The sequence below is a fragment of the Equus caballus genome, chromosome 12 (genome assembly GCF_041296265.1).
Source record: "Equus caballus isolate H_3958 breed thoroughbred chromosome 12, TB-T2T, whole genome shotgun sequence".
NCBI classification, from domain to species: domain Eukaryota; kingdom Metazoa; phylum Chordata; class Mammalia; order Perissodactyla; family Equidae; genus Equus; species Equus caballus.
In genome coordinates this window covers 16058214-16202001 of record NC_091695.1, presented here as the reverse complement: position 1 = coordinate 16202001, position 143788 = coordinate 16058214, and the positions used below count along the sequence as shown (strand labels likewise).

Genomic DNA, 143788 nt, shown 5'->3' with positions numbered 1-143788 from the left:
TGCTGATGTGCTCAGGATTGTATTCATCGCTGCCAAGCACAAGGTTCGTAACGGGAGAGGACTGGCCTCCACCCGAGGGCACTGAAGGGCTTCCACGGCTCGGTTCTCAGGTCCGGTATTCTCCCCACGTTCTCCACTGACTTCACCGCAGGCAGAACACCTTTCGCCTGTAGACTTCCCTCTCCTGAAAATATGTCCTGTCTTGACTATCAAAGCCACCACCACAGTACATACCAGGACCTCCCAGGGGAACGCAGGGAGACCTGGCCTCTTGCTCAAGCTTTCCGAAATCACCAGCAGAGCACACCACAGGTGCCCCAGGATCAGCTGGAAAGCGGATGCGATGGCAGGCAGCAGGCCCTCCATGGCTGGGGAGAGCTCCACAGCTGTGCCTCTGAGTGCCAGTGTCCTGTGGGCCACAAGTGACCACTCGGAACCCTGAGGAGTGTTCCATCTCCAAAGTAAACAGGTGGCTGGAACCAGGGTGTGTCAGTTGGTTGGGGGAGGGGAGGCCAGCCAGGGTCTAGGAAACAGACCCCTAAGTGAGCTCTGAAAGTGGAAGGGGTCTTACTTCTCCAGGCACTGGGGGAGGTGGACAGGGCTGATGGCAGCCTGGCTCTGCCAGTCTAGGCCCATCTGGCCCTACCACACCCCTCGGGGGCAAAGCAGGGCCAGGCCATGTCCCTTTCTTGCACAAGAGCAAGTCAGGGCAGAGTGGTGGGGGCCGTCCCTGAGCCAGAACCGGTCTCCTGTGTTAAAGCTCCTTTCTGCACAGGCGCACCTGGAACTGCCGCAAACCTCCCAGGATCTTCCTAGTCTGAGGCTCCCTTTCTACTCGTGCTTGGTCACTGGGGCCCACGACTGAAGGGTGTCCCCAAGGGTATGAACTAAGAGACTAGGATTCCACTCCAAACAACTCAAGAGTCATTAATGGGAAGTGGCAGTCTTAACATTTTATGGATTTTGGTTCAGTCCAAGTGTTCCTGGCTATGAGTGACTCTCTTGGGGTGACACAGTGATTAGGGCTCCTTTTCTCATGTGACCTTGCCATTTTCACCACAAGCCTCCCAAGGTGGCCCTGAGGAGGGTCCCGTCTGCCACATGGTCTTCAGAAGTGGGCCTCTGGGGAGGGCCCGGGTCCTCTTCTGGCTCTCTTGCCATCTTTTATTTCAACACACTGCCTCACCGGGCCGGGCTTAGACCCTCTAGTCCATCCCTGGGATTCTGCCGTGAGGGGCTGGTCTGTACTCTCATTAGTCAAAGGGAAGTGAGAGAATTGTCATCTGAGTCCTATTTAAAGGTGTTGAGGGTATCAGGGCTCAAGAGCTCCATGGGACACAGAGTGGGCTTGGGGACAGTGGCCCTTCCCAGGGGATGTCAGACTCCTTTCAGGGCAACAGGAGCCAACTCTGCTACTGCAAGTGGTTGGTCTTTATAAAGGATCAAAAATGGGTCAAAGAAATGATAATATTCTCCCAAAGGCCGTGCCTGTCCCAAAGAGAGTGAAATGGACTTCAAACAATTCTTATAAAGAGGTCCAGGATATGTTATGACGTCAAACAGGAAGATGCAAAATAACATGTGGACATAGGATTGCAGAAAAAATTCTGGAGGCATAGCCCATCCACAATCCCCTATACTGGGAACATGGAAAACGGGATGTTTATGTTTTAGGGGGTGACAAGGTGGCACTTTGGAGGAATATCAGAAAGCTGCATTCCTTTCCTATCCCTGCTGTAGCAAATTACACTCACGCATAGCTTAATGGCGGGGTACGTACATCATTAGGGGATTTCATTTTTGTGCAAAAATCACAGAGTGCACTTACACAAACCTGGATGGTATCGCCCACTACACCTAAGCTCTATGGTACAGCCTATTGCTCCTGGGCTCAAACTTGCACAGCACATTACTGGACTGAATACTGGAAGGAATCGTAACATAATCATTAAGTATTTGCACATCTAAACATATAAAAGATAAAAAATGGTGCACCTGTGTAGGGCACTGACCATGGATGGAGCTCACAGGACCGGAAGTTGCTCTGGGTGAGTCAGTGAGTGAGTGGCTAGTGGCTGTGAAGGCTGGGACATTACTGGACACCACTGTAGACCTTATGAACTCTGTACACTTAGGCTACACTAAATTTATAAAAAATTTTTCTTTCTTCAATAATAACCTTAGCGTACCATAACTTTTTTACTTTATAAACTTAAATTTCTTTAACTTTTTGCCTCTTTTGTAATAACCCTTAAAACACAAATACATTGGAGGGGTGTAAAAAATATTTTCTTTCTTTAGATCCTTATTTTTAAAGATTTTATTTTTTTTCCTTTTTCTCCCCAAAGCCCCCCGTTACATAGTTGTATATTCTTCGTTGTGGGTCCACCTGGCTGTCGCATGTGGGACGCTGCCTCAGCATGGTTTGATGAGCAGTGCCATGGATTCGAACCAACGAAACACTGGGCCGCCTGCAGCGGAGCGCGCAAACTTAACCACTCGGTCACGGGGCCAGCCCCTTTAGATCCTTATTTTATAAGGTTTCTTTTACTTAAAAAAAATTTTTATTACAAGGTTTAAAAAACTTTTTTATTAAAACTTAAGAAACAGGGGCCGGGGCTGGTGACGCAGCAGTTAAGTTCTCACATTCCACTTCAGGGGCCTGGGGTTCCCCAGTTCAGATCCCGGGTGCAGACATATACACTGCTTGTCAGGTTGTGCTGTGGCAGGCGTCCCACAAATACAGTAAAGGAAGACGTACAAAGATGTTAGCTCAGGGCTAATCTTCCTCTAAAAAAGAAAAATTAAGACACAAACACACTCATTAGCCTAGGCCCACACAGGGTCAGGATCATCAATATCACTGTCTTCCATCTCCACATCTTGTCCCACTGGACCGTCTTCAGGGGCAATAACACGCATGGAGCTCTCATCTCCTGTGATAATAAGGCCTTCTTCTGGAACACCTCCTGAATGATCTGTCTGAGGCTCTTCTTGAGAAGGTGTCACCCTTTTCGGAAATATGTCCATGATGCTTTGCTTGATTTGTTTTTTTTTTTCACATCGTAGAATTGCATGTAAGCAGATACTCCACCATAAACATTCCTCTCTATTAATAAAAACCTTTCAGTGTTGGGGCCCATGCTATCAAATTTTTAAGGAGTCTATTGAGGTCTGCAAAAGTGTCTGCGAAACCCTACCCTGCAAATTTTCTTGGAGGTTCTTCTTTTTCTTCTCTGGTAGTGTAGACAAAAGGTTCTCTTGCTTCTTCTTCAGCCATGCATTCCTGTTTCAGGTCCAATAACTCCTCATTCATCAAACCCTCAGGAACCACCTCTAGGAGCTCCTCAATGTCATCCTCATCCACACCCAGGTTAAAGTTGTTTGCCATCTCCACCTCAGCCTCGTTGATTTTTGCAACCTCCTAATACTTGGCAATCCCTTGAAATTACGACTGAATGTCTTCAGCATCTTCTTTCAGATGCCAATCATACACTCCTTGGTGACATTACTCCAAGCCCAAACAAGGTTCCTGATGCAGCCATAGAGTTGCATAGTGGTAATTCTCCCAGAATTGCATCAGTGTCTTCACAGCATCTTCCTTAGTTGCAGTAATAGCCTGGGCAAAGGTCTTTGTCAGATTGTAGGCCTTATAACTCCCCGATCCATTGTTTGAGTCAAAGAGGTGGGGTTTGGAGAGAAAAACACTGCTTTAATATCAGGATAAAGATCACCAAGAAAAGGAGGATATCCAGGAACATTATCAGCAATAAGCAAAATCTTGAAAGGGATGTTATTCTCCAAATGGTACTTCTCCATTTTACTCTCATAGTAATTGAAGAGGGCCTCTTAGAAGAGCAGCTGGGTCATCCATGACTTCTCATTGCTCCTGTAGTACACTGGCAATGTGTCCTTATTGATATGCTAGAAGGCCCTGGGGTTCTCACTGTGCCAGATCACAAAGGGTTTCAATTTGCAGCCTGCAATAAGCAAGACTGTTATCCTGTCCTTAAAAGCTTTGAAACCTGGCAAACTTGGCCTCCTTATGGATGAAAGTCCTTTCAGGCATTTGTTTCCAGAATAGGGCGTTTTCATCCATATTGAAAATCTGCTCTGACAAGTAATTTTCCTCCTCAATCAGCTCATCTAGAGTTTCCAAAAATTCCTCAGCTGCCTTCACATCAACGCTCATAGACTCACCGCTCACTTTCACATTATGTGATGAATAAGGATTCTTGAATTGTTTAAGCCGCTCAGAGCTGGCAGTAAATTCAACATTGTAGTCAGGTCCAGTCTTTTCTTTCTACATCAAAAACAAACTTTTTGCTTTGGCTGTGATGGTCATGGTGCTGACAGAGACTTGCTTCTCTGTCTGGTCTTTAATCCAGGGCATCAGAAGTTTCTCCGTGTCTGATGTGGGCCCTTCTCAAAGTTGTTTTAGTCTCTTTGCCTTCATGATGCAGACGCTTCAACAGCTTCTCTCACTTTGTTCTTGTTCTTCACATAGCTGTGGAGGAAAGGGACATGCCTGACTGGTGAGCAACGACCTTGACTGATTTTCAGTCTTTGTGGTACTTAGTCACTGAATTTTGTTTCCAGGCTAGTCACTGAATGTGGCTTCTTACTCGCAACATTAGCAGTGGATTTTGTATGCTTAGGGGCCATGATGAACAAAACAACACTAGATTAAAGTATAGTATAGCAAATATGTAAACCAGTAACATAGTCATTTATTATCATTATGAAATATTGTGTATTGTACATAACTCTATGTGCTATACTCTTAGACGATTGGCAGTGCAGTAGGTTTGGTTACAGCAGCATCACAACAAACATGTGAGTAATGCAATACACAATGATGTCACAATGATGTCACAATGTCTGCAACATCACTAAGTGATAGGAGTTTTTGAACTCCTTTATCATCTTATGGGACCACCTTCTTTATTTACTTTTTTTATTGCAGTCACATTGGTTAATAACATTATATAAATTTCAGGGGTATATCATTATATTTCGATTTTTGTGTAGTTTACATCATGTTCACCACCCAAAGATCGATTACAATCCATCACCACACACATGTGCCTAATCACCCCTTTTGCCCTCCTGCCTCCTCCCATTCCCTCTAGTAACCACCAATCCGATCTGTTTCTGTGCTTTTGTTTGTCGTTGTTTTTATCTTCTACTTATGAATGAGATCATACGGTATTTGACCTTCTCCCTCTGACTTATTTCACTTAGCATAATACCCTCAAGGTCCATCCATGCTGTCACAAATGGCTGGATTTCCTCATTTCTTATGGCTGAGTAATATTCCATTGTGTATATATACCACATCTTCTTTATCCATTCGTCCCTTGATGGGCACCTAGGTTGCTTCCAAGTCTTGGCTATTGTAAATAATGCTGTAATGATCATAGGGGTGCACGCATCTTTATAAATTCGTGTTTTCATCTTCTTTGGATAAATACCCAGCAGTGGACTAGCTGGATCTTAGGTAGTTCTATTCTTAATGTTTTGAGGAGTCTCCATACTGTTTTCCATAGTGGCTGCACCAATTTGCACTCCCACCAGCAGTGTATGAGAATTCCCTTCTCCAAATCATCTCCAACACTTGTTTCCTGTCCTGTTAATTATAGACGTCCTGACATTATAGTTTTGATTTGCATTTCCCTGATAGTTAATTATGTGTAACATCTTTTCATATGCCTGTTGGCCATCTATATATCTTCTTTGGAGAAATGTCTGTTGAGATCTTTTGCTCATTTTTTAATTGGCTTGGTAGGTTTTTTTGTTCTTGAAATGTGTGAATTCTTTGTATATTTTAGATATTAACCCCTTATCAGATATATGATTTGCAAACGTCTTCTCCCAATTGTTACGTTGTCTTTTCATTTTCTTGATAGAACAAAAAGAAGGATAGACAATTTGGCTCAGAAAATGGGTAGGAACCTGGGGAAGGCAGAGGTTAGAACTCCAGCTAAAGAGATGATCTTTAAGTAACCAGTGCAGTGTGTTGCTACATCCTTGCCTTGACACTGGACACCACTCATGAAGCCCTCACCACCACCACCACCCTTCTACCCCCTCACCACTCCTACCATCAGAAAGAATTCTAAATCATTTCTTTCTTTGCCTCATTAGTTAAAGATTCAGTGGGCCTGGGGAAGCATCTGATTGGCAGAGTTCATTCTATGGCTCTGAGAAAGCAAGTATCTGGAATTTTTGGTTTTGGGGGCAGTAGATGTGGCCCTACCTTTCACCAAGACACAAGGGCCAACTGCCCAAACATAGGGTTCAGATAGTGGGCTGCACCCACCCAAGAATACAACGCCTAATACATACAGTACAAAGTGTTTTTTTCTAGAAATTGGCTTTGTTTGACAACATTATTCAAAGAAAATATGCAGCGGATATGAGTTTCAAGAAAGACTTGAAATAAGGGCAGAGAAATCTAGAACATGCAAGTAAGATTATTTAATGGCCAAGTGTACGGACGTACTTGGCAATAGTTACACAAAGAAAGAGATAACACAAAATGGTTCTGGAGACGTCTCATCTTCCCAGAAGTTGCCATTTATATGCACAGCTGTGGATAATTCCATTTAAGTGGAATGAAGATTCTGCAATGTTCAAGAAGTGTGATTGCCATTCTCAAGGGTGTTTTTCCACACCAATCTCTCCTACTCACTAGTCTCACTGTTATAGAGACTCTGCCTATGGGAGTTCCTACTCATCACATGCAGATAATTGGTTCAAAACAAACACAATAGGTTCGTGATCTTTTACTTCAACTTTCTACGATGCAAAGGGAAAGATAAGGTCGTTTTTAGTGCCTTCATTCAGTAGGCTGGGACCTGAGGCCTGTGCTGTCAATTACTTCTACTTCGTTCTTTCTCCAAAATGCCACCTTCTCTGTGAAATCTTGCTTCATTTTCTCAGACTGAGTCCATTTCTCCCTCTGACTTCCAGTAATTTGCAAATAAATTTGCTTATTAACAGCTCCTATTCTGTTGTTGATATTCCTGATTCTCATACCAGATTGTGAACTGTCAGAGCAAAAATGTCTTCTTTAGGCAGGGTTAGAGACACCTTATTCCTGGTTTCCTCATTTTCTTGTACGCTAGGACATTGTTTCTATAGCTGACTCCCCACCAGGCTGTATGCTTCCAGGGGGTAGAGAGCATTTGTTTTATTTCCGACTTTGTCCATGGTACTGAAATTTGAAAGAGCCAATAGGGTGGGATCACTGGTTTGTTTTCAGTGGACTTGTCATAAACAAGATATATGCTAAATTCCATTTATTTGGTAAAATTATCATACTTTTAAAGTTCCAATGAAACTCGTGTGTGTGTGTGTGTGTGTGTGTGTGTGTGTGTGTGTGTGTGTGTGTGTTTCTGTTTTTTGGAAGTTAATCCTAACACGCCAGATGAAAAAGAGTTAGCATTACATCACTTACTCTTTGAAGATGGAAAAACATAAATTTGAGGATTGAATATAAGCCTTTGATATAAGAATGCATATCATCTTCATCTGTTACTGATCTCCTGACAAAGATCTGCATAAGTGAGAGCTAACTGAATACCACCATGTTCCTTTTTGAATTCATTTTGAACACTCTTGGCAAATGAGGCATGTTGCAAAATCCATTACCCTTTTAAATCAGCATATGCCAGAGCTAAGACACTGAACTAGGAGTCAGAAGACCTGACTTCTTAATTTTTTATTTGATAAATATTTGCTGAGGTATTATGCTAGCTACAAGTTTTAAAACAATCATATATTTGCTGTGTACTGTTGGCAAGTCATTCAACTACTCTGAGACTAGGTTGCCATATTTGTAGAATGGATATAGAGTATGTCCTGCCTTGTCTCATAGCATAGTTAGTGAGATTCAAATGAGACACTCTGTATATTAAAGTGATTTATATATGGCAAAGCATTTAAATAAATATAAAGTTATTGTATTTATTATGTTAGTTATAACACATATATAACATAGCTATAAATTATATTAGCACAATAAAGTTATATTTATTAACTAGCACTAAGGTTATCTCTCAAAGCCAATTCCTTACTCCCATAATTTCATAATTACAAAAATATTATAATAAATTATAACAATATCATACATTTGAATTGCCTTTAACCATTTTCAGAGTACTTTCAAATAATTCATCTTTCAACAACAAAGAAGGTGGTTTCACACATTTTCATCCACACAGTTTTAGGGTTCTACTTTTCTACATGATAATTTCTAAACCTAGAGCTAAACTAGCTTTTAAATGGTACTTGGAGAAGGAAAAAATTTTGATGCAGTTTACTGTATTTCTACCTCACTTTCTCGAAGGATCACAATAGTGATGCATGACACCTGAGAAACATAAAGAGCTGTCAGATCAGTTTTATTGCTGGTTCTTGCAAAATGCCTGATGACAATGGAAGTCTACAGCAGTGGGTCTCAACATTTTTGGTCCTAGGACTGCTTTATACTCTTAAAAATTATTGAGGACCCCCATGAGATTTTATGTCTGTAGGTTACATCTATTACTCTTTTTTGTATACAAAGTTAAAACGCAGAAATTTCAAAAATGTTTATTATTTCATTTAAAAATAAGAAACCCATTATGTTTTAACATAAATATTACTTTTATGAAAAATAACCATACTTCCCCAAACAGAAAATATTAGGGAGAAGAATGACATTGTTTTACATTTTTGCAAATCTCTAATATTTGGTTTGACAGAAGACGATGGAATTCTCTAATCTTCTGTATTCTATCTGTTATCATACATTGTTTGGGTCGAAGTATACAAGGAAAATTTAGTCTTACATAGACATATAGACGGAAAAGGGAGCATCTTGCCAACCCCGGAAAGAGTTTTGAGGACCCCTAGAAATCCATCAATCACACTTAGAAAATGGGTGGTCTACAGTGCAGGGGGTTTAAATTCAGAAGCTTTGAAGTCAGACAGACTTCCTTTCTGGGTTCAAACGGGTTTAATATGTTTGGGTTGTGTGTCCTTGGGTAATTACTTAAACAATAAGCCATAGCTTCTTCCTCTGTGAAAAGAGTATAATAACTCCAGCTTCATGGGGTTGTGGTAAAGATCAAATTTCTTGAAGTGTAGAGTGCTTGGCACAGGTCCTGGGACATAGTAAGTGTACACGAAATAGTGGTTGGCTCTGATGTATCACAGACTGTTTCCCGTATGCCTCTCAAAATAGAAGGCCTACAAGAGCCATCCCAACTCACCTGACATAAGGCCAGTCTTAGAGGGAAGGTCCTAAAATTGAAACCAGTAGGATCTAATTTTAAAATAGGCTATCCTATTTTCACTTATACAGGATTTATTCCCAGTCAGTACTCCCATAGAGTTATGGGTGTTTATAACATGATAGCCCAAACTTAAAGCTGTGGTAGATTTGAACAGAATCGTTTAATAATCTTCACATAAAAAAATTCCCTGTATTGTTCTCAATGAGAAACAGACCAAACTAATATGCTGAGACAATAGTCGATTACTGTATATTTAATTTTATAAGGTGATAGTAGATATACTGAATATACTAAAAACATTTTCTGAAAGCCTAGAAAGTAGGAAAGGAGGTTTTTAAAATTTGCTTTTATTTTTGTTTATAAATTAATTTTAATTACACTTACTAAGCAACCATTCAGTATAAAGATTTGGATTTTATGCAGAATCCAAAATGAATAGCATTTCTGCCTAATATGTGCATTTTTGGTTTGTTTCTACTTGCTAATAGCTTCATTTATCAAAAAATCAATTTCAGGCTTGCCATATCTCTAGTATGTATTTTTTAAATTTAAAGACATTTACTTCTGAACTTTACATCTTTTCTACTATCCAAGAGAGAACACCAATAATCACCAAGGGTCTGAAGCTAGCAATAAAGCCTAGGAATAACTAAACAAGTTCTTTTGTACATGATTTGATATATGAAACTATCACAGAAATGTCAGTGGGACAGCCCCTTCTTAGACTGGCAGATTTTGTAAACTGACCTCACTTAACTCAGCTTCTTGCCTGGTTTTCCTGGACTCAGAATATTCAGTCCAACCTAATTCTTCTTCATGGTCATTTAATGGTTTTAATTTCTCAATTTATAGGTCAAAAGGAAGACCTAATAATAATAATAGAATGAACTTGCTCACATTTATTACATCCTTACTTTGTGCCTTACAGAGTTCTAAATATCTTACATGTACTTAATCATTTAATCTTCAAAATAACCCTATATTATTATTCTCGTTTTATAGATGACAGAACTGACCAGAGAGCATAAGTCAATAATGCTCATGTCAGAAAAATAGAATGCTCTGTAAATATTTAAATCAAAGGATACTGAAGAATTGGTTTTACAGGTAATGGAAGACGTCAAAAGGGGCAGTGAGTTAAACTAGGGTTTAGCAATAGCAAGAAATTGTTATGACTCTTAATTTGGAGAGGTGATGGAAGGAGGCAAGATTTCCAGAGCTCAGGGAACTACCTCACTGAGAGGACCCTGAACCAGCATAGGCCAGTCTGGTGAGAGCTGGAACCACCAAAGAGATACATATGGATCCTCGATTCACAATGGGATTACATCCCAATAAACCCATCGTTAAGTTCAAAGTATCATAAGTCGAAAATGCACTTAATACACCTAACCTACTGAACATCATAGTTTAGCCTAGCCTAGCTTAAACATGCTCAGCACACTTACATTAGCCTACGGTTGGGCAAAGCCATCTAACACAAAGCCTATTTTATAATGAAGTATTGAATATCTCATGTAATTTATTGAATATTGTACTGAAAGTGAAAAATAGAATGGTTGTCTGGGTGCAGGATGGTTGCAAGTGGATTGGTTGTTCACTCTCGTGATCGCGGGGCTGCCTGGGAGCTGTGGCTCGCTGCCACTGCCCAGCATCATGAGAGAGTATCATACGGCAAATCGCTAGCTTGGGAAAAGATCAAAATTCAAAATTTGAAGTACGATTTCTACTGAATGCATATCACTTTCACATGATCATGAAGTCAAAAAAATGGTAAATCAGGGATGTGCCCTGTGGCCGAGTGGTTAAGTTTGCGTGCTCTGCTGCAGCGGCCCAGGGTTTCGCCGGTTCGAATCCGGGGCACGGATATGGCACCGCTCATCAGGCCACGCTGAGGCGACATCCCACATTAGAGGGACCTGCAACTAAGAATATACAACCATGTACTGGGGGCCTTTGGGGAGAAAAAGGAAAAAGTAAAATGAAATCTTCTTCTAAAAGATGGTAAATCAAACCATTGTAAGTCAGGGACCATCTGTATAGCCCAAGGGGAGGAGGAGAAGGAGAAAGCAAATAGCCTGGCATCTCCCTTTGTCTAATCCCCCAATCCCCAACCTATGCCTCTCATTGGCCAAATCCATTCTGAAGCCAGCTGATCTGAGAGCATGGGACATGCAGGGATAGTCAGTTTCTGATGTGTGGGTTTCTCTGTCCATGTATGTCTTAGGGTAACTTCAGGGAAACATGTGCTTACCACTATAGAAGGGGAAGAAAGGTAAGAAATGAGGAAGGGTCTGGGGACTTTAAACCATTTTCAGTGTCAGAGTATGCCTTTGGGCACGTTCAAGGTGAGGGGAGCAAACGATCCAAGAAATTGCTTCTTTTGCATTCTTGGTTGACAAAGTGTAGCTTTTTCTCTATGTAGCCCTTGCTTTCAAAGGAATCCTTATAAAGAAATAGTTCACATTAGACTAGATTCCTTTTTCAATTCACAGAACTCTTTCCCCCAAACTATTCCAATTGAAAGTGTCAATATTAGCAGAAAATGTGGAGATACTATCCTTTAACACGTTAATGCATCTCTTAGGAACCTAAGAGGTTATGGGATGGGGCAGGAAAAAAGACAGTTGATGGCATTTAGGTATGAAGTGGAGGATTAAGTAAAGCAGACTGAACATCATTGTCGTGGGCTGAATTGTTTCCCCTCAAAATTCATATGTTGAAATCTCAATGCCTAGAACCTCAGGATAGAACCGTATTTGGAGAGAAGGTCTTTAAAAAGGTAAGTTAAAGTGAAGCTGTTAGAGTGGGCACTAATGCAATCTGCCTGGTGTCCTCGTAAGAAGAAGAGACCCCAGGCCAGTGTGTACAGACAGTCAAACATCTATGAAGGGGCAGCAAGAGGGTGGCATCTGCAAGCCTAGGAGACAGGACACGGGAGAAAACAACCCTGCTGGTACCTTGGTCTTTGACTTCCAGCCTCCAGACCCGTGAGAAATTACATTTCTGTCGTCAACACCACCTAGCTTGCGCTAGTAAGCTAATCAACTGACCAAAGAAGCGACATCTGGAGACTCAGTGCGTGAGGCACCACTGATGACTGGAGATGCCAATAATGATATCCTTTATCATATAAAACAATATGGCTGCCAGGACCACAAAGCTGTTCCAGTTGGAATGAAAAGCAAGAGTTAGACATGCACTGTAAAAGCATAAATAAACTTGTTTTCTCTCCTTCATGGCTGCCCATTTAATTCAATATGCATTGTACTGTGCATGTATTAGGCAGATAGTTCTCTTACAGGTTCTAATCTATGAACACCTTGTCACTGAATGACATCTCTATCACAATGGTGACATCACAGCAACTTCCTCTTTGAATGATTGCTTATGGTTCCCTTATTGGTGGAAAAAAAATTATCCCAGAATGTCAATATACATAAAGAAGGAAAATAATTCTGGTCCTCCTCAAAGTAGATTTAAAAACCACTCTTTTGTCATGGACATTGTTCCAATCTACACTATGAATTGAATGTTTCTGTCTTATTTATGTCTCACAAATGTGCTTTAGCAACATGTTAGACTTTTGGTGTCCAGAAATGGATTTTTCAAAACTTTCTAAATAAAAAGAAATGAATAGCCAAGATAGAAGAATACCAGTTTCCTTGGTTCACATACAAGGCACACACTGAATATTCTTAGAAACATCACTTTGATCCAAAATAGAAAAATAGACTTGGTGTTAAGAACTATATTTTAAATTTTACATGAGATCTACCACTTTACCTGTTTACTTGAGTGTCAACAACCTAGAATAATGCAACAGTTTAGGAATTATTAAGTAATGTCCTGAGAATAAGTGATTCCAACAGCCATACATATTAAGACTGTCTCATGAGCAGCAAAACTGACATTGCTGTCTGGCAATTAGGATATCTGGCAAGGGGTCTTATGTACAATTTTATCTTAAATTCCCATCCTCAATTCATTCCAATTGTACACGTTCTAAAAAATATTGTCTACAAGGAAACTGGAATTTTTCTCCTCGAAGTTTTACAAAAGAACAGTTAATATTAAAAAATAAAGATAAGTAGAAAATCATTAGAAGCAAGCTGGGAAGGTATATCAATGTGGGCAAGTATGACTACGAGATAAAGAGCTTTATTTGATGATTATGTAGTGAGCGTTGATAAGTAATTTTTTTCATGGAACTAAAAAATTTAACTCAGAGGAACATTTATTGCCAAATTCTTGAAACTAAACTTTAGCATCTGGCAATATTTTTTTAAACCACACTACTAGATTTATACGTTACATTTAAACTTTCTTAAATTCAAATGTCATGAACTGGATAGATCTTTTTTTTAAACCTAAAATACAGAGAAACGTGAAGCGATATGTTGGAAAGAACTTTGGGCTATAAATGAGAAAAAATGGACTCTGGTATGCTCCCTTTGACAAGTCGCCCTCTTTGGGTCTCAGTGCTCTCATAAAAATTTGTGCATTCTATCACGAGTGTTGCATTATTCCTAAAATTCTGGGTTTCCAACCATTTCACAACTTTACAAATTCTTCTAGCAAAGGCATAAGGTATCGATAAAGTAAAATTTGCAATTTGTTAAAATCAAATGAAAAAGGTCTTAAAAGGTGGTTGAAGATATCTAGGGTACACAGCCAAGACGGCCGTAAAGCGCACAGATTTGTTACAAAGCCTTGAGTTAAAATGATCCATGAAGATTAAATAAAGCCAGACAATATTTCAATGATCATTTTCTTAGCTTGCTTTTCTTGTCATCAGATTAAAAAATATACCTGGATTAGCATATGTGATATTGTATTTGTAACAATGTGCACTGATTATTCCGCCCCTCCCACAGCCGCACCCTCACCTCCTATCCCCGGACTAGCTGTGAAACTCGAGATATTTTTGAGGCCAGAGATTGGTTTCTTAAGGTTAGGTTTTCTCTATAATTCCATATAGAGTCAAATATTCCATGCGAGGTGGTTAACTGATAATTGGCAACTGGGAATTAGAATTCTGTACCATCTAGGCAGTGAAACTTTGTAATGTTGCCTGTTGTATAGACCATATTTCACTTGTATCAAATCTCCGGGAAATAAATCTTATTTCCCCAGAGCCTAGCAGTGACTGGCACATGTTTGAATGAATGAAGTAGACGGAGAATGTCAATATTCATTTATGTAATAATTAGTTAAGGAAAAAAGTACATTTCAGCATAAGAACTTCGGACAGCCCTTTGCATAAATCACACTTGACTTTTCCTGTCAGGCAAGTTGATGGCTTGTGAAATTCCTAGAAAAGCGAGGGGAGAGGACTCAGAGACGAGCCGGCGTTCCGGACCCAGCGCGGTCTGGGGACGTTACTGGGCCTGAAGGGAAACATTTTGTCCCGGAGGAGTTCGGAAAGCCAGCGATCCCACAAGTCCTGGGCACGGGGAAGAAGCCGCCCTCCAGCCTCGGGTTGGAGCTTCGCCGAGTCAAGCGCAGGCGTCGCGCAACCTGCCGCAGGGGGGGCTCCGAGGCCGGACCCGCGGGGCGCGCCCTAGCCCCACAGCTGGAGCGCCGGGCCCCGCGCGGCGCAGGGGCGGAGCCGCGACCGGGGGGCGGGGCTGCGAGGCGGCCCCGCCCCGCCTGCCCGCCCCGCGGGTCACACTGTAGGGTTAGGGCGGCCGGCGGGCGGGCTCGGCGGGGCTCGGCGGGGCTCGGCGGGGCGGGGCGGGGCTCGGCGGGGCGGAGCGGGGCGGGGCGGGGCTCGGCGGGGCTCGGCGGGGTTCGGCGGGGAGGGGCGGGGCTCGGCGGGGCGGGGCGGGGCTCGGCGGGGCGGGGCGGGGCTCTTCGGGGCTCGGCGCGGCTCCGCGGGGCGGGGCTCGGCGGGGCTCGGCGGGGGCGAAGCCGGCGGTTGGGAGGGAGGAGGAGTCGCGGCGGCAGGAGGACAGCGCCGTTCCGGCCGGCCGCTCCCTGCGTCCCCTCTCCCTGCCCCGCAGTGGCCCGCGAGCCGCCGGCGAAGGAGCGCGCGCCTGACGCGGCCCTCCCTGCTCGCTCCCCGCCGGCGTCCGCTGTCCGTCCGCTCCTGGCCCGGGCCGCGGCCAGCGAGCCGTTCTGAGGCGGGCCGCGCGGAGTCGTGGGGCCGCCGCCGTGGCCCTCGCTGTCGGCGCCTCGCCGCCCGCACGCGGTGCCCGCGCATGCCGGCCGCCATCGTCTTCGCGCCTGGCTGGCGGGGGCGCTGTCCTGCCCGGCCGTCCGCGCCGCGCATTGGAGCTCGGCGGAGCGCGGCAGCCAGGGCCGGCGGAGGCGCGAGAAGCCGGCCGCCGGCGCCGCGGGGGCCTTGACCGTGGAGCAGAACGTGCTGCAGCAGAGCGCGGCGCAGAAGGTGAGGCGGCCCCTGGCCCGGCCCCCGCCCCGGCCCGGCCCCGCCGCCAGGGCCTCCTCCCCGCGCCCCGCGCCCCGCCGCCTTTGGGGCGTCGTTCCCAGGGCGGGCTGCGTGTGGGAAGCGGGGTGCACTTAGCGGGCTTCCATCCGCTCCCTTCTGGCCGATTGTTTTCCTGGAGCAGACGGTGCCGGGTCTTTATTGGGAGCGACCCTTACATTCCTACACTCCTCTATCTGGCTGCTTAATTAAACTTTCTCCTCCTCCTTCCTTTTTAAAACAATAGAATAGCCACTGGTCATCCCTGATGAGCACAGTTTGTGTTTTGAAGGGGGGAGCCTTCTGGGCCTGCTCTTTGCAAAAGGGTCTCCAGCAGGACCGAATTGCCTGCCTGGCGGGGCAGGTCCGTTTACCAGGTGACTCTCTGTGGAAGTAGAGGGTTCGGTTGGTTCCTTTTCCTCTTTCTGTTTCTTTTTCCCGTTTTCCCCCCCTTGAGTATAGAAACTGTCCTTAAGAAGGGAAACCTTTCTGGCCATGTTTACTCCAGGAATCTTTTGTCCCCTGAGTTTGACCTTGTTCCATCGTTTACCCTTTGCTCTTGACTCAGCCACTCATTCAAATGGTCACTCACCTAAGTTAAAAAAAAAAAAAAATCTGTTTTTGAAGCTTCAAATCTTTTATAGTGAGTAATGAGAAATGCTCATTTTGTTCTGGATTTTGCTTTCAGGATGTGAAGTGCACTATCATGGCTTGCACCATATCCTGAAGAGTAGTTGGCTATGACTTATTTGTCTTTTGGGTGAAAAGCATTTTGGGCAAAAGGATAACATTGCTTTAGTCGTGTTGGGGTTACGGGGGTAACTGGAGTTTATTGTGAGCAGCTCCCAAAACTGTGTTGGTTTATCAGGGTGAGTAACGAACGCCCCACCCTGTTGTAGTTTTGGCATAGTTATCTCCTACCTGTGCTTGGTTTTCGAATAGGGTCTGCTGTCCTAAAATGGACTGTGTATATACTCACAGCCTGCTAAATTTCTGCTTTGAGATTATTTTTAGAATTTTATGGTAGTACTTGAGGTAATTGAAGATGCTCAAGAATTTTGGAAAGCAAGGATAGTGCATTGTTATTTTAGGCACTTTGGGAAAGTTGATTTTGGAGCTCTTGTGTGTTAGTTAACTGTTACTGGTTAAATTTAGAAGATTATTGCAGGCTGCAGTTTATTTACAGGGAAATAATTTTGGATTTAATATTGGGAGTTAGAACAGTTTATCTGCTAATCCCCTCTATTCTACTTTGAATACCTTAAACTTTAGTTTTTGATGTTGAGTATGTGATAAAGTGTTAATACTTAAAGCAGGATCTCGTGGTCATATGTATACTAAGCAATATTTAATAGATTTGGTATTTTTGTTTATAGTTGTCTTCAGTGTTGAGTATTTATTCAACACAGCCAATTTGTTTCAAAGTGGGAAAAGTAGCTCATATTTTTCACATCTCTTAAATGTGAACAGTGGAAAGAAGTTTGTGAGTTTTTTAAATTGGTTTTGACTAGAGTACTTCTTTAACATAGAATCAGATAATGCAGATCTGCCTGCTTCAGAAGTTTAGGCATAAAATTGTAGGATCGAGAATCAAATTACTGAAAGTGGTCTTGGCCATCAAGTTTAATTTCCTAGTTTAATGAACTCCTCCTTACACAAAGGCAGTAGTTGTTAATCCAAAGTATTACCATTGTGCTGCTGTTTTCAGTGTGTGTGTCAGATCGTCTCACTGGTATTGGGGAAATTTTTTTGGTGAGGAGGATTGGCCCCGAGCTAACATCTGTTGCCAGTCTTCCTTCTTTTGCTTGAGGAAGATTGTCGCTGAGCTAACATCTGTGCCAGTCTTTCTCTGTCATGTGAGATGCCACCACAGTGTGCCTGACCACCGGTGCTAGGTCGCCGACCACATAGGAACCTGCAAACGCCTGGCCACAGAAGGAAGTGGAGCCAGAACTTAACCACTACCCCATGGGGCCAGCCCGAGGGGGGAAATATTTTTGGAGCAGTATAATGCGTGTATTTTTATACTTCCATCAAGGTATTTATGTGTTTTTTAAAAAGAAGCAATATATTTGTTTGCTTTCCATGTTAACATAGTATTATATTTTTACTCATATTGGAACTATTTAAAAAATATTTGTATGGGTATAAATACTTTAAGCCATCTACTTCAAATAAATTGGTAGATTTAAATCCACCAAGCTAGTAACTAGGAAGTGGACTTAAGCTAGTAACTAGGAAGTAAACTTCAAACTTTAGAAGAACCAAAAGTGAAACTCTCTGTTTTCACTTAGAAACTTTATGAATTGTCAGTCAAATGAGGTAACTAGTGCATATTGCATAACCAAAATTGAGCCTATTTTCTGCTCTCCTCAAAATAATTGTGTGTGTGTATGTATGTGTACAACATTAGTTTTATGTGAATAGCTGTGTTCTGGGGATTGGAACGCTTCCCTATATTTTCAAGATTCTTTTTTTTCCTTCCAGAAGGATGACTCTTTCATAAAATAATATAATAATCCTTTATTTAAAAAAAGCGTGCCACAGAACTTTCATAGATCCCTTTTCACCTGCAAGGTAGCTTGTCACAGTATATTTGTAAGGAGAGGGGCTGTCTTTTCCTCTGATGTGTTCTTTGCGTGATGGCTGAAGTTTGGCCGTGGCCGGGCGTTGTGACATGTAATAAAACTGCAGAGAGCTGCTTTTCTGAGGTTTAAAGGATACAAGTGAGGTGGAGTTGGGGGGAGATTAGCTGCAGTTAAATCCTGTCAGAATTTTGGTCTTGAGCATGTCTTCAGCCTTTGAGCTTGATATTTACCTAAGTGCAGGATCTTTAGATCTCAGAAATTTGATACCTAGATTCAGGTCCCAAACAGGATTCTTTAGGGCAGCAATAGATGGCTTCGTCCCAGGGACCAAATTAATTTATAGCGTGAAGTCAGCTGGATACCATTTACATTAAATGTATCTTTCTGAGTTGAATAAAATATAAAGTTCCTAAGGGCAGGTATTTTGCCTGTTTTGTTTGACCCTGTTTCCTTGCACATAGTACGTTTCAGTAAATATTTGATGAGTGAAGCAGTGTGTGAATGTTTTCTAAGAAGAATGAGAAGTGCAGTAGTTATTTTAGTTCCCTAACTGAATCTCAGATTTAAGATTATTGAGAAACAGTGAAAGCTCAAGACTGCGGACAGCTGTTGGAATTTAGGCAGTGTAGTGAAAAGATGGTTGGATCTGTATCACCTTTCTGTGACCTTGGACAAGTCATTAAATGCCTCTGAATCTTCTTTTAAAGCCTTAAAGTTAGTATGATTAGACATTAGCAACTTTTTTAGATCTGCGTGTTCGGTGGAGCTAAGCATACATTTATTCCAGACAGGGAGTTTAAAAAAAAATAGTAGGGGATGGCAGCAGAAGGAATTTTATGGATCAACAATTTTCAGTTAATTACGGGGGGGGGGGAGGGAGGGGTTAGGTGGGCAGGATTAACCAATCACAGATTAACCAAATTAAGAGTTTAAAACAAAACTTGAAAAATAATACAAACTGGATTCAGAGTAAATTTCTTAGTTAAAATAATGGAGTATTTTCTAATTGAGGTTATCATCTAAAGTTATAGAAATAAAGTAGAGCCTTTCAAGGGACAGTTAACATTTTGTAAATTGCTGTAAACATTATATACAACTGATATTCCTTAGTACTAAATAGTTGGTTATCTTGCTATCAGCATATGCCTTCGTTTGGGCAGAGAGATGGGGAGCCAGCTGCTTATTCCCACCTATTCCTTCCCTTTCTCACCTCATTTTGATTTGTATACTAACATTGTATCCAGCTGCCTTAATGAATTCTCATCAGATCTGATAAATATTCTGTGAGTTTTCTTTACTTTTCTGTGTATACAGTCGATATCATTTGTGAATAATTATCATTCTGACCTCTTCCTTGTCAATATTCAGATTTATTTTTTCATTTACTATTTTATTGCTTTAGCTAAGATTGCAGAATACTCCTAGGATTGATGTTAGTGTCTGTATGTATTGTTTCATTATGATATGGAAATTTCCCTATAGTCCTAAGTTTTAATAATTTGAAATCAGATTTAGATGTTGACTCTTTATCAAATGTCTTCTTTTGTTGTTGCAACGACTGATGTGGTGTTTTATGTGTCAATGAGAACAACAATTGTAATAGATAGCATTTATGGGATATTTACTATGTACTATGTTAAGGAATTGTAATAAGAGCAACAATTGTAATAGATAACGTTTATGGGATATTGACTATACGATGTTAAGGAATTGTGCTGAGAGTTTTTTAGACTGTTTTTCATTTCATCTTCCTAACTGCCTTATTAGGTGAGCACTAATTTTCCCTTCATATTGTGTTTGAGGAAACAGTACTAGAGAAGCTAAGAGCTAAAGCAACATTTCACTGCTGGTGTGTGTGAAGGGTGGGATTTAACTCAGGGCTGTGAGACTCTCGAGCCCCCCATTATGATGGATTGCATTCTGGTAAAAATGTAGTCGTGATGCCTCCAAATTCAATATACTAAATTTTAATCTGGAATTTAATATCTGTATTCTTAAATGAGATTGGTTACACGGTTTTCTTTTGTCTAAGTGGGTAACAAGGTAAAATTAACTCATGAAATTATTAGAAAGCTTTTGGTGTTTTCCTATGTTTTTGGAATTGTTTAATGTAGGATTGGGTTAAACCATTCAAAATTGGGGACATTTAAGCATTTTTTGTCATTCAATCTAAGTACTTGCTACTTTGAAAGGTTGATGAATATGACTATATCAGGCTGACTTTTATTTAGAGCAAATTTTAGATGAACTTTCCAAATTTTATCGTTTTTTTAGGTTTTCTACCTCTTCCAGTGTCAATTTTAAAATTGCTTTTTAGATATGGATTTTATTTCATTTAGCTTTCTCTCCATATAGATATGTATGTGGATCTGATGTTTTCTCTTAAATCTGTGGGTATATAGATAGATCTCTTTCTCATTCCTGTTAGTTTTGTTCTCTTCTCAGTGGTGTTTGCCAGAAGTTGATCTATTTTATTGGTCTTTGCAAAATTCAGCTCTTTGTTTCATTTATAACTTTTGTCTTCTAATTTATTTTTATTTTTCTTTAGTAATTCCACCTTTCTACTCTTTTTGATGGTTATTATTCTTTTTATACTTATATTCAACGTTTAGTGAATTTCCAATCATGTTTAATGAAAAACATTTTGGGCTGTGGATTTTCATCAGTTTTGTTTTGAATTTGAATTTATTTTTTGTTCACTCTTTAAAAGATATTTTTTTGGTTTACTTTCCAAGATGTTGCATTTTTAAAATTGTTAAATTTTAGTTTCCATATACTGTGTTTAGAGAACATGATTTATAATAGTTTTAGAAATTTATTCAGATTTTCTTGGGGCCAGCACCGGGGGCGTAGTGGTAAGTTTGTGCGCTCTGCTTTGGTGGCCCAGCGTTCGTGGGTTTGGATCCTGGGCATGGACCTGCACACTGCTCATCAAGCCAGCCTGTGGCAGTGTCCCACATACAAAATAGAGAACGATCGGCACAGATGTTAGCTCAGGGCCAATCTTCCTCACACACACAGAAAAAGATTTTCTTATGTACATGAGGTTTTAAGGAGCATATGAAAAGGATGGGTATTCTTTGAAAGTTGTAGAGTTTGGGGCCAGCCCCGAGGCCTAGTCGTTGAGTTCGAGAGCTCTGCTTCAGCAGCCCAGGGTTTTGCCAGTTTGAATCCTGGGTGCGGACATGGCATTGCTTGTCGAGCCTTGCTGGGGTGGCATCCCACATGTCACAACTAGAAAGACCCAAAACTACAAATACAAAACTATGTACTGGGGGACTTTGGGAGAAAAAGGAAAAATAAAAATAAAATCTTAAAAGAAAAAGTTATAGAGTTCTTTATTTGTATATTAAATGATCACAGTGTGATTTGAATATTTCATGTTTTTTTCCTTTATCTCTTAAATTCTGAGGGATGTGATATCTTATAATTTCATCAAATTCTCTTTGTATTTCTAATGGATCTAATCCAAACTTGTGTGTCTTCTCTGGTGTTTTAGTAGAATTTCATCATTTACATATATGGTGATAATTGATAAATTTTTTTATTGTCATCTGAGTTTCTGTTTATTAGTCTTGTTTTCCCTACTCAGTTTTTTTTTTTTTAAAGATTAGCACCTGAGCTAACAAGTGTTGCCAGTCTTCTTTTTTCCCCCCCTGCCTTTTCTCCCCAAATCCCCCCAGTACATAGTTGTCTAATTTAGTTATGGGTCCTTCAAGTTGTGGCATGTGGGACACTGCCTCAGCATGGCCTGATGAGCGATGCCATGTCTGTGCCCAGGGTCTGAACCAGCCTGCTCAGTTTTCATGGATTGATCAGATTTTCCTTGTGTCACCTCCCTTACCCTTTCTTTTTTACAGCCTGTTATGATTTGGAAATCGCTTTCTCATTTCTGCTCTTTTAATTTTAAACAAATATATCTAAACATATTTTTCTGGTAGAGTCAAAAATTGATAATTAGCTTTCCCTCCTTCCCTCTACTCTCAATAAGATAAAACTTTTTAGCTTATTTTTATTTACAGCATTCCTGATTTTGTTGGGATAATATTGAATGTGATTCTGAATGATGACTTCTTAAAAAAACAATTCTTTTGTTGAGGTCATATTGGCTTACAACATAGTGTAAATTTCAGGTACACATCGCTCTGTTTCTGTTTCTGTATAGACTACATTGTGTTCACTGCCAACAGTCCAGTTTTTATCCATCACCATATGTACATGTCCCTTTCCCCCTTTGGCCCTCCTCCCACCCCCTTCTCCTCTGGTAACCACTCATCTGTTCTCTAAATGATGACATTTTAAATTTCTTAGGGTATACCTTATGTCAAAAATATTACTTAATTGTGTTACACATTAGCAGTTAGTTTTTAAAAATTATTTTATTTTAACTGTATGTTTTTCTGTATAGTATAATACTGTTTCATGTTACTCTTTGTTTTTATTGTTGTTGACTCTTTGTGTAAGCTTGTATCATTTCCCCTTTGGTTTTGGAATCCAGAAATTTCACTGTTTGTGTGTGTGTGTGTGTGTGGTGTGTGTTTATCTTTTTAACAGTTCTGCCTAGGATTTTTGATCTGAAAATGTTAGTGTTCTTCTCAGTAAAATTCTTGCTTCTACTGTATTCTTTTTTTTCCTTCTATAACTGCATTATTTGAATATTAGATACCATTCATGTCTTTTCCTTGCTTCAAATTTTATTTTATAATTTCTTTCTCTCCCTTTTTGTCCTATATGCTCAGATAACTTTTCAGTTTGATCATCTATGCTAGTTCTATATTTACTGCCTGCATAGGTGGTCAGATCTTTTGGGGGTTTGTTTTAATAGTATACATTTTTAGTTGGTTCTAAAGTGCATAATAATAATAATAGAATTATAAACATTGGTTCGTGATAGCTGTCCATGAAAATGTTTATGAAATTTCTTATCAATTTTTAATAATAAACACACATGAACCCCCTACTTAAAACAAAAGCTGCAACTTTGAAGGTAATCTATATCTAATCATAGTCCCCTTATCCCATCCCTCTCTTTTAATTTGAGATTGTAATCATGTTGAATCCTGCGTTCATTCTCCCTTTGGTTTCTTTTTACTGCATCTCTATATGAGTTCTTGAAGGTATATATTTTTAATTTTAGTTGTTTTAACTTTAGGAATGTTTTTCTACCTCTATATCTAAAAGATATTCACCTCTGTTTTCTACTAAGCAGTTTAAAGATATGTTTGCAACACTTAAACCTTCTTCCATCTTTACTTATTTTTTGTACTTGGTGTGAGATAGGGATCCAGTTTAATTTTTATTATGTATATGATTTATTGTTGTTAGTCGTAGCTTATTGAAAAGTTAATGCTCTCCCCCAATGAACTGACGTGCCATCTCTGTCATATACAGAAGCTTTATGTAAAGTGTTCTTTTTTCCCCCTGTTGTCTCAGTTTTGTTCCATCATCCATTTTGTGAATAGCATCCTGTCTTCATTGCTGTAGCTTCGTAATGATCTCTACTACTGGAAAAGTAAGTGGGCTCCTCCTCTTCCAAGGTTTCATGGCACTTCATTCTTCCTTGGAAATTTTAGAATAATCTTACCAAGTTCTCTGAAAAACTCTTGTTGGAGTTTTTTATTAATTCCATTGAATCTTAGACCAATTTGGGATCATTAACGTCTCTACAATATTGAGTCTTCCTATTTGTGAACAGAGTATACTTTTCCCTTTATTTAGATCTTTCTTCATTTCTGTTATTCAGTTTTAATTTTAACTGTAGAATTCTAACACATCATTTGTCCTAGATAGTTGCTAATTTCTTATAACAATTATATGTACCATTTTAAAATATTTGTTATTGGTTACTGGTGTGTACAGATGCAACTGGCTTTTGTATGTTGCTCTTATATCAAGCCACCTTGCTAAATTTTTCTATTTTAACACTTTTCCAGAGATGATTTTGGATTTTCTCTGTAAAAGATCATACTGTGAGTAAATCATGAGAGTTTTGTTTATTTCCAGTTTTTATGCTTGTAATTTCATTTTTTTCTTGTTGTGCTAGATGAGACATCTAAGAAGTAATAATACTGACTAGAAGCAGTAATAGTAGATATTGTCTTATTGCTGATTTTAAAGGACAGTTCCTTACTTTGGTACCTAAGGCATTTCTAAAGTATTTACACGTGTTAGTTGTACAAACTCGTATGTTATAAAGAGGGTTCTATTTCTAAAGAACTAAAAGATATTGTAGTATTTTAAATTCTGATGCTTGCAGGTACTTTTTCCTTTGAGTGCTGGTGACTCTTGTGAAAATTTTCGCTCTAGGCATCCTGGTGTGGAAATAGCTGGTTTGTCAGCCATTTCTCTGTCATCGTAGGGCCTCTAAAGTCAGGCATTGCATTTCTTTTTTTATCATGGGCAGTCCTTTCTCTCTTTTCCCAGCGACCACTTCACAATCGTTCATTTCTGCCCTGATATGCTTAGTGTAAGAGTGGTTACAAGAGTCTTTCCCCTGACACTACACACACACTTACTCTCTAATGTCACAGAACTACCATTTTTACTGAAACCAAAGTGGGTTCCTTCCTGGCGAGTTGAATCAGACCCCCACCAGAAGCAGTTGTCACACAAAGTAGGGCATGTTTGCAGCAAAGAGGAGGCCATGCAGAATCATTTCCAAAGTCATGGCATCCCCAACAAAGGGAAGCAGGGGCCTTTTATTTTGGATGGGAATGAATATTCAAAACAGAGAGGTGGGTATTCGCTTGCGCAGGCTCAGTTGGAAAACATGCTTCCACATACACTGCAAGTTAAGGCAGTAAGGCCTAAGCTCCTCCCAGAGCGGATATTTTAGCATTAAAAATGAGGCAAAGGTCATAGGCCTCGCCCTTGTGCTGGGGCTCAGTCTGCTTCAGGTTGGTTGGTGATTGCATCTCTTAACAGTTAAATGCTTCTGACCCCACCGTTGAGTTCCTTGGAGCAGTGAGTCCCTGGCACCATGAGCACTGACTTGCAGCAGTGGCCTGCCTTTTTCCTGCAAATATAAGTGATGAGTATGGTGACATAGCTCATAATAATTGTTGATTTGTGTTATACAGGCATGCCTCATTTTACTGTGCTCTGCCTTATTGTACCTCACAAATATTGCAGCGGGTTTTTTCTTTTTTCTTTTTTTTTTTTTTTGGTGAGGAAGATTGGCCCTGAACTAACATCTGTTGCCAGTCTTCTCTTTTTGCTTGAGGAAGATTGTCGCTGAGCTAACATCTGTGCCAGTCTTCCTCTGTTTTGTATGTGGGATGCTGCCACAGCATGGCTTGATGAGCGATGTGCAGGTCTGTGCTTGGGATCCGAACCCGTGAACCTTGGGCCGCAGAGCAGAGTGTGCGTACTTAACCACTATGCCACTGGGTTGGCCCTCAAATACTGTATTTTTTACAAGACCCTCAACCAGCAAAAATATTATGACTCATTGAAGGCTCAGATAATGGTTAGCATTTTTAGCAATAAAATATTTTTTAATTAAGATATGTACATTGTGTTTTTAGACATAATGCTCTTGTACACTTAATAGACTACAGTATACTGTAAAATAACTTTGATATTCACTGGGAAACCAAAAAGTTGGTGTGACTTGCTTTATTGCAGTATTTGCTTGTTGCAGTGGTCTGGATCCAGACCCACAATATCTTTGAGGTATGCCTGTTTATGAAAGACCAAATCTGGCCTCTGAAAGCCAGTTTTGGAATGTCACTATGCAGTGTGGGTAAGTAGATGATGTGAAAGTTGAATTTATGAAATGACTTCTTGCGTTTATTTTGGCAAACTTGTGTAAGTAATTTTTCTAAGTTTTCTCTCTCTTTTTTCCTCCTTGACTAACTATTTTAATACAGTTTATCTGCTTTGTTTATAGTCTTGGTCTTTCGAGCCACTGAATATTTTAAAATGTACGTTTTCCTTGTTTCCTTAGCCTTGTTCAAACAGGTGTAGATCAGAGCTTATTCTTACAGTGTGATTTGTGGACTATCTTCATTTCCTCTAGTGCTTGCTACAACTGTAGAATTCTGTGCCTCACCCCAGACCTGTTGTTTCAAGACTCTGATGGTTGGACTACTTTCTTAACAAGAATCAGTGATTCTTCTGCACTTAAAGTTTGAGGAGCACTAGTTGAAAGTATTCTTGAAGATGAGAGTGCCTTAGCACTTGTGTGAATTGATTGCAGAGGTTGAATTATTACAGTACACCCAATTGAACACGCAAGCAGAGTCTCTTTGAACACATTGGCTTTTTTACATTTCGAGTGTTTGTCCCCATCAGTGTACTTACACTGACCTGCTTTTCTGTTGTAAGGGAAATGCCGCCTCCATCAGGCTATCATGGCCACCATCTCTTGGAAACCCAAAGCTTCAGGTGCCCAGGGGACACTGGAACCCTGAACCCAAATAGGGCAAAGTTAGTTGTCTTTTTATTCATTGAATCATATGTCAGGGAGTTGGGAAGCTATTGTACATGCTAAGGTTGCAGTCTCCCTGTTTCTTTTCTTTTTGGGGTCTGTGTGTGTGAATCATTTTTGAAAGATTTTTTTATGTGTGAGAAACATAGCGTATGAGAACTTATGTATACCTCAGAGATACGTAATAAGATTACTGCCCTTTGTACCACCTTAGATGTGAAATAGAACATCTTATTATTACAGAAGTTTTCTTTGTGCCTCATCCGAACTGTCCCTTCCTTCCACATCCCTCTAGCTGCTATCTTGACTTTTCCAGGTTGATGTTACCATAGTGTAATTTAGAAAATATAAAATGAAAACACCCATTGAAACTGTTTTAATTAGATGAATTTTGGCATATGGAACATTTTTGACACTCCAGAAGATTTTCTTGCATCACTTTTCCCATTTAGTATCCCCACCCTCCCTTTCCAGATAACCACTTATTGGATTTCTATCACAGTAGATCGCTTTTGGCTGTTTTAGGTCTTCACATAAACGGAATCATAAAAATTCCTTTTTTTTTTTTTTTGCATTTGACATTTCTGCTCAGGAAACTGTTTTTGAGATTCAGCCATGTTATTGCATGTGTTAGTAGTTTGTTCCTTTTTATTGCTGAGTAACATTTTATTATATGAATATTTTGAAACTTGTGTAAATATGTACCTATTGGTGAACTTTTGAGTTGTTTCCAGTTTGTGGCTTTTATGAATAATATTGCCACGTGTATGTGTGTAAGCAAGTCTTGAGTAGACATATTTGCATTTCTCTTCAGCAAATACATAGCAGTGGAATTGTTGTAAAATATTGCTAAATGGTTATTTAAAGTGGTGGTATCACTGTCCATTCCCATCAGCAATGTATGAGAGTTCTGGTTGGTCAACATTTTTGGCAGCACTTGATATTGTCAACTTTTATGTTTTAGCCATCTTAGCGAGTATATAGTGGTACCTCATTGTGATATTAATTGGTATTTCTTTAATGGCTCATGGTTTTAAAGTCTTTTCAGGTGCTTATTGGCCATTTTTGGATGATTTTTAAATATTGCTTCTCATACGTTTTCCAGTTTTATGTTCTTAAAGGATTAGCAATAACAATAGCTAGTTGTTCTTCCAAGTCTGAAAATGGCAAAAAAGTTGAAGATATTGCTAGTTAAAACATTTTAGGAGCAAGTACTGATATGCTCTCGAAACAAAATGAAATTGCACAGTTTTTTCTTCATTTTATTTTTTTTAAACTAATACGTGATAAAAAGGCTCACTGCTGAAGAAGGAAGGCCTTTCTCTTCTTCATACCTCAAACTAGCATTGAGTTAATCTCTTAGATAGTTAATTGTGCGCATAAGAGAAATCTCTATGATGTATACTTTGTTCACAGGGTACAAAATACTTTCACACTGTAGTTGGTTTGGAAGTTTGGAAAGGGCCTGGAGGACCAATGGCAGGTGGGAGGAAGTGTGGAGAGGTAAGCAATTGGGCAAAGAAAGACTTTTCTTAGTTTCTGGTCCATGTGAGAATCAGAAAGAAGAGTAGCTCGTTTTGAACTGGAAAGGAAAACACTTCCTGTTTGCTGGTTTTTATTGGTGCTGTTCAGCCTGGAAGTGGGTGGGGTGGGCGAGCTACGCTAGGCCTGAGGGCAGGATTGACTTCCAGCTGAGAGCTAAGTCCTCAGAGAAGCAGGAAGGATGTAGAGGAGTAGGGAGAGAGGGACCAGGAATGAAGAACCATCAGTGGCCAGGATCTGTTACTATGGTAACAGTAACGTGAGAACCACTCACATATACACAAGTTGGTGTGTTATAATTCATGCCAGAATACATGCAAGATCAAATGTTTGATTTCTTTGAGGTGGAGCTACAGAAGCGAGTTTGGGCTGGAGGTGTGGGGCTTGCTGTGTCCTCCACTGAAGCATCTGAGCTGGTCTGCGTTTCTCATCAAGTAGGCCCCACTCTTCCCATTAGGCCTTACAGAAAGCCTCTGGGGCAGAACAAGGCCAAGGAAGAGGATTGAAAGGAAACCAGAAGTGATACCACACCTCTTAATCTCAAGTTCACGTGCCCGATGCACAGCAAGCCAAACACTGAGACATTGGTGTTTGTAGATGGAGACAGATTTTATTCGAATTGGCCAAAATGAGAAGGTGGGAAAGCCCCTGGACAATCTGACTTCCGCAATTCCATGGCTGCTGAGTGCATTCTCCTTCTTCTACAAAACGAACTCACAAATCTTCGAGACCCCTGAGTCACCCCCTCAAGTTAAACAGGAAACGGCAAATTGGTTTAATATCTACAGTGACCCTCAGGTACCCAGCTTCGGCCCAGTCCACTGCCTCGGGTTTAAAATTCCCAGTTTTTGGAGGACGGAAAAGCTCTCTGCACAGGCCTCCTAGGGTCAGTGGTCACTGTTTGTGCCTATTCTGGTCACATCATTCAGGTTCTCAGAACTGACTTTTGGGCTTCTTCCCCAGTAGAGCGGGGACTTCCAGTCGGTGATAAGACTGCGGAACTAACAGAACTGACAGTATTTCCGTCCTTGCTGCTGGTGTCAGAGGGAAGGCTCACTGCGTCTGTGCTGTGGGGCTGTGGCTGGATAGATGAAGGTGGCGTAGCTCAGGCTGGAGTCAGCTTTGTGGTTTCTGTGATGTTTGCTGGATAGGGGCCCAGGCTTCTGGGGACGTGGGGATCAGAGTAGCCTGCCAAGGGCTGGGGTCCCGTGCGAGGAGGTGTGGTGCTAGGGCCCTGTGAACATTGATGTTGCCATTAGCTTACTTGGCCATCTTGGGGGTTGCCTCAGGCAAATTCTAAACTCAGGGTCTGCAGTTTTTGGATGGAAGTGAATGCCCTTCTGTGCATTCTTGGCTGTGCCGGTGGTGCTCAGGGACCCTTCATACCCCTTGCACTGCTGGAAGAGAGGGCAGAGCTCTCCGGGTTTAATGTGCGAAGGGAGGGGCTGACTAACAGTGCCTCTGTTCCTCCTCTTCCGCCTGTCTTAGGGCCTCAGGGGGCTTTCTGTGGGGGCAAGGGGGAGCGAGGGTGGGAGGTGGTCAGGGAGTGTGGCCGGGAGGTACTGGGAACCTGCTGCCTTTGTCTTTTCCTTACTGACCGTTGTTATATCTTCTATAGATATATCTTGTTATTGAGTTGCAGGGATTTATATATTCTGAATATGTCGTTATAAATTATAAATATCTTTTCTCAGCATGTAGGTTCTTTTCATTTTCTTATTAGTTTCTATGAACTCAAGTTTTTTAACATTGGTGAAGTTCATTGTACCACTTTTTTTTTTTTTTTACGGTTAATGCTTTAACAAATTTTTGAAACTTAATTTGCAAAAACTTTTTTCTTGTGTTTTCTTCTAAAATGTTTTATCATTTTAGTTTTTACATTTACGTCTGTAATTTATGTGGAGTCTGTTTTTGTGTGTGCTCTGAGGTGGAAGAGTTCAGGTTTATATGAAATAAATGACCCTTGTGTTATAGTTCATCTTTACTTCTGGATGCACCAGAACTTAACCATCCTACTGTTGGTAAACTATTTGGTTATCTTTTTATGTGTTTATGGACCTTTGAGTTTTTTTTGTGAAATTTACATTTGTTTCTCTTGTTTGTTTTTTCTTTTGGGTGGTTTTAGCTTTTCCTTTTTGATTTGAAGGAGTTCTTTAGTCTACAGATAATTTTTATTTTCTACTTAGCTATTTTGAAAATATCTTTTCCCATTTTCAGGGTGTCTTTTTACTCCCTTTATGCTATTCTTTCATGAATAGAAGTTCATTTCAATTTAGTCTCATATGTGATTAGTTTTGTTTATTATTTGAACTTCCATACTCTTTCATTAAGATGGTCTCTCTCTCTCTCTTTTTTTTTTTTTTGGTGAGGAAGATTGGCCCTGAGCTAACATATGTTGCCACAATCTTCCTCTTTTTGCTTGAGGAAGATTGTTGCTGAGCTAACGTCTGTGCCAATCTTCTGTTTTGTCTGTGGAATGCTGCCACAGCCTGGCTTGATGAATGGGGTGTGGGTCCATGCTTGGGATTCGAACCACTGAACTGCAGGCCACCAAAGCAGAGTGCTGAACTTAACCACTATGCCACCTGGTGGCCCCAAGATACTCTCTTTTATTGTCCTCTAGTCTTTTTCTTGTTTTGCCTTCAGTATTTGTCTTATTCCACTTGGATTTGAAGTTTGGGCATATTGTTTGCATAGGTGTCCAAATTCATGATTGGAGAACCAGCAACTGTATTGAAAAATTTCTCCTCCTCCTCATTAATGCTCCACCTGATGACAATATTTTTTATCCTTGAATTGGGACTTTTTAAAATAGGTCTCAGGGACTCTCCCTTGAATTAAAGTATTTTTCATTATAGTTTTACTGAAGTGTGCGTAAACGTAAACGAGGCATAAATTTATTATGTTTTATTATATAGCTCTTATGCACCAAGACCAAAACCCAACTAATAACTTAGATATAACCAAAACTAAAAAATTAGTAAAATTTGGAAGAATAAGGTTAACTTAATTTTAACAGAATGGTAGTGTTTTACAGAAGCTAATTTGGCACTTCCAACTTCAGCCAAGGAAATTAATACATGTGCATCAGGATATTCTTGTAATAGTTATTGTTAAAGTTTGGGAGTAGATTTTATTGCCGTTGTCATCCACTTTACGTCTTTGACCCTGGTACTCAGTTGACAGCCATTGTCTTAGAGTGGGGTTCTCAGCCTTTTTGTTGTAGTTTTCACAGATGTGCCTTCAGGTTTGATCATAGTTTAAAACTTTATTTTTTGCTATACCTCAGTATAGTAGTCCCATTTTATCCGCAGTTTTGCTTTCCATTGTTTCAGTTATCCACGGTCAACCATGGTCCAAAAGTATTAAGTGGAAAATTCCAGAAATAAACAATTCATGTTTTAAATTGTGCATCATTCTGAATAGCCTGATGAAGTCTCACTCCATTTCACCTGAGATGTGAGTCATTCCTTTGTCCAGCGTATCCACACCGTATATGCTACCCACCTCTAGTCACTTAGTAGCTGTGGGTTATCAGATTGATGGTTGTGGTATCACAGTGCTTGTTTTCAAGTAACCATGATTTTACTTAATAATGGCCCCAAAGCGCAAGAGTAGTGAGGATGCAATTCGGATATGCCAAAGGGAAGCTTTAAGTGAAAAGGTAAAAGTTCTCAACTTAATCAAGAAAAGAAAAAAATCTTATGCTGAGGTTGTTAAGATCTTGGGTGACTTTTATTATGCCATATTGTTATAATTGTTCTATTTTATTATTATTGTTAATCTCTTACTGTGCCTAATTTATAAATTAAGCTTTATTATAGGTATGTATGTATAGAAAAAAACCAGTATATCTATGATTTGCTACTCTCTGTGGTTTCAGGCATCCACTGGGGGTCTTGGAACGTATCTCTCACAGGTAAGGGGAGACTACTGTAAATGTGCTGTAATTATTGCTGTATCTCTCAAGCAGAATGTTGAACTGAACAGGTTGTGTGGTTTAGTGTAGAGTGGGATACAGATGATCCTCAACTTACTATGTTTCTACTTAGGATTTTTTGACTTTCATTGGTGTGAAATTGATAATGCATTCAGTAGAAACTGTACTTTGAATTTTGAATTTTGATCTTTTCCCAGGCTAGCGGTATGTGGTACACTCCTCTGTTGTGACGTTGGGCAGCGGCAGCGAGCCACAGCTCCCAGTCAGCCACGCGATCATGAGGCTGATAACACTTACAACAGTCCTGAACCCATAAACCATTATGTGTTTCGCTTTCAGTACGATACTCAATAAATTACACGAGATATTCAACACTTTGTTATTAAACAGGATTTGTGTTAGAGGATTTTGCCCAACTGTACACTAATGTGTACTATTTAGTCCTTTTTTCTGGTCACTGTTACAAGGCTCCTGTAACTCTTGAAATTTACTGTCTTTTGTATGCTAATGAGAAAACTTCTGGTTGGAGGACAAGATAGCTTCAGGAGAGGGGCTGGACCTCAGAAAAACCAAGCACTGTGATTAGAGGGTTAGAACTTTCAGCAGGTTCCCCAGTCCAGGGAGGGGAGAGGGGCTGGAGATTGAGTTCAGTCACCAGTGGCCAATAATTTCCATCAATTGTGCCTACATAATGAAATCTCTGGTGCTTTATATACTTTTAATAAGTGCATAGTAAATGAGAGTTCTAGGATAGAACTTTGCATGTATGGTTAACTTTTTTCCTTCCTAATTTTTTCTGATGTTTAGTCTCCTAAGAATACAGAATTACATCATGAATATATTGTTAGAATACAAAAATTGCTTTTAAGGAAGTTAGATCAGTAAGGGTCCAGTTAGGACACGGAAAACACACAATAATTTGGACAGGGAAAGTTTAATACGATTCACTAGTAACGGTGATTGGCTACTAAAGACTGAAAACTCTAGAGAAGAAAAGGAGGAGTAAGTTTTGGAGAGGTCCTCCACGAGCCCTGAGGCTCAGATTCAGGTTTTGTTGGAGAGGTTGTGATTGAAGCCCACTGGATAGCGGGCAAGTTTGCTGAGGTGCTGGAGGTGGGGACACTTCTGCCAGTAGCTGTTTTATGGGTCCAGGAAAGAAAGTGGTATAGAGCATATGCTTTTTTACACCTAGCATTTTATCTAGATGAATGGAGTTTCTGATAGTCTGGAGGGTGTGTTATGTGTGGAATTAGTATGACCAAAAACTATATTTGCTGTAAGGAATTGTTTGTGACAGATGTAGCTGCTAGGAATCGTATAGTGTTGTAGTTTATTTTGTTTTATTAGTAGAGGGATTTTATTTTTGGACTGTAAGTTAATTATGAAAATTTAAGTATGGAAACTAGAGATATGTAAAGATTTAATTGGACGAGAGAGATATATTAGGAATCAGTCAGATTATTAGCATCAAAAACAAGTTAAATATATTTTGTCTAAACTGCTGATGTCATAGTTCAAGGATGTCATTTGATTCACCAAACTTTTTTTTACCCACATGTTTTCCAGAATATAGGCCCTCTAATTTAAAAGCACACTGTTCCAAAAGCTTTTACAAATTGGGTTTTTGAAACTCAAAATGCATGTTCCCATAGAAACCATGTTTCATCATGTTGGGTTCATATTTGGCCTGGAAATGTATTTAACTCTGTATGGACTTAGCTTATAGTGCAGTGAAACAATATTTTTTGCATGTAGAGTTTCTACTTATGATGCATTCTTTTGTCTACTAGTTAATAGGGATGGGGGATTCTCTTAGGGGCATGGACATTATGTGGATGTTAGATTGGTTGAAGGGTTGAGGTGGCAGGTGGGGTATGAACTCTGAGGTGAGGAAGGCTGGAAACAAACATTTACTGAGGACCAACTATGTCCATTGCTCTTTGCTGCCTGCTTCCCGTAAAGCATCTCATTTCTTTACTTTTCTTCCTTTTTCTTTTTTTTGGATTATGTGAATGCTTAAAGATTGTTTGTAGCTCTGGGATTCTGTAAAAAGGTAGGAAAAGGTTTTTTAAATTCAGAAATTCTGGCATTTCTAAGTCTAAATGTAAATAGTGAAGTATAAAAAAGCACATCTTGGGGCTGGCTCCGTGGCCGAGTGGTTAAGTTTGGGTGCTCCGCTGCGGCAGCCCAGGGTTCAGATCCTGGGCGCGGACATGGCACCGCTCGTCAGGCCACGTTGAGGCGCTGTCCCACATCCCACAACTAGAAGGACATGCAACTAAGGTATACAACTATGTACGGGGGGTTTGGGAAGATAAAGCAAAGCAGGAAAAAAAAAAAAGAAGATTGGCAACAGTTGTTAGCTCAGGTGCCAATCTTAAAAAAAAAAAAAAAAACTACCTGCTTCATTTATATATAAAAAAAGAGCACATCTTCAGATTTTTACACCCAGAGGGATATATGATTAATTTACTTTAACACTGACGTGCTGTTAACCCAAAAAGGTTGAGAGAAACCTTAGCTCTGTGCCAGTAGGAAGTACAAGGTACCCCAGCCATTCATGAGATAGCTCTTTGGGGTATTTGCAGTGGAGAATTTCAATAATATTGTCCTGTACACTCACCTTCAAGCAGGATTGACAGGACCAGAACTAAGAAAGGAAGCCTTCTGGGAAATTCTAGATAGACTGTAGGAGAGTGTAGAAAGTTTGTTTAGTAAGTGGGCCTGATTTAGGTATGCCTCTTGTTCCTGTCTCCAGTAATTAGTACCTCTTTCTTGTGGATGAGTTCAAGCCCTGTGATCTGACTTAGTCCACTTACCCTCTGTAAACTCTGCTATGTTCATTTATTCAGTCAATATTTATTGAGTGCCTACCACATGCCAGCACTGGTACTAGTTGCCAGGAATACAGTGATGAGTGAAATAGACAGACTGTGCTCCTTTTGGACTTAGAATCTGGTGATTAACCGTAGTATATTATTATAATGTGGTGAGTGCCAGGAGAACCTCTAATCTTCACAGAAGGCAACTGAATATACACCGATCTTTGAATTAGGAAGCAGAGTGGTATTTTGTAGACCCTGCATAAAAGTTAGAGGGAAGAGGAAGATGGGAAAGTAGTGCAAGGTGAGGCTAGAGAGAGCCGCAGCCTGCAGACAGCCTGTGAGGCCATGATAAGGATTGTACTGCAGGAAAATTCTCAGAGAGTTCACGGAATATTACATGTGAAGGAAATGAAAGATCATGTTGTCCTCCTTAAAATGAGACAGAAAAATAAAAGACAAGGCTCGGCAAATAAAAGTTTTTTGTTTTTGTTTTTTGCTTATAGCTTTTAGCTGGCCAGGGGCAGGTTTGGGGCTTACGAAGAGCTATTTGAAGGACACGTGTACTAGGAATTATCTGTCAATGAAGTTTGGGGATTTCTTGTTATGGTGAGATAATATGAACTAGGGCAGTTTAGTGTTATCAGGTAGACGCAGAAGGTATTTGTGGAAAGATGATAAAGTACCAAACCATAACAAAATTTCAAAGATGTTGCTTTTCTTGATAAAATACTCAGTGTTCTTATTGCACTCTGTATCGGTCAACTAACATCATAACAGCTCACTCCAAAAGTTGGTGACATACCAAAATATTATCATCACGTTCACAGATTTGTGGGTTGATTGGAGTGGCTCTTCTCTACAAGCGCCTCATTCTTCTGGGGCAAGTGGGCTTCCCAGGTCATGTTCTTCTTAAGGAAGAAGATGAAGAGGGCAAGCCCAACCATGTAAGCACATTTCATGTTTGCTTGCATGCTCTCTGCTATTATGTCATTGGTCAAAGTGTGTCACATGGTCAAGCTCCTCAATGCAGCAAGGAAATATATGGTATCTCTAGTGAGAGAAAGGGAAAAGTTGCAAAAGGTGTGAGAGCAGAGATGGGAGAATTGGGAGTCTAACACAGGCCCTGTAATGTTTTCTGGGTTTTACATTTGTATTTACATTTCATCTTGTCATTAATGTATATGTATACTATTTTGTATCCTACCACTTCAGCTTAATGCGATTTTGTGAAGATAACCTTCTATATAGATTCACTACTTAAAAATATACAGTTGTTTGGATTTGTCCATCTGTATCAAAATCATTTGAGATGCTTATTAAAAATACAGATTTATTAGCCTTAACTCACACCCTCCTGGAATCACAGTCTCTGGGGTGGGGCCGGGGAATCATCATTATTAGAAAACTCATCAGGTCATTCTTCTGTACATTAAAGTTTAGAATGTCTTCCTTAGTGGAAGGACATTTGCATCTTTTTTCATTTTTCCAGCATTATAAATAATAGCCAGCGACGTTTGTACAAATGAGTAATTTCTTTGGGGTATTCAATAGTCTTTCCCGATGCACGATTGAATAATTCGCAGTTGAGGAAAATAATGCTCTGTGTAAAGGATGGAGTTTGGAGTGCTGGTGGTGGTGAAATTGCAAACAGGCTTATAAAATCTTTCAAGTATTTTATGTTCACTAAAATAAAGCATTGAATTAGATAAGGAGAATTTCTGTAAAATTTTTATACATCTTTAATTTGTAATGTTGGGTATTATGTAACTTAGTCATGGTTCTGTTGCTTAGTTATTGTTAACTTTTTAAAAGAAAGTAGAAAAGTTGACAAGTTTAAAAAGAATTTTATTTTTCTTGTATTTCAGCCCTGGAAATTTGGCAATTTGGTTCTTTTATTCAACTATTTTGATTCTTCTTGGCATTTATATGACCTTGTTTATGTACTTTATTATCTATTTTATTGTTAGATAGTCTTGGTTATCTCAACTCTTTAATAAGATTTTTATGGAAATGAAAATTCATTGATGGCATGGCAGATACTGCCAATGCCTATGCAATATACGTTCTTTCTTTTCCCTAACAAACAGAGCCTTGATTTCATCTTCAGAGTGCCTTTTTGCATTGCTGAAAAATACATTTCCCAACCGCTTTTGCACTTAGGAGTGGCCAGGAGGCTTTGTGTGTTCAGTGAGGCTTTAAGTGGAAGTCGCCAGAAAGGGCTTGATAAAGAAGGCAGAATCATTTGGCAGACACCTTTTGTCCTTTGCCCTTCCCTTTGTCCTACCTAGAACTTGGACAGGATGCTGGAGGAGGAGACATGGAGTGACAGACACTTGCTGAATGTCATATATAGGAATGTTTAGTGGGAAGACAGAAGGAGCTTAGATCTTTGATATCTTGTGGGCTGTCCTTATCAGATCTGGACTGCCCACCTCCAGTCTAATTATATTAGGAAAAGACACTGCAGTATGTTGAAGCTACTATTTAGATGGGACTCTGTTACATGTAGCTGAATATAATTTGTAACTTATATGTGTGGCTTTTGTAAAAGATATCTCGACTACGTTCTCTCTAACCTGACTTTCAAATTGCTTTTATTTATTTATTTTTTTCATTTCATTTTGTAATTTCTTTAGGACCCTTCACTTCTGAATGTATATACATTATGCATGTTTAAATTGTCAAGCATGTTTTGAAACGCACGTTTTACAATCCTGACATCAACAAATCTGTATGCATAACATTTTAAAAGTTTATATTTTGAAGTAATTTCAAATTTAAAGTTGTGAAATTAGTACAGAGAACTTCCCATAACTTTTTTCCTGAACCATTTGAGAGTAAGTTGCAGACATCATGTCCCTTTACCCCCTGAAATACTTCAGGGTGTATTTCCTAAGAAAAAAGATATTTTCTTAAATAACTATAGTGCATTATCAAATTCAGGAATTTAATATTAATAAAATATCATTACTAAGCAGTCCACATTCATCTTTCTCCAGTTGTCCGAATGATATCCTGTATTGCGTTTAGTTTGAGATGTAATGTGGTCTCCTGCAGTACATTTGGTTACCATGCCTTTTTGGTCCCCTTTAATCTGGAAACTTGTCCTTTGTCATGATATAGACATTTTGAAGATAACACAATAATTATTTTGCGAAATGTTCCTCAGTTTGGATGTCTGATACTTCCTCAAGATTAGATTCAGGTTATGGTTTTTGGCAGGAAAACCACAGGTGATATTGTCTTCTTGGTGTATCATATCATATCAAGAGGCACACGCTGTCAGTCCCATTATTGGTAATATTAGCTCTGATCACTTGGTTGAGTTGGTATCTGTTAGATTTCTTCAGTATAAATTTACCTTTTCTCCCTTTATAATTTGTAGGAAGAATTTGAAACTGTGTAACTATACTGTTTCTCATTAAACTTTCACCCCATAAAATTCTTACTGAGATGACTGTAAAACATTTTCAAGAAAGATTTCTGCAGATCCTTTCATTCTAGTGACGACTTGTCTTCCAGATCATATCCCTTGAGCTTGCATTATGTCGTGGTGCTGTCTTACAGTTTTTGGGAACTTGTTTTGAGAAATACAGAGATGTAGGGAGGAACATGGTTCTTAATTAGGGAAGTTCAGGGAAGGGTTTGGTAGTGGGATGCTATCCCCCCAATAGAGTGTAATAGATTATATGGTACATAGACCAGTAGACTGTAAACAGATCTGAAGCAACTGGGGGCAAATGATCAATTCTGTTTAGGATCTTTTATGACGGATGGGAGCATGAGATGGTCCTCTTTTTCCTCAGACAGATCGTAGGATGCCAGTGATATAATATACTCACCTAGTGCATGGCCTGCCAAAAGCGTGTCTTTTTCACATATCCCAGGGGCCTGGATGCTGCCTGTCCATAGGGACAGGGAGAGATTACCAGAGCTGCCTCGATCTCCATCACTGGTCCCATGCCCTAGTTAAAGTAACCCAATGGATACTTGTTTCCTTAGTTTCTCAGGCTTAGCCTCATGCTAACCACTCCTTTTCTTGTTGGGTGGCATAAATGAGGTGGTGAAGAATGGACCAGAAATTGTTAATTCAGTAAGACTTCTTCTTGGGAAGTAATGTAGAAGTTCCCTTTTGGAAACATGAAAATGGAATAAGTGCTCCCCACAGCATGGTTCCTTCTTCCTAAAAGAATGAAATTTGTTCAGTCTCTCTCAAGTTTGTTTGTTTGTTTTTTCTTTTTGAAGAAGATTAGCCCTGAGCTAACATCTGCTCCCAATCCTCTTTTTGCTGAGGAAGACTGGCCCTGAGCTAACATCTGTGCCCATCTTCCTCCACTTTATATGCGGGACGCCTACCACAGCATGGCTTGACAAGTAGTGCTGTGTCTGCACATGGGATCCAAGCCAGTAAACCCCGGGCCGCCAAAGCAGAGTGTAGGAACTGAACTGCTGTGCCACCAGGCCTGCCCCTGTTTTTGTTTTTCTTTTTTACTCTAGTTTATTTTGTTTTCTGTTTGTTTGCCCAAAGGTCATTTATTTTCTTGTCCTTGTATATTTTCAGATTTCAGAGTGTAATGATTTTGGTTTTTCCTCTCTTCTAGCACCAGCAGACATTTTTGAATCAGCCGAGAGAAATTACTGGGATCAACGATGCCCAGATACTACAGCAAGCTTTGAAAGTATGGCCTCTGTTTTATGACCTACACTTGTGTTACACCCTCATCTCTACTGCCTGCCGTATTTGAAAGTTGAGTTTTTTAGTTATACTGTGTGGTAGTAGTAGAGATATAGGAAAGAACTTGTATAAAGTAAGAGCCTTAGCTAACATATACTGCAATTTTGAGCATGTTAGCTTTCAGCATACCTTGGAGTGACAGATGACTTCTCTCCATAGGAAACACTTTTCATGCAAAATAGGGGGATGTGAATCCAAATGCTAATGGCTGGTTTTCCTCAAGAACCATGATTTTAGAGTTTAAATAGGGGCAGAGGGTGCGGGAGAGTAGAGAGAGGAGGAGGAGGGAGAAATAGAAAATTAATAGAGAGTCAAAAGCTTACATTTTTTCCTTCCAAGAAGGAGAAATAGAAACTGGCTAACATTCAAGTAATTTACCTTAAGAACATTCAACATCAAACTTTTGAGTATATGCAACAGATAAGATGCATCATTTTGTTGTATCTTATGAAGTACCCTCATTTCCACACAGAGGCACTCACATGAGTTAAATCACATGGGTATGCACATGGAAAAGATCAAGCGAGTGAAAGATGTTCAAGAACTATATATATATATAGCTACAAAGGCTAGCAGTGAGAGCCTTTTGCCACTGTAGGCATACACACAGCTTCAATCCTTTGGCATTTGCTCCATGAGACAAAATTATGTAATTTTTGATGTTGACACAAAAGTTCTTCATTTGTGTCTGGAAGCAATTTATCTTTTAGGTGAGTGTAATCATAATCCTCATAATAGTAGTGATAACAACTAGCACTTAGTAAGCACTTACAGTACTAGGTGCTATTCCTAATAACTCCATGGGGTATTATTTTCATCCCTTTTTAAAAGATAAGGAAACAGAGGTTAAAGTGACTTGATCAAGATCACACAGCTAGTATGTGGAGGAGTTTGAAATAGAAACCAAGTGGCCTGATCCCAGAGCATCACACTTAATTTCTGCTTTCACTAGAGGCTTTGCTTCGTTTTGGCCTCATCAGGACAGTGATGAAGCAGTACTGTTTAGAGCATTAATGCAGGGTTTATGAAGCCACTGTAAGCATTTAGGGAGGAAACAAATGTGTTGTATGTCAGTTTATATGATGATGTTTAGATGATTGCCAGTCCTTTCTTTTTTTTTTTTTTAAAGATTTTATTTTTCCTTTTTCTCCCCAAAGCCCCCCGGTACATAGTTGTGTATTTTTAGTTGTGGGTCCATCTAGTTGTGGCATGTGGGATGCTGCCTCTGCATGGCTTGATGAGCGGTGCCATGTCTGCGCCCAGGATCCGAACTAGCAAAACCCTGGTCTGCCAAAGTGGAGCACGCGAACTCAACCACTCGACCGGCCCCACTAGTCCTTTCTTTATTGTGATAAATATGACTAAATCCTGTCTATTTTCAGAATGTACTTTTTCCATTCTGTGTCAGTGAGTGTGACACTACACTCGGTACCTTGTCAGGGCACTTTTCTTTTTCTTGACTTGGGAAACATGTAGAATGTGTTTAATTAAATAAATGTAAAGAATTAATCCAATTAATTCTTGTCCACATTTCCTTTGAGGTAAGCTGTGTGACCTTAGTTTTTTTTTTTAACTTTCATTTCAGTTCTCAGTAGCTGGAAGTGAAAACAGTGTACTTAAACCTTAACTGTTGCCCGGTATAAATTTGTAAGAGGGTTATTAATGAGTTGAGTCTCTCAGTAAAATACTGATATGGAGTCTACTTTTGGGAACCACATGTCGTTGATTGATTTCAGCACTTGTATTTATTTTGAGCATCTGTTTTTAGCTTCGCAAAGTAAGTGACCTTCACGTTGTGTAAGTCCCTGTTGTAGTCAGCTAATTATTATATGAGGTAGTCTGTGAAGAGTACTTGGCACATGTTTTGGCACATATTACTGCTCAGTAAATCTTAGCCATTGTTATTGCAAGTTGTTTTACTATAGTTTACTTATCTAACTATGGGATATGTTATACCTGTATTTTGGATGAGTCATTTGAGAATCTTACAGTGGTTGTGACAGATAACAAAGGTGAAAGCAGTGGTGCTTTTCCAACTGTACTCTTACTTTATCTCTTCAGCAGCTCCTAGAGTTGGAGTCGAGGTGGGTTGGGGACTTCATTCTTCTAGTTGTTCACTCCTCAAATCTTGGAATCATTCTAATCTTTCTCCTTCTATCACCCCCTACATTTAATATGATAGCAAATAAGAGACTCTCTGCCCTTTCTCTCCTATAGTCTCAACACACAGCCAGAATGATCCTTTTAAAATGTAAGTCATACCAGGTCATTTCTAGGCAGAACCCTCGACTGGCTTCCTATTACACTCCTCTCGTATCCTAAAATTCTTAAGGCCTACACAATCTTAATGTGTTCTGGCCTTGTGTCACAGAGATAACTTCATTATTAATACCTGGATTTCCTAATGTTGTTTCAACTAGCTGTCATAGAGCTAGTGTTAGATTTATTGTTAACTGGACAGAAAATATAGAGATATAACTGGGCAGGTCTCTTATTATTTTACTGTTTCAAAAATTCTTAGTTTTTTAGCAGCTACTTCCTTCTAAATTAACTTTAGAATTTTGTCCAGGTATGCTTTTGATGAGAACTACATAGAATTTATATTTAATTTGGGCAGGATTGTTATCTTGACAGTATTGAGTATTTCTGTCTAGGAGTTCTTTGTGTTTCTCCATACTGTCAAGCTTCAGAACATTTTGCTATTTTCTTCCTATAAGTCTTTGACATTTCCTTGTTAAGTTTGCCTTTAGGTATGTGTTCAGCACCCATTTTAAAGGGAATACCTTTTTTTGTTCTTATTTGCAGAAGCACTGTTTTAAAAATTCATTTTTCATCCTTGTGTATGGCAAGTTCCAGAAAACATGTTTTAGTTTGTTCATTTGTTTAGAAGTATAAGTTTGTGATTGGCTTTTGTTAAGCAGATATGAAAGTAATGGAAAATTGAGAAATTAGTTATAGAGTTGATTTTTACGTTATATTAGTAGTTTTAATTAATAGAGAAAGGAATTACCATTGATATAGTGTTCTTTGTTTATGATGAATTTATACTATAAAATCAGAATCACACAGAATGATTTTGAATCTGAAAATGATTTTTGCTTTGAGAATTAGTTGTTATGGAAAAGCTTACATAAATCATGTGAGAATGTACAGAGTTATTCCAAAATATTTGATGTTCTGTTCTTGATCTTTGAAGGATAGCAATGGAAACTTGGAGTTGGCAGTGGCTTTCCTCACTGCGAAGAATGCCAAGACCCCTCAGCAGGAGGAGACAACTTACTACCAAACCGTGCTTCCTGGCAGTGATAGATACATCAGTGTGGGAAGCCAAGCAGATGCGAGTAAGTTTACTTCTTTCTTAATATTTTGACAGGAATGTAATGAAAAATTTTCCTTGGGGATATATTAATTTTGTTGAAGCAGAGGTAAAGGACAAAAGAAAAGACTACTTTAACCTTGGTTCTTCTTAATGTATTTGAAAGGAGCATGTTTTAATTAGCTGCATTATATTTTTTTCCAGATTGTATTTCATTGGTATATCCTTTCATAGAGCACCTCATGGAGTATTCATTGTTTTGAAATATGGAACAGCTACAGTGTTACTCATTAAAGAAACAAAAATTTCTAGAATTTTAAATGGGCAAAATCATTTGTTTTATGGATTTTAAGTGTTGGTAGAGGCTTAGTATTATTTTTGAAGATAAAGTAGTATTTTTAATTACTGATAGCTTTACCATTTAGTAGAATTTCCCTTCTTTCAATCCCTGCCCCTCCCCAAAATAAAGATTTTGGAGAAAGGTTTATTACCATGTAACAAAATAAGCACACATACATGCGCACACACAGGTCCATATGGAAAATTTTATGGACTAATTTTTATTCATAACATGAATACTTTGTGCTTATATAGCACTGAGTTTTTCAAAATACATTCAGTTACCTCCATATCTCATTGTGGTGTAACTGTATTCTATAAAATGTAGGTATTTATTTTTATGCATTCTCAATTAGAGAAGTTTGATTACTAACTTGTATTGGAAGAGAATTTCTGATTTTGTTTATAGACTTTCTCAAAGTTAGGAAATAACCAGGAAGAACCCATTCACATAGATGTTTATAGCTATTAATTGGCATTAAATACTGTTTAATGTTGGTTGATTTCAAGTTTTCAGGATAATCTTAGTATTTTTGCTCTACAAATGATCTTATGTCGGCTAAGCCTGGAATACTCCTACTTCACACAGATAATAGGTGATAATCGGGAGAAGTTTTATGTGTGTAAGACAGACCCAGTTGCTGTGTCCAAGTTGAAGACACACTGTGGCTTGACTCCTGTCTGCATCTCTGACTTCGTTTTCTACTGTTTTGTTCTTTTCTCTTTACACTGTGATGATGCAGAATGGCTTGAAGTTCTCATCCACCCAGTGCTATTTAATTTCTTTTGTCTTTATGCTTGCTTTTCCTTCGAAGGAATCCCTTCTAGCCTTTACCCCCAGCCTAATTTCTTCTGGCGTTGTAGGATTTAGCTCAGGAGCTAATGGCTCTAGAATGTTTCCCCTGGCCTCTAGTTTGGACCAAGTGCTTTTCCAGCACCCAGAGCATACCTGTGTCTTAATGAGTACTGTGTTATTTTAAAATTATTTGCTTGTGCCTTTCTTGCTTACCAAACATGAAGCCTAACAGGGCAAGAGACTATTGATGTTCCCATGATCATATTAGAATGTCATAGTTTCTCAAAAAGTGTTTGTTGAGTTATTTTTGATAATATGTGTAAAAACGCCATCCCCAGAGGCCCACCTCTGAAGACAATTTGGTGGACTGGACCCTCCTCAGGGCCACCTTGGGAAGCTTATACTGAAGATGGCAGGGCCACATGAGGAAAGGAGCCCTGGTCACTGTGTCACCCCAGGAGAGTCACTTCCACCCAGGAACACTTGGATTGAATGAGGACATATTGTCTCAACCAAAATCCATAAAATGATAAGATTGCCAGTTTATATTGATGACTCTTGAGTTGTTTGGATTGGAATCCTGGTCTCTTAGTTCATACCTTTAGGGACATCCTTCAGTCTTTGCCCTTGCTTGTCCCCAGTGACCAACCAGAAGGACAGAGGGAGCCTCAGACTAGGAAGATTGGGGAGCTGTGTGGGCAGTCCCAGGTGTCCCTGCACAGAAGGAAACTTGAAAACAGGAGGAGAGTGGGCCTCACCCAGGGATGGCCCCCATCACTTGCTCTTGTGCACAAAAAGGGACGTGGCCTGGCCCTGCTTTGTCCCCTAGGTGTGCTGTAGGGCCAGGTGGGCCTAGACTGGCAGAGCCAGGCTGCCATCAGCCCTGTCCACCTCCCCCAGTGCCTGGAGAAGTGAGACCCCTTCTACTTTCAGAGCTCACTTAGGGGTCTGTTTCCTAGACCCTAGCTGGCCTCCCCTCCCCCAACCAACTGACACACCCTGGTTCCAGCCACCTGTTTACTTTGGAGATGGAACACTCCTCAGGGTTCCGAGTGGTCAGTTGTGGCCCACAGGGCACTGGCACTCAGAGGCACAGCTGCGGAGCTCTCCCCAGCCATGGAGGGCCTGCTGCCTGCCATCGCGTCCGCTTTCCAGCTGATCCTGGGGCACCTGTGGTGTGCTCTTCTGGTGATTTCGGACAGCTTGAGCCAGGGTCCAGGTCTCCCTGCGTTCCCCTGGGAGGTCCTGGTATGTACTGTGGTGGTGGCTTTGATAGTCAAGACAGGACACACTTTCACGAGAGGGAAGTCTCCAGGCGAAAGGTGTTCTGCCCGCGGTGAAGTCAGTGGAGAATGTGGGGAGAATACCGGACCTGAGAACCGAGCCGTGGAAGCCCTTCAGTGCCCTCGGGTGGAGGCCAGTCCTCTCCCGTTACGAACCTTGTGCTTGGCAGCGATGAATACAATCCTGAGCACATCAGCACTTCAGGACACTGTCGACCTTCTGGAAAAGGCTTTGAAGAGCCTGCCTGTTAAAGTCTCCAAAGCAACTGATGAAGAGGAACATCAGGAAAGAGCCAGATGGTTGCAGCAACAAAAACAAATTGAGGAAGAGCTTCCAGGAGAAATCCTCTCCCTCCAAACCGAGGAAGCAACTTTGCAGCACGAAAACACCAAGCTCGAAGGTGAGATTCAGCAGCTGAAGCTCAAACTTCAAAATCTGCATGAGCTACATGATGAAGAAGTTGGGTCACTTTATGGAAAATTCTTTGAGGAGGAAAGGGTCTGCTCCGAGTTGAAGAAGAAGCTCCTCAACGTGTGCTGGGAGATGAACTCCACGTACCAGCTTCGCAACCTCTACAAGAAGATGGCTGAAGACCTGGCCCAAGAAGTGAAGACGTGCACTTCCTATTATCACAAGGAGAACCTCTTCCAGATGCAAAGAGCCAAAGAAAGCTGGAGGGCAGCCATGTTGGCAGAGAGAAAGCTCGAGGAGCTAAGACGAGAAAACGAGCACAACAGGCAAAGGCTGGCCATGTTGGAGGCCTCGTTCCAGCCTTTGCCAAGAGGCAATTTTCCTCCAGCTGCTCCTCCCACGGTCCCCAGAGGCCCAGAAGTGTGGGGAATCCCCTGGGCCGGTAGGACCCCCCCCAGGAAGGAGGATGGCCCTGCCATGAGGCCTCAGGGGCCTGGGGTCACCTGCAGATTGGACTCAGCATCCACAGCAGCTGGGCCTTCAGCACCCCAGCCACAGCAGGACATCTGCACGGGTGTTCTCTTTTCAAAGGAATTTTGATTTTTTCTGTTTTTAGTTTAGCTCCTATTACTTACTTAATTATTCTTATTCAAGTAGATAAAGCATTCTAATGTGTAAGATATTTTTTCAAATAAAGTTTCATTTAATACATTGCTTATCAATTGCATTCTCTGTCCTTGGACCCTCTAGAATAAGACAGTATAAGGATTGAGTTTAGATTTAAATGAAAGGTCACTATTCATTAAGCCATCATTAGAGTAGGACATAGAGATGCAGAAAACAATAAAGACTGTTTCTGTGTGCTCTGAGCCCTTATTAGGAATCTGCGAAGTGACAATATTTGCCTGAATGAATTAGATGGTTAGTAAAAACCAATGGAAAAGCAGGAAAAAAAAAGACTTCAACATACTCCCGTTGACATTTCATAATGTTTTGATTTATTCCTAAATTTATAGATTAATTTAGAGGGTAGTTTTAGATAATTTGCACTCTGTTTTTTGTTCTGTAATTTTTTAAATCTTTGTTGTATTGTTTAAGATAGTGTTTCTTACCAAAACATTTCTCAATGTTTTGCAGTCCATTTTATGCCGTTTTCCCTTGGTGGCAATCACATATGCACCCACACCCACACACACAGACACGCACAAACTACAGTACAGATGTAGAATACTTTGTTATTTCGGTACCTAAGGAAAATGTAAAATTAAGAGATTCAATTTTGAAAAATTATTTAAAATAAATAAAAGAAAAAGATCATGCAATCCACCGCGATGTACACAAAAGAATCCTAAGTCCTGTACACAGAAAAGGAGAGGTGCCTGATGTACCCGACAAAATTCCCACTACAAACACTTCACCCCAATGGTGGAGATGAAGAGACTGAGATGCAGCCGTTTCCGGAGCTGAGACAGGGAGGAGGGAAGGGCCAGGGATGCGGGGCTCCCAGGGGCCAGCGGGAGGGAAGCTGTTCCCAGCCCTGGGCTGGAGGGAGGAGGGGAAGTGGTGTCCTCTGGGCCCATGAGGGGCTGTCAGGGGAACAGGGAAGACTGCCCCCACCCTCTGCCCTCCTGTCGTCCCACCTCCTGCTGGAGCCTGGGAGCCCCCCAGAGGCCCGGGCAGCGCAGGCAGAGGAGTCAGCCTGGGCACAGAGCCCGCCAGAGAGGGGCCCCGAAGGAATCTGGAGAGCGACCAGCACACTTGACTCTGCTGAATCTGAAGTGCGAGGGTTTCATTGCCTTCCTTCCCATCCATTGTTTTGTTACATGTGGAGCTTCTGTGATGTCTTCTGCGCTGTTCCAGGTGTTTAAGATGCAGTGATGGACAAAACGGTCTAACGAGGCCTGGGGACCCGCCGCTTACATTCTAGCAAGGGACGAGGTCACATAATAAAGAAAAAGAGATGAAGGAGGGAAATACGTGCTCTACAGACGATTCCTATAGGGGGATGGTAAGGGCGGTGACAGGCTAACACTCAGTGGGTGACATTTATGCTGAGATGAAAGGTAAGAGGAATTAGCCTGGGAGGTCATGGGCAGAATGTTCCAGGCAGACAGAACAGGAAGTATAGAGACCTGAGAGGTGGCTTCTGGGGCAGCGGAAATAGGACTGAGATGAGGGGGAGGGAAGGTGGGCAGGGACCAGGGCCCACTGCATAGATGTCTCTGTAGTGCAGGGGAGTGACACCAGGGAAGGGTGTAGACCTGGGGAGGAGACAGAGGGTGGATGGGGGTATACTGTGATGTGCTATCTACATAGATCTCTGTGGCTTCGAGACAGTGGAATGTGGGGTGGGGGAAGAGGGGGCAGCGTTTTGGTGAGGGGCCTCACAGGGGTCTGCAGGGAGCCCTGGGGCTGGCACTGGGGTGGTCATCACAGAGGTGGAGGAGCAGGACTGATGGGGCAGTGTTTGACTGTTGTGGGGTCTGAGAAGAGGAATGAAGGAGGACTCAGAACTTTTATGATCACACGTATATTATCTGCGGTACTTTAAGAAAATCATAGTAAAATCTTTGCAGGGAAATCCGGAAAAAAAGTCAGCTGTGTGTGGATGTAGTACACTGAGTGAAAAGCTTTTTTCGAAGGAATAGAGAGGGGAGTAGTCATGTCCATTTGGACGTCCATGAGGTTTCGACCATCCATGAAGGCCCTGGGGATCAGAGGGTCTCACCTCTTAGGCGCTCCTACAACAGGGGCTCCCAGGGCAGCTCCAGGAGGGGCTCGAGGGCAGGGTGAGAGTTCCCAAGGTTGATGCGTCCACTGCCTTAGTGGAGCCGATATGATGCTACTCGTGGAGATGCCAAGATGAACACTCAATGGCCTGCAGCAGAGCGCAGAGCCAGTGGAAGAGAAAGACTCACGGACTATAAATGCTCATGGAGGTGGCGTGTGCACCCACTGCTGGCTCTGTGCCCGGCTCTCGAACTGTCCCTGCAACAGGTTGGGTGTTGGGTGGGAGGTCAGGGAGGGTCTCTGGAGGACGTGGTCCTGAGCTGAATGCTGAAGAAGAAGGAGGAGTTATCCACGGTGCTTTACACACTTTCAGGGGCATACGAATCACTTGAAGATCTCGTTACAAAGCAGATCGTAATTCATAAGGTCCTGGGTGGGCCCGAGTCCCTGCACTGCTCCCAAGTGATGTCCATGCTGGGAATCCACATAGAATAACAAGGATCTTGAGATGAATGAGAGGAAAAGTGTAGGGAAGATAAAGAGGACAGTGCCATTTCTGGTCAGGGTTCTGCGCAGACACAGACAGGAAGGTACAAACAGCCTGGCAGAGCAGATGTACAACTTCTGCAGGAAATCTGCTCCCAATTATCCTCTCAAACGCTGCTAACTACATGGACGGATCCTGTCCCAAGTACACGACCTGTTTCAGAGGAGCATGAGGAACCACAGACTTGGGGTTGCTCTTGGGGAAGCCAGCCACGGAAGACTTGCTTTAGCTTCAGAATGCTCTAGTCAGTCCACAGCCCCCCACGTCCCCTCGCTTTCAGCCCAGACCTGGAAACCCCTCTTGACCTGTCCTTTTTCCTCACCGTCTACATCCAATGCATCAGGCAGTCCATAGATATTTCCCTCAAACTCCCTCTGTTCTCTTCTCTCCATCTCTGCCACCACCCTCCAGTATAAACCACCACTCTCTCTCTTCCCTGGGTCACTGTCACTCTGCTGACCGTCCTTCCTACTGGGCCCAGGTCACCATGCTTCCTCCCATCGACCTCCTCTCGGCAGACACAGCAGACTCTTTAACCCATGACCTGGGCAGGGCCAGAACAAAGCCAGGCTTGGACGTGTCTGACCAAGGTGGGACTGACTCCTGCTCTCACCCCCATGTCTCCTGCCTCTGGGTCACAGATGGCAAAGGTGGGCTCACATCCCACTGCTGTCTGGACAGCTCTGTTGGTGCTTGTTTTGTCCCTGGCATGTTATGGATAGCTCCCCTTTACACTCCTAAAATGGCTCCAGTTACGACAAGAAATTATATAGTCACAAAACTAATACCTTGCACGAGTTCAAACTTTTCCAAATAGTAGTGCAACATTTTAAAAAATATATAAGCTCATGAGAAAAATAGACAACATGATTTCAATCCAAATCTAAATGCAGCCTCGGACAGTTGAAGAATCATCACTATTTTGTCAATTTAGCCAGAGTGAGGACATCACGTTTTTGGTTCAGATGATTTCACATTCCTTCTTCCAGGCCAAATAGAAGCCATCTTTGTTTTGAGAAGCTCACAGTAAGAACTGAATGATATCAGGGATAACATAACACCAAATATGTTGGATTAAAGTCAAGGCCTTTCCAACTTATTGAGGAACCAGAAGGGACTGCTCTTGAAAATCTTTTTGCAAGAGTCCAAGTAATGTAGATTTCAAAGATTGAAATCATCTTGTGAATTATAGATAAATAACGCCTATGTTTGTTCGACTCAGTTACAAGCACGTTTTGTGGGGAAGTAAGAGATTGAGTCACAAGGTAGAAGGTAAAGACATGAAGTTGCTATACCCAGAAAAGGGCTCCTAGAAAGACAACGCAAAGAGAAAGACAGCACAGTAGTGATCTCCTTGTGCTGGGGCTCCTCCCTGCCAGGCTCTGATTCAGTGGCTCTTGGGTGGGGCCCAGACATCTGTATTTTAAATATATTAAATATGAATTAGTATCCTGGTTAGAAGCACAGCCCATTTTATTGATAAAGAAACCACAACAGCAAGCAATCTGCTCAGTATGACAATTAATTGAGATAAACCAGAAACTCCATTTCTCTACCATTTCTTTCAAGTGGAATATAAAATTACTTAGTGGATATTTTTCAAGAGCTACACACACATACACACCCACGGTGAAAAGATGCTCAACATCATTAGCTATCAGGGAAATGCAAATCAAAACTACAATGAGGTATCACCTCACTCCCGTCAGAATGGCTATAATTAACAAGACAGGAAACAACAAATGTTGGAGAGGATGTGGAGAGATGGGAACCCTCCTACACTGCTGATGGGAGTGCAAACTGGTGCAGCCACTATGGAAAGCAGTATGGAGTATCCTCAGAAAATTAAGGATAGATCTACCATATGATCCAGCTATTCCACTGCTGGGTATTTATCCAAAGAACTTGAAAACACAAAGGCATAAAGATACTTGCACCCCTCTGTTCACTGCGGCATTATACACAATAGCCAAGACTTGGAAGCAACCTAGGTGCCCATCAAGGGATGAATGGATAAAGAAGACGTGGTATTTATACACGATGGAATACTGCTCAGCCATAAGAAATGATGAAATCCAGCCATTTGTGACAACATGGGTGGACCTTGAGGGTATTATGCTGAGTGAAATAAGTCAGAGGGAGAAAGTCAAATACCATATGATCTCACTCATAAGTAGAATATAAAAAGGACAAAAAAAAAAAAAACACATAGCATTGGAGATTGGACTGGTGGTTACCATTGGGGAAGCGGGGAAGGGGGAGGGCAAAAGGGGTGATTAGGCTCACATGTGAGGAGATGCACTATAATTAGTGTTCGGGTGGTGAACATGATGTAATGTATCCAGAATTTGAAATATGATGTACATCCGAAAAAAATAAAAATTAAAAAAAAAAAAAAGAATTCAATAATTTGGATAGTGTGTCCATAAAGTTGCTTTGAGATTATTGAGGAAAACTGTTGTAGAACTATAATGCGGTGATTTCATTATAATAATATTAGTATCAAACTGGGAAAAAGTAGCCAATGAATAACAATAATTCTTTTCCAGTTAACAAATTTGTACCCTATTTTATCAAGTTCTAAGAAGTACAGCTGCCTTTTGGAGATAGTCTTGATCCAGCATTTAAATTTGGCAGTGTCATAATAGTGTTTCATGGTTTAAAACTGAGAAAGTAAGGAGATGTCATGCATTTAGCAGATTCTTTAAATTATTATGCTATATTGCTGATAAGAAATGAAATCTTTCATGTATTTTTAATTCTTGAAAGGAGTGGTAAAACGTGGGAAGGAAAGATGTATATTCAGACACAGGCCTCCTTTGAAAACACTACCTGCGCGCTGAAGGAATGTGGAGTATTGGAGTGATCAGAGTCTGAGGAAGTTTTCAAGGCAATGTTCTAGATAGGAAAACTCTTTTTGAACATTTTCTTAACTTTATGTGAAATATATTTTTATTTGAAAGTTGACCATGGCTTAACTAATTCTTCAAATATGGCAGGAGTTTTTATTTTTTTTAATTCCTTGTTTTCTTTTTTAAGTAAAAAGTCTATTACAGACAGGACTATAGCATAGACAGAGCCTGGCTAATTTTAAGTGTGTCATCTATTGGTTGTAGTACTGACAAAACATCTGTATTTTGACGTGAGAGTCTCTAATGCTAAATACATATGATTACTTGTATAAGCTAGACTATAACTGTTTATGACTGGGCGTCTCTGTTAGAAGGAATAAAATACATGTGTTTTTAATGACTAGAAAAATTTAGCTTTTAAACTAAAATATCCCATAGAAGTTACATTTGGGGCTTGTGGGGAAATTTTCATTTATTCATACCTGGGTACATCAGAAGATAAAGTAAATTATGTCACTTGATTTGAAGAACATATATTTTTGAACCTTCACTTAATATTCAAGAAGTTGTTACATTTTCACTAGTTAGTAGGACAATGATTGGCCTTTAGTGCATTTTCACCTTCCATTTTTGAGAGAAAAAAAGAAACATTTCAAGGAAAGCTTGTATTCTGTATCATAGAGAATTAAGAAGTGGTGTACCTGGTGTTTGATATTGTTTTGGTAACATTCTATACTGTAATTTAATACTCTGTTGAATTCTGGGAAAAAGCCCAAATCATTTAGAGTATTAACAACACTTTTAGGTACTTTTTTTCATTACTTGGATTTCCTGTCCAGGTTGGATATTGTGAATTGTCAGATGAGTGCCTCCCACCTCCAGCTTAAATTGGAAATAAAATTGTGTTGGAGTTTGGCAGTAAAAAATGCAAATGCAAGGAGGTAGCAATGCAGGATACTAAGATATCGTAGGTGAACTTAATAGTCAGAGGAGAGATTCTTCAAAGTTTTTGTGTGATGGCAAACTCTGTCATAGACATGACCATACCAGGCTTTTGCCCACTTGAAATTAAATAGTAATATTCTTTCTTTCATGATCATTAAATTCTTTTGAACTTTTTTAAAACAGGAAAGAAACAGTATATGCCCACCAGAACGAGATGTGCTACAATTGAGCAATCAAAGAATGGATCAAAAGATAAGAGGGATTTGGGTAGGCAATTTTAGCACAGAAAATAATGCCACATATTGGCTTAAGTTTTAGAGAAATTGACATAACACATTGGAATAAGTGTTAAGTGTTACCAATTTAGAATCAGTTTATTTGGTAAGGATTGCATAGAAAGTGAGAAAAATGTTGAAGTTCTGTCCTAGAACTCTGCTCTTAGTGATGTTGCTTGGCCAGCCTAAAAGTGATTTAAAGGACAAGTGACAGATCCAGGTCTAGTGCTCTCATCTCTGCTGAGGGCAAATCACGTATGTTCAGCAGTTTAGGAGTTTATTAACTGAACCCTGGTATTTTTCCCACCCCCCACATTTGTTAAACAAGTAACTTCAGATAGAAAAAAATTAATGCCATGAAAGTTAAATCTCTTTTTCCGTAGAGATTTCTAATGTATAAAACTGTTTTGATGATTCACTGAAAGTTAAGGTTAAGCTTAAAAATGAGATTCTACAATGCTCTGAAAGTTACTTGTAAATGATTGCATGCAATTAGGCTTACATTCTATTACAATGTTCTGTAGAATGACTTGTATAACTTTGTGAGTTTTCTTTAATTTTAGGGAAGAATGGTAGCCATGGACCTTTGTACTTTTTGTTGACTCATATAGGATGTTAACTTTAATTTTTTTTCACAATTTTAGTTTGAAAACATAGTAAAGTTGATGACAGAATTCCCAAATGGCTCCTTTGCTATTCACTTTCCCTTCTTACCAATGCTGCCATTATAATTTTAGCAGGAATTATTAAAAACAGAACAAGATCATTTGGAGCTGAGCTGTTCAACATAGTTGCCAACGGGCACATGTGACAACTTAGATTTAAATATAAATTAAAATTAAATAATATTAAAATTCAGTTCCTATGTTGCACTAGACACATTTTAAATGCTCAGTAGTAGGCAGATGTGGCTAGTGGTCACCCTACTGGACAGCGCAGATAATAGTACATTTCCATCATCATAGAAAGTTCTAGTGGAGAGCACTGTTTTAGAGAATCTGAGTTCCGCAGTAAGAAGATTAGAAAAGTGGGAACATCTTAAGAGAGCTGACTGAGGGCAGAGGAGAATGGGAGAGTCAGGTAGGAAACACAATTTACATTATTTATGTCTTCTTGATTTTAAGTATTCTTTTAACGTGATACCTTATTCTATTTGTCCTTTGACTTACTAGAAAAAATTTTATATGGATAAAGCCTATGTTCTTAAGTCTTCTAGTTAGTGCCACTATGAAGATGACTCACTAATTTTTATCTCTATTCCATAGTCTAGATATCAACCTTTATTTGCTTAACAAATATTTATTGATTGCCTAATATGTATTAGATAGGTTTTTAGGCCATTAGAAAAAACACAAAATGTCAGTTTACATAGGGGGAAGACAGACATTTAAGCAATAAATAAATAATGTCAGGCAGTGGTAAGTTCATGAAGAACAAGAGAGCAAGGTCAAGGGCCAGATGGTGACAGGGGTGCGGTTGTAGGTCAGGCATGGGATATGCTATTTTCGATAGAGGATCTGTCAGGGAATGTTTCTTGGATGAGGTCACATTTATACAGATACCTGAGTGAAGTGAGGGAGGGAAGCTCGTGGATGTCTGAGGGAAATGCATCCCAGGCTGGGGCCTCCAGGCAGGAGTATGTTTGGCTCAGGAGATGAATAGGGAGGACGTCACTGTGGCTGAAGCAGAATGAGTGAGGGCGAGAATGGTAGTATTCTCCCTTCTCAGCTCCTGCTGACCATCCCTATGTTCGTATTTGCCTTTCTCTCTTAAGGGCATCGCCATCCTTCTGGGGACCCAGTGATTTTATTTTGTATTAAAGGTTTTGTTTTTTTTACTGCTCTTCCTAATCTCCCAAGACAGCCATTTAGTCTGCAGTTCTATGAGTTTTTGTCTGCGTACTTTTCCTTTAGTTGCTCCTGCCCTGATACATATTCTTACTACAACTCTTCTCCAACTGTTGTTCAACACTTAACCTCCTCACTCCCAAAACAGAGTTCTTTCTGCTCATATCATTCCCCTGCCTAGAGATCTTCGCTGGTGGTAAATATAAATGTGGTTATATAAAAAAGTGTTTCCCCTATGCCTAGGCTTATGTAAATAAGGAAAGCAAGGAAAATCACTTTCTTCTAAAGTCAAAATCTCTGCATATATTGTAGTTCAATTAGATTATGGGCTAAGTGGATTTCTTTTGAACTAACTTGGAAGGCTTTTGTCATTTCATACACTGTCTTCATGGGAAAATGAGTTATGAGTTGTAAACAATGCATACAGTTAAAGTCTGCTTCATTGACCAGTTGATGATTGCCTGTATTTCGGATTTAGCAGAAAAATGTTTGGTAGTTGGTATTTAAGTTTTACTCAAATGCTAACTCTTTGGAATGTACAAGATTTTTTTAGGTTGAGTGTTATGTTTTGGTATATATACTTGTGACCTTACAGAAAAAATGTTTTAATTTGAGCAGTCTTGAACATGTTGAAGATTCCTGTTCATAGGCTTTTGTAATGTGTGATTTTCTACACTGGTATCCAACTAACACTAACATGCTTGTGCCCTTGAGTTGTGTTCACACTAATACTAGAGGGAGGGTTGGTTAAAACAAAGTTTGAGTGTTTTGCCAAGGTCCTCGCTTGGTACAGATATAAAAATATTTATAATACTTTGGTATTTGGATGGGATTTTTACATAGGCTAAACTTTTATTTAGTTTGGCCAATTAGAAATTGTTTACGCCAAGTTTATTCTATGTTCCTTTTTGAGTGTGAGCGTATAAGAAAATCACAGAGGGCTAGTTTTCATTGTGAAATTGATAGTTCATTACGTGTTTTTGGAAGTCATTCCCCTAACTCCAGAAAAAGAAGAAATTCAGGTTTTACCATTCTAGTGAAATAACATTTTATTTTCTTAATATCTGGTTTTAAAATCATATCTGTATTTAGTATGCGAGTAAGTTATAATAGTCTTTCACGATTGCTGTATTGTTCTAAAATATCTTCTGGAAAGAAGAGGATTTATGGAGTAATGGGAACATCCTGGAAAAAATTATGATGATTATAGTGAAGCTACAAATAATAAATAAACTTTCTCCACTGCTTAAAGGAAAAAGTCTCAGCTTTTCAGTTAAGGACCAATAACTTCTCTCCAACCAAACTTTCTAGCATCAAAGGCTACTATTGCTTGTTTCTTACTCTGCCCTCACTCAATACTTCTGACACCAGATATGTGAGTTTTTACCCCACACCCGACCAATTTTCTGATACCAGCTGAGTGTCCTGCAGTTCAGTTCAATTCTGACACTACCTGGAGTTGGTATCGGATCCCACAGGTTAAGGGCTCAGTTGCACACAACTGCCTCCACCTAAGATGCCAGTTACAAGTAATGGGTTCCCAGGTTACTCACACTTCTCTCTGACTGGGCTACAGATTGAGGGTTCCCATGACCCCCTCCTCAAGTTTGATAATTTGTTACAGTCGCTCACAGAGCTCAGGGAAACACATTTACCCGTTTATTATATAGTAAATAATGTGATAACGGATACAGATGGATAGCCAGATGAAGAGATGCATAGGGCAAGGTCTGGAAGGGTCCTGAGTGCAGGAGCCTCGGTCTCATGGATTTGGGGTACGCCACCCTCCCACCATGTGGATATGTCACTAACCCAGGAGCTCTCGGAGCCCTGTACTTCAGGGATTTCTATGGAGACTTCATCAGGTGGGCTTGATTGATTATTAATTTAATTTCCAGCCTCTCTCTCCTTCCCAGAGGATGGGAGATGAGGCTCAAAGTTCCAAGCTTCTAATCATGGTTTGGTTTTTCTGGTGATCAGTGCCCACCCTGAAGCTATACAGGAGGCCACCAAGAGTCGTCTCATTAGAACAAAAGATGCTCCTATCACCCAGGAAGTTCCAAGTGATTTAGAAGCTCTGTGTCAGGATCCAGGGTCAAAGACCGAAGATGCTAGAAGCGTCTTTATGGCTTACCTTGCTCTTTGAATGGATTGTTTACCTATGCATGATTTTGTAATACTGTGCATTGGTAATTTGGAAAAGATTTCCTTCCAAATCTTGGAAGAACGTCTGCATCATAAAACAAATTAAAATTGTCAATATCACCTGATTTCACCAGAAATCCTTTAAGTATTGGGGAAATATCAAGCTCATAATGGTAGAAACAAGTTTTCCAAAATTCTGATTTTTGCTTGAAAATTCTGTGTTAGTCATTGTCAACAAATGCTGTCATTCATTCTCCCTCATGTGACAGGTTCACTTTATTTTCGAGAAAACATCTGTCAAATACTCAAGTCTGCATAATCATAGCTTGTGGTTTGTCAGTTGTTCTTTCAAGTAAAAATAGTGTTCCATGAAAAAAAATCAGTTCAGTTTGCAACTCAAGCGTTGCACTTGTGTTTTTTCTTTAGCAACAGTGTGCTTTGGACATACAGCAGAAGTACTGTGCATACTTCTTATTTGTCATGTAGAATTAAAAGAAAATTTAAATCAGTATTTGAGATTTAATAAAATTGATTTTTCCCTTTTTATCAAGGACTTAAGAGAAACTGGCTTTTTCTGTTTTGAGTAACGAGTGTGCCTATTTGTGAGTAATAACAATGAATTGCTCACACAACTTGGTGCCACTGCCTTGATTTGTGTGCTAAGATGCAGCAGTTTAATGCATTGTTGTTTCGTATCATCAGTGCCAATATGACCACGGTAGAAAAGGCAGATGACACCTTAGTATTATTATGAGAATATATTTTACTTAAGGACCTCCTTTCCCTCATAGGGCCATAGGGGATCCCTGAGGATCCATGGACTCCACTTGGAGAACTGCTACTATGGAGGAAAGCCACTGGATTTAATAGAAGACTTAAATTTGAAGTCTCGCCGCCATTTTTTATTCTTCTGATGATATACTTCATTTCTCACAATGTCAGTTATCTGTCTCTTGTATCAGATAGAGTTAAAAATATCTTGCCTTGTGTTTTGCTTTTGTGTTGCTTGAGTTACAATTGATAAATTATGAAAAAGCTCTAAGTTTAAGTTGTTGCTATTTCTGAGTGAGTTTCTGCCTTAGCTGGTTTGGTTTACTTGTCAGTCATGAAACAGTAAACACTCTAGATAGTTTCATAGAAGAAATTTAATCCAGAGGATTAGGTTCTTAAAGAAATCACTGGAAGCACTGGAGAGAGGATCTCTAGCTCAGCTTTCAGAAATGACTCCTGGATTCTTGTGGGGCTCGCCAGCCAGGGAAGCTCTCCCTCTGCCACAATCAGGAGGGTAGTGAGTGAGTGAATCAGGAGGCTGCCTCTGGGACTCCTGGGTTCAAGAACATGCTTCTGTAGCTGCAGCCCAGAGAAGAATAAGCATCCAAGATTAAGTAACTGCCGCTGAGCTCTGCCCGGACATTGGAATGCAGAGTCTAGTTGCCGCTTCTACTCTTATCTCTTGACATCCCTGAAGCTGGAAATTGGACACTGGAATGCCACTGTGGAACAACCCACATCTCGTCAGTCATGCTGGAGAGAACAGCCAAAAGCAGCAGGAGTAGGGCTTCCCCCTCACTCTGCCTTCCAAAGCTCATGTTAGTGCATCCAGTTGGTGGAACCTAAATTTTATCCAGAACCTTAACTGCACGTGAATTGGGAAAATAGATTTGTTTGTATCTTTTAATCTTTCCAGCTTCTATCGTTGAATAAAGCATACTTGGAGGATGAGAGAATGGAGTCTGAGGGCTAATTGATCATATCCCCAAAACCTGTTTTTCTGCTGCTTGGTGATTTTCAAATTGTTTCCCTTACTTCCGTTATTCTCTCTTTACTCACCTCTATTCTAGTCATTATTTAATGCCCAAGGTGGTTCTCATTTTCATAAGGCCATTTCATCCCTCTCTAGTCCTGACTTCTGCTTCATCAATATTTAAGTTGGATTGGATAGTTATACCCCGGTGACACCCATGTTCAGCCGTGGTCGACCTGTACTTAGGTCTTGTAAGCCGGATTCAGAAAGCCTTTGGCCTGCTGATAGATCTAGGCATGCTCCACCATTTCAGTTACCTTGCTATGTGTTCTACATTTTACTTGACTGAATTTTTTTGGACCCTACTTACTACATTTTTGTGAGGTTTTATTATACTTTCTAAGAACATTAAAAAAAAAATCTTCCATGGCCAACTATTATTTCTAATATTTTTAATATCCTTGTAAGCTACCCTTTGGAGAAAAAGTGTGGATAACAATAGAAATAGGCCAATATATATTATTTATTTCTTATTAAGTGTGGAATATTCTTTTCTAGCCTCTGTATGTAACCCTATAGCTAGATGGTAAAATGCAAGCATCTTATCTCCCATCACCTACTCCTTTTTGTTTGTCTCCCTTTTATAAAATTCTAGGATTACAATGAAAAAAAATTAGTTTTTAACATGTCTCAAATACAAATAAACAAAAGGAATACAAAACTTTTCCAAAATACCCAGAAGCAAAATCCCAACCACACAAAGATAAGGTAATAACAGATATGGTTTTTTCTTTCTCATCATATTGTTTTATAATCCCCTACTTGGCAACATATTATGGTTCTTACCATTGTTTAAACAATAATGTGAGTATTATTGGCATCTTTTGGGTTAAGGAAATTGATGAATATCTACTGGGAAATTGGTTAAAAAGTGTTTTTTCTGTAGGTGGTAATAGTTGTAGCCTTTATTCTTTGGATAAAGAATACTTATAGCATCAAAACTATTTTCTTTGCTTAGTGTATTTCTTTTTGTGAAATGCAAACTTTTTTTAAATTAAAATTATTTAGTAAGCTGAATGATTATTAAATGATTCAGATGGTAGAGAAGTGTTTGAAATAGAAAGTGAGGGATCCTTACACTTCCTCCTCCATAACCCTCTTCATCAAACTTAGCCACTGTTAACAATTTGGCACGTTCTTCCAGACTTTAAAACAATGTGGATATGAACGTATATGTATCTGCGGTCAGTTAGTTTCTGGAACATGATTTTTGGGAGCTCAGTTGTTAGTTGTTGTACTTTGACAGACAGCGTCTAGGGGGTCGTGTGGAGGAACTGTGACGTGTGCACATTTGGATTAACTTCCAAAAGCGGAAATGCAAATGTTTAATTACGTTAATTTCAAATTGTTTTGGTAAAGGAGTTTTTTAGCAGTCTTTCTGCTTATTATATACTTTTAATCAGGGACTTCATAGTAAATATTGTTTCCTCTGTAATGAAAAATATTTATGCCCTTACTGCTTTCAGCTATATTTCACAGAGAGGAACAGTGTTTCGAAGTATGTTCCATTTCAAATGTTCGTATTCTCTTCAGAAAGGATCTTATAGAGAATTGTGTTGGTGCTGACTTTGGTTTGAAAGGGTATAGTGGGTGCAAAATCTCCATGATAAGAATTACCTTTCATTCTGTTTGACTTTCCATTTTGAGACAGTTAGTTTTGCTTTTCAGATGTGATTGATCTCACTGGAGATGATGAAGATGATCTTCAGAGAGCAATTGCCTTGAGTTTGGCGGAATCAAACAGGGCGTTCAGGGAGACTGGAATGACTGATGAGGAGCAAGCCGTTAGCAGGTGAAAACCTAATTTATATAAAGTGGATATAAGTTCTATTTATAATAGAAATAATAATTGGCTTTAATTAATTTCAAGAGGCACAAAATATACTTTGTTATTCTAAATAAATTATGAATATATTTCAGTATTTTTTTTATATTTTATGTAACCAAAATTTTCATTTTCTAGTTCCAATTGCGTTTGAAGCTTAGATTTTTAGGACTTTGGAGTGGCATTATGGGCACTAAATTTAGGTGTATGTTTCAATGTTTCTCTGATTTTTTTTTCCTCCTAATCCCTTTTGGGTACATCGTCCAATTCAATTTATAGTCTTTTATAGAAGGCGTCTGCAGACATTTTCCTGTAAAAGGCCAATGGCAAATATTTTAGGCTTTGTTGACGATATGGTTTCTGTTGCAGTTACTCAGTCTGGTGTTGTAGTAGAAAAGCAGTTATAGATAATACGTTATTTAATGAGTGTGGCTGTGGTCCAGTAAATCCTGATTTACAAAAATAGGCTGCCAGCTGGATTTGGTCCATGGGCTGCAGTTTACCAACCTCTGATCTATAATATGGTAGTATGTTTATAGGGTTTTTTTTTTTTTTAAAGAATTAGGCAAGATTCTAAGAGATGTGATAAAATGCATCTTTTGATTTAATAAGGAAAACTCTTTAGTTTAAAGCAATTTGATCTACTGAAGGATCAAATAAATAAATTTGATTTTATCACAAAAGAATGTTGACTAAAACAAACTTTAAATTATAACTAGCTGCAGTCATGTGCTGCATAATGAAATTGTGGTCAATGATGGACCGCATATATGATGGTGGTCCCATCAGATTAGTACCATATACCCTAGGTGTGTGGGAGGCTATAGCATCTAGGTTTGTGTAAGTACTGTCTAGGATGCTCACACGATGGCGAAATCACCTAATGATGCATTTTTCAGAATGTATCCCTGTCGTTAAGTGACGCATGACTGTGTAATCTTCTAAACAACTCTTTGCCAGCAGTGATAACTCTGTGTTACTGAAGAAGAAATATATCTTTTAAGAGGTTAAATGATTTTCCAAAGGTACGCAGCTAAGATGGGTCTTACGACTCCAGTGTTCTTTTCTCTGTAGCAGAGTTGTTTGGTAGCAGAATGTGCCAGCTTCCTCACATAATTTCCCTTGGCACAGTATCAATAGTATATTTCTTTCTAAGTAATCTGAGATTACTGTATCGTAGGAGTTGTCTCAAAATGCTATGTTTAGCAAAGGCACATAAGTTTTATTAGTAATACTTTTTAATGTTTTTAAATGATACTTCGGAAAGTACTTTTTAAGACATTATTTTAAGATGGAAAGACAATTAAAAGTCATTATTCTCTTTCATTGCAGTTAATAGTATTTAACACCAGTAATTTTAAATGAAAGCCAAAAATACATAAACTATCTTTAGACATTTTAGTTAGGCTTATTTTGTAAAGGATTTGGAGAAATTATAAAATTAGGTTTTGTCTTAAAGAAATAAATTGGAATGAAATAATTATCTTGAATATTATAAAACTTGACAGTACTTCAGCTTTGTTGAGAAATATTTGAATCATGAAATACATGAGTTGGATTTCATATTTAAGGGGAATGATCTATTATGTAAAAAAGAGGTAAAACAGAATATATACTGTTACAAATATTATTTTAAAGAGTGTACTTTTTATGAATTTATAGTAGTATATAAATTTGAAAAACTCTGGAAGCTTATATACCAAATGGTATCAGTAGTTTTCTATTATGTGTTTTCTAATTAAAAGAACATGTACTAATTAATTAGATAATAAACAGTAGAAATAACTTAAAAGCTAAGGGATTAAAACTATTCCTAATCTGTTACTAAGTTCAATGTATATGTTATATATTGTTTTAGATACTTATTTTTGTCCAAATGGAAAAGAAAATAAGATAATGCTCTTTTTTATTCTTGGTCTTTTACATTTTAATGTACTTTTAAAATAGTATTTATTTTATAAATACTTTTATTGTAGATAACATTACAGAGATTTGGCATAGTGTAATATGCTGTAAAATTTTACATAAAATTATACTCTGTGGAAGTAAAAAGTCATATTAATTTACTGTTGCTAAATGTTATTTTTTTGTTATGTGTAAGTTTTATAATTTACAGTTAACAGTGTCAAATGCAAAATAGGCAGTTAATAAGCACATATGTAAATCACATTGTATCAGTAAAAAGGAAATGTCAGGATTCTAGCTAAACATTTAGCAAAGATGTGTTTGTTTCTATGGGTTTTATTAAGGCTTGGAAGTCTAAATTCGAAAGGGAAAATGATGCAAATTATATATCATGCTTAAAAGTAAATTTAACTACTTGTTCGTTACCCAAGTTCATATGACAAAATCTTGCCAAAATAAAATCCTAGAATCATCTGACTGTGGTTATATTTCAATAGATATACTTTCATATGAATTCACACAATTGGAATACTACATTATTATGTATAATTAGATGAGATAAAGCCTATCTTTTTATATCTTACAATCCTGTGTTTAGGCATTCATAAATTTCATGGTAAAATTTTTTAAGTTGAACATCTTGGAAGTGTAATTCTTAATATAATTACTCCTTAATGTCTGCATTGGATGTATTATATTATAGTTCTCTCTTGGTTGTCATTGCTTAGATAGAGAACAAGTAGAGTATGGTTAGTTGAAATTTACTAATGAGCTACATTGGGACTGGTTTGTGTCTCTGGCATATTTCTTGTGAAAATGGCTTGCCTCGTGAAATGACTTTGAACTAGCTGGATAGAAGGTAGGGCTAGGTTCTAGTTAAAACCGTTACAAAAAACACATCTCCAACTATTTCAAGAAATATAGTAGACTAAGACACATTTTCTAGTGGAAACAACCAGAATTTTGTGTTGTTTCTGTTGGATATAAAATATTGTAAAATTTTACTGAAATCAGGGTGAAAGCAGGAACCCAAAGAAGTAAGTTCAGCACACTGAAAGTCAGTTTTAGACATGATAATATTTGCTTGTATATAAATTGGCTTATGTGTATAAACTTCAGTTATGATATCGTTGTTGAACGTGGAAGAAATAAGTCAAAGAACATTGTGTATGGTAAGGAACTTTAATAGGAGATCTTGCCCCTTATTAAGTTGTTTGTCAAAGGGTGACATATTCACAATAAGGGTAAATCAGAAGTATCCCCCTCTTTCAGAACTCCTAGAGCACTACAAAGATGGTTACCTTGGCTCTGAAGGGTGCTGTTGGAGGTGATGAGACTTGCCCCTGAGAAGTTGTACCATGTTTCGCGGCTAATTTGTGTCACTTCAATGGTCCAATAAATACCGACTTGGGAATTTAGTTTTAAATGGTGTTGGATTTGTGTTGTCCATAGGTCCTGGCAGAATCAAAAATGCGTTCTCTCTCTAGGAAGTTGTCTTTATCCTTGGCCTCAAAGAATCCCCTTCAGTAACTTTAGAAGTTCTGCAAGTTCCACTAGTCAAAATTACCAAGCATAATTGGAAAAAAGTCACTGTGAGAATCAGCAAAAATAATAGGCAGCAAAAATGCGCTCATGTGTTTAGATATGGTGATCGATAGAACTGTACTTTAGCTTTTAAAGGAGACAAGAAATGCTTGAAAATATGACCTGACAAATTTGGAAAAGAACTGAAAATATATTCTGAAAATGAAAACCAGAATTACTGTAGTAAAACAAAATGTACAGGACCTAGGTTTAATAGCAGATTGGATGTAGTTAAAGGACATATTAGGAGACTGGAAGATATATGAGGAAAAATTATCCAACTTCTAAGACAGCTAAAAAGATGGAAAATATGGAGAAGAAAGTGAGTAGGTCTAACACACATTAATTGGTGTTACACACGAGGAGAGGAGAGAGTGGGTTAGTCAAAATTTAAAGAGAGAATCACTGAGAATTTTTCAGAAGTGAAAAGATAACCTGTAATTTCATGAGGCCCAACAAATGGCAGTCAGGAAAATTAAAAGAAACCGTTACGCAGATTCATTATAGTGTTAGTCCAGAGCACTTAAGACTGAGAAAATCTTGGGCCAGCCCTGGTGGCCTAGGGGTTAATTTTGGTGTGCTCCTCTGTGGCGGCCTGAGTTCAATTCCCAGCTGTGAACCTACATCACTCCTCTGTCAGTGGCCATGCTGTGGTGGAGGCTTACATACAAAAAGAAGAAGATTGGCGACAGACTTTAGCCCAGGGTGAATCTTCCACAGCAGAAAAGAAGAAAAAAAGGAAAAGACTAAGAAATTCTTAAAAGTTTTCAGAGAAGAAAGGTGGAATTATCCTAAAGTTAGTGACAAATGAAACAAATTGACGCAGCAATAAGACACATGAAAATAAGAAAATGATTTTCAAAAATGAATGGAAAGAAAATAAGTGCCAGAATTTTATACTCTGAAACTGTGTGGGGTAGTCTCACCAAGGCACTTTTCTTTGTGATTAAGGTTTCAAGGGCAGTTCTGAAAGACAAAGATTATTACTATCCCTCCTGTTTCCATGTTTCCTACACCCCTAGACGTGGGGTGCTTTTATTGCCTCCACTGCCACAAAATCTGTGTGTCCCAGTAATTTTACCTTTTTTCCCAGTAATTTCCTACTTGTACCTGACTTTTCCTCCAAAAGGGCAGGTACAAGAGGAACAAAGACATTTTTATAAAATTAACACGGACTCGTTGTGCCTCCCACTTTGCCACTGTAGGGGAACTAGGTGAGCGGTGTACTCAACCAAATAATGGTTATCTTTGCATTCTAAGACCATTCAGTTCAACACAGAAATCCAGGTATCTGAACTGGAGTTAAGTCTGGGAGCCTCCTGGAGGGTTTACCAACCAGGACAGCCTAGAGTTGCCCTTTGGAGAAAGAAAAGAGTATCATATCCAGGAATGGTTAGGGTAGAATTCTGAATTTTTAAGTTGGTCTCCAAAGCTCCTCTCATTTTCATTCTGATCATTACCTGGGAAGCAGCTGTGAGGGGGAGCTGCCCTAAGAATATGTGTGGAACAGGAGTAAGTGAGGGAGGCAATTACAGCCTTTTTAAAGTTGATTTATGAGGAGAATTCTAATGCTCAACAATACCAGTTGTCTGGATGATAGGGAGCATAGGAGGTCCATTGACTGCTTTGACTATCATTCCTTTTTGAGTGTTTTTTATGGTAAGAGGTACACCAGTGTCAGATTACAAGTGGTCTGGAATGGTTGAAAATATGAAGCATATTAGTTCTAAGGGCCAGAGTTGCCTGATCAGACTGGAACAGCACGAGTGTCACTTGAAAAAGTGTCAACAACACTGAAGTACCACTGATAGTCCTAAGAAGGATTGGGGCAGGAGGGGGCTGTTCAAAGGTTTGATATAGTCAGTCTGCCAGGAGTGGGCAGCCACACCCCATGCAATGTGGCCTCCTTCACCATGAGAGAAACAGGTCAACTTTTGGCAGGAGTCACATGTCTGACATGCAGTGGTAGCTTCTATGTTAGAAACAGAGAGTCCCTTAAATGGTACTTAGTATATGATTGTGGACATGTTGCTGTGGTGGATGTGATGATAGATTGAAGCAATGGTGGTGATCTGGGTAGTGCAGGCTCGAAAGTCATCTCATTAGAGAACAGGCACCGCTGTATATCCATCACAATGGCTAAAATTAAAAAGACTGACAATACCAAGTGTTGAGCATGTAGAGCAACTGGAACTGTCATAGACTGTTGGTAGGAATGAATAATGGCATAACCACTTTGGGAAACTGGGAATTTCTAATGAATTTCAACACATACTGTGCTAGGACTTAGCATTTCCACTCCTAGGTGTGGACCCTTGAGAAAGGAGTGTAGAGTAGCTTTATTGATAATAACTAAAACCTGAGCGACCAAATATAAGAACAGAATAGTAAACAATGGGTGGTATATTCACACAATGGAATAGTAAGCAATATAATGGAAAACATTTTCCTGGTACTGGCAAAAATGTGGAGGAATCCTCAAAGCAAAATGCTGAGTGAAAGAAACTTGACATAAAAGAGTAACTGCTGTGTGATTCCGTTTACGTGATGTTTAAGGACAGGCAGAACTAATTTATGGTGATAGAAGTCAGGATGGTGATTATTGAGGGATGGAGAAGACGGCACTGTTGGCTGAAAAAGGGCATGAGAGGCTTTGCTGGAATAATGGAAATTTTCTATATTTTCGTCTGTGGTGGTCACATGGGTGTATACATACCTAGAAAAATTTCACTGAACTGTCCATTTAAGATTTCTATATCTTATTATATGTAAATTATCCCTAAAGTACTCCTACCAAGAAAAAAAGAACATTTAGCTATGTTGATTAATAATCAATATAAAAAAATTATATTTCTATGCATAAGAAAGAATGAGAAAGTGAAATTTTAAAAGCTACCATTTAAAACACATAAAACTATTCAAGACCAGGAATAAATCTAATAAGAAATGTGCAAATACTCCAAGAAAATTGTTAAATATCATTGAGACACATTAATGAATATGTAATGATTGGAAATATAGTCTATTTCACAAATTGGAGGACCGAACGTTGTAAAACTGATCAGTTCTCCTTAAATTGACTTACAGTTTAGTGTGATCTAATCAAAATACCAATAGGTTTTTTTTTTTTCTTTTAAGACTGGCACCTGTGCCAACATCTGTTGCCAGTCTTTTTTTCCTTCCCCCAAAACCTCTAGTGCATGGTTGTATATTCTAGTTGTGGCACGTGGGACACCGTCTCAGCATGGCCTGATGAGTGGTGCCGTGTCCTTGCCCAGGATCCGAACTGGCGAAACCCTGGGCTGCTAAAGTGGAGCGCGGGAACTTAACCACTCAGCCCCAGGCCAGGTCCCGCAATAGGTTTTTTTGAAGGCAGTCAACAAGATGATTCCCTCCACTCTCTTTCTCTCCTTCTCTCCCTCACTTCCTGCTTTTTTCTTTTCTTTTTGGATGATCTATACAGCTTAAATGATAATGCTTGTTTTCCAGTGAGTATGCTGCTTCCCCAAAATGGACTTAGATAATCTAAAGTGGAATGTTTTCAAGATTACTGCTATAATTCGGTTTAAATAACAGTAGAAAACAAAGTAAAACAAGCAAACCCTCCCGCCCCCAATCACTGCAATAAAATTTCACTGGGAAGGTGAACATTTACCCTACGTTCTCTGAACATTCAATATGGGAGAAAAAGAGACACAAAACATTTTGTCGTCTTTTTCTATTGCTGAATGCCATGGTCATGACCAGTGTTGGGAAGATAAGAAAGCAGGTGATGTGTAGGGGGTTTGGTTTTTGATTGTGGCTTTTGGGGTTGCCTCTCTGGGCATTTTGTTATAAGCTGTTTCTGAGCTCTCTGAGATTTGCATTGTTTTTTGTTTTTCCTTTTTTTTCTTTCTCTCTCCTGGCAGCTTTAATGCCTAGAATATAGTTATCGCATACTCTTTACTAGTTTAAAGCCTGGCTGGTATCACTGGCTTTAGTCTGGTGAGTCCAGGGAAGGGACCCTTATGTAGAAATTGGCATTATAGAAAGTTTATGTTCATTAAACCAGTACTGGACTATAGAAGGGGTCAAGGGCTTGGGAATAGAGTAATATTTAGCTGGAGATGGGCTTTAGCTAAAAAATAAGAGAGGTATAGCATCATCTAACATCTTAATCATCCATTTACTTTAAACACTCGTTTAGCCCCTATATTTATCATGTAAGCTCTAGCGAAGAAACAGATCTGTGTTTCTACCCTCCACATGCTAATGGGAGAGACTGAGTAATTAATAAATATTTTTGGTGCAGTGTAATAGATGTGTTTGTAAAGTCCTTCATGATCCTGGAGGAGGCGGTAGGAGGAAACCCACTGAAGCATGTTGTAAGTCCCCGGTGATACAAAACTGAATGAGTTGTAAGCTCTAAATCAAGGAGATCACAAAGTCATGGCATTCTTTCATCCACCGTCTTTTAGTACCATAATTTCACCATATGGTGTGGCTAAGGAATTTATAATAAACCTATTTCTTTAACACCTATTCTTTTGTGATAATGAATGATATTTACCATATGACAGAATTGAGTTATATGAATAATTATATATATGTACACATATACACACAAAATATAATTTAGGAAATGGATATTCTTTTATTTTTGTATCTTAGGTAACTTTGAGCAGCAATGAGCATGTATCTCTTGAGTCCTAATCAAACAGTTATTACAGTTTGTACCTAATTTTACCTCTGTAAAAAAGGGTACATAGGAATGCTGGGGAGATGGTATCTTCAATTTATATCCTTGACTTTCTTTCCCTTCCCACTTGCTTTGAGGAATAGTATAACAAACAGTGCAGGCAAGCTACTTGGTCCTAGAAAGTACATTTGAGGCCATACATTCTCCCAGTCCTGTGGGGAGAGATTAGGCAAGGGAACCAAAAAGTTTACGTAAGTTAGCTCATTCCATTAATGTAATGTTTAACATACAAATTTGTGTGTAAACATACAAATCAAGAGGTGTATTTTCTTTGTAGGAGAGGGGCAGAAAAGGAGGGTGAGGGAATTGATTGCATCAAAACATTAAAAAAAACCTTCCTGGATTTTAGTAATCTTAACCAGATCTAGAATAAGAAGAATATCATTATCTCAGGGCAGTCTGGATTGTAGATTTGGGTTGGGTCGTTGACATTTGTGGGCAACATGAGACCTAGTTTAAGTCAATCTGGTCTTGAGGCTGAATTTCCTTTTGTTATTACTTCGTGTGACTCATATATGCATTTTAATTTTTGCAGATTGGGTGTATTTTGTAGAAATTAGGTATTCTCATGTTTTTCATAACAAATGTCTATGTGACCCATTGCCTGGTCGTTATGATGGATGTGATCTGGTCTGTTGACATTATTAAGGGTTCATTTCTTAGTGGTATTTTATTATAATAGTAGGTTAAAAATATGTAATGGTAGAGGTTTATCCACCAGGAGATTCAGGATTGAGTGTAGTTTTCCTAGACTTTTGACCAGTTTATACTTTTACAGTATGTTGTAGAATCCTCATTTTAAATGGTGATTGTACATGCCCACAGGTGCTGGTCAATTGCCGGATGCCTCTTCTCTCTCTTGTATATGACCTCTGGCACTAATTCTTCTTTCCTGTTTGTGGTATTGTTGCTTCTTCCCCCAGAACTCATTGCTTGTTTTTGTTCATTCATCTTGAATTGCCAAGATACAAATAAGATTCCTTTATTTAAACTTCTAAATGTACATGTGCATTACAAAAGGAACAAAACTTTCAAATGAAAACACTCCTGTTTGTGAAAGTCAATAAGAAATTAAATATACCTTTCTATATACAGCAGTCTTTGTGTTACATATACCTTTTGCATACTGTTAACTTTTCTCTCTTGAGCATAACCTAGTTGCTTTGTACATAATCCACTGTATTATTGCTCTTGTTTTGTATTATCCTGAACTGTGCAGTTGAACAGTAGGAAGCCTCTCAAGTTGGCTCTGACTTTTTATCTTCCCTTAGGTTCTTGAAAACTTGCTTTCTGGCCACAGTGGGATGTTCTAGATAAATTCTGATTTTCTTCTGACCCAATTTATCTACCTAAATACCTTCCAAGAAATTCTGGTATACTTTAGTAGTAAATAGTTGAAGAGAAAAAGCCCAGGGGTGGAGGGTGCATGTGAGAGTCAGTTTTGGGGCAGAGAATACTGCTGCTAATGATGGATCACACTTAAAAGTGACAGAGGTGTAACCTGTTTATTTTTAAGTATATAAGGTTACTTTGACCTTTACATTTTAACAACTGTTGTTGTTACTTACTTTTTTTTAGTATGTGGTTTTGTTGTGTCCCAAAGAAAGACTTTATTCTATTTTCACATAAGTTATTTTAAGTAATGATGATTTGGAGTCCTATTACATTGTGTCTAATGTCATGTTGCAAATACTGCAGTGAGAGCTAATACAACAATTCACTTTTTCCCCATCATTAAGAAACATAGCTCTATGATTTTGACATTGATCTAGTCAGGCAAAATCTTGAGCATAAAGATGATGTAGCATGAATGAGATTATCTCAGGAAGCCAAAAAATTGGAAAAACTCATTCTTGCTGAGGTTTTTGTAATTAACATAAAATGGGTTAAGACACCTGAATATTACTTAAGGCTTATTTAGAACACTAAGTAACACATGTCTTGAGCAGGCAGTTTTCCAGCATGTAATTACTTGCTTAAGAGCAAGAAAAACGTCATTGGGCAAAGTAGCATTACTCTTGCTGCGTTTAGATACATTTAAGATATTCTGTAGGCTGAGTTTATTTTCAGGAGGTTAACCTTTCATTATTCTGATGTGTAGATATTTGTTTCACTAGATTTTTCGCTAGGCAAACTTTTGGGTGAAGAAGTGAACACTAAGTATTCTCTGCCTTTATTTAACTGTCATAGAGTCATAGATATCTAGAACTGAAAAGAATCCCAGAGTTTACGTTATTTAACATTTTTTATAGGCAGGGAAATTAATGGTCAGAGGAGTAAAAGTGCAGTTTGTCCAGTTCTTGATGTTTTCTTGATGATTCAAAGTAATTGTTATAAAAACTAGTCATTATGTTATATTTTAAATATATACTTTAATAAAGTGATTACTCAGAAAACTTGTCTAGGTGCTATATTCCTGGTACTAAACTTGTAATTGGTTGACATAATTTAACATACTTTCTATATTCTGTAACATTGTCTTTTTGTGTTTGGAATTTCATTTTTCTGAGGAAAACTGCATGTCTCTTGATCTGTTGGCATTGCCGCTGCTATATTCTTAAAGAAAGCTAACCTCTACTTGAGTAAAGTTGGCATTAAATATTACTTCCTCAAATACGTTACCCAGAGCTTAAGTAATTAAAATAGTTAGTTTGTGATATGCTATTTCCTCGGGTACGGCACTAGATTAATACTTTATTTTTTTTTTCATCATTTTCTCCCCATGGCTTAAGAGTTCTTGAAGCCAGCATAGCAGAAAATAAAGCCTGTTTGAAGAGGACACCTACGGAGGTTTGGAGGGATTCTCGAAACCCTTACGATAGAAAAAGGCAGGACAAAGCTCCTGTTGGACTAAAGAATGTGGGTAATACTTGCTGGTTTAGTGCTGTTATTCAGGTAAGCGTCTTTTTGCAGATCTTATTTGGTGGGCACGATAGCAATAGAAACTGGCTTGGGGTTGTGTTTCTTTTAAGTTGTGTACTTGAAACATAACTGCAGGCTAAGTTTTAATATGCCTTTCTATCTAATAAACTAGTTTGGGGATTGCAGTATTCCCCACCCCACTCTGTTCCTTCTCCCAGGATGGAGTTTTAACAATAGAGTACTATCTGTGCTTTATTTGAAATTATTTTGAATTAATTTCTCCTCCTTCCCGGCTAAGAATTGTTGTCAGAATGTAAAGAAAATATTTTTGTATGTCTTGCAAATTAAGGGAAGGATGTAACCAAGATGTGAAATTAGAACTGCTTCTTTTGTGATTAGATTTATTTGTATATCATGGAAAGTGTTATTCATAGAATTATAGTCATTTAAATACTATTTTTAATACAAGGAAGCATTTCATTTGAGGAGGGTATAGATTGGCAGATAATTCTCAATGTATAGGTGAAAATGATGTAAAGAATAAATATTGATGACTCAAGAATAACACATGTTCCTTCTAACTTGGGAAGCCCTTAATGGAATGTTTTTTGAGCCCCTTATTCTAAAATGAAAAATCTTTGTATGCATAGATATCTGTCCTCTTCTCAATTTTAACTAATTTTCTTTTCTTTTTTTTCTTACTCTTTTATGTGATGACTATTGTCATAATTCTTTACCATTCTCAGTTAGACATTAATAATGTTATTAGATTGCAAAACCTTAACAATCTCCTTAATCTATGAATAATAACCCTTTAGGAAAATTAATATTTATGTTTATTTTGCTAATACAGTAGAATTGTAGCTTATTAATTAGTGTTCCTGATGAGTACTTTTTAAATCATTAGATGTAGGGGCCGGCCCAGTGGCACAATGGTTAAGTGCGCATGTTCTGCTTCTCGGCGGCCCAGGCTTCGCCGGTTTGGATCCCGGGTGCAGACATGGCACCACTTGGCAAAAGCCATGCTGTGGTAGGCGTCCCACATATAAAGTAGAAGAAGATGGGCATGGATGTCAGCCTTCCTCAGCAAAAAGAGAAGGATTGGCAGTAGTTAGCTCAGGGCTTCCTCAAAATAAATAAATAAATAAATAAATAAATAAATAAATAAATAAATAAATAATAAAATCATTGGATGTCTATGCCACTTCTTTTTATATTAAAAATATCTCTTCATTTGTAGCTTTCCAAACCTGTATGTATGACAGTGTAAATTTTCATGTGATATTAAAGCAGCTAACTTGGTTATGTAGTTCATTTTCTATAAGGTTAATTGTGTTCTGTAGGATATTAATTTGTAATTTTACCATTTTTTCCACTTCAGTGTAGTAAATTTCAACTTTTTCCCCCACTTTTTTTGCTTCTGGCACATGATACCATGCAATTTGAATTCCTTTAGCTTTCTGGATTTATGCCTCACTCTTCAATACACTGTGGTAAACACTAGTTAGCATGTAGTATGTATGTATATTTCTTTTCCAAGCTCTTGAAATATTAAGGAATACCTGGATTAACCTAAATCTGTAATAATAGCTTTGTTCCTAGCCTTGATTACACATTAATTATTCACTTACATCCCAACAATATCTAACATTTTCTTTGCTATCTTAGAGTCTCTTAGATCTTCCTGATAGGCTATCTTGCTTTACTTTACTTGCACTATTAGTAAGGGGTTTTACATTTCACTGTCCAATCTAAATTTTATAATTTAGACATCATTTTAAAATATGAAGCTCACTATGAAGGCTGTGATCTGAGTGTTCATGAATATGCTTCGCTGCCTCTATTTGGACAAGTGGATGCTATCTCTGCACTATTATGGCCAATAAGTGAGGCTCATTGATTAGACGCTTCTCTAAGAAAACTTTAAGAAGAAAGAAATTACTTGGAAATAATCAATATTTGTTTGTTAGAAGAGGAGTTCTTTATTTTTCCACAGCGTATTGTAAGAGGCCTGTTTGAAATGATAACTAAATTACTATTAATAGGTATGGGGATCATAACTTATCATTTTCATAGGCTAAACTCCTCTCATATCTTAATTCAAATTTGAATCAGTTGTCTATCTATTTCTATCTTAAGTGTTATTTGCTGACCTTAGATTTTGCTTTACATTTCAAATTTTTGGTGTTTTTTGGTAGAGAGCAGAATGAACTAGAAAAATCGCTTGTTTTCAAAATTTGAAGTAATTTTACTAATTTTTAAGTTTTATCTTAGATTAGTGGCTACTTAACTGGTAGCATGGCTTTACCACACTCCTAACATAGGCAAGTATAAGGTTTTTGGAATTACTTATTTTTTCTTTTGGAGAGATTTAGACACCTAGGAGAAGTAACCTCTAACCTTAAAAAATTTGAATTATAGTGAATTATTAAGATATTGACTTGGGGATTTGGAAAAAAATGTTAAGCGTCAAATTTTGGAAAATTGTGGATGGGAAAAAATTTGTCTGAAGATCACTTCGTGGTTTTGTTTTTTTCCTTACTATAATTATTCTATTTTAAGTAGTTTTTTATTTTCATCTCTAGTAATAAAAACTTTTTGTGTTTTCATTTTCTGACATTATTCCTTAATTCCATAGACATAATCTGAGATATAACAGTTTATCATCATAATTGGAACTTCCAACTTATGGAAGAAAAGTTGGGCAGGAAGTCTGTATTAGTGTTGGAAGTGTTTTATTATATTTTCCAAAGTGAGTTGGAGCTTGTTCAAACTGTGACGTAAATGTACTATAAAGTTTCAATTACAAAATTTCTCAGGGATGGAATTTACTTAGTTGGCAGGACTTGTAGGAAGCAACTGGGATTCTTTTCCTTCTAAGTATATCTACCAATTATAGAAGGTTACTGAGATTATAAACTGCTAACTTCGGAGTAGGTAGTGGGAGTAGGCTACAAAAGGTAGAGCTTTATTGTACTTGTTCTTTTAGCTATTGGGACCGATAATTTGGGAGAAAAGTGGTAGAGTATCAGAAAGGGATTATAAGAAGCAAAGAGAAGATTTTACCGAGAATAGCTTGAATAGTCTTTTGGATGCTGGCAATATTAGCCTGACTGTCTTTAGATTGAGCATCGACCCCTTATCTAGTCAGGACTGTTTTAATCCTGTTCAAATGAATTTTTATGTAAAAAGTACTAAGTGGGGCTACTTTCTCCACTAGGGTATCCGTGAATGAGGTAGTTATTTAGAGGTATGTATTCTCCTCTCTCTCTAGTTTGGAGTGTAATCCGTAGAGTCTCATGATGATCCTTAGCACCTTTCCTATTTGGATGCTTCTGAGATGCTCAGAAGTAAGGTGCTCATGCTTCTCAGTTTGTCTGGTACAGTCCAGTTTATTCCTCTTGTAGATCCACTAGTGCCTATTAATTAGTCATAAAGCCCTCTTTCATCCTTGGATAATGAAGGATATGGTCACCCTACTCATAAATCATGTAACTACAGGTTGACTAAAATACAAGCATCCTGAGGGCAGAGAACATATCTTCTAGGTTATTGTTCTATACCAGTATATAGTACAGTGTCTGACACATTGGAGGAGCCTTTTAAGTAATTATTGAATGAGTGAGTGAATGAACCAAAAAGGACCATATATTATTTATGGTGGAATTGAAGACTTTAATTGCTTCTATCACCCTAATGCTGGATGGGATTGAAAAGATGTGGCAAGTTTTCAAAAAAATCTCAGGATATCATTTAACATGTTTATTCGCATTTCTTGCTCTTATCTCTTTTATCTTCATCAAAGAACGTAAGTACATAGTTCAAACAGAAAACCAAAATCCCATAGCAATAAAAGGCTTACAGTGAAAAACAACAGTAATCAGCCTCAAACCTCCCTATCTCACACTCCTTAAAGGCAACTACAGCCACTTCTAGCTGTTTCTCCTATCTCATTTTTCTAAATGACATGCCTTCCTGCTGAGAAGAATGAGGATTTAGCTCTTTGATTTCAGCTACCTAGAATTGCCTTTCCTTTCATCTCCCAACATAACTCATATTACAAGTTAAAAATAGTAGTGTTGATGTTTTCTGTGACTTTAAATATTACACTGATTTACTACGACTACCCCTTTGAAATCTTTTGTTTTCCTGGAATTGTCAATTGCCATTATTTTTCCTTTCTGTTTTCTATATACTTGTTCTTAAAATTTTCTGTGTGCTCCAACATCTCTGTTATGGTCTTATCAATAATATGTTTTATTTGCTCGAACATATTAGATCCATTTTTAGGGGGGTTGGGGGAGTACTTTACCACAGAAGATTGCCCTGCCTCAAATCCAGACTGGATTGTGATTCTTTTTGTTTTAAGCACTGTTGCTGGCTTTCCAGAAGCAAGTCTAGAGAAAGGGGATCCGGGAAGGGTCGATTGGGGCTCAGTTTGCGAGTTTTTACTTAATCCTCCTATTTGTAGCCCAGAATCTCATCCCCTCTCCCTACCATGACACACACTGTGACTGATTTTTCTGAACCTCAGTCACTTAAGTTCAGTTATATCCAAAGACTAAACTTTCTGTATCCCGCACAAGGAGGTAGTAGTTGTCTGATCTTCTGGGTCTGGGAAGGACAGAGGGATTTGATTGCTCTGTATCCAGACTTTCATCTTGTAATCAGGCCATCTACGTTTAGTCCCTACCTTACCTTGAAACTTATGTGGTACCATTTCATTTTTTTTTTAAATCTACCAAGGAGAATTTATCTTGCTTCTCCTTGGTATCCTCCATTACAGACAGTTGATACCTTCCTTTGCTCTCTTGTCATTATTCTTTTTGTTTTCCACAAATTGTTTGAATTCTCATCTCTCATAGCTCTCTGCTGTTAGCAGGAGTTTAGCCAAAGTCCATTTTGGCAAGTGCTCTTCAGAATTCACATTTTAGCTCTAGACTGAATGAAAGGATACTTGTTTTCAGTGTGCATCAATCATAAACACAATTTAGGCAGTAGTGATATTTACCCTTTCCCACCCCTTTTGGAGGAATATGTTGACCACTACTATTATGACTGTGATTTAGAGTACAGAGTGTTTTGGACTTAAAAAAGTTAATTTCTATGATTTGTGTGATGGTCACAAGTTCTACTTCGGGTGATAACTTGTTAGGTTGTTCTAGACCATCTTCTTGACCATATTTTCCTGGACTGCAAAACAAAACAAAACGAAGACAAAAACAGCTTTTTGAAGACATCACATAACCCTAGAGCAGTGAGTAATTTTGAGGCTAAGCTTTGAGAAAACAAGATGTTCAGAGAGTAAGCTTCACATTTTGGGCTGATTTTATTCTCGAGGCAATTCCAGAAATAGTTCTGAATGGCTGGGAAACTAAGCAAAGTTTTGCACAGATTTCGAGCCCTAGTAAACACCTCAGACTTTCAGTTAGGATTATAAAGGGCTAGAACCTAGGATTAACTGAGACCCGAAAATAAAGCCTGCTTTATAGTTTCTGAATTCCACCTTCATCTCAGAATTGATTGGATGAAATTGATCTTGGATTGCAAATGGCCTCACTCTTGCTTCCTGCCAGAAGCAAAAGTAAATTCTTTTGGAAGATAATATCATCATTGAATTTTCTCCAGTTCGTCATGTATAATGTCTAGCACTCACATCAGCTGTAATCAGTCATATCAGCAAATAAGATGTGTCTAAAAATTAATAGAAAATAATGGGCAATAGAAATATGCCTACAGGAAAACCTGAAAATTGAATTGATATAATAACTATTAATATGCTCAAGGAATTAAAAACCAGAATGAGGATTTTTTTTCTTGATTTTTTTTTTTTTGTACTTTATTGAGGTCTAACTGGCTTTTAACATTGTGTAACTTTCAGGTGTACATTATTATATTTCAGTTTTTGTATAGATTGCATTGTGCTCACCACCAATAGTCTAGTTTTTATCCATCACCATTCACATGTGCCCCTTTACCCATTTTGCCTGCCCCCTATCCGCTTTTCCTCTGGTAACCGCTAATCTGTTCTCCTTATCTATGTGTGTGTTTGTTTCAGATTGAGAATTTTGATAGAAAACTAAAAACTATTAAAAAATAGAAATTTTAGAACTGAAAAATATAACAAAGTCACAAAATCAATGGATGAATTATAGCAGCATATTAGAAATTGCTGAAGAGAGAATTAGTCAGCTAGACAGTTGGTCTGAAGAACATTTTCAGATTAAAGCCGTGAAATGCAGATAAGAGCATATAAGAGATTTTGAACATGGTGAATAGTACTAACATAGTGTATTTGTGGTTCAAGGGAGAGTAAAAAGAGAATAGGGCAAAAGTAATATTTGAAGAAATGACTGAGAGTATTCAAAACCTAATGAAAGAGATTGAGCTACAGATTCAGGAAGGAATAGGAATCAAGTAGTATGGCCATAAAGAATACTGTGACAAGGCATATGATAATAAAATGGAAAAAACTATAGACAAAGAGAAAATCCTAAAAGTAGCCAGTTGGAAAAGATATATATCACCTCTATGAAGGAGCAAAAATAAATCTAAAAGCTGACTTCTCAACAGAAATGCGATCTTTAAAGTGCTGGAAATATTAACTGGCCATATAGAATTCTAGAACTAGCAAAAATATTACAAAAATGAAATAAAAGCAATTTTCATTTTAGCAGATGGTGAAATAATTCACCACCAGCAGACCTACACCAGATGAAATTCTACTGGGTGTTCAGGAAGCAGGAAAATGTTCTCCAGTGGGAACTCAGAGCACAGAAATAGGACTGGGATTCTCCTTTGTCCATATTCTCTTTCCAATTTAAATTCCTCATAAGAACAGCCCATACTTTGCCCCCTTACTTATATCTCATTTCTTCAGTACTTATTACTGCTGTTCTTCTCCCATTCTACTGAAAAGATGGTTTTCTAATTGACAAATCCAAAGGTGGTTTTTCCTGCCCTTACTTTACTGGAATGTGGCAACCTTTGAGAGTAATGCTCGTCTTGTCCTTCTTAAAATTTGCCAGTATTCTTTGATGTGCTTCAGAATCTTCTGTGGTACTTTGTGTCTTTGTTGAGAGGCCCCTGGCACAGGTTCCTTTTAAAGCTCCACTGTTATTCTGATACACAGCTATATGTGAAAGCCCTTGGTTTCTCTACTCCTTTTTCTTCTGTGATCTCATACTCTCCATTTCCCTTACTATTCTTATTTTGTCTTTCTCATCGTTCCTCTGGCTTTTAAATGATTCTTTTTCCCTAGGGTTCTGAGCTTGGTCTACTATTATTGTATTCACATTTTTTTCTGATTTATAACGTCTATACTCATTGTTTTAACTTGTAATCACAAGATTGTGATCAGGGCAGAGACTTAATATATTTTATTCTCTTTTGCCTGTCTTCCTTGTGTCTGGCCATGTAGTGAGTGCTCCATAAATATTTGCTAAATGAATAAATAAATGAATTATCTCATGTTCATATTGTTGCATTAAGAAATACTTCCAGATCGCAAGATAACCAAAATGTTTTCCTACAGTTCCTGTTATCAGCTTTATGGTTTTACCTTTCATATTCAGGCCTTTAATCCACATCTATATCTATATATCTATATCTGACTCTATTTCTTATATATACTAGCCAATTTTCCAAACACCCACCTACTAAACAAAACTTTGTTTTTATTTGTAGTGCCACCTTTATCTATGTGTTAGTCAGTTGGCTAACCCATCTTTACTAAGATTTAATACATCATTGCCTCCTGTCTAGTGATTTTCAAACTTTATCACCTGTGATTCTCAGAAAGGAAGACAGTCTACATTGTAAAACACTTTACATGTACACATGTATATAAAATATATACAAGAAAAATTTTACAAACAATATCCTGTGGTGAATTTACAGTGTATGATATGTTCTGATGTTTTCCATTGCATTTTATTTCATGTTTTAAACATGTTCATCGTGATAACGTTAATGGATTATAAGTTATAGTTTAAAAAACAGCTCCAGGAAACCTTCCCACGGACGTCTTTCATATGCTCTCGTTATGCTCTGTATGATCTGAATTAGAGCATCTTGGAATCATATTTCTATTGTTATAATTATATGTGTGTCTCCTTCTAGGTTGTGTGTCTCCTTGAGCACAGAGATAATATGTAATTTCTTTGCTCTGCTATCACTGAGCATCTGATTTATTTATTTATAAATAAATTTGTTTATTTTAAATGAATTAGAATTATTTATAAAATAAATTATTTACCATTATATTATAACAGATAATATAATAAATAATATAATATAATAAATAGTATAATATATTATAATATATATAATAATATTATTATTAAATAAATTTAAATTATAAGTTTATTTGTGCTATATCCTTGTAGAATTGATACATCTAGATAACTCATAGTGAACATAACGTGTCTGAAAAGTTGTAGACTTTACATTTGTTTATCTTCTATTTTGAGGAAACTGTTAAGCACGTGGTAATATAAAGAAAGCTTTAGTAATATAAGATGGTGTGGGGTTTTATTTTTGCATTGTCCATGTATACTTTTCTGCTTTGCAACACAATAAATATTGTTAATGATCAAGAATAGTATGTTAAGGTATAAGAAATTTGACTTTCTCTTGGGGAGAAAATAGTCTTATGCTAATTGCATCTGTTCTGTGTCTAAGCAGTATAATTGTCAAAAACAAATCTCTAAGACCCGTCATATTTTTATGGTTTTCTTAGTAGAATTTTCCCTTAGTTATCTTAAATTTTTGTTCTTTTTCAGTCATTATTCAATCTTTTGGAATTTAGAAGATTAGTCCTGAATTATAAAGCCTCCATCACATGCTCAAGATTTACCCCGAAACCAAAAGGTAAAATACAAAAAGATTTTTAAGCAGAGCATGTATGATATGGTCTTCCTGTATTATCTGTGCTTGTTTTAGGAGCACTTGCCCCGTCAAGTGTGAAACAGTGTCAAACTTGAAGGTCAACCCATTAATCTCACTTTAGTATTTGTTTTTTCCTTCCTTTTGAGTTGTCAAATTTCGGTAAACTTTATAGGTTACAATTTACAATTCAAGGTCTTTCCTCAATTGTCTGCTGAAAACTTGTGTAGAAATCAAAAAGTTTTTCTGTTGTTTCTGTAGATAAGCCCTTGAGAAGATTAGTTTTGCACTGGCTGTCTTTGCAGTACAAATGTATAACTTATATTTTGTAAGTTAATGTTGTTAGGCAATATAATGTGAGAGCTCAGACACAGGGCCAGATTGTCTAGGTTCTGGCTGTGAACCTAGAGCAAGTTACGTGATCTGTCTTTGTTCAGTTTGCTTATCTGAAAAGTGTAAGTAACAACAGCAGTTATTTTATAGAGTTACTGTGAGAATCAGATGAGATAAAACACATAAAGGGCATAGAAGGGCCTGGTACATAGTAAGTACCAGATGTCAACTCTTGTCTGTTATTATATTGTTTATATTAGCTTTTAAAAAGATAAGACTTGATTTGCATGCAGAAGTTCATACTTAGTGGAAAAAAATTGCTTATGGAGATAGTATGCTTGAGTATAGGGCTTTTCTGGTCTTGTCATTAAAGAATTTGTAGCCCTATAGGGAACTAGTCTCAAAGATATAGAAGTTAAAATTTTAGGTTTCAGTAAAGTCTTGAACTTTGTGTGACCTATTGTTAGTAGTAATGATACATTATTAAACTATAGTTTTCTTTTAGTGTATAATTTTGAAAACTACTTTTACTGTAAACATATGAAACATTTATAATACAAGCCAGTGGGAATATAATTTGATTTATAACTAGTTTTTTAAGCTATAATCGTTGGGCTATAAAATGTCAGGCTGATAAACAAGCCGTTTTTAAAAGGGAACTAAGATCTCCTGACAACCCCTCGTACCTCCAGAGAAATTAAGAAAAACTCCTTCAATCATTACAGTTTGTACATGAAACTTTTTGGACCTATTGCTTCCTGTTATTGCAGTTTGTTATTATCAGTGGTTCTTTCTTCTGATGTCTCAGTTGAATTATATTTATAATTTATGTGACATTATTTAGAATTATTACTTCTGGTTAGGAATTCATATGTATATTGACCTTTTTTTTATGTTCCGGGATTTTAGTGCTTTACAGAGTTTTAATTTCTCAGTTGTAGCAGATTTTTGGCAAACTGAATCCTCAGTATATATAAAGGATAATATCTCACTTGCAAGTGGGATTTTTGTAGGACTGCAAGATTGGTTTAGTGTTTAGAGTTCAGTGTAATTCACCGTTTTAACAGACTGAAGAAAAATAACCATATGATTATCTCAGTAGATGAAGAAAAAAGGATTTGACAAAAGCTAGCATCTATTCATGACAAAATCTCTCAGAAGCTAGGAATAGCAAGAAACTTTCTTATCCTGATAAAAGCTCATTTATGAAAAATCTACAACTTATATAATATTTAATGTTGGAAAGGCTGAATGCTTTTCTCCAAAGGTCAGGAGCAAGCAAGGATGCCGGCCCTCACTACTTCTATTAAGCATTAGACTGGAGTTCTCAACCAGTTTTATACAGCAAGAAAAAGAAATAACATGCATGTTGGAAAGGAAGACAGAAAGCTGTCTTCTTATGTATATGACTTGACTGTCTATTTGCAACATCCTAAGTACTCTCCACCTACAAAAAGATGCTAGAACCAAGAAATGAATTCAGCAATGTTATATGATACAAGGCGAACACACAAAGATCAGTTGTATTTCTAAATACCAGCCGCACACAATTGGAAATTTAAATTAAAAAAATACTTATATACAATAGCATAAAATATGGAATATTAGGGCTAAAGTGGACAAAAGATATATATGAAAACAACAAGATATTGTTGAGAGAGGTTAAAGAAATAAAGTGATATATTATGTTCATGGATCAGGGGATTCAATATTGTTAACGTATGAATTGTCCTCAATTCAATCTATAGATTCAATGCAATCCCAGTCATAATCACAGCAGGCTTTTTTATCGGAATTGACAAACTGATTCTAAAATTTATATCGAAAATCAAAGGATATGGAATAGCCATAGCAATTTAAAAAAGAAAGACAATATTGGAAGAATTAATTCTCAGGCTACAGTGATCAAGACACTTTGTTATTGGTGAAAAGATAGTCATATAGCTCAATAGAACAGAATAGAGAGTCCTGAAATAGACCTACATGTACAGGATGAATTGATTTGAGTCAAAGTTGCCAAAACAATTCAATGGGCAAAGGGAAAATCTTTTAAATTCATGGTGTCATAGGCAGAAAAATAATTCTCAACTCTTACAGGACACTATATATGGGAAAAGAAATTCATAATAGGGTATAAACCCAAAAGGAAGAAAACCATAGGAATTCTTGAAGAAAACACAGGAGAAAATTTTAGTGTCCTGGGTTAAGAAAAGATTTCTTAAATAGAACAATAAGAAGGCACAAATCATAAAAGAAAAAAGTGATAAAATGGACTTCATCAAAATTAAAAACTTTTAATCTTTGAAAAATTCATAGAAAACAAAAAGACAAGCCACAGACTGGGAGAAAATATTCTCAAAACATGTATCAGATAGAGAGTGGGCGGAGCAAAATGGCGGGGTGAGCTGACCCGGGATTCTCTCCCCTCCAAAATACAGCAAAAGATTGGAAGAACTGAGTTTCAGAGAATAAACATAATGCCAGCTCGTTAGAGACCTACAATACCAAGAAGGCGGAGATCATAACCTTGCTTACACCCTCGGAGGCGCTGGAACGGTAGGAGAGAACACTACTCCCTCCCCTAGAGTCTGCGATGGCTGCGGCGCGGGTCGGAAAGGAGCGGGGGAGGGGCCGCGCGACCGGGGGATCATCCAGGACTCCTGCCGCTGATTCAGTGGAGACCCGCTGACGGGGGGGAAAGCTTCCCTCCGCGGGACCCTATAAATCAAGGGCCTTGGGAGACCAGAGAAGAGAACTGATCTGAACCCAGACCGGCACATGTGAGTAACAGCCCCTCCCCCCCCCCAGCAAAGCCAGTGGGCGCAGCCATCTTGCCCCAAGGCGGAGAGCTAACACGCCACTCTCGACCCCCATCTAGTGGCGACAGGCTGTAACTGCAACTGAATTCTACCACCATGAGAAAAAAACCGCACCTCTACCATCCAGCAATTTATAAAAGCCCCAGACGAGAAGGAAAACAATGAAAACACAGAATTAAGTCCTGAGGACGTGGAATTAGGTAAACTAAGTGATAATGAATTCAGAGCAGCTATAATCAAAAAACTCAATGAGGTAGAGAGAAAGATAGAGAAACAAGCTGAGTTCTGGAGTTACTTCACAAAAGAGATTGAAATCATAAAGAAGAATCAAACAGAATTACTTGAGATGAAAAACACAATGGACCAGATAAAACAGAATACGGATTCCCTGAATGCCCGTGTAGACAACCTACAGGAGAAAATCAGCATAATCGAGGACAGACAGGCTGAATGGCACCAGACACAGGAAGAAAGAGAACTAAGAATTTAAAAAAATGAGGAAAATCTCAGAGAGATAATGGACTCAATGAGGAGTAAGAACATAAGGATCATAGGAATTCCCGAGAATATGGAAAAGGAAAATGGAGCAGAAAGTGTGCTTAACGAAATTATTGAAGAGAACTTCCCAAATCTAGGGATCAACGGAGAAATGTGTGTAGAGGAGGATTTTAGATCTCCTAGATTTGTCAATGTAAAAAGACCCACCACAAGGCACATAATAGTAAAGTTGGCAAATAGGAATGATAGGGAGAGAATACTCAGGGAAGTAAGGAAAAAAAGAGAATAACCTATAAAGGAGCCCCTATCAGACTGTCAGCCGATTTCTCTACAGAAACCCTACAAGCTAGGAGAGAATGGAGTGATATATTCAAAGCTTTAAAGGATAAAAACCTTCAGCCAAGAATACTCTATCCAGCAAGAATTTCCGTCAGATATGAGAGAGAAATTAAATCTTCTCCAGACAAACAAAAGTTAAGGGAATTTGTAACTAAAAGCCCTCCATTACAAGAAATCCTCAAGAAGGCTCTCATACTTGAAAAAAGAAAAAAGGGAGAAAGGGGACACAATCCACAGACTAGGGAGGCCGATGGATAGAACCAGAACAGGATAACAAATATTCAACTATAGCATTAGGGTAAAAATAAGGAAACTACCAAAACAAGGACGATCTTAGCACTCTAACTACAAATTAATAAGACGAGTTGGAATAAAACAAGGAAATAATTATTTAGGAGGGGAAGAGCAAAGGGTCTATATCAGTATTGGTCGAGTAAGTAAGAGACCACCAGAGAATAGACTATATTATACACGAGATTCTAAATACAAACTTCAAGGTAGACACTAAAATAAAGTACAGAACAGAGTCACAAATCATAGATAAGGAAAAATCTAAGAAACCCAGCATAAGAAATTGCAGTATTAAATGGGTAGTCTAAAGCACACAGGAAAAGAAACACAGGAAAACAAGATAATGAGTGACAGATTGACAGCATTAAGTCCACATGCATCAATAATCACTCTCAATGTGAACGGGTTGAACTCTCCAATAAAAAGACACAGAGTGGCAAAATGGATTAAAGAACAAGATCCAACAATTTGTTGCCTCCAGGAAACACACCTCAGCCCCAAGGACAAACACAGACTCAGGGTGAAGGGGTGGAGGACAATACTTCAAGCAAATAGCAGGGAAAAAAAGGCAGGTGTTGCAATTCTCCTATCAGACCGTGTGGATTTCAAAATAAGACAGGTAAAGAGAGACACAGAGGGACAATATATAGTGATCAAAGGGACAATTCATCAAGAAGAAATAACGCTTATAAATATCTATGCACCCAACACAGGAGCACCAAGATTCATAAAGCAACTATTAGCAGACCTAAAGGAAGATGTTAAAAACAACACAATAATAGTAGGGGACCTCAACACCCCACTCACATCAATGGACAGATCATCCAGACAGAAAATCCACAAGGAAATAGTGGAGCTCAATGAAAAACTAAAACAATTGGACTTAATAGACATATATAGATCACTCCACCCTGAAGGAGCTGAATACACATTCTTCTCAAGTGCACATGGATCATTCTCTAGGATAGACCATATGTTGGGCAACAAGGCTAGCCTCTACAAATTTAAAAAAATTGAAATAATAACAAGCATCTTCTCAGATCATAGTGCTATAAGACTAGAAATTAATTACAAGAAAAAAGCTGAGTAAGGCACAAAGATGTGGAGACTAAACAACACACTACTGAACAAGAAATGGATCATTGAAGAAATTAAAGAAGAAATAAAAAAATACCTGGAAACAAATGAAAATGATGGCATGCCATACCAACTCACATGGGATACAGCAAAAGCTGTATTAAGAGGAAAATTCATCGCAATACAGGCACATCTTAACAAACAAGAAAAATCCCAAATAAGCAACCTTAAAGCACACCTAACTGAACTAGAGAAAAAAGAACAAATGAAGCCCAAAGTCAGCAGAAGGAGAGAAATAATAAAAATCAGAGGAGAAATAAATACTATTGAAATGAAAAAGGCAGTAGAAAGGATCAATGAGACAAAGAGCTGGTTTTTTGAGAAGATAAATAAACTTGACAAACCACTAGCCAGACTTACAAAGAAAAAAAGGGAGAAAGCTCAAATAAACAAAATCAGAAATGAGCGAGGAGAAATAACAACAGACTCTGCAGAAATACAACAGATTATAAGAGAATACTACAAAAAACTATATGCCAACAGAATGGATAACCTAGAGGAAATGGATAAATTCCTGGACTCCTACAATCTCCCAAAGCTCACTCAAGAAGAGGCAGACAATTTGAACAGACCAATCACAAGGAAAGAGATTGAAACAGCAATCAAAAACATCCCAAAGAATAAAACCCCAGGACCAGATGGCTTTCCTGGGGAATTCTGCCAAACTTTCAGAGAGGATTTAATACCTATCCTTTTCAAGCTATTCCAAAAAATTAGGGAAGATGGAACACTTCCTAACACATTCTATGAGGCCAACATCACGCTGATACCAAAACCTGACAAGGACACCACGAAAAAAGAGAACTACAGGCCAATATCACTGATGAACATAGATGCAAAAATTCTAAACAAAATTTTGGCAACCAGAATTCAGCAATTCATCAAAAGAATCATACGTCAGGATCAGGTGGGATTCATACCAGGGACACAGGGATGGTTCAACATCCGCAAATCAATCAACGTGATACACCACATCAACAAACTGAGGAATAAAAACCACATGATCATCTCAATAGATGCAGAGAAGGCATTTGACAAGATCCAACGCCATTTATGATAAAAACTCTGAACAAAATGGGCATAGAAGGAAACTACCTCAACATAATAAAGGCCATATATGACAAACCCATAGCCAACATCATACTCAATGGGCAAAAACTTAACCCCATCCCCCTGAAAACAGGAACAAGACAAGGATGCCCTCTATCACCACTCTTATTCAACATAGTACTGGAGGTCCTGGCCAGAGCAATCAGGCAAGAAAAAGGAATAAAAGGAATCCAAATAGGGAGGGAAGAAATGAAACTCTCGCTGTTTGCAGATGACATGATCTTATATATAGAAAACCCTAAAGAATCCATTGGAAAACTGTTAGAAGTAATCAACAACTACAGCAAAGTGGCAGGGTATAAAATCAATTTGCATAAATCAGTAGCATTTCTATACTCCAGTAATGAACCAACAGAAAAAGAACTCAAGAATACAATACCATTCACAATCGCAACAAAAAGAATAAAATACCTTGGGGTAAATTTAACTGAGGAAGTGAAGGACCTATATAATGAAAATTACAAGGCCTTTCTGAGAGAATTGGTTGACGACATAAGAAGATGGAAAGACATTCCATGTACATGGATTGGAAGAATAAACATAGTTAAAATGTCCATTCTACCTAAAGCAATCTACAGATTCAACGCCATCCCAATCAGAATCCCAATGACATTCTTTACAGAATTAGAACAAAGAATCCTAAAATTCATATGGGGCAACAAAAGACCCCGAATTGCTAAAGCAATCCTGAGAAAAAAGAACAAAACTTGAGGCATCACAGTCCCTGACTTCAAAACATACTACAAAGCTACAGTAATCAAACAGCATGGTACTGGTACAAAAACAGGTGCACAGATCAATGGAACAGAAGTGAAAGCCCAGAAATAAAACCACACATCTATGGACAGCTTATCTTTGACAAAGGAGCTGAGGGCATACAATGGAGAAAAGAAAGTCTTTTCAACAAATGGTGCTGGGAAAACTGGAAAGCCACATGTAAAAGAATGAAAATTGACCATTCTTTTTCACCATTCACCAAAATAAACTCAAAATGGATCAAAGACCTAAAGGTGAGACCTGAAAGCATAAGGCTTCTGGAAGAAAACGTAGGCAGTACACTCTTTGACATCAGTATTAAAAGGATCTTTTCGGACACCATGCCTTCTCAGAGAAGGGAAACAACAGAAAGAATAAACAAATGGGACTTCATCTGATTAAAGAGCGTCTTCAAGGCAAATGAAAACAGGATTGAAACAAAAACACAACCCACTAACTGGGAAAAATATTTGCAAGTCATATATATGACAAAGGCTTAATATCCCTAATATATAAAGAACTCTCACAACTCAACCACAAAACATCAAACAACCCAATCAAAAAATGGTCTGGAGACATGAACAGACGTTTCTCCAAAGAAGATATACTGATGGCCAATAGGCACATGAAAAGATGCTCATCATCGCTGATCATCAGGGAAAGGCAAATCAAAACTACACTAAGATATCACCTTACACGCGTTAGAATGACAAAAATATCTAAAACTAATAGCAACAAATGTTGGAGAGGTTGTGGAGAAAAAGGAACCCTCATACACTGCTGGTGGGAAGGCAAACTGGTGCAGCCACTCTGGAAAACAGTATGGAGATTCCTCAAAAAACTGAAAATAGAACTACCATACGATCCAGCCATCCCACTACTGGGTATTTATCCAAAGAACCTGAAGTCAGCAATCCCAAAAGTCCTGTGCACCCCAATGTTTATTGCAGCACTGTTTACAATAGCCAAGACATGGAAGCAACCTAAGTGCCCATCAACAGACGAATGGATAAAGAAGATGTGGTACATATATACAGTGGAATACTACTCAGCTGCAAAACAGAACAAAATCATTCCATTTGCAACAACATGGATGGACCTTGAGAGAATTATGTTAAGTGAAATAAGCCAGCGAGAGAAAGATAATCTGTGTATGACTCCACTCATATGAGGAATTTAAAACTATGGACCAAGAACAGTTTAGTGGATACCAGGGGAAAGGTGGGGTGGGGGGTGGGCACAAAGGGTGAAGTGGTGCACCTACAACATGACTGACAAACATTAATGTACAATTGAAATTTCACAAGATTGTAACCTATCAATAACTCAATAAAAAAAAAAAAACCAACTGAAAAATATTCCCATTACAATAACCAAGAAACTTTTTAAATAAAAAGCACTTAAAAATGTGATACAGTTATGCGGAGAAAAACGATAAAACTGCTAACGGACTATAAGAAAATACATGTATAAAAAGGAAAAAATACATAACATCCAGCAAAAAATTTCTTACAAAATCATGTTAAAATGATAAAATTCAACATAATGATTTCAACTCACCCTAAGTTTATCTACAAGTTTATATAAGCTAAAGCAAAATCCAATGGAATTTTTCTTTGTAATTTATATAATTACTGTAAAACTCATTTGCAGAAAGAAAGGAGGAATTCAGCCCTCCACAGAACCAAAAGAAACTGCCCAAACAAGAGCTAAAGTTCCCAGGAAGGTGGGTGCAGCAGAGAAATTACATTGATACCCAGCACCTAACACAAGCAACATTGCTAAATTCATCAGAGTGTGGTGCCCTTTCCCGTAGGAGCAGTGTTGTGGCCACTGGGCTCGCAAATCATTAGGAATATCTGGCACCATCTCAGCACCTTGGAAAATCAAGTACCTGAATGGTTAGAAGATAAGATTGTGAGACTCCTCAAGAATCTCCTTTTACCACATCATCACTTATGAGTCAAAGGAAAGGATTTGGACAGAAATTAGGGTTGAAGCTGATGAGACTAAGCTATGGAGTAACAGGAGACCTGCGGGCAAGTGTCACCTGGAAGATACTTCGATGCCACCATCACCCTCCAAGCTGTCCCGACTGTAGCTTGGATGTCATATATTACCCACACCCCCTTTCATTCCCATACCCATCAGATCCCATGAATTTTATCTTTAAACTACCTCTCCTGGGCCCTTTCTCTCCATTCTTGCTGCCAACATCCTCTCATATGCTGTCAGCTGATACCTAAATTAACAAAGCACCTTAGTCCCCAGATGCTCCCATCCCATCCATCCTGCACAGTGCAGCAAGAAAATTGCTTCCTGACTCTTCTTTCCTTAGATTCTCCACCGCATGGGAATGAGCCAGGAAAAGCCTGAACTTCTATGACTCACTTTTAAAGACTTGCACAGACTAAACCACCTCAACAACCACCCACTTACCCACTAAACTTCACCTCACCTCTGTTCAACTCAGGGTCATCTCCACATCCCACAAGCCTACCCGCTCTATTCCACCACGGAACCTCCCTTCACTGAAATGCCCTCACCTGTTCTTTCCAAACCTACCCTCCTTCCAAGCCCAACTCCAGTCTCATGTGTTCAGTGAAGATTGTCTTTAATACACCAACCCACGTGAATCTCCTGTTCTCTGAGCATTGCAAATACTTTGGTGATTTTCCTTTAATGCATATTATATCATATACTACCTTACCTAAAATCTATCAACACAACCCCATTGCCCACAGCATTAATTCCAATATACTTAGCATGGATTCTAGGTCCTTCTTGAACTGGCCACTGCCTATTTTTGCACCCTTATTGTCATTCCCTAAATGAACATAATACAGCTATTTCCTAACTCAAGGTGTCCTTTCTCCCTTTTGTGTGTTTGGTATTCCTTCCTCTATATTGCATGAAGATCCTCACCTCACTGTAAGAATAATATATTCTCCCCCTCTTGCTCCTACAGAAATTTATCATACTTCTTTTACAGCAATTAATAGATTCTCTATAATTGCAACTCTAGTGTCTATATCTAAGAAATATACTATCCTAGTATTCAAAATCATCTGCTTAATATTTTTCTTGAACCTTTATTACTGAGTGCATTTTGGTTGATAATAACAGCTAGTATTTCAATAGTACCATGTGCCACATACTTTATGTGTTCTATACACATTAATTCATTCAACTCTACTGTGATGTGGGTATTACTATTATCACCCCTTTTATAACAAATGAGAAAAACAAGCCCAGATAACTGGTCTAAGGTTGCACAGCAGTGGAGCCAAGATTTCAATCCAAGCAATCTAACCACAGATCCTATGCTGTCTAACCACTGCCCTATACAATTTCTAGGATTACAACACGTAAATGTAGAGCTGAAATTAAATATGCCCTTTTGTTAGAAGTCCAAGTTATATGTGTTCACCAACGCATACAAATATTTCGTATATGAGTATGAACTCGATTTTTGATCAATTAGAGAAACTAATGAAAATATCCTAGGATCAATCTGAGAGATTACTCAGAGATGAGAGGAATCATGAAGGATCCAGTTTTTCCAACCTTCATCCCTAACAGAAGGAATAACTGCTGGCCTCCTCTTTGAAAGTCACCTTTTCCTCTTCCGTAATTTCTGCCTTTTCTGTATTTATTCCTCTGTCTGATACCACACCCCTCACCAATCTTCATCATCTCCTGCACTGAACTGGTAAGAAATATCTCCTATCTCCACACAATGCAGCCTCATCAAGAATCCTAGAAAGAAAATGTGACCAGCATGTAAGTGCCTAAATCAGTATTTGAGCATTTAGACTCTCCATCATGTGACCTGCTGGACTCTGGACCAGAGCATAATTATAGACTGAAAACAATGGCCAGGATAAATATAAGAGAGAACTTGACGTGCTGATGTGACTGATCTCAGGGTGAAGTAGTGAAACGTCAATTTCAGTCACGAGCTCCCCCCTTCATAATTCCCAAATGGTATCTCACAGAATCCCAGAATTGTAAAGTGCTTTAAATTCATCAAATTTTATATTTTGTATAATTTTACACACAATAAAAATATACAAATAAGTTGAATTAATTATTTAAAAAATATCTTCAAACCCAACCAGCTCATTTTACAAATGAATCCTTGTGGCTCAAAAAGAGTAACTGATTTCCCAACATCCTATGGCTGCTTAGAGACTTTGCACCTTACTTCTAGCCATATCACCTACCTTTAGATCTGAAAAACTAGCATGGTTTCCTTCTGCCTTAGAATGAGGAATTGGATCAGACGGATTTCAAATACACTCAAGTGCCTCCAATTTGGCATGAAGTTAGCCACTCTGCTGGAACAGATCATTACTCCAGGAGATGATCTGGTTTTGGAAAACTGAGATTGGATGAAGCGTTGGATTTCTCTCTGGGAATCCTAGTCCCTGGACAAGCAGGGTTCCTTGGCTAATATTACGCAACTAGTTGATTTTTCACTGCAGTCCCCCAGTGAGCAAAGTCCAGGTCACACTCAGCTATGAGTTGTGCTGAAAGATTTAGAGACCTTGTACTCTGACCTCATCTGTTCATAAAAGAGATGACAGAGGCTGAGAGGTTAACTGGCTTTGTGGGCCACACAATAGATATTTCCCAGGTTACTAACCCAGAAATCAGTGCTCTTTAAACAGCACTCAGCTGCCTTCTGATGGTACTGGGCGGTGGTTATTACTGTGATTCAAGGATCAGACTTTGTCCCTAACATCAAATCACCACTGTCCCTGGGAGCTTTTAGAAAATGAAGTAGATGATGTCTACGATGAATCACAAAAAAACGGAAATTCAGGTGATCTGGATCTAGGTTGATATTTGAATTTATAATATCTAAGAAATAGACAAATGCCACAAAAAGCAGAAAACTGAGAGATTTTAAGATCTTGATTTTGATGTAGAAAACCAGCCCACCCACTAAAAGTCCAAGGGTTATGATTCAATGATTAGATCCTTGAACTATTTGATATAAATTAAGCTACACTATAATGAAGAGAACAACTTCCCCATGGAATTTCTTTTATCTTGGGTGGAAGTTTGCCAATTAAACTATGACTTAGGATAAGTCTCAGTTTAGTGAGATTTCTATAAAGTTTTTCACCCAAGAATGAGGCAGTAAGAGAAGAAAGTTGAAGGAAAGACATAAAGGGAACTTTTTCCAGACTGAAATACTGAGAATGGAAAGGAGGATGAATAGAGAAGAAAATGAGCACTGGACAGGGAGCCAGGTCACTGGGCACTAGCTCTGGTTCAATAATTGATTAGCTATCTAACTTAAGCCACATCGTTTCACCTCTCCACTTCTCACCCTCCCCTGTTCCCACTTCTATATAAAATGGCAGAGTTGGGCTAGATTATCTCCATTATACTCTCCATCTAACACTCATGGATTCATGTATAAGTTTCTTAGTCTCCCTGCACCTCAGCCTCTCCATCAATAATGATAGTGGCAATAGTAATGTAATCTAGTGAGAACTTCCTCAGACAGAGGTGTCATTCATCCATCCATTCATTCAAATGTTCATTCAACAAATAGGATTGAATCCTATTACGTGCCAAGCACTTTTCTGGGTGTGGGAGAATCAACACTGAAAAAACAAAGTCTGTGATACAGGAGGTTACATCCTTCATATCCCCAACAAGATAATGCAGGTAGAAAAAGACAAAAAAAAAAATAAAACTTGATATGTAAGTCAACCAGTAATAAGTCCTAGAAGAAAAATAAAACAGGTTAAGGATAATAGTGAATGCTGCTGGGTATTGTTTTATTAGGGTAGTAAGAAGAGGTCGTCTCTTGTCAAGATCTGTGTGCTGTCTTAAGAATAAGGAAGGGGAAGTGGGAAATATAGGAAACAAGATAGGAGAAGATCACGTAATCCAATCAAGAGATGATTGTTACTTAGGCCAGGACTACGGCAGTGAAGGCTTTAGGAAGTTGTCAGATTCTGGATAAATTTTGAAGGTAGAAGTAATAAGATTTGCTGATGTTTTGGTTGAAAAGAGAGAAAAGAAGGAGAGGAATCAAGGATACCACCAAGGTTTTAGACTTGAGCAAACAAAATAAAATAAGTGAGGCAGAAAAAGATAAAAACTATATGATCACACTTATATGTGGACTCTAAAAACAAAACAAAACAAACAAAAATGAGCCCATGGATACAGAGAACAGATTGGTGGTTGCCTGAGGCAGTGAGTGGGGAGTGGGCAAAATGGATGAAGGGAGCTAAAAAGTACAAATTTCCAGTTATAAAATCAATTAGTCTTGAGGATGTAATGTACAGCATGATGACTATAGTTAATAATACTGTATTGCATATTTGAAAATAAATAGGAGAGTAGATCTTGAAAGTTCTTATCATAAGAAAAATATTTGTAAGTATGTATGGTGACAGATGTTAACTGGACTTACTGTGGTGATCACATTGCAAAATATACAAGTATCAAATCATTAGGTTATACACCTGAAACTAAACAAATATAATGTTATATCAATTATACTATATATATATAACAGACTTGAGCAGTCAGACCAGAGTTAGCCTTTACTGAGATACAAATGGCTGTGGGAGAACCAGAACAGCAGGGAATAACAAGAATTTTGTTTTGGATTTTTTTAAGTATTTTTTCCCTCCAACCCTTTATTTTTATTATTTATTTTATTTATTTTTTGTGAAGAAGATTGGCCCTGAGCTAACATCTGTTGCCAGTCTTCCTCCATTTTATGTGGGATGCCACCGCAGCATAGCTTGATAAGCAACGCTAGGTCTGTGCCCAGGATCCAAACCTCAGAACCCCCAGGCCACTGTAGGGGAGCACATGAACTTAACCACTATACCACTGGGCCAGCCTCTTGTTTGGGACATTTTAAGTGAAGTTGCCTTTCAAAATCTCCCATAGATTTCATTAATGTGGTGACATAGGTTATTCCTAATTTCAGTTCCCCTGACAAGAAGACCAACCAGGAATTACCCATAGACAAGACATCATTGTATAAATCTCAGAGCCCAAAGGTGAGGCTGAAGCACTCCTCTCTAGACAATAGAGATCAAGAATGATTGCTTTGGAAGGTTAAGATGAGCAATTTAACATCAACTGCATTGCCCCTCCCCAGACCAACTGCACTGCACTGCACTGAGAGGGCCCCCCTGGGCCTATAGTTTCTCCAGCAAGAAAAGAGAACCCAAGGCAGACATCCAGCTTCTCCAGCATTGTGGGACACTTCCCAGGAGGCCCACTCAGGTCTCACCTCATGGGGATCACTGTGTGAACCTGCAGAGTTAAAACACTGGGGATCATATAGAGACAGAAAAGGGGATGAGGCTTATAGTAACCAGCATTCGGATCTTGGAAGACAAAATTCCTGCTTGCAGTGGCTCCCAAGCAGAAATCCCAGCCAGTGAATCTGCCCATCTGCATAGCCAAGCCAGTGTCCCTGTCTGGCCAGGGAGCTCAGTTGGCAGTTCTGCCTAATTCAGATCCCCAGCCAATGGGCCAAACCAACTGTGGAGCCTGTTCTATGACCCTCACTGGGCAGGTAAGAAAATTCTAGTCTCGTCCAACTGCACAGCATGGTCTCCAGTGCACCCTCTGGGAAGCAAGGCCACAGATACCCAGCAGCCATGGAGCACATCCTTTGGTCCTCCAGAGAAGAGGAGCATATTCACTGTCCTGCCCAACTACTGAGCATAGCCTCCAGTCCTGTCCCTCTGGAAAGCATGGCTATAGACACCTGGTAGCCATGCAGCACATTCTATAGCCTGTCCAGACAGGGAGCCAAGCCAGCAGCCCTGTACAACTGTTGAGCTTAGCCTCTGGCCCAGCATAACCAGAATGAACAGTAACCCTGAGCAGCCTCAGAGCCCAATCTAAGTACCACCTAACAATGGAGCCCAGCTTACAACTCTACCCAGCAGCAGAGCCAAGCATACAGGTCTAGCTAATTGCTAAACTCACGTTCAGCCTTGACTAGGCAGGGAACTGCCCAATCACAGGTCATAACCTGCAGCCCCACCCAACCAGGCAGCAACCTTACATAACCATGGAGCACAGTCTGCAGCCCTACTCATCTTCAGGAAACAGCCTGAGGCCCCACCTAAACACAAAGCACAACCAGTGGCACCATCCAATTGGGGAGCACAGCCTGAGGACACACTTGACTATGAGCTATTGGATGGTATTTTCTAAAATGTTGAAAGAAAAAAACTGTCAACCAAGAATACCATATCCAGTAAGTCTGTCCTTCAGAAATGAAGGAGAGATAAAGACTTTCCCAAACGAATGAAAATTGAAGGAGTTCATAACTACTAGAGATGTCTTACAAGAAATGCTAAAGGACATTCTACAAGATGAAATGAAATTAGCATTTTACTAATTAACATACTAAAAACATATGAACGTGTAAAACTCATTGATAAAGGCAAGTATAAAGTCAGATTCATATTGTAATTGTGATACGTAAATCAATTACAGTCTGGTAAAAGTTAAAAAACAAATGTATAAAAATAACTATAACTGCAATACAATTAGAAGAACTGGTTAGTGAGAGATGAGACAAAAGTATTCAGCCACAGCCGGGTACTAGTACGCAGGAGCAATCTTGCCCGTGATCCAGAGAAACAGCCACAAGTTTGCAGCAGAGGTAAGTACTAAGCTGTTGTAGACCTGTGCTATCCAATGTGGTAGCCACCAGACACATGTAGCTATTTAAATTTAAGTTAGTTAAAATTAAATAAAATTAAAAATTCAGTTCTCCAGTCATGCTAGGCATATTTCAAGTACTAATTAGCCTCATGGCTAAGAACTACCATGCGTTAGCATAGATATAGGACATTTCTATCATCACAGAAACTTCTATTAACAATGCTGATCTAGACCACAGGAACTTAAGAAAGCAGAATGTTTACCTAAAATGTAAGCCCCACGTAGGCAGGGACCTTCTGTGTCTCATGTACCTCTGTGTGTCCCTAAAACTTAGAACAATGCCTGGCACATACTACATGCTCATTAAGTCTTGTTGAATGAATTATTAAATGAATCTAAAAGCCCTGAAATGAGTGATTGATTAAGAAAATTATGCTACAACTGGACTTTGAATACTACCACACAATTATAAATCTTTTATGAAAATTTTTAATTGCTCTGGAAATTGGTATGTAATACACTGCCTGAGAATATATGCCAGTACTTACATCCATTCTTCCCTTCCTCTTTAGGAAAAGAACATAACTCTGATTTTTAAAGACAATTCCACACAGAATAAAGATTATAGTTGCCAGTCTGCTTTGCAATTAAGGGTTCCTAAGTGATTACTTTCAATCAAATAAGATGAGAGCAAAATTGCTGTGTGGCACTTTTGGGAAACCTCTTAAAAGGGAAAGTGACCAGTTTATCTTCCTTCCTTCCTCTTTACTTCTTCTTGGAATATAGATGAAATGCTAGAGTGGTGTTGTGCAATATGCATCTAATTGCCACATGCAGTATGTAAATTTAAACTTATCAAAATTCAAGTAATATGTAAAATCCAGTTCCTTGGTTTAACTAACCACATGTCAACTACTCATTTCACTACCCTATTGGACAGCACAGACATAGAACATCTCCAGCACAGCATAAAGCTCTACTGGACAGCACTCATATGGAGCACTGGCAGCCCTTTGAGGTCATGAGGTTGAAGCTACAGACTGAAGATGGCAGAGTGTAGATTTCTGATAACATTGTTGGACCTCCACAACGGTGCTGGATTTTTCATCTCTGTACTTTTGTAATTCTATCTCATAAGTTGGGATTTTTCTGTTATATGCCATCAAACCTTACCTAAAAGGAGACAAATAATAAATGGGGGAAAAAATACAAATTGTTTATGCAAGGTAGCTTGCAGCATGTTACCAGTTTTTCTTTAATGAGATTACATTATGTTTATTGCCTAAAACATTACATTTTTTTAATGCTATGACAGAATCAACAAGAGAGAAGTAGCTACATGGTCTCCAATGCTAAATGGTATAATTAGATTGTTACTACTTCTGTGGCTTGAGTAGGCATTTTTAAAACGTTACAACACTCTCTGTCTCTTAAAGCAATGGGAAAAATGCTTCCCTTTGGTTCCTGTGTGTTTCCAGTGAGACCAGAACAAAATGAGTAATTAGCTCTCAATAGACCTACCGATTCTCCACCCTCAGTAGGTGAGGTAATCCCAGAGAATTTTGACAGTGCAGTTACAGTAGATATTATCTGCCCACGCAGTATCCAATGACTCAGAGCTCATTGATGATGTTCTTTCCATAGCTCTCAGGGAGGAAACCAAACGTGCACATGAGTAAGGGGCTCCTGTCCCAGTCTACACCCTGAAGGCCTACCCTGCTGCAATACAAGTAAGGCATCCAGAGAAAGGGAGGGTAGCTCCACTGAGTTTAGCTCCAGACCTGATTGCCCTAAAGTACACATTGACGGAATATAAGTACATTCAGCATAAAAGATAATGGGGAGGCTGTGTTACAGTTGATATCTATTTAACAAATATTTATTTAGCACCTACAACATGGCAGGTACTGTATGAGGCACTCGAAAGCAATTAAACAACAGAGAATGTTCAGCTGAAAGAAGTCTCAAAACAGAAGGATTGAATGGCCTTCAAACACTTGAAAGCCTTTTGGGGTGCAATCAAGGCCTATTTTGAGTAGCTCAAAAGGACTAAAAGAAGACCTATGTGTGGACAGACATACTGTTCTCGTGTAAAATAAAATTAATCACCAGTAGTAATGATAATGATGATGATGGTGATATTTATTGAGTCCACATCACAACTCTATACTATGTTCTTTACTAAAACTTTTACATGTATATTATCTTATTTAATATTCAGAATAATCTTATGAAGTTCATACTACTTTTAATCTTATTGTACTTCTGCAACAACAGGTGCTCAGAGAAGTTAAGCAGCTTGGATCTTGGGGTGTGGCTGAGAGGCAGTTGGAACAGCCTGATGAATTTCAGAGCCTGAGCTCTTCATATTTAAACAATAAGAGAAGTGCTCCACACTGTGAAATGGATTCAGAAAGAATCAGTAAGAACTGATCTAGAAAGGATTCCCCATGGGCCTGAAGGGTTGTTTGTTCAGCAAGCACTTAGGAAGCACCAGCTATCTATGTGCATGATATTTAGAGCTGCAAAGAAGGAGGTTAGTGGATGGTCCTGCCCTTGAGAGGTTACAGTCTACTGAGAGAGAAGCACACGTTAAATAATACAATCAAAGTGATAAGGGCAATGAGAAAAGTATGTAAAAATAACCATGCACAGGAGACACAAATTCAAGCCAAGGAGGAGGGAGGACAGAGAAGGCCTCATAAGAGAGATGAGTTTAATCTAGGACATGAAGGATACGTAGGATTTTGCCATAAGGAAAGAGGTGGTAAAGCCATTCCACGTAGAAGTGGTATTTACTAAGGGAATATTGATGGCCATCCATGGCCATAATTACTGGGGACACCAAGGGAAGTGGGAAGATTTCCTGTTCCCTTTAAAACCACTATTCATCTATCTGCTCAACCTAAGCACTAAGGAGAAAGAGAAAAGTCCCTAAGGCCTATAGCACAACTGTGATGCCCCATCCTTCTACAAGGAAGCTGCTTGCAGTACTTCATCTGATCCTCAAGGAGAGGTGGAAGGACTGAGGGCAAATGCAAAGCCATTCTGTGTAATTCCAAAGCCAGCAAGTTCCAATTTTTCAATATTCTCTAAATTGTTCACAATGATATGGGGTGTTCACAATGATGAGAGGTGAAACAACATTGTAGACACAGACTGTCTCATTTCACTTCACCAAGAAACACCAATAGGCATGAAAAGATATGGACTTGGCATGTTCACTTAGAATAAAGGACAGAGTCTGGAGTAGAAACATACATGGACAGTATTTCCTTCCACTGCATTCTTCAATTTAAGCCTAAAAGCATTTTCTACACTCTGTGGTTTTTTTTACATCTGATTAAGCTAAAAGAGATATCCTTTTTGTTAAAAAGGTTGACTTGATCTTTCCCTGTTGATAGCTAGGATCTATGGCATTTTGATATTTCGCTGTTGTTCAGGGAAGTTGAACATTGCAAGAGGACTCACAGAGACTTAAGGACTATCTTTTGTGCCAACATGTCACAAGAAGTAAAATTGCTCCAGGGATTTTTCAAATACTTGTGATCAAATAGTCTATGGTACAAGATGCCAAGAACCAACCAGGAGAATAGAAAAATTTATGCACTCAATTTTCAAAGATGCTCTTGTCCACATTGGAAGAGAACAGATTGGTACCCTCATCCAAAATATCCACCAATAATTCTTCTATTTGGTTTCCTTTCTTAATGAAATCTAGGTTGTTATCATGAGGGAGATTGAACAAAGGGAGGAAAAGGAAGGAAGGAAGGAAGAAGAAAGGAAAGAAGAAAGCATGGATGGTGGTCACAGGAAGAAGTGAATAACATACAAAATATTTGTCAAGATGTTCTCCTTTGCATTTGCACTTAGTTTGAGTCTTCATGTTACCTAATACCAGTATATTGTTGGATATCATCGAGCCAGTCTGACCTCTGTCCCTTGGAACACTAGATAAACATAGCATAGTCTTTGGTTACTAAGGAAAATCACATCAGCAGTTACGTTAAGTCCTTATATTTGTTTCCGCCATGTGTGAATGTCCCACTAAAATCAAAATCCATTTCAAGAACAGAGAATAATCAGACACACATTTTTTATTCACTTTCACATTTTCACTCCATCCCTACGTTTTCCTTTTTGCCCCTCAACCTCCTCATGGCCATTTTCACCTCAGCATTTCTGAGTGTGTAGATGATGGGGTTCAGCATTGGGGTGATGACAGTATAGAACACAGCCACTAGTTTGTCCTCAGTGAAGGTGGAGGAGGGTCGCATGTAGAAGAAGATGGCAGGTCCGAAGAACAAGATGACCACTGTGATGTGAGAGGCACAGGTAGAGAGGGCTTTGCGCTTTCCCTCTGCAGAATGGTTCCTCACGTTGACCAGGATGACAATATAGGATGTCACCAAGATGAGGAAGGAGCACAAAGCAATTAAGCCACTATTGGCCAACACAATAACCCCCTCCACAAAGGTGTCAGTGCAGGTAAGCTTGAACAATGGCTGGAGATCACAGAAGTAGTGGTCAATCACATTGGGACCACAGAAGGGCAATTGGATGGTGATGAGAATCTGAATTATGGAGTGAACAAAGCCTCCCAGCCAGGAACCAGCCACCAGTACTTGACACACTTGGTGGCTCATAATGTTCATATAATGAAGAGGCTTGCAGATGGCCACATAGCGGTCATAGGCCATCACCACAAGCAGGAGGATCTCAGTGACTCCAAAGAAGTGGAAGAAGAATATCTGAGCCAGACAGCCCTCCAGGGAGATGGTTTTAATCTTGGCAAGTAAGTCTGTGATGAATTTAGGGACAACCGTAGAGGAGTAACTGATCTCCACCAGAGACAGCTGGCTTAGGAAGAAGTACATGGGGGAATTGAGACTTTTGCTGATGCTAACCGTCAGAACGATGAGGCCATTGCCCACCACTGTGGCCAAGTACACAATGAGAAATGCCACAAAACACACTCTCTGCACATCTGGATCCCGGAAAAGGCCAGTGAATATTAACTCAGTCACGTTATTTGTACTGGCCATGGATTTCACTTGAAGAAGTCAGATCTCAGAGAAGAGCCCTGTGACAAAACAAATACAATCATAACACCAATTTTTCATGTTTATTTAACATTTGCCTATTGATGGAACCCTTTCACATGTAACATCTGACTGATTTATTTATTTGTTTGTTTGTTAATATAGCAAATGTTTATCCATTCACTGCACAATAGCCCACCCCATGCAAGACACTATTCAATCTACCTCACAAAAACTCTGTCATCCCCAAATCCCAAGTGAGAAAACTGAGACTCAGAGAGGTTATGAACTAGCCAAGGCCCCCATTAAGAAATGAATGCAGGTGCTGGCCCCGATGCGCAGCGGTTAAGTTCGCACGTTCCACTTCTCGGCAGCCCGGGGTTCGCCGGCCCAGATCCCGGGTGCGGACATGGCACCGCTTGGCACACCATGCTGTGGTAGGCATCCCACATGTAAAAAATGTAGAGGAAGATGGGCACGATGTTAGCTCAGGACCAGGCTCCCTCAGCAAAAAGAGGAGGACTGGCACTAGTTAGCTCAGGGCTAATCTTCCTCAAAAAAAGAAAGAAAAAAAAAGAAATGAATGCAGAACAAGAACCAGATCATTTCATTCAAAGTAGTATGTTATTTCAAGTATACCACACTGAAAAAATAATCAACACTTTCAGTATTAATAAGCATCCATATTAATTACTAACAATTCTCTTGTTCTCAGTGTTTTCTCATCATGCCTTTGTTTTAGAAATTCTCAAATGATCTTCTCCTCCTGGATCCCTCGTTTCCTCCAATTATTTCCCAGAAATGCCAATCTCATTAATATTTCTGCCTTTCTAAAGAGTGTCTTCAATATTTTCCTTACATGAACTATATAAAGTTTCTGAATTCTATCAGGCCTTATGATTTTGCCCAATCCCACAGTTTCATAAATTTTTACAAACATTTTGAGAAAATTTTGACACCCGGGACCAAATGGACATGTAGAAGTTGTTAAGAATATAGCTCACTCTCAAACAATAATTCAAACATAACATATGGGGATTCGCCAGTCAGCTTGTTTCTGCCTTCCAGTCTTACCACCATTGGCAAACATTTTTGTTAGCAGCAGGTGAGGATTTATTTTAATTCAATTCTTTGACCAAATGTTTTATTAAGCACCTACTATATGCCTATGCGATTCAGGACACATGAAGGAAGAAAGAAAGATGGCTTTTGCTCTCAGGAAGCTTGAAAAGTCATGCAACTTAACAGCACATTTATAAAATGAGGCAGAGAAAAATCTCAAGACTTTTCTCTGCTTTTAAAACTACTTTGAAATATTCCTTATTCCTCTTATTTTCCCTTCTTCCACTTGTGCTTCAATACTGAAATAGATTAAATACCTCCCCTGGCCAACTTTTCTCCTCATGAGAATTTGAAGACATTCACTAGTTGAAAAAGTGCTAAGAGAATCCTCAGCAAGTCACCTCGCTAAAACCAGAGAAGAAAAGGGGGATTGCATGGAATAAAAGAAGGGCACCCAAGAAGAATGACTGAACAAGAGAGAGGAAACCAGATGGGGCTCCCTTATTGGTGCAGAGGAATGTAAACAAGACATCAAGAACCAACCAAAGAGGCTGTGCTATAGTTTGGCAGTCTGAAGGAAACTAAAGCATGTGGTTACCTGATGGTCACCATTTTCATTGTCATTCCAAGAACCACAACAGCAGACACTGCTGCCCTTTATTCAGTATCCATTGTGTGCTGGACTGTGGTAAGCACTTTACAGTCGTTCCCTCATTTAATTCTCCCTGTTCTACTTTGAGGTAACTAATTGATAGATGAGGAAATTGCAGTTCAGAGAGGTTAAGTAACTTGCCCAAATAAATATTGCTTGTAAGTGATTGAGCCAAGGCTGAAACCCATGCCTATCTCAAATGGAAGGGAAAGCCTCCATGCCTCAGCCAGAGGAGAAAGGGGTGAGGCCCTCCCATACCTGAGAGAAATGATATCAAGACCACTGGTTGGTACAAAACCTACCCAAATCCATTTATTATACCTTCCCTGTGAATAGCAGGAACATTCCAGGAAACTGCAAGTTATTGGGAACGTGTCAGTGCTACCATCTCTGGAACATGAGAGATGAAGAAGCTATGTGGGATACTGAGCAGAGTGTGAGGAATGGGGATCTCCCTTTCTTCCTCCATCCCATGGTAGGGATTCGTACAGAGGTGAGAGCCGCAGCTGGTGAGACTGGGCTATGGAATCTGTCATTATCTCCCAGCAGGGGTGACTGACAGAACTCCTCTTCACACCTAGTCTTACAGCAGCACCACCATTCTCCCTGGCCCTCAGGCTGGAAACCTTAGAGTCAACTCTAACTCATGCCTCTCCTGCATTTCCCATATTTACACAATCCCCACATGCTGTGGATATTACCAGTTCCTTCCTCTGTCTTCCTGGAGCCTCCATCTTCAGGTGGGATATAAGCTCATGTGAGGATGACCGCAGCCTTTATGTGCTCCAACCGTCTCCAGGTGTCTCCAGTCTTCATCTCCCCACTTTATTCTTTATACTGAAGTCGAAATTCTTACTGAGTCTCCCTCTGCTTGGATCACTCAGAAACCACCACTGTCTCCCAGTTTCCTGGAAATCAGGCCTAAATTCCTCTATCTGACTTTTAGAACCTTCCAAAGTACTTCCCCATATTCCTTCAAACCAATGTTACTGGCCACTAAACAACACGTCATTGTTCTATTGAGAGGTCTCCTCACCTTCTCATGAACACAACTGTTACCCACCACAAGAGCATCCCTTTTATTTTTCACATTACACCGTGAGCCTGCCTCTCTTTGCCTCTCTCTCCAAGTCCTACCCACTCTATAATGTCCATTGTCTAGGAAACGTTGCCTGGTTCCTTCAACATTAGTTCATTTATCTCAGCTTTCAACACTGGAAATTTAAGTGATCTTTCTGTTAAATACAGTAAGACACAGAGTATTCAGCCCATAGCGAGCCTTCAATAAATGCAAGTTATTATTATTATTATTATTTCTATACTGTTAAAATGCAAATTTGAACAAGTTATGCATTGACTTGAAATTTATCAATGGTTTCCCCTTGCCTACAAGATTAAATCCAACAGTATTAGCACAGCGCATAAGAACTGGAGCTTGTTCATTTATCTAGCTTCAATTGTCATCACATTTCCTGGAGCCTACATTCCAGCTCTTCTGAAATATATATCATTCTTCCAAACTTGCTCTTTACATATATTGTTCCCTCTGCATGATATTACATGTAAAAGCCTAGGTAGATAAGTGATGGTCTGGACCCTAACTAGGTAGAATTTTATCCCCTGACATAAAGCCTCAGAGACAGAAATCTGAAAAGAACAAAATAATAAAGTGATAGAGAGCCTGGAAAACCTATTGCTGTGAGCTCATATTCACATCACAAGGGCATCCTTTCCATGACTCACTCTGGACCTTCAAGTGGTACTTCACGGAATCCCAGAATGTGAATACCAAAAAGAACTTTAGGACACCTTCCCTCCAATCCTCTCCTTTTTACACAGGCAGAAACTAAGGCTCAGGGAGGGAAAGTGATTCACCCTAGATCACACAGCGATTTGTAGCCTTTCATTTTCAGTCAACCTGAGAAAACCTCTGGGTATGGCATTCCCTACCTTGTTTGGGGAATGCTCAGTCTTAGAGCAAGGAGTTGAACGTGAAGTTTCTTCTCTTTAGGCTCAGGAAAAATTGCCTCTTCGTTGTGAGAGCTTGTCACTTAAAGGGATATCCTGGGCTGAGGAGACTGTAGGGTTGTGCCCTGGAACACAGGATGCTTTCTTCACAACAAAACTCTTCCACCAGGCTCCTTCCTCTGCATCGAAGGCCCCCAGTGGGCTAAGCCACTTCATCAGGGGAAACCAAATAAACTTTAGAGCTGAAAGGAAATTTGTAGACCATTAATCCAATCTCCTTAGTTTACAGATGGAGCAACTAAGGGCCAGAGTTTAGCTGACTTCTCACACAGATAGTTTTTGGTCAAGTTGCTGAGGTACTGTCTCCATGATACCAAGATTCCTTTCTAGTGATTTTGATTTTGTGATCGTTATTGCCAGTTAACAGTGTTAATCTTGCTTCCACACAACAAAATTTCCTGGTTTCTGTGATCTATTAGAAAATTAACAGCCTATGGTGGTGTGGAGAAGTCACAAAGGGAAGGATTCAGGAAATCAGTCCCAAGGCCAATCTCTAGATCAGTCGTTTAGAAACAGAAAAGCAGCTACAGAAAACAACTAATGAGGGAGTGTCAGGTCCTGTTTTTCAGTTTAGAAAACCCACTCATTTGCTAGAAGACTGAGGATTGTTTTTCAATATCAACATGCTTGAACTATTTAAAATAAATTGAACCACAAGCTGTGATCAAGGGACCTAATTCCCCATGGAATTTCTTGTCTCCAGTGTGAAACTTTGCCAAGAAACTGTGAGTTAGGAAAAGGTTCAAAATGTGTTTCAATTTATTTAGTTAGAGAACTTTGAGAAATTAAAAACATCCAGTAATTACGACATTAGGAGTATTTTTTGCCCCAATTTTCTGGGTCACCACGGGAGTATGAGACTGAAGGGAGAAGAAAAGAGAGATCCAGGGGAAGGGGCTGCCAGCTGGGTGACTTTAGGCAAGTCCCTTCATCTCTACAATCTGCAATTCTACAGACATAAAATGTCAGAATGAGACTAGATTATCTTTCATGTCCCTTCTCACTCTAGCATTCTATGCTTCAACATCACTTCGACTATGACGCCTTGAACACCCCATAAGTGATGATGATGATAGTGATGACAATCCCGGGAACAGTAATTGTCATTTACTGATTACCTGCTATGTGCCAGGCACTACGCCAGAAATTTTGCAGCCATTGTCTCTAATAGTCACAGCAATATTGCAAGGCAAATTTTCTTATTGTGCATTTTTTTGTTTCTTCCATAGCATCTGTTTTCCTCTATTCCTGTCAAAACTACTCAGATTTTGCTTTGCAGGAACCACACCACCCCAGTCCCAGCCAAGTGATTTGGATGATATTGAGCACCTAGATGTAGGTCTCGACTGGCTTAAGCAGCTCTAATAAACCACCCACTGGCCAAAATATTGGTTGAGGGATGGAAAGTCACACAGTCAGAGAGACAGGGAGGCATTTGCTGGATTCACAGGCAAGAAGCATACTCTGTCTTAAGCAGAACCCATCAGAAGAGACAGAAACATTTGCTTAAATAGTTTTGAGTGAGTCTGTCTGGTCTAGAACCGCTGCAGCCACTTTGTGACAAAGGGACTCATGAGCTTCCAGAGGGCCGCCACGTGAGAGTAGAAAAGTAGTCAGCGTGGCCAAGGGACGAGCGTCAAGAAGAAAAGAAACCGGGCAGTGGTAACATTCGAGCCACTGCAGCAAGTCTCACCTGGAGCCCGCCTTACCTCAGGAATTTCAGTTACATGAGTGCATTCCCTTTCAAAGTACACACAATAGGATTTTTTGTCAGTTGAATTGTAAAAACTTCCAACTGGTACAATATTATTATTTTGATCTTACAGTTGGGATTCTGAGTCTGGAAGAAGCTACCTATTTATGCAAGGTTACCCAGCAGCTGGGTTTATAGCTATCCTCTCTCTACTTCCCAAAAAATGTTGTGACAAAAAATGAGACCAGGGAGATGAAAATGCTGAAGTCCAAAAGTGGAAGATGTATTTAAACACAGTAATATACTCATAAACAGTGTTAGTGCTTATCTCTAGGCGTTGTATTATAAGTGTGGTTAGAATTTTTTCTTTATTATTGGTAGCTTCCAAATGTTTCTAAAATATCTATAATATTTATCTTTTAAAATTTTTTAAAAATTTTATCTTTTAAAAAATTATCTTTTTAAAAAACAATAGATTATTTCTAAAGGTTCAGGAAACACTCTCTACAAAATCAAAGAAAAACTGTCCTGGAAAAGAAAGGAAACAGAAATTTGTACTTCTAGAGATATCATAAACTTAAGCTCCAGATTTAAAGACTATTCTGAGCAAATTCAGGAAGTAAACATAATTTAAAATTTCATAGGATTCTTCATTATGAGGTCATACTACTCACCGTTCCCTTCCACCCATACTTGTTTCTGGTAATTGCACACTGGTAAAAATATCAACCACAATAGTTTCATGAATTCTCTGAGCTGCATCATTCTCTAACTTTAATTACACATTGAAAAGTAGATGTCAATTCTTGGGGAAATATTGCAGATGCCATAAAGGATAGCTTTTGTACCCGTGAGGAAAGGGAACTTTTGGAACAAATTAATGGCACTTGCACACTAGTGAAGATATACCGCCATGACTAAAAATGATCTTCAAAAAATGTTTGGTTTTGAAAGAAAACATAGCATAATGGAAAGACCACTTCAGGAAAAAAATGTTTTCAGATTTTGTTTCCACCACTTAGTAGTTTTGCAACTTCAGAAAATTAATAGCTTTTAGTCTCAGTTTTCATATCTGTTAAATGGGGCTAATAATACATACCTTCAGGATTGTTAGAATGTGAAATGAAATAACCTGTCTTAAAATGTTTATCTAACACAATGCTTGATATATAGTGGTTGTTCCACAAATGTTAATTAGGATTTTTAAATTATTTACACCCATTCAAAGTATACGTCTTTGTGTCAAATTTTATAGGAGAAGGGGCACTAAATTAAAATCTAATCAGTAGCACTGAAAATGATTACCACTATTTCTTTTATAAAACAAAGAAGTGTCTGATAAAAAATATTTCTTCCTCCTCTTTGGTGGCAGGTGCTGCTCAAAACCTCTATTGTCTTTACTCCTTTCTATTCATGCCCACAGGAAAAATCACCTTCCCAGAATCCTTAGCAGCTAAACATGGCCATATGATCCAGGACTGGCCAATGAAATGTGAGCAAAGGTAACCGGTGGGGCTTTTGGAAGTTTTTTTAAAGAGGTCATGCGTAATTGGTATCCCCAGTCAGCACCTTGCTCTTCAGCCTTTACTCTTCTTCCTTCCTTCCTCTTCCTGCTACAGTGTGGATATGAGACTAAAGGAGAAGGAGCTATGTCTCTCTCACACTCAAGACCATGTCTAAGGAATTAATAGGAATTTTTTTTAACTATATACAAATAAAACTACTGTGAAAAAATCTGAAAAGGTAAATCAGAGTACTTCTACTGATACAAATACTGAAAATTCTCCACCACAAACACATTCACAAAGCTAAAGAAATCTGCACCATAGTACTCAAAGCTGAATTAAATATAGTCAAATAAACTTTTATGGATATGAAAATAAAACATTCAGTTAGAAATGCAATAAAATAGAAATGGATTTTAAAAATCAAAAAGTAGTGAAATGAGAGTTAATTAAGCTCAAGAAAAAGTAAAATAAAAATACAAAACCATGTCAGTAATTTTGGATTAGTTGTACATTTTTTATGATTCCCTTTTACCTTACTATTTGTTTATTATATATACTTCTTTTTAAAATATGTTAGTATTTGCCCTCTGATAAATAATATGCATTTTTAATTAATCACAGTCTACCTTTAAACATTTTTATACAACTTCACATTTATTCTAAGAACCAAACAACAGTATACTTTCAAATCTCCTGCACTTTTTGTGTTGTTTTCATATCATTTACTTTTACATATGCTATAAACCCACAATATATTGCCACCACTTTTGCTTTAGACAATTGCCTTTAAGAGAAACTAAGATAAGAAAAAGAGTCTTTATATTTACCCTTTTTTAACCATTCTGGAACTTTTCATTTCTTTGTGTACATCCAAGTTTCTATCAGATATCATATTCTTCTTGCCTGAAAAATGTTAATATTTCTTGTAGTATAGATCAGCTGGTATGAATTCTATAAGTTTTTGATTGTCAAAAAATCTTTACTTTACCTTTGTTTTTTAAAAATATTTTCCCTGACATAAAATTATGGCTTGGCAGGAGTTTTTACTTTACTAAATACTTTAAAGACATCACTCTATTTCCTTCTAGCTTGCACAGCTTCTGATGAGAAGTTTGCTGTAATTCATACCTTCTTTTTTTATATAATGTGTCTTTTTTCCCTGGATGCCTTCAAGATTTTCTCATTGTCTTTGATTTTCAGCAAGTGAAATATGATGTGTCAATGTGTGGTTTTACTTTTCATTTCTTTTTGTTATTGTTGTTTATCCTGCTTGTGTTCTCTGAGATTCTTGGATCCGTGATTTGATATATTTCATTATTTTTGGAAATTCTTAGTCATTATATTTTCACATATTTCTTTTGCTCTATTCTTTCTCTTTCAAGATTTTTGTTATTGTCCCAGAGTTACTGGATACTCTGTTCTTCAGGTTTTTTCCTGCTCTTTTTTCTGTTCATGTTTCAGTTTGGTAATTTATATTAACCTATCTTTAAGTCACTATGCTTTCCTTTGTTCTTTCAAGTCTACTGTTGAGCCAGGCCAAAGCATCTGTGATCTGTTACCATGTTTGTTATGACAGCCAAATTTTGACTTGTATCTTTGGTGGGTCTTGCATGGCAGATTTTACCATCCCTCCCCCAGCCAGAGAAGACCTTAAATGGCATTGGCATAGGAATCTGGGTCCAGGCCTTTTTGCCTACTCCTCCTCAATGGTAGAATATTCTTTTCTTTCACACTTCACCCTGCCCCAGTGGATCTTGACATGTACCCTGGGGCAAAAGGCACCTTCCTCAGAGGCCTAAAGCTTTTTTTCTAAGTGAGAAGGGTCTGAGTCAGGCTGTGTGTTTTTCCAACAATGGCAGCTGCTCTCCTCATCCAAGCCTGTATGACCAATGTAGATTTCCTCCAGTCTCTGCCCTACCCCCAATACTTCTCATAAACGCCTAGTGGGGGTCTCTATAGAGAAGATCCTGTGAGTGAGCATGAACTCCCTTTGTGTCTATGGCTCGCAGGCATTCTGTAGTCTCATGCTAGCCTACATTTGGCCATTAGGCAATTTATTTTTTTAAAACTTAGCTGTATTTTTCTTACCCAGTTCTGTTGCTCTTGGTATTTTTTCCTTTGATGCTCTCCCAATGAGCCAGTGCTTGTGTTCCATCTCTGCTTGGATGGATTTGTATTTCCACATTTCGGGATGTTTGGTTACTCTGCAACCTCAACACTCTGATAAGTTCAAAGAAGTCATGAATTTGTCATTTATCTAGATTTTTTTTCTGTTGATAGGCTAGGAACAACACCATTTCCAGTTTTCTACATCCTAGGCAAATCTAGAAAGTAGAAAGTCTAGAAATAAATCTTCAAAATGCTGTATGAAACTCAACAATGAAAAATTAGAAAACATCTTGAAAGCATTTAGAGAAATTAAAGACCTAAATAAATTGAGGGATATACCATTTAAGATTTGACCATTTAGGATCTAAGATTAGTAAAACGCTCAGTATTCCAAACGCGATCAATAGATTCATTGCAATTGAAAATAAAATCCCAGAAGATATTTTTATGGAAATTGACAAGCATATTCTCTAATGTGCATAAAAATGAAAAGGCCAAGTTAAACTACCTTTGAATAAGATCAAATTAGTAGACTTACACTACTGATGATCAAGAATTATTAAGGGGCTGGCTCCGTGGCCGCGTGGTTAAGTTCGCACGCTCTGCTGCGGCGGCCCAGGGTTCGGATCCTGGGCGCAAACATGGCACCGCTCGTCAGGCAACGTTGAGGCGGCGTCCCACATCCCGCAACTAGAAGGACCTGCAACTAAGATATACAACTATGTACCTGGGGGGTTGGGGCAATAAAGTAGAAAAAAAAAATAAAGATTGGCAACAGTTGTTAGCCCAAGTGTCAATCTTAAAAAAAAAAAAAAAGGATTATTAAGATTACAGTTATTAAGACAGCGATGGATGCAAAGATAGACAAATAGACCAATAGTGTAGTGTAGTCAAGAGGCAAATACATATTATATGTGAACATTCAATTTTCTCCCAATTGCACAGAAGAGCTACGGATAAAAAATAGGCTTTTAAATAAATGGTGATAGCTCAATTGAATATCCATATAAAAAAAATCTTTGACCCTCCCTCACAGAATGTCCAAAAATTCATTCCAGGTGGGTTTTAGATATAAATGTGAAAAACAAAAAAATAAAGCATCTAGATATTAATGTAAAAGAGTATCTTTATAAATTTGGAATAGGGAAGGATTTCTTTTCTTTCTCCAGTTACTAAGAAATAGTTCACATACATCACTGTGTAAGTTTAAGACATAGAGCATGATGGTTTGATTTACATATATTGTGAAATGATTAACACAGTAGGTTCAGCTAACATCCATCCTCTCATATATATACCATTAAAAGAAAAGAAAGAAAAAAACATTTTCCTTGTGATGAGAACTCTTAGAATTTACTCTCTTAACTTTCCTATCTATATTACAGCAGTGTTAGCTATAGTCATCACGTTGTAAGTTACATCACTAGTAGAGATCTTTCTTGACTCCTGATGGGGTTATGTCCCAATAAACTCATCATAAGTTGAAAATATCGTTAGTCAAAAATGCATTTAATATATCTAACCTACTGAACATCATAGCTTAGCCTAGCCTAACTTAAGCATGCTCAGAACATTACTTTAACCTACAGTTGGGCAAAATCATCTATGTTATAATAAAGTGTTGAATATCTCATGTAATTTATTGAATAATGTACCGAAAGTGAAAAACAGATTTGGTTGTTTACTGTTGTGATTGAGTGGCTGACTGGGAGCTGTAGCTTACTGCCACTGCCCAGCATCACAAGAGAGTATAGTACTGAATGTCACTAGCCTAGGGAAAGATCAAAATTCAAAGTACAGTTTCTACTGAATGTGTATCACTTTTGCACCATTGTAAAGTCAAAAAAATTGTAAATTGAACTATCATAAATTAGGGACGGTCTGTACTTAACTATTTTACAACTGGAAGTTTGTACTTTTCACCACATTTCTCCAATTCCCCTTGCCCCCACTCTTGGCCTCTGGTAACCACGAGTCTGATATCTTTTTTCTATGAGTTTCATTTTTTTTTTAGGTGCCACATATAAGTGAGATCATACAGTATTTGTCTTTGATTTATTTCACTTAGCATAATGCCTTCAAGGCCCATCCATGTTGTCACAAATGATAGGATTTCCTCATATTTTGTGGCTCAAAATTCTGCTGTAAATATATAGCACTTCTTTATCCATTCATCCATCAATGGACACAGGTTGCTTCCATGTTTTGGTCATTGTAAATAATGCTGCTATGAACATGCAGATATCTTTTCCAGTTAGTGTTTTCATTTCCTTTAGATATATTCCAGAAGTGGAATTTCTGGATGATATGGTAGTTCCATTTTTAGTTTTTTGAAAATCCTTCCGTACTGTTCTCCATAGTGGCTGTAGCAATTTACAATCCCATCAACAGTGCACAAGGGTTCCCTTTTCTCCACATCCACACCAACATTTGTTGCCTCTTGTCTTCCGCATCATGGCCATTAGAACAGGCATGAGGTGATATCTCATTGTGGTTTTAACTTGCATTTTTCTAATGACTAGTGATATGCATTTTTTCATGTAGCTGTTGGCCTTTTGTATATCTTCTTTGGAGAAACATCTATTCAGGTTCTTTGTCCATTTTTTAATTGGGCTATTTGTTTTTTTGCTATTGAGTTGTATGAGTTCTTTATATATTTTGGATTAACCCCTTATGAGATATATGGTTTGCAAATATTTATTCCCATTCCGTAAGTTTTCTTCTCACTTTGTTAATGGTTTCTTTTGCTGTGCAGAAGCTTTTTAGTTTGATGTAGTTTCACTTGTTTATTTTTAAAATAAAAAATAGTTGCCTGTCCTTTAAGTATCATATCCAAAACTTCACTACAAAGGCCCATGTCAGGGAGCTTTAAGCCTATGTTTTCTTCTAGGAGTTTTCATGGCTTCAGGTCTTACATTTAAGTCTTTAATCCATTTTAAGTTATTTTTTGTGAGTGGTATAAGATATGGGTCCAGCTTCATTCTTTTACAGGTGAATATCCAGTCATCCCAGTACCATTATTGAAAAGGCTATCTTTTCTCCTTTGAAATTCTTGGCTTCCTTGTCAAATGTTAGTTGACTATATAAGAATTTCTTAAAGAGGACACAAAAAGTACTATTGTCTTAGTCTTTTGGGCTGCTGTAACAAAATACCATAGATTGGGTAGATTATAAACAACAGAAATTTATTTCTCATAGTTCTGGATGATAGGATGTCCAAGACAAGGCACTGGCATATTCAGTGTCTGGTGAGGGCCCACTTTATGGTGCATATAAGGCATCTTTTTGATTTGTCTTCACATGGTGGAAGGGACAAGGTAGCTCTGTAGGGTCTTTCATGAGGACTCTGCCCTTATGACCTAATCACGTTCCAAAGTCCCCACTTCCTAATAACATCACCTTGAAGGTTAGAATTTCAACATATAAATTTTCAGGGGCAAAAATATTCAGTTCATAACAACTAACATCAACTAACATAATGGAAAAGATCAATAAATTATATTAAACTGAAAAGAACTTCTATTCATCAAAAAAGACCATGAAGGGGCCAGCTCTATGACCAAGTGGTTAAGTTCATGTGTTCCACTTGGGTGGCCCAGGGTTCGCCAGTTCAGATCCTGGGTGCAGACATAGCACCACTCATCAAGCTTTGATATGGCAGCATCCCACATAGAGGAGCTAGAATGACCTACAACTAGAATACACAACTATGTACTGGGCTTTGGGGAGGGAAAAAAAAGGAGGAAGATTGGCAACAGATGTTTGGTGAGGAGATGCCAATCTCCTCACCAAAAAAAAATACCATTTAGAGAGAGGGAAAAAAGGAAGCTACAAAATTAGGAGAGGAGATGATACAGAGGTAGAGATAGACACAGAGACGTAGATATAGATATGACAGGGTACTTTTACCCAGATTATATAATATCCAGATTATATAAAAAGAACCCCTACAAATCAATAAGAATAGATAAGTAACCCAAAAATGGGACCAAGGAAAAGGCACATCATAAAAAAACTAGCTAAATGGCATTAAAGTCATGAAAAAATGTTCAATATCAGCAAAATTCTAATTTAAAACAGTAAAATACATAGAATTTAGAATGCAGTTATCTCTTGGTATTTGAGGATAGGCAATGGGATGGGGTAAGGAAGGGACACACAGGTAGATGTAAGTTATTCATAATGTCTAACATTTGGGTTATGTTTTGGCTTATAAGTATTTATTTATTTATTAAACTAATTAATTAATTAATTAATACTGAAGTAGATCACGCGTGGAACAATGATAATAATGAGCCTCCATACAACAATTCATGCTTCAATTCAATTCAACTCAGGCCCTAAACACAAAACAAAAGAAACCATGGAATGCATATAAACTGTTTATAATAATGTAAGACATATACTAAGTTTTTAAACAGTGGAATCCATTGTTATTAGATTAAAGAATGGATGTCAGACAGGAAATCCAGGGTGATCCACCTCCAGTGACCATAAAAGCCAGAGGAATCCATTCTGAGAAGCCCTCCCCAAGTGGGCCCCCACACTTGACCAACGCAGCAGGAAAACTTACATGTATCCTTGGTGAGAAGTTTCAGCAGAGGAAGCAACTTAGAAGGCTCATGGGAGCTCATTACTGAGGAGAACCACAGAGAGCACAGCATCAACTGGGCATCAAGGGGCTTTTCTTTCTCCTTCCCCAGCCATAGAATTCAGATTTGAAAGAGACTTTGGCCAAGACTCTTGACTGGATTGACACTGAGCTGAGGGAAAACTCTGGATCTCTGGGAGAGAGTAAGTTAACCTTCGGAATTGATCCCAAAGTCACATATTTCTATCGTATTTACTCTCTGTCCTTGCTGATAACTAAGCACCTGCCAAAAACTTAACAATGTAAAACTTCACTTTGCTTCAGGCTCCAAAACAAATAGCTTCTCCTTTGTGACCCAGGCAGCAATTCTAAGGAATAAATGGGGACAGACTATTTTTCAAAGCAACATACAGAAATCTAAGACGATTGGAATAGGAGTAGTGTTTGGACGGGTCATGGCTGGGTAGAGCATTTGTAGGACCCAGAAGTAGGAAAATGATGGGAATATTTACATACTCTCCGGGTAAGTGAAGTCACTTTTATCACCTTTCTTTTTTGCTTTATGTTTCCCACCTTTATGATATGCAGGATAAAAATAAGAAAACTAACATTTTTTAAGAACTTCCTGTGGACCAGACACTGTGCGAAGCTTGATATACATTAGCTATTTTAATTCTCATATCCACTGCATGAGGCAGGATTTATTTAGCCCTATTTTACAGATGTGGACAACGATTAAATAGGTAAAATTACTTGGTCAGTGCCACACAACTGGTAATTGGTGTGGCCAGAGGTTGAAAATCCAGCTCTATATAGTAAGAGTTTGTGCCTTTAACAAATTTTCTATGTTAGAAAATGGGCAGTGCTAAAACCAAGTTATCTAGAAAGATTCATAAACCAGTAACTCTATTTCCTTTCTCCCTCTCTCCCTCCTGCCTTCAAAGTTCACTGAGTCCTAATGTGTATGCTAGTCTCAGGGCCAAGTGCTTGGGATCCACACAAATAAGAATGGTTTCTGCATTTAAGTAGCACACAGTCTATAGTGGGAGACACACAAGTAGCCTAAAAAGTCGGAGATTTTAAGTACTATAGAAATAAACAGAGGATACTTAAAGGGGTCAAGAAATGCCTCTACTGCAGACTTTTGGAAACCCACCTCTTTCAGGAAAAATCTGCTGACAAATTTTTTCAGTGATGCAGCATTTAATCAAGGCATTGGAATTTAGCATTTGGTGAAGCCTAAGGCTTCATCTTAGATTTTGCCTTCTTCCTTATTCAACTACAGGTTAAAAGGTACTAGTGCTTTTCAGAATGTGAAATAACCCATGCCTAGTCCCAGCACCATATGGCAGGTGGCAATGGAGGGAGGGAGGGCGAGATGAAGGATCCTACTGAGTCCCAGACTCTGACAGGAGAAATAGGAGAATTTGAATATTCCTCTCCACAATCTGAACCATTTTCTAAGACTATACCCATCCTATACCAGAAACTACTGATTGCTTATAAGGCCAGTGGGACTTTCAAGGGCACAGATATCAGTATTCCATTAACTTATTAAAGAGTATTGGTATCTATCTTAGTTAATTGAATTTTGTTTGACTTAATTAAAGTAGCGATTTCTATCCCAGAGACCCTAGAACAATAAAGAGGATCCCAAAGCTTTATCAATATTTTTAAAGGCCAATGTAAATTGTACATTTATATACGGTATAATGTAGCACCAGCTAAGAGAATATATCAAGGCTGAATCTGTGTTCCACCAATGACCAGCTACATGATTGCAGATAAAGTTAGTTTACTTTTCTAAGGAAGGAGTTTATTGCTTATGTGAACAATGGGAATAGTTCTACATACTTCATTGAGTTACAGGAACTCAATTAGGCAGTATAGCCAAGTGCTTAGACCAGGGCCTCATCCTTAGTACAGCACCATGAAATAAAAACATAACACAAGCCACATTGTCATTTTAAACGTTTTAGTAGCCACATAAAAAAGCAAAGGAAACGGGTGAAATTAATTTTAATAATATCTAATACCACTTTGTTTAACCTAATATACCCACATTTTTATCACATCAAAATATTTTACTTTGCTCTAGTTTTCAAATTTAAATTAAATTAAATTGAAACTTCAGTTTCTTAGTCTTACTACCCACATTCCAAGTGTTCGGTAGCCACGGTGAGCCACCATGTGGTACCGAGCAGACCTAGCAGGTACTCAACCAAGCACTGGAAGGAGAGAGGGGAGCAAAGTGTGGCTTCAGCAGAGCAGGAATTGGTTGATACCAGGAAACTACTGGTAATTTTGTTAGATGTGATCATGTCTTTGTGTTTATCTATGAAGATTCCCTATTTTTAGAAACACAGATACTGAAGCATATTGAAGTTGAAATGACATGATGACTGGGATTTGTATTAAAATACTTTGGCAGAAAAAAAAAAGAAATGGGGCCAGCCCCAGTGGCCTAGTGGTTAAGTTCAGTGTGCTCCACTTCAGTCGCCTGGGTTCAGTTCCCGGGCACAGACCTACACATTTTGTCAGTGGCTGTGCAGCTCTCATACAAAAAGAGGAAGATTGGCAACAGATGTTAGCTCGGGGCAAATCTTCCTCAGCAAAAAAAGAAAGAAAAGAAAAGAAAAAGAGAATTGATGAAGCAAATGTAGCAAAACATTAATAATGTTTTAATTTAAATGACCATCATATGAGAGTTTATAATATAATTATCTCCATTTTGTATATGTTTGAAATTTTTCATAATAAAATATTTTAAGTACTGGTAATCTAGTTGGAAAATGAAAAGGCATAATTCAGTGCGCGCTTACTATATACTGGGCTAAGTTTGGTGTTTAAAGTTCTCGAAAGTAGTCAGTATCATTTCCATTTGAAGAATGAAGAAACTGAGATTCAAAAAGCTTAAGTGACTTGCCAAAGCCTTGGACACAAGGGTTTGTGCAATAAAAGAAAACAAAATAATAGGGGCCGGCCCCATGGCTGAGTGGTGAAGTTCATGTGCTCCACTCCTGGTGGCCTAGGGTTTCACCAGTTTGGATCCTGGGCGCAGTAATGGCACGGCTCATTAGGCCATGCTGAGGCAGCATCCCACATGCCACAACTAGAAGGACCCACAACTAAATATACAAGTATGTACCAAGAGGATTTGGGGAGAAAAAGCAGGAAAAAAAGAACACAAAATAATAAAAGACTTGCAAAGCTAATGGAAGCAGTATTTGTACTCAGGCAATACAAAATTAAACAAACATACACATCATCCCCACCTTCATACATCTTTTGATTCAAAAGAATGCAAAGATAACGAAACAAATAACTCACATTCAAGGACTGTGATTCACTGTATTGAAAAGATCATCCCAAATTTTATGATATAACATAAAAATTGGGGGAAATCTTGGTGTTCATGTATAACCCAACCCAATGACCAAGAAACTGCATCTCTATGAAGGTGAGCAACTTACCCTGGATCTCACAGTTGGTCATTGTCAGAGGCAGACTAAACTTAGCCCAGAGTTATTTTCTCCCCATATCCTATAACTACTAATGTTAACTAGAATCTGAAGTCTTGAGCATCTTGCAAATGGTGGTTCCTTTTTGTAAAGCCTCTATGCATTTCCCAACTTTTAGACACATACGGAGTGACAAAGAGTGCAGTCCTGGCATAATCTAAAATAAGACCAAACCAATCAGGCTGTCAGTAATTTGGGAGGCCAAAGAGCCATATAAAAGGTTACTTATATCCCCAGTCTGACTCAAAGTTTTACATTTTAAGACTTCCTTATTTGTGATCACAAAAGTGTGTGTGTGTGTGTGTGTGTGTGTGGTTACTTAGATTCCAAATATCAATTGGAAAATAAGTAGAAAGTATCCTGGAGTAAAAAAAATGGTGGTTATCACTTGGAGCCTTGATTTAACAGAAAAACTTAATTCGAATTCTGGAGCAATGATGATTCAGACTACTGATGCTTAAGGGGACAGCCTAGACTGCATCCCTGAATCTGCTTAAAGCCTATCTAACTTTAATTTTTCTTTTCTCTCTCTCCTACACTCTCTCTCTCTCATTCTTTGTCTCCTTCCCCCACCTCTCTTTCTCAATCTCTGGTAATTTTATGAAACAGACTTTACCCAAACCAATACCTTAAGTAAGAAATTTTGTGAATAATTGTTAAAAATAATACTAATAATGTTATGGTACCATGTGCCCAAATCTAATTGGCCTGTATATATTTTTTCCTATAGGTAAAGTCACACGGTGTTTTTCTCTTGTGAACTACCCAGATTCCATGGAAAATAACGTTACTGAATTTATCCTCACAGGTCTCTCCCAAAATGAGCAAGTGCAGCAACTATGCTTCTTTTTGTTTTGACTCTTTTATATGATCCTCATGACTGGAAATTTTTTTATTGTAATGACTATCCAAAGGAGCCCAAATCTCAACTCTCCAATGTACTTCTTCCTTAGCTTCCTATCTTTTGTTGACATCTGCTATTCCTCTGTTACAGCCCCCAAGCTGATTATTGACTTCCAAGCCAAGGTCAAAAGGATCTCCTTTGTTGGTTGTATGGTACAGCTCTTTTGTGTCCATCTTTTTGGTTGTACGGAGATCTTTATCCTCACAGTGATGGCCTATGACAGGTATGTGGCCATCTGTAAGCCTATACGTTATACAACCATCATGGACTGGAAGGTCTGCTCCATACTGGTGCTGACTTGTTGGTTAGGAGGTTTTGTGCATTCCTTTATCCAGACTATTCTCACTGTACAACTGCCTTTCTGTGGCCCCAACCTGATTGACCACTACTTCTGTGATGTCCACCCTTTACTGAAGCTGGCTTGCACAGACACATATGCAGTGGGGCTCATTGTGGTGGCCAACAGTGGCATGATTTCACTGAGCTGCTTTGTCATTCTTGTGGGCTCTTACACTGTCATCTTGCTTTCCTTCAAGACCCGCTCATCAGAGGGGAGGCACAAGGCCCTCTCCACATGTGCTTCCCACATCACTGTGGTGATCTTGTTTTTTGTCCCCTGCCTCTTCATCTACCTAAGGCCTTCCACCACTTTTACTGAGGACAAGATGGTGGCTGTGTTTTACACCATCATCACACCCATGTTGAACCCTATGATCTATACCCTGAGAAACATGGAGGTGAAAAATGCCATGAAGAGACTGTGGTTGGGCAGAAATAGGAGATACCCTGATGTGAAGCTCAATGGGGTTGGTACAGCCTGAATCATACCAGTTTCCAAAGAAGGTGCTGGGAATAAGTCAGTGATCATCCCTTAAATTTTATCACACAAAGAAATAGTATAATACAGCATAAAGGGTCTTGGACTTGAAGTCTAAATATCTAGTTTGGAGGGCGTACTCTATCAATTACTAGTAGTTTGACTTTAGGCAAAAATATATTCCCTTACAGGTGCCCTGGGTAAGTTAAATGTTTGCACAGAGAAATCTGATGCCGAAACGCAGTCTGTTTCATAACGTATAGTACTGTTGCCTCTGGGCAATAGCCTCTCAGTGATGAGTTATATCAGACATGTATATTCTAATAAAGCAATGACACTAAAAACAAATGCCACAGTGGATATCACTATCCTTTTCCTCACCTGTTTCCTCATTTTAAAATGAGGATAAAGTTACTTTTCCTACCACTTCGCAGGGTTATACAGAGAATTAAAAGAGATGGAAGTGGAGGTAAAAGCATATTGTCAATGGTAAGGAGCTGCATTTATGGCAGTTATTGTTGTTACCATTACTTTGGCAACTCCAGACTTCTAGACAACTCTCACTTAAAGAATTTGGTTTGGGAGACCTTGTAGCCACCCCTGACATAGGAAGGGTTAATAATCACTGGAAAAAGCTTGCCAACAAACTGTGACCCAGAGGTGAGAAGGCTGGTTAGCCAATGATGGGTAAGACCCCCTGGGGGGGGCAAACTAAGCCAGGCGGCGGCCACCCGGGGGCACAGATGGAGAAACGATATTGATATCCGGAGCAAGAGGGACCGTTGCCTAAGAGACCTTGCCTGCTCTGAGATAAAAATATAGGAGCACAGCAACAACCTGATAATATCAAAACACAGGCCAAGGGAGGGCTCCTTGAGAAATCACTAAGAATTCTTGGCATTCGCTAATTACTTCATCCAGAATACCTGTGTATGTTTAACAGATGTAAGCTATGTATATATTGAAACGATGGTTATTATAAACTCAGAGTGGCCATCAGCCCTCTCTGCATCTATCCTGATGTGTACATTGGATTGTGACACTGACAGATCTCATCAAGATGGCAGTGTAGGCAGACTAATCTCACCTCCTCCCATAAACACAATCAGGTTACAACTATTCTTGGAAAAATTACCCCGGAGAGAGAACTGAAAACTGGACAACAAGAACCCCCACAACAAGGGACAGCTCGGACTGAGGTTGAAGAGGCAGAAATTCCTTCTGGAGAGGAAAAAAAACACTTTCTCGAGCAGCAGAGCTTCACAGCCAACACAGCAGGGACCCCCTAAGGTACATAGCCTTCCCTGGAGAAGTGGGGACCTGAGTTGGGGCACATTACCACTATAAATATCCTGCAGACTCAGCACACCTGAGATGAGTGTCATACTATCTGGCTTCACTGGCTACTAATTACAATGTGGAATACTCTCAGAAAAGCTATCAACATTAGTGGAATAATGCCAGCTCTTAAAGGGCCCACACACAAATTCACCCATCTCAGAGAGCAACCTAAAATCACCAGAAAGAAAGGTGCACAACCCTTTGGTGAAAAGAGACTCCCTTGGTAGGCTCTGGGTGCATCTTGGTGAGAGGAGAGACACCTACAAAGACTGAGACATTGGTGGCAGCCATTGTTGTGACCTAGTACAGGTGTGCTGACACAGACGCTGGCAGACATCATTGGAGTTCCCCTGGCCTGTTAGCCCAGGGGTCTGCCACATGCACTGGAATGCAGATTTAATCCAGTTCAGCCAGGGCAGGTAGCCCACCCTAGGGACCAGCCCCACACATCAGCAAGCCCTTGGGCAACTTTTCAGCCTGCATAGATCTTCTACAGGCAGGCAAGTGTGTCCACCTCTGTGGGGTACGGCCTGTGTGAGGACCAGGTTACCTGTGGACCAAGTAAATTTGTGGAGTGGTGGGGGCCTCTGTAGTGGGAAGATTGGGTATGCTCCAGGGGGTTGGGAAGTGTGCACAGGCCAGACTGTGTTGATGGTGCGTGTGGATCTGTGGGGGGTGGGGCATATGAGTGGCAGAAGACCTGTGCTTCACAAACAGCCACAAAGGGGATTGGCCCCACCTTCCAAAACCTGAAACAATTGGGTGCTCCCATGCCTGGAGCCAGCCCCACTCAGCTGCAATCCTAAGAGAACTGACAACAGACTTGCAGGCATGACACCTACAGCAACTATAAGCTCCTGAGCCTAGAAAGTAGCTACACTGATTGCCTACTCATTTAACAGGAAAACTGCAACAGGATTGTGTTATTATACCTTGTAGCCAACAGTGCTGGGGCTCCACAAACCTGATTTACAAACAGCTGGCCGGGGGGAAAGCCCAGACTCCCTGAGTACCTGCAGTAAGAGCAACCCTGCTGCAGCAGAAGGACACAAGTAGCCCACACAGGGATCACTCCTGGAACATTTGGACTGGTGATGAGACAAGAGCACACTGCTGGACCTCAAAATGCATCTCTTACATAAGGCCACTTCTCCGAGATCAGGAGACATAGCTGACTCACTTAATACATAGATATAAGCACAGAGAAAGAGTCATAATGAGGAGGCAAAGGAATACATTCCAAGCAAGGGAACGGGACAAAACCCCAGAAAGAGAACTAAATGAAACAGAAATAAGCACTCTACTTAACAAAGAGTTCAAACAAAAAGTCATAAGGATGCTGACAGATATTGGGAGAAGACTGGATAAACACAGTGAGAACGTCAACAAAGAATTGGGAAATATAAAAAAGAACCAATCAGAAATGAAGAATACAATACTGGAAATGAAGAATTCATGAGAGAGACTCAATAGCAGACTACATGGTACAGAAGAACAGATCAGTGAGCTGTATGAAAGACTAGTGGAAATCACCCAAGCTGCACAGATAAAAGAAAAAAGAACAAAGAATAAAAAGAATGAGAACAGTCTAAGGGAACTCTGGGACAACATCAAGCACACTAACATTTGTATTGTAGTTGTCCCAGAAGAAGAGAGAGACAAAGCAGCAGAGAATCTATTTGAAGAAAGAATACCTGAAAACTTTTCTAACTTAAGGAAGGAAAAAGACATCAAAATACAGGAAGCACAGAGAGCACCAAAAAAGATAAACTCAAACAGGCCCACACAAAGAAAATTATAATTAAAATGTCCAATATTAAAGATAAAGAGAGAATCCTAAAAGAAGCAAGAGAAAGGCACCAAGTGACATACAAAGGAAAGCCCATAAGGCTATCAGCTGACTTCTCAGCCTAAACCCTACAGGCTAGAAGAGAGTGGCACAACTTGTTTAAAGTGCTACACGGAAAAAATCCTGCAGCCAAGAATACACTGTCCAGAAAGGTTATCATTCAGAAGGGAAGGACAGAGAGTTTCTCAGACAAGAAAAAATTAAAGGAGTTTATCACCAAGAAACCAGTTCTAGAAAAACTTCTGAAGGGACTTATTTAAGTGGGAAAGCAAAGACTACAAATAGGGATAAGAAAATTATCCAAAAGAAAAGGCAATAAAACCACTGATAAAGGCAAAAATACAGTATAGGTAGAAAATCAAGCACCTATGAAGATAATATGAAGGTTAAAAGACAAAAGTACTGAAATTACCTATTTCAATGATAAGAAGGTAATATATACACACACACAAAATAAGAGATCAGATATGATTTTAAAAACACAAAATGTGGGAGGAGGGGAGTAAAAGAGTAGAGCTTTTAAAAAGACATCAAACTAAAGAGACTATCAACTCCGTATAGATTGCTATATATGCAGAATATTATATATGAACCTCATGATAATCACAAACCAGAAACCTATAATAAATAAACAAATAATTAATAGAAAAAATCAAACATATTACTAAAGAAAGCCATCAAACCACAAGGGAAGAGAGCAAGAAAAGAACTACTAAAACAACCAGAAACAAAGGGTCACAAAATGGCAATAAATACATATTTATCAACTAAAACAACCAGAAACAAAGGGTAACAAAGTGGCAATAAATACACATTTATCAATAGCTACTTTAAATGTCAATGGACTAAATGGTCCAATCAAATACCATAGGGTGGCCAACTGGATAAAAAAAACAAGATCCATGTATATGCTGCATACAAGAGACACCCTTTAGACCTACAGACACAAACTGAAAGTGAAAGGATGGAAAAAGATATTCCATGCAAATGGCAAAGAAAAGAAAGTGGGGGTAGCAATACTTATATTGGACAAAATAACTTTAAAACCAAAACTGGAACAAGAGACAAAGAATGGCACTAGACAATGATAAAGAGAACAACACAACAAGAGGATAGAACACTTGTAAATATCTATGCACCCAACATAGGGGCACCTAAATATATAAAGCAATTATTAACAGACATAAAAGAAGAAATAGACTGTAACACAATAATAGCAGGGGACTTTAACGGTCCACTTACACCAATGGATAGAGCATCCAAATAGATGATCAATAAGGAAACACTGGCCTTAAATGACACATTAGACCAGATGGACTTAGTAGATATATAGAACAGTCCATCCCAAAATCGCAGAATACAAGTTCTTTTCAAATGCACATGGGACCATCTCCAGGATTGATCACATATTAGGACACAAAACAAGTTTCAATAAATTTAAGAAGATTGAAATAATACCAAGCATCTTTTCTAACCACAAAGGCATGAAACTAAAAACCAACTACAAGAAGAAAACCAGAAAAGCCACAAAAATGTGGAGAGCAAACAAAATGCTACTGAATAACGATTGGGTCAATGAAGAAATAAAAGGAGAAACCAAAAAATACCTGGAGAAAAATGAAAATGAAAATAAGACATGCCAAAATCTATGGGATACAGAAAAAGCAGTTCTAAGAGGGAAGTTTATAGCAATTCAGGCCTACCTCAACAAACAAGAAAAATCGCAAATAAATAATCTAACAGTGCAGCTAAACAAACTGGAAAAAGAAGAACAAACAAAGCCAAAAATCAGAAGAAGGAAGGAAATAATAAAAATCAGAGCAGAAATAAACAAAATAGAGACTGAAATAACAATAGGAAAAAATCAATGAAACCAGGAGCTGGTTCTTTGAAAAGATAAACAAAATTGGCAAACCCTTAGCTACACTCACCAGGAAAAAGGAGAGAAGGCTCATATAATTAAAATCAGAAATGAAAGAGGAGAAACTACAATGGACACCTCAGAAATACAAAAGAGTATAAGAGAATACTATGAAAAGCTATACACCAACAGATTGGATAATCTAGAAGAAATGGATAAATTCTTTGAATCATACAACCTTCCAAAACTGAATCAAGAAAAAGTAGAGAATTTGAATAGACTAATCACCAGTAAAGAGATTGAAACAGTAATCAAAAACTTCCCAAAAAATAAAAGTCCAGGACCAGATGGCTTCCCTGGTGAATTCCACCAAACATTCAAAAAAGACTTAACACCTATCCTTCTCAAACTCTTCCAAAAAGTTGAAGAGGAGGGGAAGCTTCCTAATTCATTCTACGAAGCCAACATTATCCTGAAACCAAAACCAGACAAGGACAACACCAAAAAAGAAAATTACAGACCAATATCACTGATGAACATTGATGCAAAAATCCTCAAAAAAAATACTAGCAAATCAAATACAACAATACATTAAAAAGGTCATACACCATGATCAAGTGGGACTCATTCCAGGGATGCAAGCATGGTTCAACATCCATAAATCAACCAATGTGATACACCACATTAACAAAATGAAGAATAAAAATCACATGATCATCTCAACAGATGCAGAGAAAGCATTTGACAAGATACAGCTTCCATTTATGATAAAAACTCTGAATGAATAAAATGCGTATATAAGGAAGGTACCTCAACATAATAAAGACCATATATGACAAATCCACAGCTAATGTCATTCTCAGTGGAGAAAAACTGAAAGCTATCCCTCTAAGAACAGGAACCAGACAAGGATGCCCACTTTCACCACTCTTATTTAACATAGTATTGGAAGTCCTAGACAGAGCAATCAGGCAAGAAAAAGCAATAAAAGGGATCAAAAATGGAAAGGAAGAAATGAAACTGTCACTACTTTCAGGTGACATGACTTTATACATAGAAAACCCTATAGAATCCACTAAAAAACTTTTAGAAATAATAAATGAATACAGTCAAGTTTCAGGATACAAAATAACATACAAAAATCAGTTGAATTTCTATACACTAACGATGAAGTAGCAGAAAGAGAAATTAAGAATGCAATCCCATTTACAATTGCACCAAAAAGAATAAAATACCTAGGGGTAAACTTAACCAAAGAGGTGAAATATCTGTACACCAAAAACTATAAAACATTGTTGAAAGATGTTGAAGAAGGCACAAAGAAATGGAAAGATATTCCATGTTCTTGGATTGGAAGTATTAACATAGTGAAAGTGTCCATGTATCCTAAAGCAATCTATAGATTCAATGCAATCCTATCAAAGTTGTAACATTTTTCACAGAAATGGAACAAAGAATCCTAAATTTATATGGAACAACAAAAGACCCCAAGTAGCCAAAGGAATCCTGAGGGAAAAGAACAAAGCTGGAGGTATCCCACTCCCTGATTTAAAAATATACTACAAAGCGGGCCGGCCCAGTGGCACAGCGGTTAGGTGTGCACGTTCTGCTTTGGTGGCCCAGGGTTCACCAGTTCGGATCCCGGGTGCAGACATGGCACCACTTGTCAAGCCATGCTGTGGCAAGCATCGGACATATAAAGTAGAGGAAGATGGGCACGGATGTTAGCTCAGGGCCAGTCTTCCTCAAAAAAAAAAAAAATATATATATATATATATATATATACTACAAAGCTATGGTAACCAAAACAGTATGGTACTGGCACAAAAACAGACACACACATCAATGGAACAGAATCGAGAGCCCAGAAATAAACTTACACATATATGAACAGCTAATTTTCCACATCGGAGCCAAGAGCATACAATGGAGAAAACAGAGTCTCTTCAATAAATGGTGTTGGGAATACGGGATAGTCACATGCAAAAGAATGAAAGTAGACCATTATCTTACACCATGCACAAAAATCAACTAAATATGTATTAAAGACTTGAATGTAAGACCTGAAACCATAAAAACTTCTGGAAGAAAACATAGGCAGTACATTCTTTGACATCAGTCTTAGCGGCATTTTTTCAAATATCATGTCTGACCGGGCAAGGGAAACAACCGAAAAAACAAACAAATGGGATTACATCAAACTAAAAGGCTTCTGCACAGCAAAGGAAACCACTAACAAAATGAAAAGACCACCTAACAATTGGGAGAAGATATTTGCAAACCATGTATCAGATAAGGGGGTAATATCCAAAATATACAAAGAACTCATGCATCTCAACAACAAAAAAACCAACAACCCAATTAAAAAATGGGCAAAAGATCTGAACAGAGATTTCTCCAAAGAAAATATATGGATGGCCAACAGGCATATGAAAAAATGTTCAAACATCCTTAACTATCAGGGAAATGCAAATCAAAACTACATGGAGAAACGATCTTACTCCAGGCAGAATGGCTATAATTAACAAGACAGGAAACAAGTGTTGGAGAGGATGTGGAGAGAAGGGAACCCTTGTTCACCGCTGTTGGGAATGCAAACTGGTGCAGCCACTATGGAAAAAATTAGGGAGTTTCCTCAGAAAAATAAGAATAGATCTACCATATGATCCAGCTATTCCACTTCTGGGTATTTATCCAAAAAAAATTGAAAACACAAAGGCATAAAGATACATGCACCCCTACCTTCATCGCAGCATTATTCACAATAGCCAGGACTTGGAAGCGACCTAGGTACCCATCAAGGGATGAATGGATAAAGAAGATGTGGGATACTACTCAGCCATAAGAAATTATGAAATCAAGCCATTTGTGACAATGTAGATGGACCTTTAGGGCATTATTCTAAGCGAAATAAGTCTAAGGGAGAAAGTCAAATACCATATGATCTCAGTCACAAGTAGAAGATAAAAACAACAACAAGCAAACACATAGCAACAGAGATTGGATTAGAGGTTACCAGAGATGAAGTGGGGGGGAGAGCGCAAAAGGGATGATTAGGCACATGTGTGTGGTGATGGATTGTAATTAGTCTTTGGCTGGTGAACATGATGTAATCTACACAGAATTTGAAATATATTACGATGTACACCTGAAAGTTATGTAATGTTATAATCCAATGTTACTGCAATAAAAACTATTAAAAGCAAAGAATTTGGTTTGAGGTTTAGGGGTTTCTCTCATATAATTCTCTTTAAACAGTTCATAGATGGGAATTGTTTCTGTTGATATTATAGCGGAAGCTACACTGGACTCAAAATTAAAGACAACATGCTCACTATAGGGATATCTGATTCAAGGAAAGAGTTTGTAGTGGATGTTGTTGTAATCAACCCAGATGCCTCTTCAGGATGAAGGTGCTCATTCCCTCAGCTCTAGGAGTGATGGCTGCTCAGAGCTCACAGTTGCTGCTTCCCCCAGAAATTGGCCCTCCCCCAGGGAGGTACCAATATCATTCTCTTCCTCCAGTAGGCTGCAATCAATGACTGGCCAATTTATTAGTAAAAAGGCCTGGGCCTCTTGCCTTAGCTTAGGACAACTCTATAGGGCCATCCCAGCTCTAAAGCTCCTTGTGGTATCATCCAAGACCTTTTGTGTTACTGCATCATGGTTCAACTTCTCCCTCTGCTCAATTCTGCTTCCTTAACTCCTTTATAGATGTTGACCTTGAGGGCACTTCCCAGTAAATTTTTACACACACACTCAGTCTCAGAGGTGTTTCCTAGGGAACTCAACCTACAGATCCACAATCAAAGAGGAGAAAACATATGAAAATATTAAAACAATTGAAATTGTTTTTGCCTGACTTAGAGAGAAGAGAGTTCTAACTTTTGAGCAGGCTTGCCAAGCTTGTTTAACAACAATATGCATAAACCAAAATGTGTATCTTAAGTCTTGAACTACAGGTGTGATAAACAAAACATTTGATTTTTATCTAGCTGTCTAGCACCTTCATAACCTCCCATCACTGAAACCCAAGAAATCTGAACAGTTCTGAGTAACTGTTTTTTTCTTTTTCTCTCCCTGGCTTCTGTCAAGCCCTGGATGGAGAACCAAAAAAATTTAAGGAAAGTGCTCCAAAGCATAGGGTCTCCTGAGGCATAGGACCTGGAGTAGGGGCTCCACATGCCTGTGTCTAAAGGCAGCACAGGCTATGAGTGTCAGTTTAGGCCTATTAACTAGCTACAGAAGGAGGAACTATTCTTTTACGCTGATTGTTTCTATCTTCCCTTTTTTCCCCACTTCCTTATATCAAGAGCATGGTGGTAGCTAACATTTTAGGATTCAGATGGGATAAAGATTGAATTAACAGCATCTTATTGAAGTATGACTAAGTCCCCTGTGTAAAAGACATAAAATTTTTATACAAAATGAGGACAAGTGTAGACACTGAGAGGCATCAGGGTGGACTATCCTGAACACTCTCTGTTTGCACACCAGCTCCACTCTTCACTCTTATTCACCATGCTGTATGTCTGTGAGGTGATTTTCATGGACGGCTTCAATGGGTTCTTCTACACTATGGTTCCTGACTAGGTTTAGCCAATGTGGTGTGCACCAACATGAGATCAGCATGAGAGGAGAGTGAGTCTGGTGTGTTTGCTCTCCTGGAACCTTCTTCATAGGCCTGTGTGTTGGCAATGACTGCATTGCTCTAAAGCCCACAGTTCCTGTCAGTCAGCCCTCTCCTACAGCTACAACTCTCCCTCCTTTCTGTCTCCATCAGCCCAGAAGTAATACAGAATTTCAACTGTTGTTAGCCCCTGGTTCCTTCACCATTCCTTGTTGTCTTCCCTTGAGCCTGCTACTCTAGACTATCTAATGAGTTATCTTCATTTAGCTCATCCAAGTGTGTGCTGTTTCCTCTCATATCCTTGACCAATACAATCCCCATGGGTGCCTCATGATCATAAGATGCTACTCCACCTCCAGACTCACGTCAGCATTTCAGCTGGGAAGAGGAAGGAAGTGAAGAGCAGGAAATATTGGTATCTGTATCATGAAAGGAAACTTGTCCAGAAGTCCCCACCAGACTTACCTTTACATCACATTACCCAGAATTATGTCACCTGACTGTGTGCAGAATAATGCGTTTTCTGCTGCTGCTGTTGTGCGGAGTGTTTTAAAGACACCAGTTTGGTCCACTTAGTTGATACTGCTAGTCTTGTATATCCTTGCTGATAGTCTGTCTAGTTGTACTATCCATTATTGAGAGTAGGGCATTGAAGTCTCCAAATTTATTGTTGAATTATCTATTTCTTCCTTCAATTCTGTCAGTTTTTGCTTCAGGGACTTGGAGCTCTGTTGTTAGGTGCATATATGTTTATAGTTGATATCTATAATTGTTAAATCTAGTACTTTTTTTTGTCTCTAGTAAGACTAGTAAATCTAGTAAGATTCTTTATAAAGCTATTTTGTCTGATATTAATATTGCCAATCCAACTCTCTTATGGTTAGAGTATTCACGGTATATCTTTTTCCATCCTTTTACTCTTATTTGTGTGTTTAAATCTTAAGCATATCTGTGGTAGAAAGCATATAGTTGGATCTTGCTTTTTGATCTAGTCTGGGAATTTCTGCCTCTGGTTGGTTTGGAGTGTTTAATCTATTTATATTTAATGTTAGCTAAGTATTGATATGGTTGGGTTTATAACAGTTATTTTGCCATGTCTTCTTATGTTTCATATCCTTTTTCTCTGTTCTCCCCATATCACCCTCTTTTGTATTAAATATATGTTTTCTAGTGTACCACTTCATCCCTTGGTTGATATTTTTTAGGTTTTTTAATTTAGTCATTACTCTATGAATTATAACCTGTATCTTAACTTATCATAATCTACTTCAGATTAATACTAACTAAATTCCAGAAAATGCAGAAACTTTGCTACAATATAGCTTCATTCTCTTCCTCTCTTTTGTGCTATTAATGTTATATTTATTACTGTATTTAAATCCAAAAATACAGTGTTATAATTATTGCTTTATGCAATTTTGTCTCTAAAGAATATCTTTAGAAGATATCTTTTGTAAATACCTTTTCTAAAGAGAAGAAAGGAGCAAAAACATATTTTTAGAGTCTTCTATATTAACCTGCATATTTATCATTTCCTGTACTCTTCATTTCTTCCTATGGATTCAAGATACCATCTTGTGCCATTTTCTTGCTCTAATATAGGTCCATTTCCTTCGCCTCTTTTGTGCTCTTATTGTAAAATATATTATATCTTTATAAGTTATAAGCCCAACAATACAATTTTATAATTTTTAATTTGTGTAATTATATTTTAAGTTAAGAGAAAAATTATTCATGCTATCTTTTATAATTTCTTATGTAATTACTTTTATTGACACTCCTGAGTTTTTCATGTGGATCTGAGCTACCATGTGAGACCAGTTCCTAAAACACTTTAACTCCTTTAATTCCTTTAATATTTCTTTTAAAGCAGGTCTACTAACAATAAAATTTTCTCATTTTATCTGGGAATGTCTTTATTTTGCCTTCATGTTTAAGGATAGTTTTTCTGGATATAGAATTCTTGGCTGATTTTTTTCAGTTTTTCAAATATGTAATCTCCCTGCCCTTTGGCTTATGTCATTTCTCATGAGAAGTCATTTAGCTAGACTTGCCAAGAAAAAAAGAGAGGGGACTCAAATAAAATTAGAAATGAAAGAGAAGATATTGCAACTGACACCACGCAAATATAAAGGATCATAAGAAACTACTATAAACAATTACATGCCAACAAATCAGACAATTTATAAGAAATGAATAAATCTCTAGGAACATACAATCTACCAAAACTGAATCATGAAGAAATAGAAAATCTGAACAGACCGATTAAGAGTAAGGAGATTGAATCAGTAATCAAAAACCTCCCAATAAAGAAACAAACTAATTATCCATCAATGGTTGAATGGATAAACAAGAATGTAATATTATTTAGTCTTGAGAAAGAAGGTAATCCTGCCATTTGTGACAACATTGGTGGACTTTGAGGTCATTTTGCTAAATGACGTAAGTCAGAGTAAGAAAAATACTGCGTGGTATCACTTACATGTGGAATCTTAGAAAAAGTCAAACTCACAGAAACAAAGAGTAAAAAGTGGTTGCCAGAGGGCTGGCCCCGTGGCCGAGTGGTTAGTTTCGTGCGCTCCGCTGCAGGCGGCCCAGTGTTTCTTCAGTTCGAATCCTGGGCTCAGACATGGCACTGCTCATCAAACCACGCTGAGGCAGCGTCCCACATGCCACAACTAGAAGGACCCACAACGAAGAATATACAACTATGTACCGGGGGACTTTGGGGAGAAAAAGGAAAAAAATAAAATCTTTAAAAAAAAAAAAAAGTGGTTGCCAGGAGCTTGAGTGTAGGAGAATTAGGGAAAGGTTGTTAAAAGGGTACAAATTTTCAGCTATAAGATGAATAAGGCCTGAGGATTTAATGTGTAACATGGTGACTATAGATGATAACACTATATTGTATAATTGAAATTTGCTAAGACAGTAGGACCTAAATGTTCTCACCAAAAACAAATTACTTCAAAGATGAAGATATGAGGTTGTGAGGTGATGGATGTGTCAATTAACTAAATGGGGAATCCTTTCACAATGTATGTGTATATCAAATCACCATGATGTTCACTTTAAATATCTCACCATTTGATTTGTCCACTATACCTCAACAAAACTGAAATAAAAAATAGAAATAAAAAAAGAATAGTACTACGGACTGAATTGTGTCCTCCAAAAATTTGAATTCAAAATACCAATATGCTGGTATTTGGAGATGGGGTCTTGGGGGGCAATTAGGTTAGATGAGGTCATTAGGGTGAGGCCCTCATAATGGGATTAGCAGCTTTATAAGAGGAAGAGAGAAAGAGTTCTCTCTGTGCCATGTGAGGACACAGCTGGAAGGCAGCCTTTGCAAGCCAGGGAGAGAGCACTCCCCAGGAAACCAAATCCACCAGCATCTTGACCTTGGACTTCCAGCCTCCAGAACAATAAGAAAAAATTCCTGTTGCTTAAGCCACATAGTCTGTGGTATTTTGTTATAGCAGCCTGAGCAGACTAATACAGATGAATACATCTAGATAGACTGATATTGAAAGAGCTCCATAATATATTAAGTAAAAAAAAAGTTGAAAAACTATGCATAACATAATACCATAAACATAAAAGATAATAACTTGTTGATTGAGTCCACATATTCTCAATTGTTTCCACTAACCCTCCAGATATTGGCCTCTATATATTTAGTAGAAAAAGTTCTCTGCTGCTACAAATATCGCCAAGGGAAGAAAAAGGGCCAATTAGTTCTCTGTTCTGTGAGTTCAATGATCAGTCAGTCCTTTACTTTCTGGGGCCCGTGCCAAGCTCTATGGCATGAGGACAGACTTTGGAAACTAATTATACTCTAAGGAGCTGAGGCAAAGAGTTAGGAAAAGTTTGCAAAGGAGCAAATTAGTGTCATCCCTGGGGGGTTCTTCAGAGCTGCCTGAGAATTTCTTTCACCTCCTTGAGATTCTCAGGAGCTTCAGATAAGTAATTAAAGGTATGATCAGAGGCTGCAAGAACACATCCTCAGTAAATGTGCAAGTTGCTGATGAGCCAGAACTTGCAGTTGCAGACTGCTCCTGTGACTGTACTGGGACCAAAACCAGGACTCGACATCTCCCAGTACCTCTGTTATATCCATAAAACAAGACATTCAGGAGCAGCTGGGTCGCCATGCCAGTGCAGGAAAACAGAGGCCTTTTCTTTCCCAACTACTCCTTCCCCAGCCAGGTGGCTCTGGAAGGGAGGAGGATACCACCATTTATGGAATCTCTACCATGTGCCAGGCACCATGCTAAGCACCTTATCCATTGGCCTGACCAGAACACCAATATCCACAGTTCTCTTCTTCCTGGGTACACAGCAAAATGCTATTTCCCAAACAATAGAATGTGGATAAAAATGATATATGTCGCTTCCAAACCTGGCTCATAGAAACTTCCCACACATTGTCTCTCTCCTCATTTGTTAGCTGGATGGTGACACTCAGGATGACCTTGAGAGGCTAAAGGTGGTGGAACCTGTACCAGCGTAGGTCCTTGAATGGTGGCAACCACACTAAACTGTGACATAGGTATAAAGGCATTGAGATCTGGGAGTTATTTATTATAACAGCAGTTAGTTCACCCAACTCATGCGATCTATTTCACCATCTGGAAAATACAAATTAAATCACATCTTTTATTTGCCCAACTAATGGCCCCTAGGCCACATCTGCCTTAATAGCAGAAGTCCATTATCTCTCACACACTTCTGGACCCTATATCCATCTCCAACCACCCAAGAACTTCTGAAGAATACTCAATCTATTGGACTCCTGCTTCCGAAGACCCAGTAGGAAGAAAATTAACAGTCTGACCAGGCATTGTCTTTGGTCATTGCCGCATCATCGGTCCTGCATAATCTGATGGGCATAGGTCTGCCACTCACTGCCGCAGTGCTGCTGCTGCAGGCCTAGACCCCTGCCGTGCCACGGCCAGACTCCAGATAAGAACTCCCAGGCCATAGTTCTGTTTGTTCACCCTCCCATGCTCAGCTATTGCTCCCCCAAAACACAATGGTCCAGGATGGCTGGATCCAGAGGGGCTTCCAGCCCCAGGCACATGCTGCAACATGCACTTCCCATATACGCCCCAATGCTGAACCTGCATCCCCAACACAGACACCCCATTCCCTCATGGGGGGCTCCCTCTTTAATATTCTTTTACACTGATGGATCATGGTCAATGTCACCCTGAACCAACAAAACGTTTCTTTAACTGCAAATCTCAGAGACCAAAAGTTAGGGAGTCTCAGCACTTTCCTTCCCAGAAAGCCTCTTGCTCTGTATGAAAATTGTGCATACCAAGGGGAGAGGCACTTTGTGCTCTGCCTCAGGAAAGACGTAATAATAATAGGCTCCTACACTCACGACATCTGCATTATTAAGTAGGGCACTCAACTTCTCAGAGCAAAGACATATACTCCAAGGGAACGTCCTGCCTCCGCCTATATAAAGAAGCAGCTAGCAGTTAACCATGAATTTTGCACACATTATTTCATTTACAGGTGTAAATGCTTTTATTATTCTCATCTTACAGAAGAAGAACGAGAGGCCCAAAGAGGTGGAGTGGCTTGTCTGCAGTATCACAGTTAGTAGCTGGTCAGCTAGGACACCAACCAGGTCCATCTGAGCCCAAAGCCAAAAGCAGTCTCTGACGCTCAGGAATCTGGGGGTGGCTTAGCCAGGTGGTTCTGGTTCAAGGTCCCCAGGAGGTTGCAGTCAAGCTGTCGGCCAGGCTGCAGTCATCTGAAGGCTTGCCTGGGACAATCTGCTTCCAAGATCACTTGGCTGTTAGCAGGAGGTTCAGTTTCTCAGCAGGTGGGCCTCTCATAGGGCTGAGAGAGAGAGAGAAGCTACAGAATCTTTTACAAACTAATCTCGGAAGCAACATACCACCACTTCTGCTGTATCCTGTTGGTCACACAGACAAAACCTGGTACAATGTGGGAAGGGACTACAGGGGGGTGTGAAGACCAGGAAGCAGTATCATTGGGCGCCATCTTGATAGTTGGAGACTACATAGGATTTTTTCTTCTTGTTTTTTCTTATCAAAATTTCCTAAATTTTTTTACTGTGAACATATTATATGATAAATTACAAGGGAAAAAGCTACCGACTGCTGGCAAGGGCACTTCCTTAGCCCTGTTGTTGATTTTTAGGCATCTTCTCTCAACACCTTGGTTCTTTTTCCAATCCTCTTTTCTCCATTGCCCTCTCGCAACCTCAAGGATTGTTTCCTCAGCACGGTCCTCTGGCACCATCTAGTGGCCACATTCAAAACTGCTGCACGCACCCAACTGCTGCTCAACTCCTACAAGAAAGTGACTTTGATGGGGTGTAATGGGTAAAGCCTACGGTCTCATGTTTTTCTCAGAGCTTCCAGGGATCTTCCACGTTCGGCCCGGAAGGGAACTGTGAAATCCCAGAAGGGATGGGAGGGCTGTCAGAACTTTGGGGAGCAGTGCCTAAACCTCTATTCTCCCTGCCTCCTAAGCCTTCTGGTCCCCAGATGCCAACCAGCCTTCTACCCTGGCAGACCCACACACAGCCAGGGGCAAGAAGGTAGTCCCTTGTTTCCTCCAGCTTTATAGCTCAGAACCTAAGATCCAAAACTTAACTTTCGTTTTTAACAAACTGCTGGAAACAGGAGGTACTCCAAAAAAGTGAATTCACATTCTTTTTAAAGAACTTTGTAAAACTTAACAAATATATTTAAAAATATCATAGCTTATTTTTTGAGTCAAGGAGAAAAAAATGCTAAGGTTTAAATTAATTTTTTTTTTTTTGCTGAGGAAACTTAGCCCTGATCTAACATCTATTGCCAATCTTCCTCTCTTTTTGCCTAAGGAAGACTGGCCCTGAGCTAACATCTGTACCAATCTTCCTCTATTTTGTATGTGGGTCACCACCACAGCATGGCTGATGAGTTGTGTACATCCACACCAGGGAACTGAACCCGTGAACCCAGGCCACCAAGGTGGAGTGCACTGAACTTTAACTACTATGCCATGGGGCAGGCTCTCTTAATTAACTATTCTTAATAAGTATGCCATATTCACTGAGAGAAATTAAAAAATTTAGGCAAGCAGAAACAAAGTAAAATCCCACCGTTATATTATTCCGGAGTTGTCTTTCTTTTATGCATTTTCTTAATTTTTAATGAGATTATTCTCTCCTTGTAGTTCTTTAAATTGCTTTTCTCGTTTAAGCTTTACGTGTTCTAAGAGCACAGGTGATCTTTGGTTTTCATCTCCCACGAAGCCTCAGTTTCTTGGCTGTACCTGGCAGTCTTCATCAAACTAAGTGCTAGGAGCAGAAGACACTTGAATGTTGGGGCATTTTTCACTTTAGCCTGTTTTTTTAAAAAAGTCCACAGCTAACAACTTGCATCCTCTTGCCTCCCCCAAACCCATAGTGGATGCAGAAGACTCTGGGAGAACTTTGGCCTGAATCAGAGCATGAAGACTGTTGATCTGTTCCCCCAGCCCAAGTGATGGCTCTGAGCAGCAAGCCCAGCAGCGCTAACTACATCACGATCTTCAGCGAAGTCCTCGAGGGTACACGTGTGGGCAAAACCTGACTGTTTTCTTTCATGTGATAGATATCTCCAGGTTCTGCTCCTAATTTTCTGTGTTAAGAAATTGACTGTTTTAAATAAAATCATCTACTGTTGAAAGAGATGACTAGGATCCAAGCATTGGAGTTGATTCAATTCCACTTCTACCAATTACTTGCTGTGAAGCTAAGTGTTTTAGTTATTGCCACAAAAATGCTACATAATAAATGACCCCAAAGTCATAGATTCTCAAGGAATAAATTATTGTCATGGACGTGCAGGTCAGCCAGGGGCCAGCTAACCTGGGCAGGGCTGGGCCAGGTGTCTCTGCTCCAAGGTAGAGCCCAGCTGGGCTTGGCTGGGACAGCTCTGCTCCACAGGTATTCATTCTGGGCCCAGGCTCATCGGGCAGCAGCTGCCCAGGGGAGCTTCCTTCCATGGCAGTGGTTGAGGTACAAGAGGGTGAACAAAACAAGCAAAGTTCCTTATGGTCTATGTTCAGAAATGGTACTGTCACTTCTGCCCACATCCACGGTCCAAAGCAAATTGCACAACCTTGTCTTGAGTCAAAGACAAGAAAGCTGGGGAGGGCATCAGCCCACCGTCATCATATACCTCCAATTCACCATCTCTCCATCTTTACTGCCACCAACCTCACCAAGTTACCATCGGTTATTTCCAAAACCATTGCTAAACCAGACCCTCTGACAGCTTTCCCTGTTTCCAGTCTTCCCTCCTACAATCCATTCCCCACACAGTGACCAGCACAGTCAAAACACTCCCTTTGGAAACCCTGATGGCCTCCCACTGCTCATAGACTAACGTCCCATCTCTTTACTGTGGCTTACGAAGCCTGACACGATCAGACCCCTGACTCCCTCTCTGGCTTCATACTGTGCTCTCAGCTCCCTCTCCAGCTATGCTCCAGGGACCGCAGTCTTCTGTTGTTCAAAAGGGCCAGACTCATTCCTGCCTCAGGGTGTCGGCACACTCTGTCCCTTCTGTCCACTTCCTCCACGGCTGCCTTCTCATTCTAGCTGCAATGTGTCAGCAATACATGTTCAATTTTTTTTTTTTAATTTCCTGTCTCTCCCATAGGCCCTTAAATTCCACAAGGAAAGTGATCATGCCAGTCTTGTACACAAATGTACATACCCAGAGCCCACTGCCAGCCCATAGTAGGTGATCCATAAAAATTTAAATTGATAAATGAATAGCAACCACTTATTGGGTGTTTCATAGGTCCCAGGCAATATGCTGCATGTCTCAGCATATTATTGCATCAAAATTATAACCAAATTCATTTGTACAGAAAATTTACCTGCCACCTTTTTTCTTACTGAACTTACCCTCAAGCCCCCTCACTGCTGAGCAGTAGGGTCCAAGACATGAGGGTGGACCCCTGGACACTTTCCAGTTGAAGGTGTGATGGCCAGATGACATTGGGGCTCAAAACACCCATGGGAAGATGTCCTCTGAGGGACCTAAGTCTCTAAACTTCCTCAGCTTTGTGGAAATCAATTTTTAAAAACTTCAGTTAAATGGAGTTGAGAAGGCCTGTAGGGGGAGCTCTCACGTCTTAGGACACAAGATCAATTACACCAAACAGGAAGAAATGGAGGCTCCCATCTTAGGAAGTAAAACGACTTTACTACTGAAGGAAGACTTCTCTCTCCACCCAGCCACAGCCCAGCCAATGAGAAGTTATTGTCACCTTGAGCTGTTACTTTCCCCCAATGGACTTACCTTTAGAACAGCCCGACCTCCTACTTTTTCTCTATAAAGGCAGCTCCCCTCCTTTGTTTTCCAGATTTGCCTGTGGGTTGCCATAGCATGCACATCCCAAACTACAATTCTTTTGGCTGTTCTTGAATAAACTCATTTTGAGGATAAAATAACAGGCGAATTTGTTTTTTAAGTTAATAGCTTTAACGAGACGTCAACCAGTGCCCACATCTGTTCAGGCACGCAGGGCTGTGTATTCAACAACCCACAGATGCTGCACTCCCAACACTCTGGACAACCTTCAGCTCTCTGCCACCTAATGCTTATCAAAAGTAGAAAGGTTCTGTGATTTCCACTCAGTCACTCTGGGTAGGGAAGAACTAACGCTCGGGCCTCCTAACTTTTGGATGCATACCATTCTCTGTACCACAGTATATCCACAAGCATCCTTTTAAAAGCAAAATACTTTCTATCCTCAGTCAGGGGAGTATTTCTGTCTGTAATAATTAATTTGTGATATGCTCCAGATCTGTGCTTTTTGCCTGATCAGAAAAGTATATACAGCAACAGACCTTGGGCAGATGTGGACATACTGAGGGATGCCGTGCCTAGAAAACTGATCTTATTTCACCCAGTAATTCCCAGTAGACAACTCAGGAATGTGCTGGAATTGTTACTAGCTCTTTAGTACTTGGAAAGCAGGCCAGCATTTAGCTTTAGTCTCCAGATGGTTGGGAGAGGTGAGGAGGATGGGAGAAAGAGAGAGAGAAAAAGAAAGGGAGTGAGGGGAGAGGGAGAGAGAAGGTCAAGGCCAACTCCTGGAAAGCTCTGATAGGACCCTGCCTGCTCTGCCCACTGTCGATGACCACCGAGAACCTGGGGTGACCTAAGGGCTAGGGAAACGTGTCCCACTGAAAGTGCTGTTCTGTGTGGTCAATTATGTCCTTTACTCCTACTAACCAGCCAAGAGTCTGATGGTGTCCTTCCTTCCACCCTATCATGGTCACCCTTGTGACCACCATGCAGTTTCCATCAAAGGAAATTCTTGTTGTTAGTACTAGTGACTCTTATTGACCCTGTGTACAGCAGAGCAGACCCTGCCCCGTCTTTTTGTGCCCGCCTCTCACGTGGTTCCAGCACTCTATCAGACTATGCTCCCCTGCTATTCATAGGATTTTCATGGCCAATTTTTTTGGAAACGGGTGGCCAAGTCCTTCTTCCTAGTCTGTCTTGGTCTGGAAGTGCCACTGAAACCTCTCCACCATGGGGGACCCTGCTGGTATTTGAAGTCCCAGTGGCAGATCTTTCAGCATCACAGCAACATGCAGCGACCACAGTATGACAACTGACAGATGGGGGGGTGTGGTTCCCTGACCAGGAAATGAACCCGGGCCACAGTGGTGAGAGTGCTGAATCTTAACCACTAGAGCACCAGGGCTGGCTTCCAAAGAAAACAGTGAAGGTAAAATTGTGTGTGTGTATTTATGTATCTGTGCCTGTCTTTACACGTGCATATATGTGTATGTCTGCATGCACACACGCACATGCCTGGTATAGTGTTTCAAGGTTAGACAGTTTCGGTCAACAACACACAGAACCCTAGAGCTATCACCTTTCAGGGTCATCAGCCTCACCTCACCTAGCCTCACCACACCCTCCCCGCCTGCTCAGATTCCAGTCACCGGGAAGCACTCACCATTCTCTAGGCAAAGCACGCGCTTCCACACCCCAAACCTTCCCCACCTTTTATCCTCCTGCTCAAATTCCACTTAAGACTCAGCTCAGATACCACCCCTCTTCATTCTTCTGAGATCCCTGTGACCTGTTCCTTTAAGCCTCCTCTGGTATTTTGTGGGGTTCGTTTTGCATTTGCATCACACATGTTTCTGGCCCCTCCCTCTGGACTGTCCACTTCTTATGGGCAGAACTTCCGCTGCGTCCATCTTAGTCTCCCGGACGGGACGGAGAAGCGTGCACTGCAGCTGTACAGTCTTTCTGTTTCATTTTCCCCCAGAGCAGGGATTGTATGGAGAACATTGCAGAGAGCTTCCTCCTGACACGGTGTAACCACACTGCCTGTCCTGTGAAAATGACGAGTTGGGGCATCAGGGTGTGAAATGCCATTTTTCTCCATATTTTCACAAACATAATAAAGATTTTATTCACCGATGTTGTTTGTCTGGCTCCATATCATGAGCTCCATAAGGGCAGAGAGTTTTGCCCATTTTGCTCACCTTTGAATCCTCAACCACTGAGGTATAGCGCCTGCTGCACAGTAGGCACTGAGGTACAGTGGCTGGTGCATGGTAGGCACTGAGGTATGGTGGCTGGTGCACAGTAGGCACTCAATCCATCTCTGTTGAAGGGACTAATTAATTTGTCTCAGGCAAGAGGAACAAGAGAGATCTCAAAACAAAATCATCCTAGTCTGCTTAGAGTGTGCATCAAGGCGTAATGGGATTCCCCAAATCCATTAAGAGAAAACCCTCTAAAACTCCTGGGGACTTGCCTAAGGCATGTGTGCCACCACCAAGTGGGTGTCTATCTGTCTGCAGACCCACACATCTGACCCTCTGAGAGCACACACAGCCCCATCTTGGATGCACACCCACTTCTTCCAAGTCTCCTTTTCACTTAATCACCCTGGATGCGTGTTTGGGGCTGACTTATGTCCCCCCAAAATTCAAGTTAAAGTCCTAACCGCTAGTACCTCAGAATGTGGATATAGTTGGAGACAGGGTTTTTAAAGAGATAATCAAGGTAAAATAAGGTCATTAGGGTGGGCTGTAATCCCATGACTGGTGTCCTTATAAGAAGAGGAGATTAGGACACTGACACTCAGAGGGAAGACCATGAGATGACAGAGGGAAGACAAGCCAAGGAGAGGCCTCAGAGGAAACCAACCCTGCTGACACCTTGATCTTGGGCTTCCAGCCTCCAGAACTGTGAGAAAACAAATGTCTATTGGTTAAGCCCCGAGTCGGTGGTACTTTGTTATGGCAGCCCTGATAAACTAATTCAATGTGGAAAATCCCCAAAGAAAACCTGTTTTTGTTAAGTATGCCCCAGTTGAATGCAGGCGGGTAAGCTGCTTGGTAGATGAAATGGTGTGGACACAAAGTAAAGACGGAAAGAAAGGAAACAAACCAAAGCACAATGTGTTGACATTTTTTGTATTTGGTATTTGTAAGTCCTTTTAAAAAATTTTTTCAGGCCATTTTTTCCTTAAAAAACAAACCAAAAAAAGCAACTGACAGCAATACTCTGTACAAGTATAACAAACATTAGAAATATGCATCATTCCAAAATAGTTACAAGAAAATTACAGTTTTAGAGTCCACATCAACACGTCCTATCCGTATGTGCCCCCAGGGGGAACAGCTACAGTATGTGGAACACTCGGCTGCTACACAGTCTGAAAACTCAGAACTTTCGAGGCAAATCAGCATCAGTCACCAAGATGTGTTAGCTCAATAAGCGCAATCAAGCATTTCAACAGAAAACCAGGCTTTTCCATCCCAGATGAAAAGCGAACGTGAGTCAGCTGCATGGCTGGCCCCCATCCCCCAGGAGCCTCTGACTTGATGGAGCCCAAATCCAGTGGAGTCAACGATGCCACAGTCTAGCTGGAGGTCACTACATGGCCACAGTGAACAGACCCCAAATGTCATTTCCTTCTGGTGCCAATCGTCACTAGATTTGACTTTGGAGGCAAAAGGTCCTTGCTCTTGAGAGAAGAAATCAGCGGGCCATATCCCTCAAACTAACTAACCACCAATCTTTAGTCTTTTCAACTAATCTGACTGCTTTCCTGTAAGCAACTGTCAAATATTAAGCAATGGCGATCACACCATCCCCTCAATTCCACTGGACTCCTCACATTCTACTTTATTGTTCCTGGAGGGTTTGGAAAAGGAGCTCAAAAACACCTTCTCTTTTCTATGACCAACCCCCAGCCCATGTGTCCTTTATATTTACACATCAATCTTCCCTTTTCAATCACTGTGCTATAAATACCCTCACCACCCCCACTGGCCCTGTCCCCAGCCCTCTTCAGGA

At 39.1% G+C, this 143788-nt stretch overlaps 2 protein-coding genes and 1 pseudogene across 2 annotated transcripts; 2 read left to right on the top strand and 1 right to left on the bottom strand.

Annotated features, from left to right (window-relative positions):
- The first annotated feature begins 29594 nt into the window (after positions 1–29594).
- LOC111775911 (ubiquitin carboxyl-terminal hydrolase 25) lies at positions 29595–91003 on the top strand. The gene is made up of 8 exons (XM_070230541.1): positions 29595–29831; positions 32156–32191; positions 39639–39716; positions 42969–43113; positions 60732–60855; positions 71848–72010; positions 80761–80848; positions 89800–91003. The coding sequence occupies exons 1-8, from the start codon at positions 29595–29597 to the stop codon at positions 89997–89999; spliced, it is 1071 nt and encodes a 356-aa protein (XP_070086642.1). The 3' UTR covers positions 90000–91003.
- Positions 91004–98118: 7115 nt separating this feature from the next.
- Positions 98119–104729, bottom strand: LOC138916608 (olfactory receptor 4B1). Its single transcript, XM_070229555.1, has one exon. The coding sequence runs from the start codon at positions 101862–101864 to the stop codon at positions 100935–100937; it is 930 nt and encodes a 309-aa protein (XP_070085656.1). The 5' UTR covers positions 101865–104729; the 3' UTR covers positions 98119–100934.
- A 4078-nt stretch (positions 104730–108807) lies between these two features.
- Positions 108808–137857, top strand: LOC138916589 (olfactory receptor 4S2-like; annotated as a pseudogene).
- The last annotated feature ends 5931 nt before the right edge of the window (positions 137858–143788 follow it).

Bases quoted from the DNA above. Each gene is read 5' to 3' on its own strand.
- LOC111775911 (XM_070230541.1), top strand. From the start codon at position 29,595: ATGGAAGTGAATGCCCTTCTGTGCATTCTTGGCTGTGCCGGTGGTGCT. The intron at 43,114-60,731 runs GTAAGTTTACTT...TTTGCTTTTCAG, and splicing joins GGGAAGCCAAGCAGATGCGA to ATGTGATTGATCTCACTGGA. The intron at 72,011-80,760 runs GTAAGCGTCTTT...GTTCTTTTTCAG, and splicing joins GGTTTAGTGCTGTTATTCAG to TCATTATTCAATCTTTTGGA.
- LOC138916608 (XM_070229555.1), bottom strand. From the start codon at position 101,864: ATGGCCAGTACAAATAACGTGACTGAGTTAATATTCACTGGCCTTTTC.